Source organism: Aphelocoma coerulescens, chromosome 7 (genome assembly GCF_041296385.1).
Source record: "Aphelocoma coerulescens isolate FSJ_1873_10779 chromosome 7, UR_Acoe_1.0, whole genome shotgun sequence".
NCBI classification, from domain to species: Eukaryota; Metazoa; Chordata; class Aves; order Passeriformes; family Corvidae; genus Aphelocoma; species Aphelocoma coerulescens.
In genome coordinates, this window is record NC_091021.1 from 8,050,366 (window position 1) to 8,155,767 (window position 105,402).

Here is a 105,402-nt window from a genome sequence, read left to right on the forward strand (position 1 = left end):
TAGTATCAATGTCACCATGCAAGTGCAAGGCACAGGGGGAAAAGATTATTTAGTCTGTAGTCTATGCTCAAAAGCATCAGACGTGAAAGGAAAGCAGAGCTTCCAATTCCAGCTGAAGGAAAGTGTTCACAGCTCTGAGTTAGACATGGAATGCTAGAGAAATGCAAGGTTTCAAATGTGCCTGCATGCACAGTATTACCTACTGGCAATTTCCTAGTACACCTACTTAACTGTTCTGGACTTCATTCTCATGCATCTCTTTCTTTGATCCCTATGAGAGGAGCCCAGTTACGCAAGAGTTCTCTGTTTCATTCCAGGGACCTAAAAATAAAGTATTGCAACACTTGGCTTGTTCAGCAAGACTAGTTTTCCTAACAGAGTTGCAGCAGGACTAAGAGGAGGGCAAAACAAGTTTGGGGATGCCTAACTGAATTGTAACCACAACAGTAATTTGTGATCTCAGTAGCTGTAGTCCATAGTAAGGAAGAGCAAAATAAAGGCTGCCCTTTTACCTGATGTATTCTCATAATATCTGGAATTCAAAGATGTACTGATTTCTGCAAAACTCTAGTCTTAAAAAAAAAAAAAGAAAAAAGAAAAAAGAAAAAAAATCAATCTTGGAAAGTAAGACATGCAAGGTATTATAAAGGCAACATATTTCACCTGCCAGTTTGCTTCTGTCTTCCCCTGCAACCACAACAATCCAGTCCCTCTGAATTGTGATCGCTGTGGCAGTGCTGGCCAAATTGGCAATATTTGCTATTGTGATAACCAGGATATAGCACAACGTCTAGAGAGATGAGGGGAAAGAGTTACAAGGTGAGAAAACCGATGGAGATCTCCACTTTGTACACAAACAGAAAAGACTTTTGTATTTGATTCCATACATTTTAGCATTATTCTTCAGACAAAACAAGATCAAGTCTACAATTCCTGGCAGAAAACAATCTTCATCTCTGTTTACCTAACCAGTGCAGTTTCATTTGCCAGTTTTAGCTCCCAGAAATGCCGATACAGATTAGAGAAAAAGATAAAAATTCATCCATTTCTCATGCTCCCCAAAGTTTCTTTGTAAATGAATTTATCAACAAGTTCAAGCACTCACAAGAAGCCATCCATGGTATAATGTCAAGAGCTGTGTCTTAAACAAGAAGATAATCATCAGGATAACCCCACACAGGATGACAGATGAATTCTGCACAACCAAGGATGTCTGGGCCACTGTTTAAAACCAAACAGAGAGCAACAGTTATGAACATAAGAATGAGCTAATTACAGCCTTAAGGCAGATAAAATTAAGGAACATGCACATATTTTTAAAATAACTTTATTTTTCTAGTCTCCCCCAAAATGTAAGTGGCAAAAGTATACTTCATAGTAGATTCTGAATCTTCCATTGTCTTAGAGAAACAAACTAATGTCTAATGTAACTTCATAGCTCTTGATTTACAGTCCAAGTAGGTCTTCTCTCAATCTAAGTCCCTGTTTAAATGCTGACAGTATGTTTCAAGTAGTGAAAACCTAGCTCAAGCCTCTAAAATTCATCTTCAACCTACCATGGACGGGATACCATTCTGAAAGTTTTTGGGAAGTAAAAATTCATTTGAGGAACTTGATCCCATTTTAATTATAAAACAGACTAGAGCATATAGTTACAATATGCATAACACAAATGCAGTGTGTTTACACTTAAGTGAAAGATGTTTGTATCCGGACAGAAGACAACAAATAATACAAGTGTATGTTAGTGTTATAATGTAAGAAGAACTTGGTCTGTAGTCCTAAAGTTACACATTTTTACCTTTTGTGTTTCCATACATCTCTACACATCATGGGTTTAGGCTGAGTAATAGCATATCGTGACTTAAAACTGTTTTCCTCCTGTCTTTGAGAGTATCTTTGTATAACCATCACCACTCTGAAACCACTCTGCCTTTCTTAAAGGAGATGAGCAAGCCCATTCTCATAACTGACTTGAGAAAGTCAGTCTGTCAGCTTCACCTTTTTAACATGAATTCGATCCATCTGTAAAGTAAATAACCTGCTCTAGGCATCTAACCTTTGAGCCTGGAGTTCTTGTCCACCCAGTCTCCAATAAGGGCTCCCAGGAGAAGAACTGATCCAGCCACAACCAGGCCATAGACAGCAGTCAGGAGTAAGCTGTTTCCATAAAGTTCAACCAGGAATACAGACACGGCAAAATGCCACATACGATCTCCCTTTAAGGATAAGAGAACATACGCAACATTACCGGTTGCACTTTTAGAAGCACACAAGTTCACTATTTTACTAAAGCCCTGTCAAAAGTCTGTACTAAAATAAAGGTTTGTTACACATACAGAGGTGATGTGGGTTTCTTTTGTGGTTGTTGGTTTTTTGATTGCTACATCCTGTCACCATGGATTTTATCCCAGTATCACTAAGATCATCTATCCTAATCAAGTAGATCATTACAGTAATACCACAAATCCAAAAATCCCAGATATTTTCTATTATTATATTACTGGGCAAAGTCTGTCACCGACCACATCAAAAAAAACCTCAAAAAGCTTATACAAGTTCTCCACAGATCAAATATTAACAACAGATTTACCAATCACTATTTAAATATCTTTTCAAGACAGAAGTTTGCTCTTAGATGATCAAAGCTTAAGTCCTGCTTTATAACACAGAAGTGAGTCAAGTGAAAACAAGTCATCATACAATTCAGGATAGATATGGGTAAATGTTAACTGTAGTTTCTGAAATCAATGGACTTCAGCTGTCTTTAGTGTTAACCACTGGCATATTACTCAGAGGAGGTAGAACAGCGGAGCTCATTTAACTTATCGTAAACTCACTGCTAGTTCAGCCCATTTAGCCTATTGCCCATTTAACCTAGTATTTAGAATATAACATGTTCATGTTCTGATACCACTTGCTACAGGTACAAAAAGGAAGCCTCAACTGTTAAACACATCCAAGTGAAGTAATTTTCATACTGCTCAAAACATTTTTAGGTTTGCCAATAAATACATGGAGGCTTTTGTTGTCACATCTCACTTTACTTTTAAACATATTGCAAGCAGTGCATGACAGAAAATGCTTTATGTAATCAGTAATAAAGCAGATGAATAGAAATCATTTATACCATTCTGGGGCACACAGGTTGTTTAATAAGGGTCCCTAACATTAGTCTTCTACAAACCAAACATGAAACTGTTTTCTTCTGCTGACTTATCTTAAATAAACAACTGCTATGTGATACAGCAAAGAGTACAAATTTCTAAGGACCTCAAATAGTAAGAAGGGCTGGGGGAGATGTAACATAAAAGTACTTTTAAAAATCAAAGCCTGCCAAATCTAACTTACCATGTAACACAGCAGTCAAGAGATACACAAAAAGCATACTATTTGAAGGGTCAAAATAATTGCAAAGTGTGATTAGTCTTCAGCTTAGTACAGACATAAAAAGCATTTGCCTTTTAATGTTATTTGACTTCACTGAAGGAGATTTCCATAAGCATTGTAACATGTAAACTTTTGTACATATTTCCTTAACCACAGGATGAAAAAAATTATATTCCAATCATGGAAAGAAAAATTTAATCCGTCCAAATAAAAACCGTGGGGTATTTTGGATGCTTTTTAAACTAAATCCAGTGACAAATGCTACTATAAACATGATCGTCTTGCATGTCTCCTCTCATATATTATAAACCATTTTTCACTCAAGAGACACCTAAGGTCTGCTGTAAATATGTTCTGCTTACATTCCATGGTTAGTTAGTATAAATTCATAGAACACATGCCAGCAATGAATCCACAGGCATATAATTTCCCAAGTCCAGCTTTCACTTAAACTTAGTATGACCTGAGGTGGTATTTTATACAATTTCACTTAAAATATATGCAGCTGAATTAACCTAGATAACTGTTTATTAAGCTAGAAAAATTAGCCAAAAAAAATACTTTCATATTAAGTTTGGTTTTTTTATTTGTGCAGAATGTCTCAGTTACTGGATTCTGACAAGATGAAAAAGGCATTTTTAAAAAAAATCTAAGCATGTGAAAGTCAGTGCCAGTCACTACTGTTAGAGTGAAAAACTGAATCTCACTTCAAACTCATGGAAACATTCCTTTGACTCCAGAGACATCGTGATTTTGCTGTACACTTCACTTAAGAGACTGTGAACACTGTTCAACTTTATCCAACACATTTACCCAGAGTATTTTGTTCAGGCCAACCCACAGAGATAATTTTTGGGGTAACCACAGCTATTACAACCTGGAAGTATGATTTTTCTTTCAAGAATTAAAAACCATGAAGAATAAGCAAAGATAAAGGAGAAGAACAATATTAGTGAATTGCAGAGCTTTGTAGCAGGTATGCAATTTCAAGCTAAGATCTACTGAAATTTGAACAGCAAATATTGTCTTCAGAAACAGGAAGAACCTTGATTACATATCCTTAGTCCCACCTTAAAATGTCTCAAAATGTGGATATCTCAAAACTTTTTAATAGCTACAGCTGTTTAGCATCACTATCCTTTTAAAGACAGCTCCTCCCTTTCTGTAATTATAGTCACCTTTATAATCACCTTAAACTGAATGTATACAGTCACACATCAGAACTGAGCCACAAGTTGAGGAATAGCCAGGCTACCACCTACTGACGGGCCTCCTGAGGCCTGAGGGGCACAGATAAGGCTGGGAAGTTGCAATCAACTGATCTCCTGGGAAGCATTAGGCATGACACCCACAAGGTGAACCCAGTTCCATGCTGTTCTTTCCTTCTTGCTGAGGGATAGACAGCAACAGCGTAAGGTCTGAGACTCCAGTTCAGCATTGTTGTCAAGCCTATTAAGATCCCTGAGGCCAGGCACACATTCAAATACTTTACTAAGCAAGAGTCCAACAGAGTCTAGACTTTGTTCAAGTCTGAACATTTCTGGAGATGTGACGTGTTTAATCATTTACAGGTTCTCTTGGCATTTGGGAATGGCATAGTAACACAGAAACCTAATTAGATCTCCTAGTTACAGCAAAAGCCCACTTCTCTCAGGTTTTGTATTGTGGACAGAACCATTCTAAAACAAAGATGATCTATTACTTGGAGTTCTGAAGATTCAGGTATTTGTTTACTGTTCTGTTAGCAAAAGCCTTCACGCTACAGGAACACCAAAGCTTAGGAGATACAAAAGGTGAAGTCCTGCACCCAGTTCTGTCGAAATAAGGTGGTGTAGAATAACTTCTGTTGTTTGAGCAGATTTGACTGAGGGTTTTTTGAGCCAAGATTTTCAGCACAAAACCCACCAGGGCATGACCAGGAGTATCCATTAATATTGCTACACAGACATCTTGTAGTCAAGCATTTGTTACTGTGTGCAACATTGTTTTCTAACTCTGCTTAGTCACCTTTACTCAGGGACAGAGCAATCCCACCACGGAGCTGTGAAGCACTGCTTAGAGAGGAGTAAGCAGGGCTGGCCAAATTGCCAGTGAGGCACTTTGTGGGCATGACTGACAAAAGTTGTTGGAGGCAACAACTCTGACCTCTAAAAAGCAGTGAGCCAAACAGCTCCTTCAAGATTAACAACTGCCAAAATATTGCACTTGTTTAAACAAACATTTGATACCACCCAAAGCCTTTTTCCACTAAGAGAAACATCAGTACGACCTTTCAGGTTAGTGAAAGCAAGAAGCTGCCAGTTAGGCATGCAGTGTTGTAACTGTAGATCAACCATTTGCTCAATACATACATCAAACCAGTCCAAATGCAGGACCAAAACACAAAACAAGGAAAATGGGTGGAAACATTCAATTTAATTTTGAACCAAGCCATTGTATGGAGATTTAGGATTGTGTTATGTTACACACATATTCCTAATTTTATTCTGTGAAACAGAACCAGATTGTCTATTTTTAGTGCATATTTTAAGGTAGCTTTTTTTTAGTATTCTTCAAGTGAGTAAAAGCTGGCATAGTAAGTTATACTAGCACAGAAGGAAAGCATTTCAGGAGGCAAACGATTTTACAGAGGACAACTCCTGATGCTTTCAACAAATTAGCTAGTGAGTGGCAGTAATGGGTCCATTGTAAACACTGAGCATATCCCATCAGTAAGTATATGAGTCCTTTACATATATGCTGCAATGGGCTGTCTCTCATTCTGCTCCTCTATAAGAAGTTTCACTGGTTCTGCAGTTATTTAAAAACATTAAAAGGTACAGAACCAGGCCCTCCAAAAATTGAGTACTCCATTACTCTGTGCAAAAACTAAACCTACTGCAGCATATCTTGTAAAGATTATGAAGACTTTTAATGGCAAGGTGGTGTAACAAGACCTCTATGGTGGTGTGCTAGTTTGTGAAGATTTTTGGAAAATACCAATAAAGCTCAGGTAAATCATAGCCAGATTAATCAAATCCTACTTCTACCAGGCCAGTATTTTACTTACCCAAGTGGACAGTGCATGTCCAAGATAAAGAAGAAACTTTGCAGACGTAAAATAGGCAATCACAGATCCTAAATGAGAAATAAGAAACAGATGCTAAAGCAAATGCGGGCACATCTACCGCATTTCGGTACCGCAGGCACAGTTCTCTGCCGTGGACACCGTTCTGAGAGCGGAGGCACCACCGGGACACGATGCGATTTGGTGCTCCCCACCCGCGGGCAGCCCCGCCCGGTCACCCGCGCCCGCTCCGCGCCCAGGACCCGCTCTGGAGGCGGCCCGCCCGCACTGACCGCCGCGCCGCCGGCCCTCCGGCTCCGCTGCCCGCGCCATGCCGGCCCGCTCCGCCGCTGCCCGGTGCCGAGAGAAGTAGGGACGCGCGGCTTCGCTTCGTGTTGCCTTCCCCGACTTAGCTAGCACTGTAGCTGAAGTCGGAAAGCCTTGGCCTTATGCGCCGCGGGCGGCGGGGACGCTGCGCCGCGAAGGGGCCGAGCGCCGCTCGACGCCCGGCTCGGTGCTCGCGGCTGCCGAAAGCTGCGGGCTCGGAGCTGGCGGCGCACCGCCTTTTGTACGGGGCGCTGGCACCGCCCCCGCCCGGCCCTCCCCGAGGCGGCCCCGGCCCCGGCCCCGCCAGCGCCCGGCAGAGCAGGAGGGGCGCTCCGCGGGGCTCCGGGCAGGCAGCGCTAGATGCCGCAGCCTCGGCTCCCGGGCACCGCGGGTGGGGCCCCAGCAACCGTGAGCCCGGCTTTCCATGCCTTGGGCCCCTTAGTCCTGCCTCTGGCTCGGCTCTCTGCTGTTGCCTTTTTGTTTTCTGGCATTTTAAAAACGTGACGTTCTGGAATCTGCAGATTCAAGAAGCTGGGGTTGTAAGAGAAGCACTAAGTACCACAAGCCTTTGGTTAAAACATTGCCAAGGACAGTGCTCCCAAATCGGAGCTTCCAAGGAAAAAAAAAAAAAAAAAGCTAAACAAGGTACCAAAATTAAAGCTATTTAACTGAAATAGCATTTCTCTTCTAATGAAGATGGCACAGAATTGACTCAGTTGCTGCTGGCTCAGGCTCTCTGCTTCAGATGAAGCATCCCAGTTCCTACCATAAACACTTTTTTTGCACACTACGTGACCTACTTTTTGGTATTGACCACCACGAAAAACTGCATGCCTGTAGAACTTAAAAAAACGTTAAAATGTACAATAAGCTAGATCTTTTTGCAGATACTATGAAAATACTTAAGAATTATCTGGCCTTTTGCAGTTGAAAATATAATGATTGTTCTCGGCTGCCAGAGCTGAGGTGATTTTATCATTGGGTAATACTGCAAAGTTCCCTCCTCTATGTGTAAAATTGCTTTTGTTTTGGGTTGTGGGTTTTTTGTTTGATTATTTTTTTGTTTGATTTTTCCCCCCAAGTATATAGGCCACCCCAGAAGCAAACACCTGACATAACAGACCAATAACCTGTTCTGGTGTTGCCACTCCTGTGATCTTGTTCAAAGTATTCTTACATTAATTAGATGAGTTTCTATGCATGAATCATGGATTATCCTTTGCATAATGGAAACTATACCTTGGGAAAAAGTAATTCAGAAATAAAATTTCATATAAACATAGGAAGCCTAAAATTGCTATTTTAATGGGATTGGTTATCTCAGGTGAGTTTAGTGTTTCTTCTTATGGTACATTCCTTACAAATTTGCAGAAAACCTTTTCTCAGATTGGCATCAAAAGCAGAGTAAATTTTCTTTATGATTTGTCTTATAAAGCCTTACTGCTTAAACTGTATTCTTCTTTACTAACAGCTGAAAAGATAATTACTTTTCCTAAACCTTAAAAATTTTAGTATTATAAGCCCGTGTTAAATAAAAACCGTACAGTGTACCAAAGTTGATATTTAGTGGTTTTAAGTCTCTTAACTGTCAGGTCTTGCACATCTGCTGTCAAGGGCACTGTAGTCCACAGGTAGACACACAGACTAACTCGGGTCTAACCCCCGGCTGTTATTCGTATCTCAGCAGGAAGGGACCATAACCTCGAGGAGCTCTGTGTGACAGATGCCTGCCATGCTCCATTGTAGACTATCACATTTGACTTGCATCTTTTCCACCCCTGTCCCTGGTGGCATTTGTGGCCGCTCTTATGGTTTGGTTACTGGACCAGATGGGGTCTGATCTGGTCTGTCAGGTATATAATGCATACGTACACATATGTAATACAGCAGCAGTTCATCCAGTAACACCAGGAACACTTATCAGCACAGTACTGCTGGTTAGACTTTTTTCTGTTACTAGAGAATAATGTGGATGAATTAAGAGTTTAAATAATCATTTTTGATTGAGTGTTCGCTGAACTTTATACAAGTGCATGGGATTATAGAGGTGAAATCATGATCTCTGCTATTTTTTCTACTGGTAATGACTTGGGTTTCGGTGATATTTCACCTATAACAAAAGGCAAAGAAAACATAGCAAACATCCTTTGAAATCTGAAAAGCAATGGTTGCTATATCTCTCTGCGATTTCTCACATGGAAGAATGTGTGCTCTGTCCAGTATGATACAGAGTGAACCCAATGTGTGTCTGGAATGCTGCTGTATGGGATGTCAGGGGAGGCTGTATGGTGTGCACACAGTGAGGCTGGCACATGACTGCATAGTGCAGATAAACCATGCAGTTTGTCCACTGCAGGTCACACACGTCCCAGATACACCAGAGTCATTGCACACAATGACACAGGGTACTTACTGCCAGCAGATACCAGCCAGAATTTCTGATATCCAAAGGCATATATGCTATATCCTTTTTTAACAATTTCCCTGCCAAATGTCTAGAGGTCTTAGACATATAGCTAAAAGGCCAGTTGATTTGTGAGGCATTTGTCTCCTTCCAAAAGCAGGGGAGTTGGCAGGTAAGGGAAATTCATATTTTTTTTCCTAAATTGCCACCACTTTGCTGATGATCTTTCCCCAAATGCTTATTAAAGTAAGTCTCAGCTCATGTTTTTTTTCCCTCATAATACTGATGTCCAAGCTTGAGCACTTTGATTTTTATGTCTAAGATGCTGCTAAAAAAAGCCCCAATTATTCTTATAAATACTCCACGAAATCCAAATTTTATTAGATTGCTTTATGAAGCCCTTGTAAATGTATTTTTAAAGATGCAGGTCTTTTTTCAGGTTGACTGGCTCACCAGAGTCTTTTCACCACAACATTCACAGATTTCTGATGTATTTAGGGAGGTGTTCGACAGCTGGAAGTTGTACGAGAGGAGTTACCAGTTTAACTTGGTACAGCCCCGACTCAGCGGTCTTGAAGCAATAATTTACACAATGGCACAGCACACCAGCCACAGATTTGAGACCAGGCCTGACTAATGGTCGCTGGCAGAATGGACATGGAGACAAAAAAGTGGGATGTGAATTAACAAGACATATACTCACATTATAGTTTTCCTAGCTAAAGTTTTTTCAGTGGGTAAATTCCATATGCTTTCTTGAAAACGTGTTACTAATATAATCTCTCTAGTTATTATTTGAGTGAAGAAATAAAAATACGGAATTATTTTATAGATTTTTTAAGTTTATGATTAAAATATAAAAATAATTTCATTCAAAAGACATTCTTCAAAATATTTCTAATAAGACAGCTGTCTAGAACAAAAACCCCTTATATTTAATTTGTCTGGCAACAAGGGCAACAATTCAACTACAAGATGTAAACAATTGAAAATATTTTCATTATTGGTAAGTTCATAACTATGATGTCAGTAATAGTCAAAGATACAGTTCCAGGAAAGACATGGCTTAAAGAATACGAGAGTATCTATTTTGGCTTCAAACAACTGCCCACATCAGTGGCAGCTTCTTTAAGCACTGTGCTTGTAATAGAGCTGCTGAACCCAGAACAACAGCAATTTTACCAAATAATACTTGCAATTGTCATTATGGTTTAACCAAAGAGGCATGAATCATAGTGAGAGACCTCATGCACACTCGGATCTTACACTCAGCTGAGAGGTTTCATGAAGTTTAATTATCATGCTGTTGCCATTCTTCATTAAGACACACCTCTTGGTGTGCAAAGTGGCTTTTTACTCATTTAGCTCACACAAGGCCTAGCAAAACTGGAAAGAATATATATAATCTGTGTCTTTTGAAGGGTGAAGTTTAGAAGCCTTTACTGCACTGCCATCTGCTATGACTTAAGCATGGGAAGCTGTGGCTCTGCTGCTCATAACCCCATACATTCAACCCTCAGACCTGCCATCTCCGTTTCAGCTGACACTCCATGTTTGCAACGCTCTTGCACAGGGAAACAGGCAGATGTGAGGTGGAAAACTCCCAGGTTTTACTTCAGAACTGTTCATTTCACTTACATATTAGCAATTTGAATATCTATACCTTCTAATTGTCATTAACTAAACATCTACTCCCTCCCACTTTCTCTAAGATCCACAGTGTGATGCTGCTATGGGATTTGTCTCATTCGGACTTCAAAGTGACAGCTCCTATCTCTCAGGGCTAGATGACACACCAGTCATTTTAACCTGAAACAATCATTATATTCAGGACCAGAGCTAGACTCCTGTGACAAACTCTTGTGAGAAAACCATCCAGAACCTCTAGCAAATTCCAAATTGAGAGGTTTATTTGGAGAAGCTAGAATTAAGCTTATACACAGGGCCAGCTCAGGGAGCTGAACCAGCTCTGTGCTCACATAAGCACGCTAAGACGTTTGTAACTGATAAGTGGTAGCCTGACTAGTGACCAAAACAACTTGCTTAGAACCATACGTTTTATGTTATGCCACGTTATATGACAACTTGTTTCAAGAAGAGACTCCTTTTGTGCAATCTTTCTCAGTCCTAAGAAAGCACTGTACCCTAAACTCAAATAAAGAAAACATCTTGTACCAAATAAGAAAAAAGTACCTAGAAGAAAAGAAGACACCACATCTACTTAGGGACAAGTAGATGTTTTGCACCCAAATGTCAAGAGTAACATTTCTGCAAACTCCCTATGTCATACTGCACATTCATTCTCAAGAGAGGGAATTATTTGCTTGACCTGGAACACTGTGTTGAGGAAGAGACTGAAATGAGTCTGGAGGGTAAGATAACAGCCTATCTGCAATTTAAGCTCATTTGGTTTGTTTTCTTCATTAGAACTTACTGCAGTTTGTCTCCTACAGGGTGTCATTGTTCTGTTACTAAACAATACAACAATGGTTAATAAACAGTATTTTGTTTCCTGTGTGTATTTTAGTACGCAATATGAAAAAAATGGGATTTGTTATTTTTCCCACAGCCTTCTAATACCTATGAATTTTGCTTTTATTCATTAATTCATTGTAAAGGAATTTTGATACATACAATAAAATCAAATATGAAAGCAAGTCAAGACAGTATTTGTATCCCTTAAAAAAAACCTCTGTTAAAAGTCAAAGAAATTCTTCTCTTAAATAACTCCTGTTGGAGGTTATGGTTGACCTCTTTAAGACAGTCAGATTTTGACATTCCTGTTCACATTTCTACAATGTTTTATTCTGATTCTATGTCAACGAAATACTTTAAAACACATTTTTAACTTCAGGCATGTTTAGTTTCCATTGATTTCAATGAAATAAAAAACAAACAAAAACATTTCTAGATTTAAGACAACATTGAAAAACCTTTTGGAATATAAGTGAATCAGGGAATACAAGTTTCTTTTGACCTGCCACTAGCTTGAACTGAACAATCTGTAGTATCAGTGATCCCACAGCACAGAAAGGAAAGAGCTTCAGTTGCACTATCAATTTCTGCTTCTGGGTGTCTCCAGAACAGTCTTCATAAAAACATGTTTGTCTTTAGGAGACCAAGATACACTTATGTTCAAATTAGCCACAACTTGAAAGCAATTTTTTAGAAGGCAAAGCAAAAAGTACAAGATATACTTAGAATTGCGTGATGAAGTAAGCATATGTCAGCAAATAAAATCATTGATTTGAACAGTTCTGGGGTTATACAAATAACATGCACCTCAACAGCCATCAATTGTGTAGCCATCAATCTTGCAGGTGGAACCCTTCACCCATATACAGCACCCTGTGTGAACAGAGCTCTGCACTGGGGCATGGCACTGAGCCAGATACCTTTTTAGCAAAACCTGCAGAGTTGAATCTGACACAGTTCTGAGTATGAGAAAAACCTCATACTACCACCTGCCTGTATTTGATGTCAGACAGTGATTAACTAAGTTGTCATATCTTATTAAGAATAGTAAGCCAGTCTCTTTCTCTTTTGCAATGCCATTACCATAACCCTTTGGTGTTAGTGCTATATTGATTATTTACAATAATAATAACAACATAATAATCTAGTAATTAGTCATCATTGTACAATTACTTAGCTTTCAATTCTCATAAATCCTAATCCTAGCTTCCAAAGAGTAGTTTACCCATCAAACTCAATCAGATACCTTCTTGTCACTTGTCATGGTATATGCCTTCACTATCACAGCAAACTTCAACTAACTATTGTTTCAGCTAGGGAAAGCTGTTCCCATAGAAAGCTTTGTCCATCTTCAGCCTATTTTCTTAAAGGGTGGGAAGCATAATAACCAATTTAAAAAATTTTAAAAAACCAAAACCTGAAAATTTAAGTTTGTTCTGAAATTTCTTTTATAAGGGCTCTAATAAGAATATTCATATTAATATTGTTTTGTTAATTTTCTAACTACTCTGAAGTGAAAGTTAAGATAATACCACAGAAAGCACTCTCTGTGTCATTAATGACACCCAGGGCCTGAATCATATTCCAGAGGTACAGCCAGGGAGACCCTGCAATGTCTGAAATGAAACATGCAATCTGCTGGCACCAGTATATTTATGTAGTGTGCTCAGGGACAGGACACAAACTCCTCTGCCTCAGAAAGCTTTTCAAAGCCTTTGGTCCCAGAGGTGGTCTTAGCCCTCAGCTTCAGCTCTGTGCAAACACTGTCCTATCAGAGTTGGAAACATGGCTTACCTGTTTTGGCAGAGCTCTTATTTTTTTTTAATATCTTAAGCACAAATCTACTCAGTACCTTAAGTCAGCTAACAAGAAAACACAAATATGACCGATAGCTTGCTGTTATCTAATACTACTTCACCCTATTATTATGGCTAGCACTCCCAAATGGATGAAATGATCATTAATAAATTAAGGGAACTGATATGGAAAGTTAGCAACATCATAGGATCCTGGTCATACAAAGCCTGGCACATGAGTCTTGAGGTAACAAGAATCCTTTCCTGACATATTAATGTCAGGAAAAAGGGAAAATATTTTCAAGCAACTTAAAACAACTATGAGAAGGAAAAAAATCAAAAGAAGTCTGTATATTACTAGTACTGCAAAGAACAGATGTAAATAAATAGCTAAATTTTTAAACTGCACCACTTGGGTTCACACACAGAAAACATAAAACAATGGCAAGATTAAAGGATTTCAAATTGTCTCAATAGAGTACATTGATTTTTTTTCTGACCTCAGCTGGGGCTGAGGGAGGGCTTTTGCTTCACTGCAGAAGAGGTTGACTTAAGTCGCTTTTTAAGGCAAATTTCAAGTAAGTAGTCTTTTAAATCTATGGGCTGCTCACTAATTATGTCTTCTGTCCTTTAAAACACATAACTGCCCATTACTGTATTCAGTGGAAATACTCAAACATTAATTATGCACGTGCTTCCAAGTGTTTTCAGGATAAGAATCCATGCCAAAGTCAATTAAGTATAGGTCTCCAAAGTGGTTGGGAAATTATATAGGATAAACAGGCAGAGGATGTTTCTTAAGCGAAGGTGCAATTCTGGATGTCAGACATGGTCAGAAGCATTGTTGTGATGTGTTTAACCTTGTGAACAAACACAAGAGTTATTGTAACTTATAATTATGAGAGACAATGTTGTCACAATTAAGCCTCCAACTAATGTCTACTTACACAATATTCACATCCATCCTGAGGAGCACAGGTTTTTCATTTGTGAATTCCTTTCTTCTGTAGTCTTTCTGTTTTGACCACATTCTTATTGCCAGCAATCGATTTCATACCTCCCCTTGCAAAACAAGTGTTTTGTTTATGCTTTGTCCGTAACAAGTTTCAAGACAGCGATTAATTTAGATGAAAAACTGCACGGTGACTACATGTTATTTAGGGTCAAAATAAGCTGCCAAACATAGGCATCTCGTTTAAGAGACCCTGTGAAAGTATAACACCCAAAAGGCAAATACAACATAGGTCCTGTAGGAGACCTGAGCTCTACAGGTGTATTAATTGAATGGCAGACAGGATAGCCTCTGCCATCTCAGATGATAATACATGTCTAAATTTAGAAAGATCAAATTCCTACTCTCTAATAGCCTTACTGAGGCTGTTTGATCTTTAGGACAGCAAGTGTTTAGTAGTATGGCAAGTTTTTAGCTTTTCTCAGAATACTTTGCCAGTATTTCTATGCTGAGACTCAGCAGCACTTCTGCACCAGGTTTTACAGCAACACTGGGGAAGAACATTGGTTTGGGGAGATTGAGAGCCACATTCAGTTTTCCCAAATCTACTTCAGTCCTCATGTCCAGCATTTTGCATTGGAAAACCCTACAGCCAACCAATTGAAACACTATCACTTAGTTGCCATTTGTAGGTCTGCAGGTCTGCATTTGGCCTTACATAGCTTTCTCCAGGATGATCCCTTGGAGCCAAGAGAACACTTGGATGGAGTCTTAGTGGGAACTTATCCTGACTGATTTTTAGGAGGCAGTCTGAAAGAAGAAAATGAGGCTTGTGCCCATATGAGCTTGTTGTAGTGAACTGTAGTTGTAACTGAATAAGGTACTCACTAGGAAGGTGAGAATCATCCCAAAGTGTCCAAGGGAACATGCCTGTCTTCACAATCATTATTCCTTAGATAATTAAATATATGGATATGGGCTGTGGGAATCACTGTTTGGAATAAAATAGTTCAGATCCTTAACATTTTGTATAGGAACCTAGACTTGCAGATTTATAGGAAACCATCAAAAGAAGTATTTCATTAAGTAATTCAAGACATGAGATCCATTTTTGTGATTTTTTAGATACAGACATTTAATCAGAAAAATTACATCATTATGCCCTGATATGTCAAGTTAACAAATGTAAGATTTGGTCAATTCAAGGTTTACTACTTTCTCTGAAATGCACAGTTGAAATATAGGACATAAGGGGACAAGAAGGCTGGGCATATACTTAAGTAGGGAAGGATGAGGGAAGAAAGAAAAATGAAAACTGTACCTGCCAATTTGCACATGATCTGATCTCCAGTGAGGCCTGCAGGAAGTAGAAGGCAAATGGGAAGAAAGCAAGCAAAACAAAACAAAACAAAAAAAAAATCAAGTCTTTGGCACGCAGGAAGACAAGACTGAGAAAGAGACTAAATCTAGCGACTGACCAACAGAGCGGGTGCCAGGCCCTTCTGGATTTTGATCTTAGATTCCGTGCTGACTCACCATGTGGCTGCCAACCAATGGCTCCACCTTTATGTTTCAGTTTCTCATAAGCACGCTGGTATTTATCTATTAGCCTTATGGACTGTTGTAAAGATAATTAATAAATGTTTGGAGAGTACTTTGAAGATGAAAGGCCAAATTCAAAGTAGAAGGGCATTGAACTGATTTGCGGCAAAAACAGTTTATACTTACAGAAAGCAAGCAAGAAATTGCCATTTGTTATTGCCATCTACTCCCTTCCCTACCTATTTTCACAATTATTATATATTATTGTTGATAAGCAAATCATATGTGTACTATTTATCAGCTAAAGTTAATCAAGTGCCAAATTGATTGTCAAATTAGATTCCAAGTGTAAATGGTATACAGAGTACTGTCGATTATCATACATATGACAAATACATTTAGCATTGGTCATCAGCTCTCTGAAGTTGGGACCATTTTTAAGGCTTTTTTCTACCTTAGCATCAAAGTAAACTGTTGAAGACAGGTATTTGTTAGAATTTTGTATTATTAAAATACATTTATAAAAATCACCACAAACTGACTTTCCCTAATGATTCGTCTGCTCAAGGCTGAACTCTTTCAGGAAGGCAAAATAGTCTTAGCTGTTACGCCATTAGTGTTTTATGGGTGCCATAAATCAACTGCAATTTCTATCCAACTTAATATGCCTGACTTTTCTATGAGTCTACTTATAAAGTTTTGTGTGTCAGGCTTTATAGATTCAACTATCTATGAAATCACAACTTCACCTAATTTGCTAATGTTATGTAAAAGAAGAAAGCTCACTTGAGAAAACTCACTGGCCATCCTGAAATAAAGTTTATTTCTGAACTATTCAAACAAATTATTTAATAAATATTTTGAACTAAATTTTTAGCTTGTTGCCAATTAAAATTTGTTGTGTTTGATCAGATATTGCCTCCTTAAGCATATTATCATGATCTAATATAGGAATAGAAAAGTCAGTCATTCGGTGTGAATTAGCACTTGAAATACCAGGTATGCCACACTAATCAAGTGATTAGTCCACTTCTGTTTCCCCTCTACATAATCAGTGAATAAGCCTTTTTTTCATTCTAAGGAGAACTAGAAAACCTGATGGAAGGCCAAAATATTATTAAATTCTGAGACAAAATTTACTTTTATAGCTTAATACATTTCTAGTTTAAGGCAACCCAGTGAAAAATAATTTGCTGTCTCTGCAAGATGTTCAAATGGGAATACAACTAAGCACACATATAGGTTTTGTAAAAAAGGACAGCAAGATGTAATTATTTAACAAACAAAATAACAGCTAGTTTAAAAAATAGAGGCTGCATCTCCAAACTATAGAACACAAGTGCTACTTTTCAAGAACGCTACATGTAACATGACTTGAGAAGTTGCAGAAAGAGACATTACATCTAAATCTTCACATGTGAATATGAAAAGAAAACAAGAATATTTTTGTGGCTTAACTGGCTTAACTGAAAGTTGGATGGAAGCACTGATAATTCACTGCTTGCTTTCTCCCTGATGATACCAAAATGAAATGATACAGCAGCTTGCTAACCAGTAATCCCAGTAATCTTGGATTCCTCCCAGCTGGGGGGTCTGTCACCAATGCAGGGGACACCTAGAATGCAGCCTCTCACTCCAGTCTCGTTCTGGCAGCATGGAGTTGAGCAGCAGCAGCTACAGAGCCTGGCTAGGGAAACGGGGTACATGCTCAGAAAGCTCATGTCAAGCTTCATGCTGCCAAACCTGCTGGTACCAATACTGAACTAATGCTGCACAAGCTACCAACTCCAGGAGAAGCATATCAATAGCTTGTCACATTTTCCTTTAAGCTTTATCAGAAGCTGAGTGACTGCAAAGTGAGAATCCACTGGTCAGTCTACTTTTTGATCTATCACAGGGGGTGTCTTTCCAAACAAGCATTTTTTGTCTTGATTTCCCGTGCTATAAAAAGAGAGATATTTTCTAAAGTCTTCTAAAATGTGTGGATGGATAGTGTCATGCACAGTAAGTTCAGAGCACTGTCATATGCAGGCATGTCTAGTTTTATGTCCTCCAATTTTCTCATCTATAGAATGAGGATTATTTTAGGTGTCACTAAGAGGTTGAATCCATGAGTATCGGTCAAGTATTCTGAAAACTTGAAAATGGAGACAGCATTCAACGAATTTGCTTATTAGTTTCACCACATGCATACAGCATGAAGATTAACTCTACAGAGAGGCTGGGGGCAGGAGATGGGGAACAGTGATGTTATAGTGGCCAGGGTGATATTAATGACCATTATAAGCAGATGATAATTTATTAACTGACTAATGTTGTTTGGCTATTTGTAGAGAATTGGTTTTATAGGAAATGTGTCATTCAGTTTACAGATCTACTGTACTAAGAATAAACTCCTCCCCCAATGGTACCAGTCAGGTTCCTTTGTGGCAGGATGCTGAGCTCTTCTTAAAATCCAAACCAAAAAAAAAAAATTGCAGGCAGTTTGGAGGATTGAAATGTCATGATTTGTCCTTTATGAAGAAAAGTCACACTGTTGACACCTAAAACATGTTTGCACACTGTCCACAGTACTGGGTGCTCCTCAGAAAACAGAGCAGTTGGACAAAGTATTGGAGATACCACTGTATTTTTCCTGACCTACTTGGTTACAATATATATGTGTATGTGTGTGTGTACATCACTAGCTGTTTGGTTAATTCAAACACCATTTTATGTATATAGATATATAGATATAAAATCAGCTAAGAGCACTAGAGCTTGTCACACTGAAAACTACTGACCAGCTAATATCCAGTGTGTCTCACCTTATTATAGCTCCCCAAGGAAAGATCCTTGTGTAATGAGTAAAGAGATGCTGAGTTTAGTCAGACATCACTTTCCCTGAGGGTGGTCAGAGCCCTCTCCCCACTGCACGCCTTGCACGTGTTTGCCATGGGCTTTCTGATATGCAGCAGCTTTCTGGTGAGCAATCTGCACAGGAATTGTTCGATGAAGTGTAGCTGGTAGAGCAGTAACTGTGCAGCCATACAGCAAAGCTCATAACTGCAGGATCAGAGGGGACAATAGGGAACGTGGAGCGAGTAACAGTAACATCTGAAATGCAAGATGCAAGTCATTTTAGGTATTAGAAAAAAATGGAAATTAAAGAATGACTGGAGTAAAACAATGAAAGTGGCTTCACTGCCCAGGTCAAAGCAAACAGTGTGATAAAAGCATGAAAGGAAGAGAAACAGATTAATTGATCTCAGTAGCATTGTCAGCATGGAAGAAGTAAGGAAATTAACTTCAGTAGTTAAGCATGCAGAAGTCAATACGACTTCCTCCAAATAAAAAGAATATGGTACACACTGTCCTTGTTCTCTCTCTCCACTGTAACTTCACAGAAGTTAAACAGAATTTCTGTTGCAGTCTTGGGGGCAAGTGATAAGTACAATCTTTGTACTGGAGTCTGTGGCAGATCAGTAAATATGGAAAATGGGGTTTAAGTAGCATTCCACACAGGTCATTTAACAGAAGCAGGAGATGTGAGCAGGCTTTATTGGAAAGAAGGGTCATAGACTAAAGGAAGATCTTGCAGGTAAATATCAGGCTACATTGTGGCAGGTTTTATGGGCCTTGTGAGATGCTAGACACCTTCAAGCTTTTCTTGATATCAAAGATTTGAATACTAGGAAAATTCATGTTGGAAAAGAGCACAGAAGGTCTCTTGTCTGATCTCCTACTCCAAGCAAAGTCAGCTACAAGATCAGGTTACTCAAAGCTTTATCCAGTTAGGTCTTGAAAACCTCCAAGGCCGGAGACTGCAAAATCTCCCTGGACAACCTGTTCCACTGCTTCTCTGTCATCATCTGCATCTTCTTTTATCTCATCTGAGAAATTAATTAAGGCTTCCAGCTGCCAAATATCTCCTGTATCTGCTACTGGTTCATCCTCATTGATAGTGGCACCTTAGAATTTTCCATTCTGCTAAGGAGTCATTACTAGCTGAATTTTTTTTACACATTTCATACAGTATTTCATACTGAGGAGAATAAGAGTCAAGGAAGATGATGCTGTGCTATAAAAGTAACCCCCCACCTTTGTTCACAGGATCATAAAGCATTAGAGGATGGCTATGTTATGAACAGTCTCACAGTTGATATATTTAAATTCTGCAGGCTAAAAGGCTCTAGCATAGTGCTTTTAGGAGAACCACCTGACTTCTGTACAAGCTGAAAACATTCTCACTGTCATCAGAACAAGGACTTCAGTCCCCAGGGATGTTTTATGAAAGGAAAAAAGCAGCTGTACAAGCATTTCCTGCCAAAATAATCAACAAATAGTAATTGGAGTACACAGCTGTATATTTTGCACCCTGAGAACTGTGGGGAGTCAAAGCGAGAGCAACAGCTGCGGAAGAAGTAGTCAAATAGTTAGGGAAATAGAAAAGGACAGCAAGATACTCCGTGATAAAGATTTTTATTAATTTTGAGGTATGCCTTTGTGTCCTCTGAGGCAGAGGTCAGGCTGCCATCACCTCAGCAAATTAAAAACTGGCAACGTCATTTGGGTACCAAACCAAACAATGATAAATGTTCTTCCCACACCTATGCACAGGGTGTGGCACTCTGATCTTTCATCAAATCTGTGTTTGCAGGAAAACAGCTTGCTAGATAAAGCTACTGCCTAGTAGAAGCCTTTCATAATATAATCTCTAAACCTGGCAGGATCACCCAGGAAATTTCCTCCAATTAATAATTCTTCCTGTCTGAAGTTGACATGTTTTTTATGATTCTGTAGACACTGCAGTGTGCTCAAGGACAGATAATGCAGAATTTTCAGTCAGGATGTTGCAGCTGTTCCACCACTGCATTGCAGTGTTATGCAATAATTAAGGCCAGGAAATGAAGATTACTTCATACCTAATGCAGAGTGGGTGATGAGTTTTAAAAATTCTCAGAAGTAAAGTTTTATTTTACAATTAAATAATAAGCAAATAAACACATGAAGCAACGGCACTGAAGTCAAGCAGGAAGGATGCTTAATGACTTTCAAATGCAAAGAACTGGAAGTACAGTCTAACATCCAATCACAGTAACACATGGAACATAAATTAACCAGAGTCAACTGAGTTTACCAGAAATATTTCACCTATTGGGTCATACAAAAGATGCTCCACAGGCAGTGAGAACTACTTGATCTACACACACAGTACACTGATGAGAAACAAACCATAAAGAATTAAACAATAAAATGCTGCTAAATTATTTTCCTATGTATGATCTCTGTTCTGCAAATCAGAAATTGACAGATATATAATAAATAAACCCTTGCAAAAAGACCTATTTACTAGCTAGATATATTGCAAAATCTTGAAGATGAACTAGTTAGAAAAAACATTTTAAATGGTATTAATGTCTAAGCAGAATTCCCTGTAGCTGTATCTCAGTAAAAACTCAAGTAAATGCTTCAGTGGAAAAACAATGTTCTAATGCTAAAATGCAAATGGAACGAATTTCAGGGAATCCAGTTATTTTTAATTGGTCATGCTAATTAGCACAGTGAAAGCCTCAAAAGTGAAGATGATAACCAAGGCTTAGGATTGCCAACTGCCTATCTTCTGATACAAGACAACTGAGACTACACCAGCATTTGTGCAATTGCTTTAGTACTGAACAGCCAGCAGTAGTTAGTACAGTGCAAGATACTGTGCCTTTTTGTTGTTGCTGTTCACTTCTTAAAAGGAACATTTGATCCCACAGTGTAAGATCTATCAGATTCACCTAAGTTCCTGACATTCTGACCTGCCCTACAACAGCCAGTACTGCAGAGCAGATTTAGGTAGATGTGCAAGTCACTGTTCCTTTTGCACACACAACTACAGGAGACTTAGGGGCTTAAATTAATTCCCTTCTGACACTTATTGAAGCATGAGATTTCATTCTCCTTATTTAACTGTACTCTATGACAAAGAAATATCATTAGGGCTCAGAAAATTAGTCTATTAAAAAACCAGCATTTTAAAACTAGGAATTTCCGTGGCATTACATTTCACTTACCAACCATGAACAACAAATATTTTCAGTTCTAAATATATTGAAACCCCACCACTCAGTGCTTTTTCTGTTATAAAATTAAATTTAAAAGAGGCAACAATCTCTACTATTTGGATGTCTCTTTCAACCATTTTTCCAGTTCTGACAGAGTTGTAAATAATTCTCCCACATGTCAAACACACAGAACCAGTGAAGTGTCAGATTAGAAAGATAGCTACTGTCAACACTGTTAGCAAACATCTTGCCAATCATCTAGCAAGTATTTCCTCATTTTTGTTCTGCACAGGGCTAGATATGTAGGCAGAATAGATGGTGCAACCTGTCATTAGAAGCTCTGCTGGGAAGAGGCTGAATACTACAAACCTTCTCTTCCTCCGCTCCCCCAAATTACTTCCCTATCTACATGTTGGAACACAAAACCTTTACCCTCAGTCTCCTCAGCTTTGTCCTCAGCATCAGAATATGAGACATATTCACAACCTGCAATGGCTAAAAACTGAATTGTCCAGTAACTAGAGTAAAATCTTCAGCTTTCTTCATCAGCTACGTGCATGAAGCAGCCTGGTCAAAGAAAAATACCTTCAGCTTTGAAAATCTAAAAGCAGCTTGAGCACTATCAAGATAATATATTGAGGTATACATTTAATACTGAATATGCTTGCCAAGAGAAATACTAAGATATCCTGCATGATTTTGGAGCGGAGTAGTGCCTGAAAGAAAACAGCAAACTGCAGTGGTTTCAGAGATGTATATTTAGGTCTGATTCATTGCCTGTCAAATTGCCCCCTTTGCTGTTCTCTTTGTATGAATTCTAATTTTGTACGAGTGTTAACTCACCTGAGTTTAGGTTTTAATGACTTCTGTAAAATTGAAAAAGTATTATTTGAGTAATCCATGATGATTTAAAAATCCTTTTCAAAACAGCATCTGACATCCTCAGAGGTCATCAAGCCTAAGACAAAATTGTGTATTGGTAGGCAAGACAGATCAGAAGTGGAGCAAGAACAGCATCTCTTAAGGTATAAAGCTATTTAAAATTCTTTCTGTTCTCCTTAAGTGTTTTTTATTATTATTATTTGTTTGCAGGGGTTTTTAAGTGCTTAGTATCATCTAACTTCCTTATTTTTCCTTATTTGACAACATAAATACATATGAAACAGAATTCTACAATATAAAGAAATGCTACTAACAATAAATAGAATATCTAGGATTATTATCTAATAGGCTTATGTGCATATATATAAACTTGTATTTCTGTATTCACAAACTTGCACACACTTAAATTTATACAAATGAGACCTGAAGTTGGATTAAGGCTAATGAAAATCCTCCAGCAGCAAGATGTTCAAGACTGTGCTGCTTCAATTCCCTGCAAGAAGAATGCAATAACCCAAAAAGTTCTTCACCAGCTAAACCTTGATCACCTTGCTTTGTAATCAAGTCATTTGATTCAAATTATCTACAAGAGGAAAGCAGCAGAATTTAGCTTTGCAGAGCACTATTCATTTAAGCAAGCAAGATGCAGATCACATATCCAAGTTCTTCTATAAGATGATAATGCCTTTAATTACAGTTTAAAATACCAAATACAAGAGTCAACAAAAAATAAATCCTTTTTTTGATTCTTACTCAGAACAAGAAATGCATTTCATTTCCCAGTGTCATCTCTGAACAAAATTTTCCAGTTTTTCAGTCATTCAAATAATGTATTTTATTCTCCAAGTTGTTAGCTGTTTTATTAAAAATATAAAGGTAGAGCACTAATGGAACAAGCATACAGTCTGCTGCAGTCTAGTTTAGTGCATGATTGAAAATAAGCCTGACAAAGTCTCCTGGCAACACTTTGTGGAAAACACAGTAAACAAATAAGTGTAAGTTACATGAACAGTAACTGAATGCTTGAGCCTTCATTTCTTAGCCAAAAATATTTCCAATGGCTTTATGTGCAGCTGAGGAGTTGTTGCATCCATTTCAGCAGCAAACAATATTATGTTAGGCTATATATAGTGGACTTACTTAAACAAGGATTAAAGTCAATTAAATACTTCAGATAAAAAGTAAAATGCAAAAAAAAACAAAAAAAAAGAAAGAGCAATTATTGTCTTCCTCTGATTTTTAAAGAGATCAGAACCTCCTTCTAGATAATACTATTTTTTATCAGATATCTTAATGTCATCTCTGCAGTAGCAGTGTAAGTAATAGGGTAAATCTGACAGTTGCAAGGACGATGAAGACTTTTCAGCAGGTGTTGGCCAAACCTGCTCTGCTTTAATTGTGCTGATTATTGTATAAATTCTAGAACAGTTGTGACAGATTTATCAGTTTAACTCTGCTTACCACTAAACCAAGCATAACCCATGACACCACTGTTCAGGGGCTTTGATGTAGGGGTTTTTTCCTACTGGAATAGAGAACTCAAGAACCCCTGCCGTCAAATCTTAACCATACTCTGTGTCTAAGAACTGCTTTAAATTTTGAAGTCTTTTGAGCTCTGAACACTGTCCATAAGAGGATTTTAACCAATTCATTATTTCCTGGATAATCATTTTTCAGGATTTCATTGAGGGTGAAAACAGCAGAGAAGGCTAAGAAGAGACAAAGAAAGTAAAAAATAGTTGCCCATTTTCCCTTCTTTAGAGAGAACTTTTATCCTTTTGGACTGGAATAATTCCAGGAATGTATGTTCCTTCACTACAATTTCTTGTCATGCCTCTCTTTTTGTTCTGGTCTGGAGAGAGTCAAGTGTAGTCACATCTTGTTCATGTTGCTTGCAATTTTACCATTTTACTAATGGCCACTCTGAATTTTCCTCCTTTATGCCATGAAACCTGATGCTGACATGACTGTCACTTCAACCTGCTGAGACTATAAGCAAAATTTGGCAAAGGTTGTTTATTCTAAATTCAGTATTCTTATTTCTGACTTCCACTGCTAACCAAGGTTACAGCTTCTGAGTAAGTCTGTCAAGTTACACTGATACTCTAATACTTAAAGCCTTGTAAAAAGGTTTCTAAAGTTTGCTTTAATAGTATTAACTGAACTTACATTGCATGTAGCCTGAGATATTAACTTACAGGTATCTAGTGCTAGTTTGGGGTTGTTTTGTTTTTCGGACAGCTACTGTACTGATTTCTGAAGTGCTAAATACCAGTACCTTTCTTTAAAGAAATGCCTTTTATAAAAAGGAGGTTACTTGAATGTTCAATGTTACAAAATCTTATGATTTATCTAGGCTACCTCTCTCACACAATAATGTATGTCAGTGGCAGAAAGACCTTAATTTTGTTACCTAAATTACTGTTAAATTCAGAGTCACGGGCAACATTTTGCTAAACATTCAACAATTAAAATGCAATGATACCTCTCCCTCCCTTGAGGTTATTCTTGCCCCGAATGATGAATTAATGTTTTAAAAAACCAGCACTGAAAATACCAGGAATGCAGGCAGCATTACTGCATTTTAAGTAACCGCATCAGATACAGACAAGGCAAACATTCAAAGCCTATCAGCATTTACCTTGCTGGTTTCTCAGTTCTAGTGGTTCTGCCTTGAAAGAGAAGGAAATCTTTCGACAGCTATTACACTACCCGAAACATGAGATTCTTACACCTCACAGTAGTTACAGCCTGCCCTTTTGTACTGCCATAGGCCCTTCTTCCTTAATTGCAATAGCTGTAGTTACTCCAAAAAGTGTGCTAAAAGCGGGAAAGAGTATAGGATCAGTGATGGTGTTTCACAGGACAGTATTTGGGGAAAGCAGTTAAATCTCAGTGGTGTCTAGACTTTAAATGAGATGACAATCGGACTAAAGCTTAAGGCACAGCAACTTGCAACCAGGGAACTTTGCTTTTCATTTTACATCAACATGACAAATGGAAATGTTTTGTTCTGTGATAACCCAAAATAAATGTTTCATGAACTCTTTTCTATGAGCTTTTCTGTCAGAGCTCACCTAGCTGTGGAATGCTTAGTCTGCTGCTCCATGAGAACTTGATCAGAATATTTTCCTTCCAGCTACTGAGATGAAGGGTCTAGGCTGCCAAGCAAGCATGAAGGTTTAAAACAGTCAACATAAAAACTGTGATAAAATTAAAATAGATACACATTTGCCATTCAGTGCAGTGAATATTTCTGCAACTAGGAGTTTTCTGACTGTGACTTCATAAAGCAAAAATTGCCCCATTTAAAAAATGGAAATAGTAATTTAATCATGGAAATACGAATGCTCATAGGTGGAATGTGAATAAAAGCCAGGACCTCCAAGTTCTGTTCCTCACCCTGCCAATTCACACAGCTTTGGCTAAGACTTCCTCTCTGTATTCATCTATCTCAGTCAGGCATTTTGAGTTCTATGAAAGCACTTTGAGTTCTTCCAAAAGCACTAAGTATCACATTCATCATAAAAGGATGGTGAACAAGTGTAACCCTCAAGACTAGTAAGTTCTACTAAGGGTTCAGTTTCTTTGGATTCCAGGTTGTTCTGACGTGTGCAGGCTGATTTGTACCAAAACTTCCAGTGGAGAGAAGAAAAATAAAAATAAAACCGAAGAGGAATAAGGACAGTGGGTAATGGCATAAAAGGGAAGCCTTCAGCACAGCCTAAGACAGAAAGAATGAAGCTTAAAAATAAATGAAGCACAACAAGCTGTTTGATAACATGGCTTCTGGCACATTAGAATTTGAAAACTTAAGTGGTTCCTTTCAAATAACTCCCATCTACAAATCTGGAAAAACAATCTCTCTCCTTGGGGTCCAAGTGGCTCTATTTTCCCAGTAGCAAGAGCTAAGTCCAAATTTATGTGACAAGTAAGAATGAAGGCATAAAAAGCACATGAGAGGAATGCATTTTTAATAAAACAACCTAGGCAAGATCCTAATTAAACTGGGCATCTTAGAGCAAACAGCCTTACCTTCACTCTTGCCTCAGAGAGCCTTGCAAAAGTATTATGCATTTCCCCCTTTCTCCAGCCTGCTCAGACATGTTCTGTTCTGCCCAAGCTCACCCTTAGGCAGGTCCATTGTGTATGGAACACGCTTTATGGGGCTGTAACCTATCTCAGCTGAAATTACAAAGTCCCTCATTCCAGGAGACCCATACTATGGCAGCAAAAGCAGGCTGCTACTTCCATACCTTCAGCCCATCCTGGTCAGGCCTGCCTACTCCTTCAAAACAATCTAATCTCTGGGTCTTATCTTCCAGGAAATATCAGTTGTACATAGTATTAAACACAGTACTTACTGTCATGGAGGCACTCCCAACAGGAAAGAGAAGCAAGTCCACAATTATCCGTCTAGTCTTCTCCAGACTTCCTAGCTCAGCTTCCAAAAAGCAGACTTACTGGGCAGGTTGACTCTTCACTCAGAGTGTTTTTGGTGCAGTTCTCTTTTCCTTTTCTCATTGGGCAGAAATATTAGCACTAATCTGATTTTATATCACAATGCCCAATCCAAGGTAATCCAAATTAGGCATTGGTCTATCCAATGTTCCTGAGCAGTTTTAAGCCTCTCATATCCCTGGTCTTTGGTGGCACCAATAGAAGAGCTTCCAGCATCCAGGCAGCAGGCCCTCCATCTTCATACCGCAAACAAAATGTTTGTTTTGTAAGGCAGATCACTTGATTTTTTAAGATCCCTGAACATTCACTGCTCAAAATGTGTATCTGGAACTCTGATCCCATATTCAAACTAGATGGTTACTGCAGTAAACCTCTGCATTGGTCATTCTCAGCATGTGAGGAACTGCCCTGCAAGAGACAAACCCAAATCTTTTAGTTGTGCCTTTCTAAGTGAAACTGGCACTATCCTAACTCTCTTTTAAAGTCTAACAAAGTGCACAACAAATTGTTCTTCACTAAGGAAGCAAAAGTTATGAAAATTAAAGGTCAAACTGTCTTCTCAACTACAGCAACGTACGACCAGGAGAAAGGCTCTTGTCTTCAGTTTTACACTGAAGTCCACAGAGTAGACCCAGAAAAGTATATTTTTAAATCCTCTCTTACTTAAATCATCAGTTGAAAGACCCCTGGGAGTATTTTACAAACCAGCTGTTTGATTCAGCACTTTTAGAAGCTTTGAGGTATGCCATCAGATTGTAAAAACTAATGAGAGACTGATGATAGCTCCCAGCTATTTTGACAACAGTCTTAAAATCCTCCATGTGAAAGTGGTGAAATTCTGCTTTTAATTAGAAAATTAAGAATTTTATGCTTGTGAACTACACAGAATTTTTGTGCAAAGGAGTTCTCAGATTCCTTTAACAGTGTATCAGAAGTAAAGAGCTGAAAAAGCTGACTGTACTTCAAGACCATAAAAGTGCTCAGACTTCTTGTTTTACCTGCAGTGACAGGACTTTTAGAGTAGAATGATTATAGGCTTTGCAAGGTTTCTCCTGTAACTGACAATCCAGATACTTAACCTAAGGAAAAAAAAACACAATTTTGCCTAAATTCCAGCATATATATATCCAGATCCCTGGCTATATAAATTAACCTAACTCCCTTCAAATCCTGATGTCTCAGACAAATTAGCAGAAGGATTGCCATAAAGCAAACCAAATTAATTTAAACCATTTGAATTTTCTTAGACTGGTATAAATTAGAGAATTATTAAAATATAGGTTCAACTGTGAAATTAACACAGAGATTGATGTTAACACAGAGATGAACAGATGAACAGAAATTAACACAAAGATGATCTCAGAATCTACTCGTGTGGATTATGATGATAATAATGTCTGAATACAAAATAACCCAAGATCAGAACTGGGGATGTTCCAAAACAGACAAAAGCCTACATAAATGCCATATCCTCTGACTGTGCCATCCCCTTTTAGAGACCTCATCCATCTGTCTTTCATGGCTTGCCCCACTCTTTCTTGGACTGTCTCTGAGCAGCCAGCACAGTTTCAGCTTGCTCTCTTGTGGCCAACATGAGAGCTACAATTATCCTGGCGCTATTCCCTTCCAAAGACATGTGTGAGTGGTTCTTCTAAAGATGACAAGTTTCCTCAGATTACAGTCACTTACAGCTGAACCTCATAAACCACTCACACTTGAACCCATAACTGGTTATGGTGGCTTAACATATTACCAAGCATCAGCTGAGAGATACATAACCAAGAACTTCCAGATTCCCAGCCTGCAGTGAAACACTGAAACTTTGAGGGCCTAAGCCTCCAAGGCAGTATCAGTCCTACACTGTGCCTCTGACACAAATGTACTGCCAACATCATGAACAGAGGTCTTTAAGACTGACAGTGTTCTCACGAGGATGGCCTCACCTTTTCAGCACGCTTTTAACAGCAGCCTTTTGGAGCCTGAGCTTGGTTATTTAAAGATTACTGGTTTGGCCATGTGCTTGATAACAGGTGATGGCAACTTCAAAGACCTTCTGGCATCAGTTACTACTTCCTGGTTTTTAGCTGTTTATATGACTTGTTGGGTAAATTGTGTTGTTTTGCATATTTTTAAAAAGGCCGGATGCTGAAAAGGTGAGGACTTTAAAAGCCTGAAATATTTCTGGATACTTTTTAAACATTGTATCAGGCATTATTAATCTCCAGAAATAATTTTGCAGAATGACCAGAGATATGTCACTGAATGACATTGCCTGCTTAGCTGTCAGCCAGATGAGCTCTAAGTCACTGCTCCAGCTCTCAGGAATAACAGTGCAGGCACACTGCAACACCAGAATTGCAGCAGCCCTGAAATGAGCTTGGATGGACATGACACCACTCTGCACCGGGAGGGAAAAGGTGCTGACCTTTTCCTTTGTTGAGTTGTGGACATAGCTGCTCTTATTGTGGGTATGACTGTAATTTCGGGAGTCATCTTGTCACAGGAATCCATTCATTTTAAAAAGGACCTATCAAAAGCCTACTCCATATCAGTAGAAGAATCACCAATTTGCGGTAAGACTAGAAGTTAAAAACATTCCACATTTGCTATTATGCCTCAAAACCATTATCACCACTCTTCTGAACGAATCAATAAAACTGAGTGATGGATTTTTGATTAATAAACATTAACTGCATTTATTACTGAACGTAAAAAGGATAATCAGTACAGAAATTATACTTTGACTACTGAGTTACTTGATCATCAACCTTTGTAACGTATGAACAACAAATAAAACACTTGGACAGCAGCGGGTTGGGACTTACTCAGATTAAACAAATTACTCAACAGAACAACAGTGACAAACTACAAAGCGCACTGAGCAACAGCATCAGAACTGATCTGTGTGACCCAGATACGTGTATTTCTCCTAGAATTCAAAGGACAAGCCCCAGAACCCCGGGCAACAACTCCACAGCAGATTCAGTTGCTCTGCTTTGGGACTGCTGGAATCACAGCAGCACTGTGCACTGCAGAGAAAAACAGATCGCCTCCCTCCCCTGTCCCACTACACAGCCCTACATGCAGCTGTGGTGAGGCAAGGCTGGAGGCACAAGTGTGTGCTTAAAGGTGGAGGGAAGAGCAAGACTGACCTTTTAGGGAAGTGTAACCTCAGTTTCTCTTTCAATTAAAAGCAAATAAGCATCATGTTTGCACATCAATGTCAAATATTCTTACAGCCAAATTGTCTTTCTTCATCCTTCTACTAGGAGCCAAAATCCTTATTCTTCCTCTACTGCTGCCAAAAATTTTTATCAACATCACAGACATTCCATCCAAGCTCATGTATACAGCCAAGGGGCAATCTTGCTCACAAACTCTAAATATTATCAAAATATATAATATGTATGATTATGTGAGCCATAAAGCAAAAAAAGTCAACACTCTTACCTCTCTTGCTAAAGTTGCAAATATTTCATATGGTTCGTGAAGATTTGAACTTTATTTGCACTGCAGTCAGTACCACAAAGACCACAAGTGGGATAGAAATCTCATAAAATCCAACAACTGAGCAGACTGTAAGTTTGGATTATGCTTGAGTGTTTAGAATAATTATTCAATGTTTAAAAAGAAGAAGAGGGATAAAAATAAGACAATAATGTATTTATAAAGACAGGTAGACACATGCCTCACTGTGTCATATCTATAGTAGAATGGAAGAGATGGAGAAATGCTAAGATCATCTTAGGTGGATGGTCTTAAACATCCATCTTATATAATAAAAAACTCATAGAATCATAGAATGGTTTGGGTTGGAAGAGACCTTAAAGGTCATCTCGTTTCACCCCCTGCCGTAGGCAGGGACTAGACCAGGTGGCTCAAAGCTCTGTGCAACCTGGCCTTGAACACTTCCAGGGATGGAGCTGCCACAGCCAACCTGTGCGAGTGTCTCACTGACCCCCTCCGTGTAAACAATTTCCATCAAGTATCTAATCTAAACCTGCCCTCTCTCAGTTTAAATCCGTTCCCCCTTGTCCTGTTCTAAAAAGTCCCTCTGTATCTTTCTTGTAGAAACAAGTCCTAATAATTAACACAGTGAAATATATGATCCTAATATCTGTAAACAGTGTATGATTCATATCTCTCCTGTAATACCTTCAAGCAAACCGCTTAAAAGGGTTTGACAGCCCGCTGCCCGACAACAGCCCGGGGTCACACCACACCAAGCCGGCTCCTTTCCTCTTCCGGGTGTTCCGGCACACTCCACAAGGGGCACAGTTTCCAAGCCTCATTCCAAACATTTTAACTTGGGCCTGTCCCGGACACGGCTCCCGGGAACTCTGTCCCGCCCGGGGCACCCGGCGCAGTTCTGGCTTTCTCCGGGCGGGGGCGCGAGCCCCCTCAGCACTCCCGCCATCGGCTCGCGCCCTTGCGCGTGCTCGGCCGCGGCTGCTGATTGGTGGCGTTCCGCGCGGCCCCGCCCGCGCGCAGGCGCGCTGTTGCGGCCGGCCGTAGCGGCTGTGCGTCGGGACGCGTGGGGCTGTCGCCGCTGTCGCGTTTGAGCGCCCGCTGCCCGCCGGGGCCATGTCGGGCCTCCTGCCGCGGCAGGAGGATGGGGAGAGCGCGGCGCTGCGCCAAAAGGAGGAGCTGAGCCGGCGGGTGAGCGGAGGCGGCTACGTGGGGCCCTGTTGCCGGGGTCTGGGCCGAGGCGCGGGCAGCCCCCGGAGTCTGTCGCCTCGGGTGCGAGCAGCGTGAGGAAGAGGAGGGCGGGTGCTGTCGGGGGCTGGGGCTCTTGTGCCCGGGCTTGTGCCGTCGGGCCCCGAGAGCGCCCCGCGTGTAGCGAGCCCGTGTCGCCTCGCTAATAGCTCGCTTGCCAGATTGGCATTTTGGGTTTTACTGCTTCAAGTTGAGCTTGAAATATCAAGTGAGGCGCAGTGAGATTTTTCTCATAGAATGGTAGAGTAACGTGAGTTGCAAGAGACTCCCAATGATCGAGTCCAATTCCCGCTCTGTGCAGGACACCCCAAGAATCACAGCATGTGCCTGAGAGCGTTATCCAAAAACTGTTTGAACTCTGTCAGGCTTGGTGCTGTGACCACTTCCCTGGGGAGTTCAGTGCCCAACCACCCTCTGGGTGAAAAACCTTTTCCTGATATCCAACCTAAACATCCTCTGACCCAGCTCCAGGCCGTTCCCTGTGGTACTGTCACTGGTCACCAGGGAGACGAAAGCAGTGTCTGCCCCTCCACTTCCCCTCCTGAGGAACTTGTAGACTGCTGTGAGGTTTCCATTCAGTCTCCTCCAGGCTGAACAAACCAAGCGTCCTCAGCTGCTTCTCATATGGCTTCCCTGTAGTACCTACTTCAGCTTTATCTGCCCAAAATGTCCCAAAGGATTTCAGCCGCAGAGGCTGGTGCTCCTTGTGCATCTGCTCCCTCTTCCCTGGTGCCCGTAGCTTTGCTCAGTATGCAATCTGCCAAGCAATGTGGAACTGCTTTCACTCCAAAAAATCTCATAGCAACCTTCCAGTGTTCCAAGAGGGCCTAAGGGGAAGCCAGACAGGGGCCCTTCAGCAGGAACTGTAGTGGTAAGACAGGGAGTAATGGGTACAAATTGAAAGAGGGCAGATTTGGGTTAGATACTAGGCAGAAATTCTATACTGTGAGGATGGTGAGGCACTGGCACAGGTTGCCCAGAGAAGCTGTGGATGCCCCAACCCTGGAAGTGTTCAAGGCCAGGTTGGATAAAGCCTGGAGCAACCACATCTAGGGAGGTGTCCCTGCCATGTTGTATAGAGCCAGTGATGTTTTTGATTGCCTGGGAAGCTGCAAAGCTGGGGCATCACAGAGCTACAGATTGTCACTTCTGTTGTGCCTAAGTGGCATCCATTGAAGAGGATGGCACTGCTGCTTTGCCTGTTGGTGTTGTAGATATAAGACATTAATGTAGCTGCTGGAAAAGTTGTACTTCCAGTGTGCTGTATTCAGTTTGGCTGACCTCGTTCTGTGGCAGCTTCCTATTGTTACACCAATTCTAGGAGGTACAAAGGAAGAACAGAGAAACCCATATTGTTTGCTTCTAACAAAAAGCATTGTGCCCTCTGAACAGATTTTGTTGTAGTTTTTGGCTTTTGCAATAGTCCTGATTACTCTTTAGCATTCACAGCTGTCATTGTAAAAGAAAATGGGAATATCTGCCACATCTCTTAGTGCAGAACAGAGTGGTAAATCCCACTAATGAAGTTAAGGTAAAAATCCAGAGCAACAGAAAGGTTCCCATTGCTCCTAATACAGTTCTAGAGTATTTGGGTTTTCATTCATTTCATTTTGAATCTGGAGCATGCCTGTGACTATAAAGTGTATTTTTGATATTATGCTGAATTTTGTTTTCTAAAGTTATTTGATGTTGTATTAGTTGTGTACATGTTTTCTTCTCTTCTGAGGGGGATAAATGTGCTCTCTGATTATAAATAGCTGTAGGTACTCTGGCTTCCCAGAGGCTTTTGAGGGCAGGAGAAATACCAATGCATGCAAGATAACCTGTTTCTAGAGAAGTATGTAACTTTTATATTTACTTTGTCTTCAGTGATTCATTTGGAGAACAGCAGCTACACAGGCATGTTGCTGTCTTAAAATATCAGTAGACATGCTCACCACTAGGATTGTAATATGATGGCTTGTATTTATCATTAAATTCAAATGCATCTTTTGCCTTTCAGATTAAAGAGCAGAAGGTTGTAGTCGACGAGCTTTCTAATTTGAAGAAGAACCGGGTAAGATTTTACAGATTTGCTTTTGACTATTTCATTTTAGCAGAGAAATAAAATAGAGACAAGAAGGGAAACAAAATCAGAACATGCTGACTTTAGTTTGTTTTAATACAGATTTTAATACACATGTGGTCTGCTGTTCCCAGAACAATTTGTCCTGCAAATGATTTGATTGTGTGTACTTGTGCAGTGTAACACAGTATGTTGTTGGGATTTCTTCTTTTTTTATGTTTTGAGTTATTTCATTAAGATGTTTGAGTTGATCACAAGGATTCATGAAGTGTTCTTAATTCTTCTGTGCATTGTTTAAAATAGAATGTGATCCCTTGTGGATGAGGAAAAGAGAAATTCAGAATTGTCTTGGGTTGAGAGTTAAATGCTTTTGATGGTACAGCATTAGAATGTTGGTGTTGGCAGGGCAAAACTTACTCCTTCACTTTTATACCAGGAGTGTCTCTTTGGACCCACACCAGCTCCTGCTGCAATGTGGTTCCAGAATCTGCTGATTTGACTTAATACAGTGTGGGTTTTGTTTTACAGAAAGTTTATAAGCAGCAACCCAATAGCAACATATTCTTCCTTGCAGACCGAACAGAAACACTGTCTCAATGCAAAAGTAAGTTTGCAGTGTAAAAGCATCTCAAATAGTTGAATATTTAAAAGCTGTATTTGTAGCTGATTTCAGAGATATGTTAAAATGAGAAACTGGCAGCTGTGTGTCAAATACAGGTAATAGGAGAATGGATATTAGAGGTGATGATGGAACAAGAATTAGAAGAGTATAAATTTAGAAGTATAAATTTAATTCTCTGGAGTGAAGAATTGCTACTTCTCTTTGCTTTGATTTGCATTAATAGTGTTGCCATTTTAATTGTCAGTTCCCTCTTCTTACTACAAATGTTTAAGTCATACTGATTATATAGGTGGGAGTTGGCCATTCCCCTATTGCACTGTGGCTTTCTGTGGAAGAAAAAAAATCATCATTCTTGTATAATTAAAGAGGAACATGCTACAGTAAGCTTATATAGCTTGTGTTGGTAATGATGGAACACAAACATAGCACTTTGGTTAATTAGTGTTTTATGTTTATCACTTAAATTGATCAAGTGGCTGGAATTACTGACTTTGTAGATATACTCTTAAACTTATCTACACGTAAACTTTCTCGTTTATGAAAATGATTATTTGTATAATTTTGTCTTACACAGATACGTTAGATGAGTTAAAGAAGGCACATCAGGAGCTGGAAAATTCAGAAAAGGCTAAAATCAAGAAGTAGTTCCTGTGAATTCCCTGTTGCAATGTGTGGTATTTGCTGTGTTGTTACCTTGTGCAGCCAGCGTGCGATTTGTGATTTCCTTAGTGAAGACATCCTCTGCCATCTGAGAAGACGAGGACCAGACAGTAGTAAACAGTTGATAAAAACTGTGTCTGATCTCTCTTACGAATGTCTGTTTTCAGGCCATGTACTACACTTGAGGGGACTGGTGACTCCTCAGCCTCTGGAAGATGCCAATAGCAATATTTTCCTTTGGAATGGAGAAATTTTCAATGGAGTGCATGTAGGAGACCTAGAGAATGATACTGAAGTAATGTTTCATCATCTGGCTTTATGCAGCAGTGAAATGGACATTTTGTCACTCTTCTCATCACTGCAGGGTCCCTGGTCTTTTATTTATTATGAAGCACCCAGACACAATTTATGGTTTGGCAGAGATTATTTTGGTCGTCGTAGTTTGCTTTGGCAATTCAGTAATGAGGTTGACAGTGCTTTCTGTCTCACATCTGTAAGTGGTTGTTCTGAATCAGGCAGCCAATGGCAAGAAGTCCCAGCATCTGGAATTTTCAAAATTGATCTCAAAGCTTGCGCAACAACTAAATCTTTGTCTTTAACATTGTTTCCATGGAAGTACAGCTGCAGAGAGAAAGCAGTAGAAAAAACATGCATTAATGTTCTTGACCAAGTGTCAAAAGACTTACCAAACCATGTACGTCTTGTGGGGAATGAATCAAAGCTGTGTCTTAGGGCACCAGTTATCCCCTTAAATAAAACAGTTTCTCAGGCTTCAGGTGTGTGTCCAGACTCTAATTTTAGCAACATTAACTGTGTGGTTTCTGTAGAAACCCTTCAAGAATTTCTTGCAGAGGAGCACAAGAAAAAATTAGCCTGTCAGTTTATTGATGTTTTAAATGAAGCAGTCAAGAGGCGAGTTCTATGTCTCTTCAGAGATCGAGATCAGAAAACAAGGGAAGTTCCAAGCATGTCTCATAAGGAAGCACATGTTGCAGTGCTTTTTTCTGGTGGCATTGATTCTATGGTTATTGCAGCCCTGGCTGATAAACATGTGCCTTTGGAGGAGCCAATTGATCTTCTCAATGTAGCTTTCATGATGAAAGAGCAAGCTAAGCACAAGGGTACCACTAAAAGACATACCAGCCATGAAGTACAGCTTGATTTGCTTTGTCCTCAAGAAAGCTGTCAGGATCTTGATGCTGACACTGGTACTCATTTATCTTGCTTTGATGTTCCTGACAGAATCACTGGTAGGGCAGGACTGAAGGAATTAGAAGCCATTAACCCTTCAAGAACCTGGAACTTTGTGGAAATTAATGTAACACTAGAGGAATTGAAAAAAATGAGAAAACAACGCATTCATTACCTAATCTATCCACTGGATACAGTCTTAGATGACAGTATTGGCTGTGCAATTTGGTTTGCTTCCAGAGGAGAGGGTTTTATTAGTAACCAAGGAGAAGGACTGAAACCATATAAAAGTCCTGCAAAGGTACTGGGTTTTTCTGTTTTGTTTTCTGCCTTATGTTTGACCTCTGAATGTAAAAACAGTTTTGTTGATTCAGAAATCAGCTGGGATGTTTTGCTATTTATAAGGCTTCTGAAATTCAGTGTCAGGATGTAGAATAGTTCTATAATGACAGAATTTTTGTAATTCTAGAGTTAAAAATCACATTCAGTTCGTCATGTAGTGTGCATGGCTTTTCAGTGAACTTGGATATGCAATAATATGAATAGGAAAAAAATAACCACCATCTATAATTTTTGATTCTGATTTCTCACTTCTCTATTCCTGATGGTTTGTGTAGGGAAGAATGAACTGTTTAATTTCAGCTGTTGAAGGCACAGTAATGGGCCAGATGTAATAGTGTTTTTTCTCTTGATAACATTTTACTGTACTTACTGAGTAGTGTAAGCCATTTTTACTTTGTGTAATGTAGTTGTTACTAACCCACTAGCTGGTAAAGTAATAGTACTCTGGGTGTACATTTAGGTGACTATTTACAACATATGACATAATCTTTGGCAATAATTTTTAAAGGCTGGTGTTCAACAAATGCTGTTTATTATCATAGAATCGAACAAAGACATTCTTCAAATATACTGGTGTATATGATACATATGACGTTATTTTGATGTTTTTTCTTTGCTCCACTAGCAGTGTTTGTCTGTACTTTTATGTCTGATTGTGAACATGATTCAAGTTACCAGTGACTTTACTGGGAATTACTTCAGGCTTTGTGAATGTGTAAGGCACTGCTCATCCTGATAGGTAATATCTTTAGAAGATGTGTATTAAAATTTTTCTCCTTAAGATGCAGTTAAACATTTAAGATCTGTTACATATTAACTTGCATAGACTCTAAGTTTTCTTATATTCTGTTTTCATAGGTTGTGCTTACAGGAATTGGAGCAGATGAGCAGCTTGCTGGGTATTCTCGACATCGTGTTTGCTTCAGAAAAGATGGCCTAGAGGGTCTTAATAAAGAACTTGAAATGGAGTTAGGTCGCATTTCTTCTCGAAATCTTGGTAGAGATGACAGGATCATCGGTGATCATGGAAAAGAAGCCAGGTATTACTGTTTTAACATGGAGCAAAACTGGTTTTGCCAGTTAGATGCAGTTTTTAACACTCCTAACAAAATCTTAATTGAAACTTCTGTGTTTTATTGTCTAATTCTGCTGCAGTTTTGTTAATGTGTACTGTGTTGTGGAGTTGTTGGTTTTGTTTTTTTAAAAAGTGGTCTGTAGTATACTGTGGAAGAGTTACTTAAGGAAATTCAGCAACTTGATTTCCATCTAGTTTTAAGAAGCAGCAACAGATGTTGAAATAGGGAAATTTAAGCTGGTTTTATAATTGTAAGCTAAACAGTCTTTTGCACAACTTTGAAGTGTTCTGGTGTGGACCTTTGGTGAGTGTTTTTGGAGAATGACTATGTAACAGAAGTTGTGTATTCCTGTCCATGCAGTAAAGGCACAGTCAATATCCACCACATTTCCTGGCTGTTAAATCTGAAGAGTTGAAGAATCATTTTATTTGTATCTACTTCCTCCATGCTACCCTTAACTTGCAAAAAATTCCTTAGGTGTTACCAGTAGCAGAGGCCACTCAGGTGCATGAAAGGTTTTTTCATGTGATCTTTGTGCCAGAGTTTTTCCAAATCCATTCGTAGCCGCACATTTTCAGTTCAGCACAAGAACACTTGCAGTGGTGGATGTACAGTGCTCTTAACCATGCATGTGATTAGGTGTGAATGCCTGAAATTCAGAATGATATCAGAATTTGTTATGTAAATCTTTTTGTTTCAAATTTATGGTGTAGTTTCACACAGTCTTTGCATGTGGTAAAGAGGAAAACCAAGACTATTCCTATGAAATTTTTAAAGGGCCCTTCCCCACCTGTATCTCTTTCAGGTTTCCTTTTCTTGATGAAGATGTTGTTTCATTCCTCAATTCTCTGCCTGTCTCAGAAAAAGCTGATTTGACTTTACCTCGAGGGATCGGTGAGAAACTGATTCTGCGCCTTGCAGCCAAGGAGTTGGGCCTGACAGCCTCGACTGTTTTGCCAAAAAGGGCTGTACAGTTTGGATCTCGGATTGCAAAACTAGAGAGCAACAGTGAAAAAGCATCTGACACATGCAGCAGACTGAAGTTACTTTCAGTAGATGAATTATAAAGCTGTATTTTGAGATATTGCACTTATTCTATATGCAAATTCAGTAAATCTTCATGAAGTTTTCTTAGAATGTTCAGTCTAGTTTTTTTTACACACTTGGACATAATTATTAAAAATCATAGTTGTACTTGTGTATGTGAACAAGAGACTCACCATGAATGCATCCTGCGCTTTTATTTTTTTTTGTTGTTTTAATACTGAGAATGCTTAGTGTGGCATAGTAACTGGAGTCACTTTGGTGATAGCACACAGCATTTGTTTCTCTGATGGGTGATTGTCAACACTTGTAATCCAAGTGCAGTCACTAAACGTAACAGCATTGAAACAGTTCTTACTGAACAAGTTATAGTTGCATTTATTAAGTTACTTTTTAAGATGCCAACCATCGTATCTTTTTTAATTTTGGCACCTTGATGGAATCTTCTTCAACTCTCTTTGAAATATCAATTCCAAGGGGAGCTCTAGAAAACAAAATTAAGAATTTGTTAAAAATTAACATCATCATTGCCATAGCACACAGATGTACAGCTTCACAGACGTTTTTTACAATTGGCACAAGAGTCGAAGTATTTCAGTACATTCCCTGCACTTCTAAGACTGACCATTAAAATGATCTGTCTGAAGCTGTACCTGGAAACATCTTTACACTAAGGAAATGCTTGCATTTGTAGCCATTCCAAACTCTAGAAACACAGTTGTGATTTCAAAGCCATCTTCTGGGGCTGTTTTATTTAGATTCTGATTTTAGTTGATAATTTATTTTATATCTCACTGATGAATGCAAGACACACTAGAGATTCACAGGTATCTCCTAGGACAATCTTAAATAATGTATTTTCTACAGGACGTTAACCTTGGTCTTTTATTCACTGAAATATATACAGCAAATTATTTTTGAAGTAGGATATTTTATCATTTTTCATGTGAAAATTGATACTTTTTTTTTGTATTGAACCCATCAAGTCTGTTTTTCTGAAAAGGGAAAGGGAAAAAACCTGAAAAGAATCCCAAGTTTAAGATCAGCTGGTACTTTTGAAATATCAGCATTTTGTTTGGCCTTAAGCCTAAGATCTACACAACCATAGTAGGAAAACACATAGAACTGTTGCGATATATGGTAAATTAAGTTTCTGAGCCAAAATGAACAAAAATGCCAGCCATGATCGTTTGTATTTAACAACTGCCTTGGAACGTAACTTTTAAAATTTGTATGTGCTGCAAAGTCACTCCTCAGCAGCTTGTGCCTCTTTATCATGACCTCTTCCCCTTTCACTGCCCACAGCGAGCAGTGAGGAAAGAGACTGGGACTGCAGTCCCTTACCTTGGTTCGTAGCGGATGCCATCGGTACTGTGTAGAACCCCCAGTCCTGCACGTAACCTTTCAATGCCATTCCTGAGCAAGAAAGCAGTTACATTACAGTGTTGTCACTGTATAACTCTGTATAACTCTGAATACGAGCACAGGGTTCAGTCAGCACACAGAGAGGTTCCTGACTGAGTCCTCTGGTTCCTGTCAACTTTAAACAACATTACAGGAGCACGTACAAAGAGAAACAAATCTTACCATGCAATCATAACACCGTTATCAGTGCAGAGTCTTGGAGGAGGACACAGCAAAGCAAAATCATTTGCATCTGCCAAATTCTGTAGACCTTTTCGGATGTACTGATTACTTGCAACTCCTCCTGATACAACCTGACAGCATTCCAAAAAAAAAAAAAGGCATTAACTCAAAACTAATGATGGGTCACACACAACTAGCATCCTGTTCAAAAACGGTTATCAGTTGAAGTTCTAAAGACAGCAATAAATGCTGCATTTCAAGATTAAAACATGCCAGAAAAGAGCTAAGTGAGCTTATGCTAACAGACATTCCTGAAGCACGTCAGTCTAGTGGAAGGTGCCCCTGCCCATGGCAGGAGGGTTGGAACTGGATGATCTTTAAGGCCCCTTCCAAGCTAAACCAGTCTATGGTTCTGCTGTAACTAGAACAGCTGACAAGTACTGGGGACCACAATGTCAAATTATATGGCCTAAATTGTTATGGGAGGTTAGATTAGATAGTAAGAAAATCTCACTCTAGCTTGAAACCCAGCTAAATGTTTATATGACCATTACTTCAATCCTGGTATTTTAACAATGTAGTACCTTCAGAGATCTTCCCCACCTGTCAAGGTAGAAAGTACAGTAAGGCATCTGCATCTTCAAATGATGTTATATAGTCAGATATAAAAAGGAAAAAAAGTATACCCACCAAAGTGGCATTTTTTGATGGCAATATGCTGTTTTTGATGCAGAACAGCATGGCTCGGTATGTCCTCTGGATAATGTGAACAGCCACCGCATGCTGTACAGCAGCAGCAACATCCTTAACACAGGACAGGATCTCACCTTCTTGAATACCTATAAAAATATATCATCAAAGGGGGTTCCTGAGTCTAGGTCACCAAAAGCTCAGTTTGTATCTGACTGCCTAAAAATACCTTCTTCTTTTTCTTTTTGTACAATGGCATTATTGACAAGGTTCTGAAGTCCAGAGAAGGAGAAGCTGCAGTTCCGATAGTGTTGCATGGGCAGTCGGAAGGTGAGCAGTTCCTGGTTCCCAGTCTGAGCCAAGTGTTCTATGGCCTTCCCCCCAGCCATGCTCTGGCACTCTGGGTGCTTTTTTAGCGACAATCTTCGTGCTACCTAAGGAGATGGTAAACAACAGACTTGGAATCAGTTCCTCCTGGAACTGCATCACTGTACTGTAGTCCACAGAGTAAAATGTGACACCAAAAAATCCAATCCAATGTGAAATTACAAACAGGGCATGGTAAGAATAAGATGTAGCACCAGCCCAGCAGGATATATTTTTTTCCTGGAGTATTTAGAAATGCAATTCTAGAACAATCTGGGCAAACATAAGGATCGACAAATTTTGCAGGAAACATTAATTACTCCATTTTCGAGCAACAGGAAACACACAGAGACTGCCATACTGTATAACCAGATACACTGGAGAAAAGTTGGTTTCAGCTTTCAAAAATCCTCTTTCTTACTCCATGCACTCCCCCAATTTTTTGATTAATATGTACAAATACTGTTTAAAAATTTTGTGTCTGAGAACAAAGCCATAAGTGACCAATTTTACAGACTGTACTCAGGGACCCAGAAAACTTAAGATTCTTAAAGCCAAACCACTTTTCAAATTGTAAAAACTAAAATTAATAAGAAATGTTTTAATATGCATTGTTTTAAACCTGACAGCATCCTTCAAGATACCTCTACCAATCTTCTCAAATTAATACAACTTCTCTGTATAATCAGTATCATTGAAACTTCCAACACCAGTTTTGGTTCTGTTGCCTATTTGCTAAAATATAATTAATGTACATACATTGCAATTGATGCTTTGTGTTCATTTTTAGCAGTCTTTCGTGTCTTAAATCCATGGTACTTCAAAATAGAAAAAAAAAGTTACATAAAACTCACATTGAATTGCTGTCCTTGGGCTAATGATAATACTACCATTATGTAGTATAAATGCAATAATAAGAAGAAAACAACTAAGAAAAAGTGAGGAAAGAAAATATTACCTTATCCAGCATGTCACCTGGTGCGATGTCGATGGACTGTCCAAGCAGGAGGAAATTTGAAACTCCTTGTGCTACTGCCAAGAGACAGTGGCCTCCAGAGATTAGGAGAACTAAGAAGGGAAATTCCAGGTGATGTGTGAGCCTGATGGTCAGTGCATGAGCCTCCATGTGATGGATGGGGATGAAAGGCTTCTGGTGCCTGTTGACCAAGCTCCGGCTGTACTGCAGCCCCACGCCCAGGCTCAGAGCAAGCCCTGGTTTCACTGTAGTCGCCACAGCCGCAAGCTCGGCTACAGAAACGCCGCTGGCACGGAGGGCCTCTTGTACCACTTGATCGATGTTTTCTCTGTGAAGCTGCTGTGCCACCACAGGAATTATTCCGCCTGTTCTAGTAAAACCAAGGAATTACAATGCATCGGTACTTCATAACAGATAGAATGCCATAAAAATAGTTTTCAGGCACCTCTTAACCTTGTCATATCCTGCCTGTTTCCTTAGTGCATTCTCAAATGCACTGTCAAGAGCACTGAAGAGAGCATAATTATCAGTGGAAGGTCAGAAAAGGATGTAACTTTCCCTTTTTTGGTACAGATGCTTTTTAAATGTATCTCAACACTGTTCCAAATCAATATAACTTAATATTCACAACCCCTCACTTGTCAGTTCATGTTCTTAACCACCAATGCTTATATTTGATTAATTTTCCCTTTAAAAAGTCAAGACATTTGGTGATTTTAGCAATGATTTCATCTTTTATTCAAGCTAGAGAAGTAATCTCTCTTTGAACGCAAATACTGGAGAAAACTTGTTAAATGCATGGCATTTCTTTCCTCCCCCTTAGTACTATCTCAGGCAGTACGTGCTGTGGCCCAAGCGATTCATCTTCACACCTACCCACCACTGAGTCTTAACAGAGCAGGCAAGACTTTTATAAAGATGATCTAAGTAACAATAACAATAAAATCGTTATTGAGGCAGAAGCCTTGAGAGAAGTCTATTCTTACTGTAAATGAACATCCTTCTGACAGTGCAGTGCTTCTCCAAGAACACAGCCAGCTTCATCCACCACAGCAGCGCCGGTGTCGTCACAGCTTGTCTCTATTCCCAAAACCAGTCTTCGAAAACGCTGCTTTCCAGAGTGAGCAGAACTGCTCCTCAGACACGCAGCTCGGCCGTGCTTAACTGACTGCAAAAGGCTTTTGGCAATTCTGCTCATTGTTTATAATCTACCTGGTGGTTACGTCTAGAAGAGAACTGTATAATTTAGTATTACTGGAGGGTTTTCAAGCACGTGTTCTGCTGATTTTCTGAAGAGCTTTGGAAGTTATGAACGGCCACACATGACATTTAACACCCTAAGAAAAAGTAGTTGGGAGGTAATGTCTTGTTTTACCTGAATTACGTGTTAGGAGAGTTCCTCACCACGCTTGCTGGTGGTGCCTCTTGCAGCTGTAACGGAGGTCACAGCCCGTCCGTGGCCGGGTCACAGCCCGGGGGTGCGCGCTGCTGTGCAGGCAGGGCAGGCCTGAGCTGGCCGCTCTGCCGCTTCCCGTCACGGGCTCAGCCCCATCCCCGCGGATCCTCGTCCCGCCCGGCCAGGGGGAGCGGCGGCCGGAACCCCCCGCCGGACGCCCCGCCCGTGTCCCCGCTTCGCGCTCAGCCGCCGCCGCCCCTCGCCCGCCCCGCTCCCGGGCTCGGCTCCGCCCCGCCGGGGGCACGGGGCGGCGCTCCGGGCCCGGCGCAGCCGCTGTGGGGGAGCGCGGAGCCCTCCCCAGTCCTCCGCAACCCAAGGGCTTTGTCCGGCCGCCTCGAGGCACCCTGGCCCCGCGACCCGCGGACACTAAATTCGGGCCGTGTCGTGCAGCCCCTGCCCCTCGGCAGCGACTGTCAAAGGCAGCACAGACTTGTCATGGCCATTATTTAAAAATCAGCCACTTACCAGGTTCTGTGCAAACAACACAAAGTACTAATTACTTTCAATTGCTCAAGAAAATTCATAACTCATTGCTTTTTTTTAACAGCATCTTTATCGATTAAGTAAATAGCTAGAAAATACTGTAGCAAGAAAATAAGTACACCACTGTGGGCTTGTCTTTTTTTATTTTATTTTTTTTTCCAGCTCACTGGCTGCCACTGCAACCAAAATGTAAATCAAGTCTTAAATGGCGTCTTCTGTTAAATCTGAGCCAGTTTTGGCTGGCAGACACACAGCAGATTTCAGAATTCATCCTTTTTGCACAACAGAGAAATAAGTGCTCAGAGCTGTAGATGTACCTCCTTCACTCTAATTCCAGAGCTGATTATATACAAGATTACCGCGTACTACACAGTACCCCTAAAACACAGCGTTCCTCCACATTTCCAAGACATGCAAGTTATCTATACCTTTTTCTGCAAAAGCATAGTTAGTCCATGTGATTTGCCTACTCACCTACTTCTAGTTCAGCTTCTATTCTAGCTTACAACCTACAGTTTCCCTTACTTGTTCTGACACTTGTTCTGTAACAGAGCAGCTTCTCCTACAACAACAGCAACCCCTTTCCCCACCACCTCACAGGCCTCTCAGCTACTGAAAAATAATCCATCAGTCAGTATCAGAGAAAACAGTCAAAAATCCACACCTAAAAAGAAATTCCAATTTTTCAGGATGTCCCATTTACACATAGGAAAGTCAATATCCTGGTAAGCAAAATGAAATAAACACAACAGTGGCAACTTGTAAAAGCATACATAAACTGAGCCATCGAGTGGATGTGGAAATCCCCTGAGCTGGCAGTTAAGGACTTTCTTCAGTCACTGTGACAAAAAAAAAAAAAATTTAAAAATCACAAGAACAGAGAAGGCAGGAATTATACCATCAATTTATGCTCGCTGTCACAGTACTTACTGTGGGACAAACTTTTACAATGCAATAACAAGCACAACCACCTACAATCCATACAGCAGAAACTACCTAATTTCACTTAATCTACGAATGCGGCCTCACCAGTCCTTGGCATCAAGGATTCTGGATTTATACGTAAGGTTACCACCTGCATTATGGATGAGGGGTATTTGTGAAACTCTGCTCTCCATTTCAGCTGTTACTTGCACCTTCCTTACAAGCCACTTGCATCAGCCACATGTACAGTCTTAGTGGGGATTAGGCTTTAGAGCTGGGCCTGCCCAGTTCTTCATGGAAATCTTTCTGCTACAGGTTTCCAATCCACATTGAAGTATTTGAAGGCATCTTATAAAGCCAATTTTCATCCCAGACAATGCTGCAGGAAGCAGGAATTGTATCTCAGATGTAAAAGCATCTCTCCCTGACTATGATGAGATACTCAGCACAGCAGACTACTCGTTTCCTTCACCCGGGGAGCAGCAGTAGCCATGTCAGGGGCGGCCAGTGTTGAACCTTCTGCTTAATATTTATTGATGCCAAAGATTCGAACCCCATGCAACTGTGGCAGCTTGGGGATAAGCACGGTCAGGAGAGAGGCTGTGTTGAGGATAAAATGTGTTGGATCATACTTTGTATAGAAACTCGTCAGGAAGTACCTGCAGGAGAAAAGGGAGCAAGCTTAGCAGATGGCAGCCTTGTCTAAAACACACACAAAGCGTAGTTGAAAGAAGTGCTTTAGTGATCAGTAAGATTTTACTGGTTAACAACATCTATTCCTGTATTAAATATCTCATCAGAGGTTCTAGAATATCTACAGCAAAATTATGGTCTAAGTCTCTTCTTCCATACCTCTCAAGGGGCTAAAATGTAACTCTTTGTCTACTATTTTCTTCCAGCCCTTCTCGCCACCTTATTTTGAGGAGTTATATATATTTTTTCAGTTTCTGTCATGTATGAGCCAACTTTCTAAACATGATGCAGGATCTTCCCTCCCCTCTCACTCTGCCATGTAAGTGAACATGTAAATTTTCTTCAGGGACAAACAGAAAGACTTTTAAAATTGGATATTAAATATGTGTCTGATTTTTCTTAGTTACACAATCACACTTTTGTCAACAGAGACAGGTGTGTAGAATTTCTAAGGCATTTACATAGTTAGTGTAAATAGAAGACAATATGTACAAAGCAAAACGGACAACAGACCCCATTCACTGAGGACTGATACGCTCATAGCTCACAAAATGGTTAATAAATGCTGTCACAAAAGCAATTAGTTTAGATTTTCAATATTTATGACTTCACAATCTCTTAAAGAACTTCAAGACTTAACAGTAAGTTTTCCTCACAGCATTTCTAGTCTTTAAAACCTGCCCCATTAATAACTGTTTACAAACTTTGACTTCAGTATGTGGAGTGTCAAAAGCAGCAGAAGAAAGATTGTTGATTACACAGCCTGTAAATAAATACTCCCTACATCTGTGATGTAGAAACAAACAAACAAACAAGAAAAAATACACAGGAAATGCTTTTAGACTGTAAATTGCAACCCATTACGTTGCAGCTTTTGAAATCATGGCTTTATATGTCGATTCATCTATAACACAGTTTTGAACTCACAGAATTATAGGAGAGATTGTGAAGAACTTCCTTGAAGATGTGAATTGTACTCCATAATCCAGTTGTTCCCAGTGTGTTAGTAGCCTAGCTTTGCCCTGATCAGGTGTTTCAAAAGGAGTTCCCTTTACTGCATGCAAAAACACATACATTCCCTGGGGAAAATAAAAAGTGAATACAGAGGCACTTTTAGTAGTATTTTTAAATAATTGCTACATTGTTCAGTGCATTATAAAATCAAAGAAAAAAAAAATAAAGAGAGTGAATTCTCACCCAGAAGAGCTGCTAGCCTGTAATGACAAATTATTGAAAAGGAAGGAAGAGACAAGAAGTGATTTGCCCGAGACTGTGCAGTCATTGGCAAAGTCAGAATTAAAGCCAAAGTCTCTGTGACATCCAATCCACTCCCTTGCCTTCTACATTAACTGGCAAAAATACCATGAATTCAACAGAATTTCAACAAGCACACTAAAAAGTGTGGGGCTGCTGATTTGTATCACCATTTTTGTAGCACAGTGTGAACTGAGTGATAAGTAGAGTGTGCACAAAGCAAAAATCTAACTACAAATACTGACAATATCACACGATTTCCTGAAATCTTTCTCAGCCCCTTGCCAGCTTCAAATCCTTAGAAGCTGACTAAGCCTTCTTCTGAATACCATCTGTCCACCTCTTTGCTGCTTCTCCTTAACCACGCTGGACTTTCTCTGTGACTGTTCCTGTTTGATGGGAACATGCCATGTCTGGTTTGTTCTGAAAGACCAATTTGGGCCTCTTGGTTTCAAACAGGGGACTACACCCTCTTCCAGTTTTAAAAAACACTTGTTTTCTATCAAAGAGTGCACACCAACTCCAAGCAAGAGTCTCTATTAGAAAATATCAAAGATTTTCTTCCCTTTCTTACATACTAGAAAAAATTTTATAGAATGCTGTATATATAAAAAAGAAAAAAATCACATTTCTTCCAAATTCTTATAATGGAGGCGAAATCTCAGCAAATCACTTCATGGCTCCTTCCACATTTTTTTGGAACAGCCTCCAGACCAGAGCCCTGTGAACCTAGGACTATTGATTTTTTTTTTAATTCATTTTTTGATTCATGATGTTTGCAGTGTCTCAGTTTTAATAACCATAAAGACACTTTTAGGACAGTTCCAAATGCTTACTACACATTTTATTTCACAGTGGTACTTGCAGAAAGAACCACCAAAAATGCTTTCAAGGTTAGCTAAGAGTTTTCCATTAGTGGAAATCCAAGATGGTTTTTTTTTTTAGTCAAACCATTCAAGGATTTGTTTCCAAAAGAAGTGCCATTTAAATTCTGAAATATCCAAAAGTGCAATTTATACTCATCTTCCAGTGTTCCACTACAAAACTACTTGCCAGTGCATGCTCTCATCCCTGTTGTCAGTACAGCTACTTGCAATGAGTTCAGTAAGGCATGTGGGAAATATTTAGTAATACTTGTCTCTGCCAACATCTTCTGAAGTCAAACATGCCTGATGCTGTCAAAGACAACACACAAAATGCTCTAATCACAGTTCCAATTCCACCAGTAGTTTTAAACCTATCCTTAAAACCAAAAAGCTTAAATAAAACTTTACATTCAAGAGGATATTGCCCATCCTCAGTGAACTATCCTAAAGAAGGAAGGAGCTATCTTTTTATCAAGTCCTCTTTGCTGGTAGTGTTAGAAAGCTGAGTTAGCAAACCTCAGGTCTGATGTAAATTTCTGGGTTATGGCCCTCTTTTCTCTAAGCATGGCAGGACCAATATTGATAGCATTACTTTAGGTGATTACAAGAAAATGATAGCATCCTGGGGAGAGGAGCAGAAAGCAGCTTACCAAATATTTTGCATACAAAAATCATCATGCAAATCACAACTCTCTGAATAACAACTGGTTTCAGGGCTGGGGTCAAAGTAGTCCAGTTTATCCCACTGCTTTCAAGCATGATTTTTTTAACATCGTGTATAGTGACAACACTGTATGCTGAACTCATTCTGAGTTATGTAGCTTGGCCAGAAATCTAAGCTAGAAGAAATAGAATACAAATACTTCTCTTAAAGTAAGGTGCTAAAATTAAACATTTTGGGATACTAACAGATTTATGTGGAAAAATTAGTAGATAGTGTCCAAGAATTAAAAATGTGATAATTTATGGATTCAGCACAGCTCTCTAATAATATACAGAACCCTGTAAAAGTCAGTTGGCATGATGATTTTATGTCTGCAACCTTCCAGCCTAATTAAATGCCATTTAAAAGAATACATAACTACACAAAGAATATTTCACGTCTTTCATGCTTAAACTGAAAGTGGTCATGTATCACTCCTCCTCCCCAAAGCAGCCCATCATTTGTGGATAGGCCAAGGAGAGGTGGTGATTTGGGTAGCAGGATCTCATTGTTCATACAGACTGGCTATTTTCCACTTCCCTTGCTACTGAAAATAAATACATAGGAACAACAACTTTTGAAATCCTGTTCCAAGAGAGGGTACTCACCAGGTTGTGAATGACATTTGTTAAAGTCCAGGCGACAGGGACACTAAAGAAGGGAATGCTGAGCAGGACAATGTGCAGCATGCCAACTCCAAGCGCGTATGTCAGCCACATTCCACGGCTGTTCATCACCCGAGTGTTTGGATTTACCTCGCTGTGGGCAACTCCTACGTTCATTTTTACCCTATAAAACAGATCTGTTTGAAGACTGAGACTCTTGTTACAGAGGAGCACTTAAATGCAATTTTCAAATGTGGGAAAAAGCTGCTTTAAAGAAGCAAGTCTGGAGAGAACACAGTGCATGAACCAGGATGTACCTCAAGATCTTCAAACTATGGTTTATAGAGAAATCAATACAAAGGGACAGTTGGGAACTGTTTGTTTAAAACAAGTCCAAACAAATAAAATTCACTAGCCTGCTACAGAAGCAACATTTAAAAAAAAATAGTAAGCTGTGATGTCAGAAGCTAAAGTTGCAAAACTCTAAGAAACCAAGCTAATAACTTTTGTCCTCTGAATTGAGTTCCTCCATCCATGACAATATCCAAAGTTCTTTCTGTTTCCTACATCAGACAATCTTCCTCCTCTTTCTTGTTCATGTAAAGGTTAGTGAAGAATTCTGCATATACCAACTGCCCAGCCACCTACTTCTAGAAAGAACAATGAAGGAGTAATCTACACCTCTTTTTCTTGAAGCAAAGTGCAGATTTCCTCCCCTCCCCATCTATTAGTTTTCAGACAGACATTTCCATCTTTTAAATCCGGCTGAAATTAGAAAACAGATTCAAAAGTTTTCTAAGCAACAGACCCATGCAGAGATACACAGGATAATTTCATATGTTGATATATTCAGGAAACTGACAGAACTTCCCTACAGTGCCACTCTCGTCCTATTGCAGTAAAATTTGTAATGATAATTAAAAAACCCCTAACCTATTGCTTAGTTCAAACTCACGTCATCTCTGAGACTATGTATATTCATTTATGGGACTGGGATGAAGGTTTTTTTTAGCAATCATCTGAATCACAATACAAAAGCACTATTTAATCAGCAAAAGCAGCTTGCTTTTGGTAAGAAGTTTGTTTCTGGCACTTACTTAGTGCTGTACAGAGTATAAAATAAATATAAAATACCCGACTATTCTAAAATATTAACAGCAGTAGACTAAAAATAGATACAATGAACCTGAACCGGGGCACTGCCGACATTAATTAGTACCTGTCGCAAAGCATTGCAAGCCGTGCACTCGCAAGGGACACATTACCTGAGATGGGCGACGCGAGGCTGTTCCTCTCTCCCTGGGATGCAGCACCCGCCGAGCCAGTACCTAGACAGACATCTTGAGGTGACCCACCATCCTTTCCCATTCCACCCCACGATTCCAGCCCGATCCGAGAGGCAGCTCGCTGCACCGCCGCGTTTCCTCTGCCATCCCTCCCCTGCCGTCCCCGCTCCGCCGCCGCCGCCCCGGCCCCGCCGCTGCCCCAGGCCGCCCGTGCCCGTGGCCTTCTCTCCAGCCCCGGCGCGCAGGCGGCCCCGGCCGCCCGTCCCTCCGCCCCCCGCCGCGGCCCCACCTTTCCGCAGCCCCGCGGCCGCTGAGGAGCCGGAGCCGAGCGCGGGGCGCCGGCCGCAGGTAGAGCCCGCGGTGTCCGTGTGCAGGGCCGGGCGGGAGGGGAGCGGAGGGGCCGGGCCGGGCCGGGCCGCCCGCACCGCCCACGGGCGCGGGGCGGGCGCGCAGGTAGCGCAGCCGTGGGGGCAGCAGGAGGGGGGAAGCGCCGCCGCCTCGCTGAGGCCGCGCCGGGGCCGGGGCGCCGCTTCCCGCGGGCGGCCGAGCCGGGGCAGCCGAGCCGGGGCAGCCGAGCCGGGGCGGCCCTAGGCAGAGGCCGGGCAGGCCCTGGGGAGTAGCGGGCGCGTCGCCGAGCGGGAGCGGTGCCCCGCCTCTCGCAGCGAGAACCGGGAACTGCGGACGGCTCGTGCGGTTTGGGGTAAACTCGAGGGCCCACAGGGTTTATCTGCAGCTTTTCGCCCGCTTTTTCGTCTCGTAAACCGAAGAATTGCCTCACTGCGTGGTGGGGAGGGCCCCTGAGAAAGGCGGTGGTCGGAGGGGGGAGGTTCTTGGTGTGGCTCCAGACGTCTGTGGTGCCGGAACCATGAAGTTTAGGGAGATTTTTACTCCCGGTTTAGCTGAGGGTGTGTAGAACCGCAGTTGTTGGCATGTCGGACTTGCTGTAGAGGGATACAGGAGTTACATCAGTGATGGGGCCCACACGCAGAAAATGCTGTGCTTTCTCACAGAGCACAGCTGTAACGCGTCTGGTCCCTGAAGAGTTACAGTAGTAAGGTGGCTTGAGCTGAAATGTGTGTGTTTTAGCAAACAGTCCTCATGGGTTGGATGCATTTCCATAGGTAGGAAGTCCCAGAGGTCCCTCTCTACCTCCCAACAGGTGTTCCTGAGACCAGCGTCGCGTCCCTCAGTTTGGGTCCAGGGCAGGGGAGGGCACACCAGGAGATGGTTCCTCTCGCAAACTGCCTGCATTAGTCGCACCTCATAAAAAATACGTCTTTGAGATCTGCAGCATTTCTGTTTTAAGATCCTGCCATATCTTAGTGTATTTTGATGGAGACATCCAGCTTCCATCTGATTTACTCCCGTGAGTAACTCATGAAGCACTTGACACAGGAGTCCTGTACAATGTGTGAATACCTCAAAACCTACCTCTCTGAACACGTGTACGTGATATTAATATTGGTCCATCTTCAGCAGTGCACCTTTTCTCCTGCTCCTCTTATTTTCCAGTTGGTGGAAAAACAACTTGTCAGATCCTTTTATCACATCTGAAAGGCAAACTCTCTTTGCAATGTGAATAACAACAATAAAGAGAAAACCCCTTTGTAGCTGTTCCTAGAAAAGTTTCAGTGCTGCTTGTGCTTCATAACACTGTACTTCCTCCCCCCCAACCCAAGTAACCACAGTTTTACCTTGTCTTTTATGTTTAAAGAGTAGCTGTCTTTAGAAGGATGTTGAGGCAGAGAAATGTCCTGTAATTGCATCAGCTGCATATGCCCTGCAGGGTAGTGTTGGTTAGGGGTATTGGCTGCAATCCCTCACCAGGTCCTGACTGTGTCAGGAGGAAATCTGGGTTTGTTCCATTCCTCCACGTGTGCTCATATCCTTGGGACAGGTGCTGAGTGTGCAGTCTGTGTTCTTCAGCAGATACCGTGGACTGAATCAATGGGGAAGCCAGGACTGTCAGGATTGTTTGCCTTTCAGTGTAAGTAACATTATGTAACATAACCCAGAGAAGAGAAGAAGCCTGTTTGAACCATTCTTGAGGTGCAAAGTGCTGCCTAGCACTGCTTTTCCCTGCCTTTCTCATATGCATATAAAACTGTGGTTGAGTTCTTTTTTGGCAGGCTACAAAGATCAGCAAAATAGCTTTCCTGGGGCTTGGCTATTTGTTCAATGTAGGTACTTAAACAGAAATGCATGCTAAAATTCACAGATCCACATACAATCTCTTCATGGTACAGTGTCTGTATAATACAGCAAGAATTTCATAACCTTTCGTGTTTACAATGATTAAAGGAAGAAATCTCCACTGCTTTATAAGGCATCTTCATTTTTAAGTGAGAGATGGAGTGACATAAAATGACCTGCCTGAGGACACACAGTACATCAGATCAGAGAGGCAAGATAGTAATGGGGAAATGTTTTGGGTTTCGTTTGGTTTTCATTTTTGCCGGTGGATCACATTGCCACTGAGTATGGCTTTTCTTCAGCACCACGGTGTTGCCTCCCCATTTCCCTCCCAACACCTATTGACTGCAGAGGAAGCTGGGTCCTACTATAACTTGAAAATTTCACTTTCCAGCCATAATGTTGGGGTTCTCTGCATTTAAAAGTTCCTGTGAAACAGTTTCTTAGAAATGTGTAATTGTAGTGTTCCTTTTTACATTCTTTTTCTGTTATTTTTCTATGCAGCTTCTTTAAATCTTATTTCATCATGAAACAGCTGCCTGGAGAGACAATTCGGCTCCTTTCAAGTTCTCAGGTGATTACTTCAGTTGTCAGCGTGGTGAAGGAGCTGATAGAAAATTCCTTGGATGCCAGTGCTACAGGCATTGATATTAAACTGGTAAGTTTTTCTCTCAAAAATAATTGGATATAAAATAAGAAGTAAGAAAAATTGTTCCCCTGCAAATGTGGTTTTTTTAGGCTATTGTGGTTTGGGACATGGTGATGATCATTATATATTTATATGTATATATTCTTACGTCAACTAAAAATGGTACAAAATTAGTTTCCATTTGTGTTTTTGAGGCCCTGCTCTGAAACAGTAAAGCATATTTGTGCTTCTGAGTGTATCATGGGGAAAAAAAATCTCAGCTTCTTTAATCTTCCTTTTCCTACATAAAATTTGCATTTTCTGACTAACAGCCCGTTTTAAAAGATGTTTGACTTGGATTTGCTGCTAGGCAGACATATTTAGTGCTCGTTACAAAGTATTTTAAGAAAGGTGAAAATGGAGACAATGGTGAAGGTTGATGGGCATTCAAAACAGAAGACATTTTTATAATACAAATCACCACCCTGTCTCTAATTAGCATGGTGAACTCTGGCTACTTCTAACTCTATTTTTATAAGCTGTTAAAATAAGTTGACGTGTCACTCAAGGATAGTTTCTGACAGTAGAAAATACTACTTTTAATAAAGAATTTGAGCTTTTTTCCCCCCAGATTGGGTAAAATGGGTAACTAAGCTGCTTCTCTTGCTGTCATATTTCTGTTCTTGCAGTGTTTTGTCAGCAGCTGTATAGCAGCAGTATCTCCTGCTTAGTAAGAAAGAAGTGTTCTTATATCCCATATAAATGTATGTATTCAGAATTGTATCCAGTTTCCTTTTCTGCAAATAACAGTGCATGTATAAGATATTCTTGAATTAAACGTTAGACAAATGCTCTTAATTAGGAGAGCAGTTCAATTTCTGTTTGTTTCTTTGTCCATGTCTGCTATATTTTCTGAATGACTCTAGAGTTTTTCCATCTGAGAATAGTTTCCTGCAGATGCCAAGGAATGTGTTTGTTATTGCCTTAAGTGAGCTGAAGATACTCTCTTTGCTATGGTCTGTCAACATCTGTCTTCTCAATATTTAGATTGCAGAGTACCTTGCTTCATGGGTAACTCCAAAGTGAGTATTGTGTGCACAGTTGTGGGGGCAAGAGTATTGGAATTAGATCCTGGGAGCTTATCAGTGACTGTGAGAAGTGAACAGAAAGGTTTTGGAGCTTTCCAGAATAGTTGGAAGAAACCTTACAGAGGAGAGAGCCCTCTAACCAGCATGGGTTTTACAGCACAGTAACCAGCTGTTTTCACAGTGAGAAGTCCCAAATCAATTAAAAAGAGCATTTTCAAACATTTTCAGTGCATGAGTCATCTACAGTACTCTTAAATTCTTTGTCAGTCCATCCCAATCCAAAACACTATAGTTACAAACAAACAAACCTGTCTTTACACAAGTTTCAGTGATTAAAAGAGATTTGCTGATTATTCTTCTGTGGGTACTAGGGGAGAAGAGAAAACCTACACTGTGCACAACTCTGGACAGTAATACTGTAAAACAGTGGATTTTTTTCTGGTATTTTTTAATGGGAAATTAAAATAACTCTGACCATGTAATAGAGGTCAATGACCACATTAATTCTGGATTAGTTCAAAAGTATAACAGAGAAGAGAAACTTTGAAGTTCCATTTTGCAGCTTGATGGGTTTTGCCTGAAACTGCAGCATTTTCATTGTTTTAATCTTTTTCAGATGGGATAGGAGGGCATAGTTTACTCAATTTGCCTGAACAAAGATAACAATTACTTTTTTGCAGACAGACAGGAATGAACCTGAAGATGGAATGGTTCTCAGATAGAAGTTGTGGCAGTGGTGAACTGTAGTGGGAAGCTTTGGCTGGTGTTTAAGTCTTGATTGACAAAATGGCCATAGGTGATGTTATAGGTCTCTTTTTGAGCTTAGGTTTTGCTGTTTCCAAATCACAGGATATGAATTATGTTATTTAATTGGAGAAACCATCACTGTTATCCTAACATGGTATCTTTTTCTTTTTTTTTTTCCTAAACAGAGACATTTAATGGTTGCTCAGTTCCTCCAAACAAGCAAAACTTCCATTTCTGTATGGATGGTTAGAAGCTGTAACCTTAGCTGCTTCAAACTTGTGTCTTAATTTGGTTGATTCTCTTTTAGGAGAACTACGGGTTTAGCAAAATAGAAGTAAGAGACAATGGCAGTGGAATCAAGGTTGATGATGTTCCAGTTATGGCAATTAAACACTACACCTCAAAAATCAGCTCTTCTGAGGACCTCGAAAGGCTGACAACGTATGGTTTCCGTGGGGAAGCTTTGGGATCGATTTGCAGTGTATCAGAGGTGAGCACTTGCTATAAATGTGTAGCCTTTGTGTTAGGATTTTTGTTGTCTGTATGTGTTCATGAAAGTTTTATTCTGTGCAAAGAGTTTAAATGTTCCAGCAGCCTGCCAGGGATATGCTTGTGTATGCTGCCTTTCTCCCCAGCCCCAGAAGCCATGTCATAATGATTTTCTTGTTAGTGTCAGTCCTGCCTTTCTGTCACACAGGTCACAGCAGTGCTCTGTTTATTCTCCTCTATCAGAACATGTAACAGACGGATTGTGTTGTATTCTCTTCCTTTTGTATCAAGGAGTATCATGTCAAAGAGTATGGCTGAGTTGGCTACTTGAGTTAGGGTAAATGAAGACGAGGAGCAGCAGATGATGGCCAGGAGAGTTAATTTCAGGGAACTGATGGCTCACGTAGCTACCATTCCAGTAATGATTTCTGCCTCATTATCTAGGTGATCAGCAGTCATGGGATCTTGCTGGGCTCCTTATTGCTCTTTGACTTGAATGTGACTGCAATTGCACAAACTTTGTCCCTGTGACTAAACAGGAACCTGCTACCTGACCTATCTGAGTCTGAGCCGTATGTTTGTGTTAAGAGGATTGGCAGTGTACTGATATTTGCGACTTAACTTGTTGGCTAAAAGTAAATAAGTTGGTTCAAAACCATCTGAAAAGTGTTCAGGCTGCTAAAGGCACAGCATCTGCCAGATCTGTTGTGCTCTGCCTTTCTGTATTCATGCTACACCAAGGTCAAGTTTCAGATTCGAGTCTGCCGAGGATTAGATTGTGCAGGAAGGTACTGATACGTGTGTCTGGTTGGAACCATCAGCTGTTGAGGTCAGGAGAGATGATGTTACAGCTGGACTCCTTGATACCTTGGGCTACATTCACATTGCACTAGGCAGGAGTGGGTTGTGTATTTGGATGGGGATTTCCAAAGATGCTTTCAAAAGTCTTGGTGTTTTGAAAGATGATGACAGACTTCAATCATTCTTCTAATGAGCTCTCAGAGCAGAATGCCCTCTGTTCCGAGCTTCTAATCAACTCTATGGTACATTTCATAAGAGATGGGAGGTGGTCTGAGTGTATGCAGTGCTTTAATAGGTATTACTCCTTGTATCAGTAATTATGTTAATTAACACTCCTGGCATTAATTGTGTTCTACCTACCCAAACTGCCCCCTGAAGTTTCAGTTTGAAACTGTATTGGCCCTTAAGTAGGTCTGCAATACTGTAATTTCCAGTTAATCAATTATTGTTTTTCTCTCCAGGGGCATGACTGAATGCTGAATGATTCATATGAGACACTAAAACAAACCAAAATATCCTGAAACTCTGTATGTGTGTCAAACTTTGTCTTTCAGATGGTTAAAGAGCAGTGATTTGGTTGTTCACAATGTTGGTTACTGAACTCTGGTTTATGACTGCTCTTGCTAAAGCAATCTGGTTATTACCGTAATAGCTTACAAAACATGCTGTGACTGATTGCTAGATATGTTTAGGTGTGGAATGATAATATATTGTTTGTTTGAGAATAGTCTTTAAGTTTGTGGAATCTCACATGAATTTAAGTTTTAATAGTGTGTTTGTCTCACGGAGGGTAAGAATGCAAAACTGTCAATTGATTAAGTTTATTTCATCCTTGCTAGACTAGAAGATAGAGCAGCGTGTGTTGTAGGTAGTAGGAATTGCTATGGTTTGTGTATTAGTGTGGTAGAAATGCTTTTAGTTAAATGGATGGAAACATGCAGAATAATGCAGAATGTTTCTGTGCCTGTAAGAAATACCTGTAGAAGAAAAATTTTATAAACGAATTAACTGTAATTACGGTGATTAAAGTAACAGAGTAGTGAGTGTGGTAGCAAAGCTTATCTAAGCTCATTGTGAACTTTGTCTGTCCCTGATTAATGTAGTTATTTTAAAATCACTCTCTTCAGGTTTTGGTCACAACAAAGACAGCTGCTGATGATTTCAGCATTCAGTACGCTTTGAATAGCAACGGACATGTAACTTCTAAAAAGCCTTCCCATCTTGGGCAAGGTAGGATATCACTGTTCTGGTGTTGCACTGTGACAGAAGTACTTTGTGTTTCTCGGAGGCTCTATCTGATGTTGAAATACCTGTTGGGTACTTGAAGGCTGGATATGAAATATTTGCAGCTGTAGACATTTCTTACCTTATGTCTGTCAGCTGAGAATGTGTCATCATAGCATAAGAAATGATACATCTTGAAAGTTGTTTAGATTGTAGTTATAAACTAGTTTCTCATTCTCTGACTCACTTCTTCAAGCTGACAGTGGAAATTAAATACTTCAAGTCTGTATAAATACATGAAATACTTGTTCAGGACCAAAGTGATGTTTCAGTATGTAGCAAAATCCTTGCTTAAAGAAGGAGGAGTTGCCCTGCTGCCATACATAGGAGTTGCTGGAAGCAGCATGGCTGTAGGACCACGCAAAGTCACAATTCTTTGTAACCTGCTGGAAGGGTCTGTACCTACTTTTAACTAAGGATTCTTTTTAAGATTTAGCCTGTAGTGTTTTCTACAGCCAGAAAGCCTGCAGGTTGCAATGCCTTGTCTTTTGTTGAAATTGTTGAATGCTCTGACATATATTTAATGCTTTGCAATATCCTTATGGGCTAGGAATTTATGTGGTTGGGCTGGTAGATGAATATTCCTCCTCCTACCGTGTGCTATACCTTGAGCAGAGGTATCTGGCACTTCAGGTACTACCCTAAAGCAAATGCTTGTGAAGGCCCTTAATGAAGCACAGTGTTCCTTTGCCTCCAGAGATGTGTGATTAGATTCTAGTCTGTTAATTATCATTTTACTAATGAAGGCTAACTTATGCATTTAAAGAGTCTTCAGCTTTATTTAGTGCTGATTCTCGCTATTGTTAGGGTGTATAAAAGTAAGCTTAATGCTGCAACCATAACTCTAAATAGAGGAGAGGAGTCAAAGCTCTTGACAGACCTTTTGGGGGGGTTGGGGGGGGGGGGATGACTGCTAATTTGGTATATTTCTTCTCATGCTAATAACCTAATCTATTGCAGCAGCATACAAACATGTCTATTTAAGTAAAAATAGTTTCCTCGATATCCAGTCAGTGATTTGATTTCATTGTAACTTCTACTTATTTTTATCACCTGCTTGCAGGTACTACAGTAACAGTCCTAAATTTGTTTAAGAATCTTCCTGTAAGAAAGCAGTTTTACTCAACAAATAGAAAATGTAAGGAAGAACTGAAAAAAGTCCAAGATCTACTGACAGCATATGGTATCATAAAACCAGACCTGAGGATAACATTAACACATAATAAGGTAATAATGAGGTTTTTTCTGTCAGCTATCTTAGGGATCAGTTTCTGATGAGAATCTCTACAGTTCATTTAGTGCTTATATAAAATCTTCCATTCCTGAATTTTTTCTTTCATCATAGCTTTGTTTTGGACTTCCACTTACTTTTTCCTTTCATAGGTGTACATTTATAATGGCTACAGATTTTGATGTTAAACTAAAACTCAGGCTCAGGTATTTTTGGTCTCTTGCAGCAGATGCCTGGTTAGATATATGAAATATAAGAATTATTTTACATGCTAGGGGTTAGTAAAGATGGTGGTATTTTGCAAACAAAGAAGTGAGACCTTACTAGTCCATGGGGCCTGATAAAGCATTAACCAAAGCCACCTGAAAAAAAATTGCAAAACTTACTTTTTAGGCTGTCTACCTGGATAGAAGCTATAGTTCATAGAGGCTGCTTGCTGTATTCCGAGTCATAAGAGCTTAGTACATAACAATGATTATATTTTAGAAGGCTGGAAAATTCAAAAGAATTTGAGTCATTGGTGTAAGAACGGTAACGTATGTTCTAACAACAAGCTTTAGTTGAGCTAGTTGCTCTTGGTTTAGACCTAGGAGGATGAGTGCAGAGGTTACTTGGAGGTTACTTTGACTTCACTGCATACTGAATGGTATTTCTACAGCACACCTACTGAAATGACATGTTGAGCAGTTTGCCTTAACCTGACCCAAATTTAACATGGCAAATTTTATTGGCTGTACCCTGGCTTTCTACACCTCCGAGGGGGAAGTTGTGCTAATGAACTTCCAAGTTGCCACAAAGTAGAGAGTGACATCTCGTGGCCAGATCCCTCAGCAGTTCTGGTTTTGTTCTAAAATAACGCTGTTTGTTTGTATTTGTCGTGTTCATTGAGACTTGATCAGTTACCCCATCAATCAAACATTCATGCTTCAGTTCCTTTTCAGTGGGAGAAGTAAATTGGCACTGTGCTTTTCTGAAACGATAAGAAATTTCCCTTCCTTTTCTGCACTTGTTTATCATGCTTTGATTGTATTTGTGTATGTATTTTTAAATATCACTGTGTAGATACTGTGAAAAACTAAAGCTGGCTGCCAGGAAAGTGGAGCTACTTGCAGTCTTATTTCATTGAGATCACCGAGAGTTTGAAACCAGACATCTAGGGGACTGTCTGCTTCTAACATTGTATTGAGCTCCTCGACAGATCTAGCAGTGGTTCACAATACTGATCTTTAAATGTTGGTTAATAAAACTGATTTTGCCTTATTGGTTGCTTGTTTTTGCCCTCTTTGACAAGTTGCAAATGCTATTTTCTTTCTGGTATTTTGATTTAATCCGTTTGATCAGACTATTGAGTATATCGGGGCATTTTTTTCTCTGCTTAACTTAGTGCAATGGCAGTAAGGTACAAGAAGGTGATCACATGTCTTTTATGCAACACTTCCTGCAAAAATGGTGTGAAGAGTGGCATGATAGTTGCCATTGCACACTGGGGGTTTTTTGCACCTCTCCTATTAGCTTCAGAGGTATGTTCTTCAATACTCAGTTTGAGGGGTTATATGAATGGGTAAAAAAGCTATCTCTGGGCAGTTTCATTCACTATAATGACAGAGGTGGTGCTGATTATTTTTACTCTTCATTTTGCACTGCCAGCCTTTTTTTCATTTAATTTATTTTTTTAAAAAAAGGAAGAGAAGTGAGAAAGTGCTCAAACATTTCATCACAAGAGGTCGCTCGGTAGCTATTGCCGAGACAGGAAAATTAAAGGCTTAAGTAGACAGAAAGTGTAGTCTGTCTCTCTGCATGTGGAGATGCTTTAAAATAGTCTGAAAATTTAAAACTGAACTGAACTTTAAAAAATTTGAAATCAGATTCCTACCTTTCTACTGCCATTAGCATTCCATGCAAAATAAAAAGTTACCTGTTGTATCATACCTTTTAAAAAACTTGAAATTCTGAATTTCCAGTGTGTAGCAACTTGCAGTAGGTCAATGTGCATTTGTTTTACCTTGTCACAGAACATGAATATTCTTTATTTATTTTTCCTTTATATGCTAAATATTGTTGTCATTACAGTTATTAATTTGGATCAGGAAGGTGTTTTTTCTATACAGACACTACAGCATATCTGTGCTATAGTAATACCCTCCTGAATAGGGTTGTTGGTGATTTTTTTTGAGTGGGTGTCTGTTGTATTTTTGTTAGAAATGTACTAGGAGGAAGAATCAACTTCTTAGAATAGCTTCATTTTTTATGTAGCTCATAGATTATGTCTTCATTTAAAAGACAAATTATATATGCAATTATTCAGAGGAGTTCTTAGAATCCCAAATTCTTGAGGCTGAGCCAGTACTTTCTGTTGCAATGGAAGAAGATACGTGTTGGGAGTACGATCAGGTTCCGGGGCTTAAAAGAGCAAGAAGATAGCAGAGATGAACTATTACAGGAAGAGATAAGGAAAGATGGATTGAAAGAGTAAAAAAGATAGTAAGTGAAAAAAAGTGTAAATGAAAGTGTATTTCAAGGAAGTTTTCTCAATAAATTGCAAAACCAGTGCTGTAAAAAAAGCCACACCGGAAAACAAAACCAAAAGCAACCCTCCCCCAGAAAAACCAAATTCCCCCAGTTTTTAAAGTCCTGCACTTTATATGAATTAAAGGAGAATGGTAAGTTGGATGGGGTTTGAGCAACGGGTCTTGTGAAAGGTGCCCGTGGCTGGACAGTTGGAACCAGATGGTCTGCAAGGTCCCTTTCAACCCAAACCATTCTGTGATTCTGTGAAAGCATAGCCCTGGCTTTACTGAGGAAGAATGTAGTAAGGCTGAAACTGTCATAAAGTGTCTGAGGTTAAGCATCTGGAAATGGTTGCCTAATTGATTCCAGCAGAAACTTACTTTGGCAAGTCAGGCCTCTTACTGAGCTGTTGAAGTAGAGATGGTTTTAGGATGCATGATACATTGCATGTGTAATTTCCACCATGTTTGATTGTGTTTTTTCAAAAGGTGTATGTCTTAAGCTTGTGAATGAAATTTCCAGAAATTTTTCTTCTTGCTACATTTTATATCTGTGTTAGTTTGGAAAATACTGATTGCCATTAAGTCTGGTTCTTCACAGAAAAGAAATCAGACAATCCTCTTCCAGCCTTTGGTTGATTTTTAGTGGGTAAGAAAGTAGATATTCTCTATTCCTCCTCATATTTATTTATTGTGGGCTCTCCATCAGTGGGCTTCCAAGATAGGAAACACTCAATTGCTCTTTCTGCTCAGAATGTTTTGTTTGCATTAGCAATAAATAATGAATCACTTTGCAGATCAACTCTTGAGGTACTAGTGCTATTTTGACAACTTGGATTAGCTAGTGCTCCTTCTTTTTATGAAGGTTTATCCTGCCAAGACATTCTTTGAATACTGATAATGTTGATCCTCTTGCCAGTATGGTTATGTTAGAAAGAGGTATTTTTCTTCTTTCATCACCATGTTCCTTGAAAGCAGATTGAATAATGAGACAGCCAAATGGAAATAATTTACATGAGTATTCAGCAAGTTTATTTAAAGTTAATGTTATCTGAAGGCGTGTTAAGAACATTTCAAACTCAGCCACTGCTTAAACTGCCTCAAACCCTTCAGCCCCAGATGCCATGTTCTAGCAACCTGTGAGCTCTGGCTGTGTTTTAACCAAGGTGGTAAAACACAGCTTTTAGTAGTTCCAGCTCTTCTTTGGAACTGCATTTTTCATGCTCTTCTCTGTTTAATACCAGTAGCCCTCGGCTCAGTCTCTACAAACCACTGATGTTGAAGAAATGCCTTTCTGTTTTGTAAGACTGATGACATGGAATGCTTTAATTCTGTTTCGGTTGCCTTTATTCCACAAATGCCAAAATGAGCAAGGACACCCAGTAACTATACCTATTTTAGCAATATCAGATTTAGTAGAGCCAAAAAAACTTCAGCAACAGATGGTTTAGATGGTGCCTATCAGCAGGTCATAGCATGCACAACTGGTCCCATGTCTTGTGCAAAAGTACTGATGGGCCATAAGTAGGCTCAGTAAATTTTCCAGTTCCTCTTTGAGCAGCATAAGTGAATACTTTTTTTTCTCGAGTGTTTTTCACACATTACATTTTGAAGCTTGGTCACACGCAGTTCTGCCTAGAGCTGTTTCTTGTTTGTTTCTCAAGAGAGTCATGAATCAAAACTTTTGGATGCAAGGTCAATTTAAAAAGTCTTATAATAACTGTGGGTGGTATTCTTCCCCAAAACCCCTTTCGTTGGTGGTGTTGACTTAAAGGATGCCATCTTTGTTTCCTTTACAGTAAGTCTCCTCTATTTTCCAAAGTTACATAGTCTTAAACAACAGTTTGTATTAAATAATACAGATCCAGGGTTTTTTTCCTGTGTCCCTGTGCTCTCTAATAAGTGTGGGGTTTTTGAGATAGAGTGGGTGTGTTAGGGTAAATTTACCATTTTTAATAATGTCATTATACTTTGCATTAATTCATTCATTGTGCTTCCAAACTCTGCTGTAGCTGCATGTTGAAAAGAAATCCGAATTGAGCAGAAATAGCAGCACATAAACTCTATCTTGACTTGGAAAGGTTATTCTGTTTAATGTAATGATGATGAATGAAATCCCTCACTAATCTGTGTGTCTTAAAATATAAAGAGGAATTACGATTGAGAATCTGCAGTGCTTCCATGCTAACCTGGAATACAGCTCAGTCTTTGCTTCCATTCGTTGTTCAGTGGCTTTGCTGAGAAAGCCAAACAGAGAGTTAATTATGGTGTTTTTTTGTGCTGAGGACACCTGTCCACTAGGAAATGCGCTGAGACCCTCAACTCAATTTACAGCAGCCAGAGAACAGCTGCCAGATGGTAACTACTTTTGGTCACTACCAACCTGGTTGAATTTGAACTGGTGACTCAGAGGTGAAATGCTTTATATCCTATTACTAATTCCTTGAGGTTTCCAGTTTCTCATCCATCACTTTTTTCAAATGACAGCACAGTATATATCTAAAATCTCAAAACAATTACTGTTTCACATATGCGGTGTGTGTTGCAGAATCTGAGATGTGCCTTTGCAAGGCTTTTGCATTCACACTGTAGGCTTAAAAAGGTTAGTGGGAAAAAGGATGTTTCCAAAGCTGCATGGGAATTTTCCCTCTTCTTTAGCACCCTCTTACCAGCCTCTTTTCCCTCTTTGTCACTGTTATATATGTTATTTTGTTAACTACTGTTTTACAAAAGCCTTTTAAACCTCCTTTTATTTAAATGGAATTCACTGTGATGTACATTTTCTGAATCACAATTTTGGATTGGAAACTGGTTTTTGACAGTACTTTTAATTGGTTATGAGGCTTTATTTATTTATTTTGTCCTCCTGCTAGGGAAGTGGAATTTAATAGAATCTTAGAATTATCTTGAGTTGGAAGGAACCCACAAGGATCATTGAGTTCAGCTCCTGGCCCTGTACAGGATACCCCAGGAATCCCACCACGTGCTTGAGAATATTGTCCACTTGCTTCTGGGACTCTGTCATGCTTGGTGCTGTGACCATAGGCCTGGGGAGCCTGTTCCAGTGCCCAGCCACCCTCTGGGGTAATTAACCTTTTCATAGAATCAGAGAAAAATTAAGGTTGGAAAAGACTCCAAGAGCATCATTCCAGCCTTTTACCAAATACCGCCATGCCCACTAAACCATATTGTGAAGTGCCATGTCTGCTTAGTGTTTGAACACTTCCAGGGATGGTGACTCCACCACTTCCCCGGGGGGGCCTTTTCCAATATGTGACCACTCTTTCAGTGAAGAAGTTTTTCCTTACACCTAACCTGGACCTTCCTGGTGCACCTTGAGGCCATTTGCCTTGTCCTGTTGCTGGTTGCCTGGGAGAAGAGCCTGACCCTTACCTGGCTATTGACCTCCTGTCAGGTAGTGAGCAATAAGATCACCTCTGAGCCTCCTTTTGTCCAGGCTAAACACCCCCAGCTCCCTCAGGCTCTCCTCATCACACTTGTGTTCTAGCTTCATTGCCCTTCCCTGGGCGCACTCCAGCACCTCCATGTCTTACTTGTAGTGCGGAGCCCAAAACTACACGCAGGACTTGGGGTGTGGGTTCACTAGTGCTGAGTACAGAAAGACAATCACTTCCTGCTGGCTACACTATAGAGGGCAGGATGCCATTGGTTTTCTTGACCACCTGGGAACACACTGGCTCATGTTCAGCTGCAGTCAACTGGCACCCCCAGGTCCTTTTCCAGTGGGCACCTTAATAGCCACTCTTCTGCCAGCCTCTAGTGCTGCAGGGTGTTGTCATGATCCAGGTTCAGGACCTGGCACTTCATCTTGTTGAACCTTATACCATTGGCCTTGGCCCATCAGTTCAACCTGTCCAGATCCCTCTGCAGAGCCTTCCTGCCCTCCAGCAGATCAACACTCCCGCTCAACTTGGTGTTGCCTGCAAGCTGACTGAGGGTGCACTTGATCCCCTTTTCCAGATCATTGGAAAAGATATTAAACAGGCCCTGATACTGAGCTCTGGGGAACAGTAGTAGTGACCAGCTGCCAGCTGGATTTAACTCCCATTGACCACCACTCTCTGGACTTGGCCATCCAGAGTGCATCCAAAAAGAGTCCACCTGTCCAAGCCATGGGCTTCCAGTTTCTTTAGGAGAGTGCTGTGGGAGACAGTGTCCAGGGCTTTACTGATGTTTAGGTTACATCCACAGCCTTCCCCTCATCCACTGGATGGGTCACCTGGTCATAAAAGGAGATCAGGTTCTCTGAACACCCAGGGCTAAATATGTGTGATTAAAGCAATCAAAAAAGGTACAACTCTCAATAGTCTTTGGAATTCTTGAAAGGCTTTGAAGACAGACATTACCAGATAAAGACCACTGTCTCCTTGTAATACCTCTCCTCTCCTAACTAACCGCCTAACTCACAAATCCAAGCATTTCTCCATGGTGTCATGCTCAAGAAACCCTTTTAATTGAGAGGGTGCTCTCGTGTCATGAACGGGAAATCTGAGTAAGGAATACACTGGAATTTGTAGAATGAACAGTGCTGTGGAACATGACTGTCTTTCAACAAATCCCCTTGATGGCTCTAATATCCAATGCCCATGGGATAGACAGGTATGTAACTGCATCTGATGAGGGGAAAAGTGGTGCCTTGAGTTTCTCTATTGCATCTCTCCACTGGTAGTTGTCCCAGTATCGTGTACAAAATGAAGGGGGTGTACAAACTGATTCCTATGGGGTGAGTATAAAATATCCTGGAAAATAGTTGATTAGTTGCTTAATTTTTCTATAAGCTAAATTGAAAAACTGTTGTGATTTCTGTTTTCAAGGGTAGTTTATGTAAGGGTTCCCTTTTAGTAAGGTAACTTACATTGGTTTTAAAACAGGACACCAGTTAAGGCACGGAGCTGAAAAACACCAGCGCTTTTCAAGGCTGGTATTCTAAAGAATGTGGTGAAGACTTTATATTGATCAATTTTTGATCTTAGCAGATAGGTTTTCTTTCACTGCAGAGAATGTGCCAGCCCCTGGAGCTGGGTGTCTGTGCATCATTAAGCTGAAGAGCTTATAGACACTGTACAGGATGATGTGGTTTTGTTTCCCTTGGCCTCAATCAAACTTGGGATGTTTCTGCCTGGCTTTGTTCCTGTTTGTGTACTCTCTTACCAGGTAGGAAGCAATGCTTTCATTTGAAGCTTAATAAGGTATTAGGTTTGAAGTCAAGAAGCTAAGGAACATACTGGCCCAAAGAGTTATCTGTAGGGAGATCTCAGATGCCAGGGTGACAGGGTGTTTGAAGCATGTAGCCCAAAACTAAAGAGACTGTGAAATGCAGTTCTCTTTTACAGAGCTAACTCAGGTTACCAGCCTATAGCTCATGTACAGCTGCTTGCTCAACTAGACTTTTACACCCTCAAACTTTATTACAGGGTGAAGAATATGACTGTCATGAAATAAATGAAGAAAATAGGTGTGGTTTGGGTAGTAAAAGTCTCCTTAAAGTTACTGCCATTATGTAGTAATAAGGTAAATGGAATGAGTTGGTTTAACCCATAGCATCATAATTGTGCTGAAGTAGCCACAGTCGGAAACAGCATCCAGTCCCAGCTCTAATTAAGATTTTCCTTTTATCTGGGGTTGCAAATCACTGTAGCTGCTGGTAGAAATTCTAAAATATGAAGGATAGTTAGGGATGCAGAGCAACTGCATTTTTTTTCTCTGTTCTTCCTTGGGGTCTTTGAAGAAACAAATACTGAGCAGCTCTTAATTCTCTCTAGTGTTGTATAGCAGGGACCTCAGTGGGAAGAGGTTGCACACTCTTTCTCCACCCTTTACACATTTTTCAAGGAATCCTTCTGTGCCTTAGGTGTTTATCTTGAAATAACAGATGTCTAGTCCATGTGTGCATGGAGTCATAGAATCACTTAGGTTGAAATGTACATTGTCATCCTCCTTCCTATGTCGTAGGGCTGCATGGGGTGGGGAAATAGGTACACACAGACACACACATAATTATCTTCTGCGTATGTGCAATAGATTTTATATGCATTATGACATTTTGTAATATCTGGATCGTGCAATCCCCTTCAATGAAACAGAGAGGTGGGATATATTTGGCTAGCTCTTGCAAAACCTAAGATGGGCCATGTGTAATAATATATCTTTGAGTAGGCTGTTTCTGCAGCGTCATCATACTGACTAGAGTCAGATTCTTCCTTGGCTCATCCTAGACACCCGCTTTATATGACCTAGAAAAAAAAAATATGGGGGGTGTGTGAGGGGTGTATTTTTAGCTAAACTAAAGGGTATAAGCAAGGTTAAAAAAATAGGGTGTTGCAGGAACCTCATGGCAACACTTTCCAAAATAAATGAAATGGAACAGGCATTGTTTCTCTGATGTTTTTTAATGCCTGTTGATGCATCTGGTGAATCTAGAAGAATAATTATTTGTAAATTACAAGATCTTCCTGTGTTGTTGCTTCATCATGTACAGTCAGGGCTAAAAATGAATGCACACTCTATGCTGTCTTTATATGGTGTAGAAATTTAGGAGTTGCATGGCCTCTTTAGTTTGTAGGCTTTAATTTAACCTACAGTGGTAACTATTTCCTAAAATTTGTCTGTAGTACTGAGTATAAATATCTGGTGAATATATGACTATTTAAAGAAGTAAGCTGAACCTATTACAGTATCTACTTTTAGCATGTTTGCATTTAATAAGTTCTCATTTTCCACAGTTTTCTTAAAACCACCTTACTCAAGCAATCTTTTCACAGTTCTCAGTATCAGCCATTCAAGCAGGTCAAGCTGTGTAATAACCTTGCAATAATCAGCAGCTAAGGTTTATATCTGTACCTGCAGCATCACACTAGGATACCCTAAAATTAACAGCACGATGTTTATATTAGTCATGTAACAAGTGTCTTTCTCAGTTTGGTCACATGCATTTAATTTAAAATACATCCAGTAAAGAAAAAAAATCACTTGGCACTTTCTGTTTCCATTTTAAGTAATCAATTTTAAAATAGAAGCAGTACAGGATATGTTTTATAAGAGGAGCTATAAAGAAGAGGACGGATTCTTTCATCACTCCAGGATGTCTTTGAGGAGGCTTAGAGCAGGTGTAGAGGAGAGAGGCTGAGAGGCAGCCCTGGGCTGTCCTTTGCCTCTGCCTGCTCTGGAGCACAGGGGGGGACTCCCTGCCAGATCTGTGGACACCCAGCCCATGGCTCTGCTTGCTTGTTTCTCCTTCTCCCCTTCTTCTGTTCACTGCTCTCCCTGATGTAAATTGTGTTTTATGTTTGAGGGGTTCACCTCACTGTAGGATAACCAAGCTGTGATCCAGCATGTGCAAAGGGCTGTCAGGCTGCTGTATAGGAAATGAATTACATTCGGGCAGGGCTAAAAAGCCCCACTTCACAAATGCTGCAGATTGTACATGGAACTGGAAAATTAAAGGTTTGGGGAATAGTTTAGGGTCAACAGTCTCAAAAGCTTTACAATTCCACCTGTCCTGTAGGAAGGGGTTATCATGTTACAGGAGCACCGTGTTCTTCTGTGGAATTCATCCCTGAAGGGCAGCAAATATCCCCCTGGACAGGTGGAATTTTAAGGCTATGTATTGCATTTCTTGAGATGGGTGCATGTGTATTTTTTGCTCTCTCACCATCCTTTCACTTAACATCCTGTGCTTGAATACTGTGAACTCATTTTGAATTTACTGGACACCTAGTGCCTACTAAAAACATAAATTTTAACAGCACTGTAACCTCCAATTTAAAATGCAACATTCTGCATTATTTTTCCTTTTGTGTTTAAAGGTTGCACATTGAATACACCCAGGCAGCTAACAGTGGCAAAAATGAAGTGGACCTAAGTGTAGCAGTCTCAGTTGCCTAGAAGCAGAAAACCAACCAAGGATAATATTTTTATTGTTGATACAACGGCAGTGAAAGTCAGCAGATTCAGAGTTAAATTTGCGACTATTTGGTCTAGGACTTCTCATTAGTGATAGACAAAATTTCACTTCCCAAAGTAGCTAATACCTTCTGTATGCATAAGTGGACTTGACAAGTAACTTCTGTTGCAAGTTGCAGTTCATATTGCCTTACTGTATTTATTAAGTCTTTCTAATAATATTTCAAGACATGTAGCTAATACGGCAGATATTCCTTCATCCTTCTAACTTGTACAAGATTTTCATTAGACAAATAACTGCTTTCCTAATACTGTTCCTTAGAAAGTGTTTTTCTTTCTAAATGGCAGGCTTGTCATAGACCTAGAGTATGCAGGTGAGAGAGATGGAAGGACAGCTAATAGCCTGATCTCTACCAAGACAACCTCTTTGGTATATATAACATAAGCATTGCAGTGCCCACCTTCAAATGTTGACCAGCCTGTGAGAGACATGTCATAAACCCTCAATTTATATGCTGAGGAAAAGCACAAAGCCCTGCTGTATATCTAAGAGAAGTAGTATTTGTTTTGATTTGGTTTTAACAGTTGCTTCAGGTACAGAAATCCAGAGTGGCCACAAAACATTTGTGAATACAAGCTTTGCTTAGTTTTCCAATTGCTGGGTGTGTAAGTAAGTAATACGGTATGAGGAGACTTGTCAAAAGGTACCATATCGAGTCTGTTAACACTGAAAGTTGTGATTTTCAGAGGGTCAAGGTACAGAATGTTACATATACAGTGTGTGTGCAGTTGCATATGCATGTTCATAGACATGACATGAGTTCAACAAATATAATGTCAAAAATTTGACTCTGTGCCATTTGTTTCAGGCAGTTATTTGGCAGAAGACCAGGGTGTCAGATCACAAAATGGCCTGTATGTCAGTTCTGGGAACAGCCGTTATGAGCAGTATGGTACCTTTTCAACACTGCTGCGAATATCCTGAGGTGAGTTTAAACTTCCTTCTCCCAAATTCACTTCAGGTCTGTCAATGAAGAGAGCTAAAGAAAAATTCAAAAAGAAGGAGACTTCAAAAAAGAAGATGCATCTCCAGATTGACATCTGATTAATGCATTTGATTCTATTACTGTCCTCTCCGTAAAATTAATTGGTTTGGTGATTGAAAATCCACTCCAAGAATCATCTCGTCAGGACTCATGTGGCACTGATCAAATGGCAGTAAAAACAGTTGTGATGACAAATGCAGAATTGCTGATTGCTCAGAGATGTCTCAGTTGGGATTCCTGGGCCACAGGCAGGTTGTGCTCTGATTAATATCTAAGCATTGAGATTGTTCTCATCATCGTGGCCTCTTAGCCTTGTAGTCTAAAGAGTATCCCCTCAGTTTCAGTGGGGGCACCTGAGCAGTGAAAGAAACACATACTTAGAAGGGCAAGTTATGCAAAATTTCCACCAACCATGTGTTTCAAGGAAATACTTCCTAGTTTTCAAAAAAATTAGTGTTCTTGGCTTCTTCAGCCCCTTCTGAATATGAAGGAATTCCCCATGAATTCCTTTGTCTTATGTTTTCAAAAATGTTTTACTCTACTTCAGTTTTTGTTGGGAGACATATTTATTAAAGGGGAATCTTACTATTTTGGAACCTTTATAAGCTGCATTTTCCTGTATCCTGTAGTAATAAACCTTGACAGGATGAGATGAATCACTGTAAGGTTGCAACGAGACAACTTAACCAATGCTGCATTCAGCATGTGCTTAATAAGATTATTCAGACTTTAAAGTCTGACTGTTTATATGTACAGTTCAACAGCATTATTCAGACTTAAATCTCGAGTTTGCCAGAATGCTTTATACTTGCAGTAAAATGAGGGGGATCAAAGCAAGGTTACTTCTTGTACTTTACAAAGTTTTAGTTATGTCTGAATAGAACATCCAGGGCTATTCTTACCTGAATGTAGCTTGGATGTGCCCACAGGACAAGTGCAGGGAGCTCCAAAGGGAAGAGAAGGGGGTATTTAGAAGGGACTAGCTTGGAGGGGGCACTCAGGTTCTCACATTACTTCTCTGCTATATCATGAGGCATCCATATTCCTTGAATAGAAGTTGGGGAACATTCCATCTCTCTCTCTGTCTCTAAATAGTGTGTAAAATACCATGTGCATCATTTATAGGTGTATAAGTGATCCATGCATAATGTCGATGTTCAGAAACTGTTTCTGACATTTCTAAACTAGGCAGCCAAACACTACGAATGTAACCATTTTTTTCTCCCTTGAGTGCAGGTATTGGAACAGGTATTTAAGGGCAAGGCATATACTGCTTTTTTTTCCTTCCCATTAGGTCCATGTCTTTTTTGCTATACAGACCAGAGGGCAGCTCTTTAATTCTTTTAACTCCTACTTGTTCATTGTATAGCTTCCTGCTCCTTTGCTGCAAAGTCTCCTCTAAAGACAAAACTAATCTTGCTGTTCCTTACTGCAGAGTTAAAACTTCTTGAACAAGTGATCCAGGGATTTTAGACTGGCTTTCTTGGAAACATCTCCATTATGAGCACTGAATGAAACAGGAACACATCTCAAATTAGCTTTGAAGCATGCAGACTCCAGAGCTACTTGTAAAATAAAAAGAAAACTAAGAAAATAAAGAGATGACACAACTTTTTACAAGTACAAGGCAGTATTTACACTTTTCAGATCCCCAGTCTTGTAAACGGATAGATCTATTTGGGCTGAAAACTTTCACACAGGAAATTTCCCTAGTCTCTTCTTTTCCTATGAAGGCTGTTTAGCAGCTACATTTGCCACTGGGAGAAAGATAAGTATTAAAGAAAGGCATTCTGCTGTCCACCCATCACATTATATTTTAATACATGTATAAGTTGGTGTTTTTATTAAAGTATTAATTTTGAAAACAGTTGATTAGTATGAAATTAAAGTTTCATTAATATTTTTCAGTCTCTGTAATTTTGTCTTTTTTTTTCATATACTTTCATATATGAAAGTTCTACTAAGACTAGTTTTATAAATTGTAGATAACTTTTAATGAGCATACTGATAGTCGACATGGCTGTAAATAGTAACAGCAGTCAGCCATTTCTAAATCTGGCGACTTGTTAAATGAGTTATTTAGAGACTTTCAGTTTTGCTTTTATGTTTTCTTTATATAAAAATATCGTTTGAAGTGAAAGACTTGTACAAATATTTGTGAATTAGAAAAGGAGCTTGAAGCATAGAGGAAGAACATTGGGGGAGGATGTGCTAAAGTTGCAGAGTAAAATCTAGAAGTGCTGCATGTTGTTTTCTGATAATCATCCAACAGATACTTGACACCTCTTTAATTTGACCAGTGGTGTTTGGTTCTGTGCGACGTTGCTGACCAGAACACGCCAGCTTTAGCACAGAATGCTTGGTGCAAGGTCAGGAGGGAATAAGGGAGCACATGAGCAGATAGCTGGTGTGACGTAGATGAATGGGAAGGATAGGCCAAATCCCAAATTCGGATTTTAAATTCCATTTCAAATGCATGATAATTTGGATTTTAGTAAATACAAGGGGTTCTGCCAAAAGCAGACCTTATGAGGACTCATTTCTGTGTTCAATGATCCACCCTGCTACCAGAACATTCTCCAGACTTTCCCATATCTCCAAAATCTCCATCCTCATGCTGCTCCAGGGTTCTTCACCTGTTAGTTTGGGTAGGTGGCAGAGGGCAATGTGTGGGGCAGGATGTGGGCTGCCCAGCATGTCAGTTCTTGCATGCTGCTGGTTCCTGTCTTTTGAAAAGTTAAAATTGCCTTTTCCTTGGTAAGGTCATTATCTTGAGGCTGTTCTCCAAACAGCTGTCATTTATCACAGGAATTGTGGAAATACATCTTTGGGATTTCTGCTTCTTTATCAGTGATTTGAAATCCATCCAACGGTTTCAATGTTGCTTAGTGGGGGAAGGGGGAAGAGATAGGACAGGGAGCACAAGTCAGCAGGCTTATTTTGACCTGAAAAAACATGTTAAAGAGTCTCAATAGAAAAATCTTGAAGCTCGGGAGTTCATGTTAGGTACACAAATCATGTACTGTTTCTAAGGCTCCCTGGCAGTGCTGTGCTCACAGGTTCTGCTGCAGCCTGTGAATCGTGGGTGCTCAGCACTCTTGAGAGTCAGATGATTTGGATACAGGTGGCGTAGGTAAATTTAGGTGCCCTGAATAAATGCCCTATGACAGGCTATTTAAGGTGCTCTGCACATAGAAAGGGAGGGATTGTGTGTTTTGGGCTTTCCCTGTAGGGGTGGTTCACTGTTGCCCTGGCCAGGTTGGGCAGCACTCTGTGCCTTTAGCTTTGACAGGGCTTACGCTGGTGACCCTGCAGTCAGCAAGCCAAGAGCTGCTGGTCTGGCTCTCCACAGCCTCAGCTCCAGGCAGCATCCTGCTGTAACTGGCAGTCCAAATGGGAAATACCTCAATAAATTGATCAAGGGAAATAGATATAAATGCATCTTTCTCAGCCTCTTCTTTTTTTCCTTTAGCTGCCTTTATCTTTGTGTATTGTAACTGTAAAGAAGCAGTGCATGCATTTGAATGACTTGGACTCCTGTACAATTTTCTTCTACTCTCTCACCTCTATAAACAAAACATTTTGGGTTCTTTGGAAGACTTTTGCACTGTATTTGTTTTATCATTACAGATAAATCTTTCTGGATTTCTCCCAAAAGCCGAGTCAGACAGTTCTTTGACAAGCCTTTCAAGCTCAGAAAGGAGTTTCATTTTTATAAATAATCGCCCAGTTCTTCAGAAGGAAATACTGAAGGTAACATCCTCTAGCTTGTAATTCAAAGAATAGAAATGTGATTTCTTTGAGGACAGAGACACCTAAGCAATCTACAACTCTTTTTTTTCCCCACATGCAATAATTAAGAATATCACAGGTGAAGATACTAGCATTTACAGCAGAAAGCCCTTCCACAAATCTGACGCTGCTGGTGCCTCAGTTCCATTCCATTTGCTGCAGTCAGACCACAGAGCTGGAGGTTGTGTTTTTGGCTATTTAACAAAACTAATTTCAGATGCTCTGTGCAAGACGCCAGAATAGTTGGTTCTTTAGTGTATTAATCTGCAGAAATCACCTGTGCAATTTCCCATAAGGGAACTTCATGTAGTTTCTTGTAAGAGAATTCTTCTGTAAAATAGTTTTGATTTTGTCCACTTCCAGCTGTGGGCTTCTCAAGCAAACACCCATGCTTTCCCTTTAAATTTGTGTATGCATTGGATAGAAATGAAAGTGGTAGTGCAGCAGCACTGGCTACAGCTAGGCATTGTGTAGGCAGAATTTGATACTCTTGGGTTTCTCTCACTACTGAACCTTGCAGCACTTCACTTGGAGCAGCCTTGCTGTCCTAATCCTTTTCATCACCAGGGAAGAAAATCATGTTCATGCCAAAGTGTTTATGTAGGTTTTAAAGTGGACACAACGGTAGTTTTCAATTGGGAAGCAAAGTTTTGTAAATGTAAACCCTGAACTTGTGTTGGTATGTTAAATGCAGATAAGGGTAATCCATCTCCATGCATTATTTGATGTGCCTGGCTCTTCTAGGAGTTCAAAACTCAGCTTGAATCCCATGACAGAGATGGTTCTTTAATGAGAGCAGGGAAGCCTGGATTCAAAGTGGGGTTCAGCATACCACCATACAAAGTAAAAATACAGTGCCCTGCATGGAAAATAAGCTACATATCACTTTTACCTCCATGCTATGAAGGCATGGAGACCACCAGGAGCTGCCCTTTTAGTGATTATTCTGGCATACATGTATTTGAGGACCTTTTAAGCATTTCTTTAACTTCAGAAACCAACAAAACCAGCAAACCAGTTATGCTTTTATAATGTCAAATTTTTTTTCTGTGCCTTTTTGTCTATATTATTGCCTTTACTGACATCTCTTTATTAAATCAATCTCTAGTTAATTCGACAGTACTACAGTCAGATGACACAAAAGGACTGTACTCGTTTATACCCTGTTTTCTTTTTGAATATTACTGTACCTGCTTCTGCTGTGGATGTGAATATAACACCTGATAAAACACAAGTTTTGCTGCAATATAAGGTAATTACCATTTTACTCTGTTTTTGAGTTGTCAGTCTTTAAATAAGCGTAATAAGGGCCTTGGGACTACCAGAATGTTCAAACATAAACAGTGCCACTGGGGTTTTGGGTTTTTTTTAGCTACATGACAGCTTGTCTTTGTCGGAGGACTGTTTTCATCAAAAAGTACTGAACAGGCTAAGTGGGGGATTCTTCAAAATTAGTTCCCAGTTGATTTAAAAGATTTTGATGCTGTTAAATATATGTGTGTACCACTTTGGTTTCAAATGGCTTTACAGTGAGAGAAAGTAAGTGGAATTACGAAATGTGGCCCTACCTAAATCTCGTGCTTAACTTCATATGTAAACCAAGTAATCACTATTTAAACACCACCATTAAGGTGAGGGTGAGCAGGAGGGGAGTTGATTTCTCATCAAAGCACTATATTGTCATTATGTGTATAGATTATTGATGACATCAATTAAGTGGCACAGAAATTAGAAAGATTGAATTGATGGTTATAATGTGCTTATTCAAAGTAAATATAAGTAATCACACCAGTATGTTAATCCTCTTCTTCATGAGAACCTTTTGTATTTGTCTGTGTTACTCTTGTAAATGTAGTGCCTGTTAAGTTTGTCACTTGTATGAAAATTAACACGACATTTTTACATTTGATCTAGTTTTCCTTTGTCATCAGAAAAAGGGCTGGAGTTTCTTTTCTCTTTTTTTTTTTTCTGCTTTTTAAAATTTATTTTTGTTTTTTAGGGCTTTGGGTTTTTATCTTATTAATTTCCATCACTTGGTGCAAAGTTGATTTGGAAACATGCACCATAAAAGCACCTACGCAAACACATTCACATGAAGTTGGATGTTGCTGGTGCACCTGTTTTGGCTGTAAACTTCTAACTCCATATTAGGTAGGAATAGCTTTACCTGATGCTGGTTTAAGCAGTCAGAACCCTGTTACAAAGAAAGCATTTAATTAGTTTTGTGATATCAGAGTAAACTAGTGAAGCAGAATACATGTCACAAAATACTTGAGGCTGAAAGTGTCTAGTTCAGAGTCTTTTGGAATGTGTGAACAACTGAAGTGCAATAATCTGTCCAGATTTGTCTAAAAATTATTCCAAATGAGAGCATTTTGCATGTTGTTCCATATTCTTGGTATCTGGCAGTTACATTTTCACAAGTTACACTTGCGTGTATGTATTTTCTGTTTTGTTTCTTCTTTTTTTCCAGGAATCTGTCTTACTTGCAGTTGAAAACGTGTTGAAATCACTGTATGGGCCACTACCTGCCACAGTCCCTGGTGAAAGTAATAAAACAGATGTTACCTCAGAAGACATGTTTGTTCATAGAACAGACCAAACAGATGTGGCTGTTAATGAAATGGGACCATCTGGAAATGATGAGCTACATGCTCATACTTCATTCCTTTCACTCAGCAATGATGTGCAAAACTGTCAAGCAGGAAAAAACGCAGAGATCTGCTTAAATCATCAGCCATTTAGTGGTGATAATGTACACAGTCACCTGGACAAAAGAGAGGTTTCTAAGAGTGATGCCTTTCCAGACAGTTCCTTAAATTTATTGCATGAGGAGGAACAGAATGGACAGAATATGGCTGATATTCAAAGTAATAGTATTCCTGTGGACCCCGAGTCTAAAAAAGCCAATGAGCATCTTTTGAGCTCTGATAATACTGATGAAATAGATAAAAATGAGGAAGCCTTAGTCCCTAAGGACTTACCTGAAATCTCTGCTGATAGTTGGAGTATGGGAAGTGGATTTAAAGACAGTCTGGGAGACAAGCTGGAACCAGTTAAGATTTTGATTCCTGGAGTTGGAGGGACAACTAATAAGCAAAATGAATACACTGGTGAAAAAAGCAGTGATCCACAAATCTCAAGTCCAAGCATAAAGAAAAAAAATGTGATAAGTGAAAAATTTGGACATGTGACAGCTTATGACTTAATTAATAGCAGAATAATAAAGAAACCAAAGTCTGCGTTTGAATTTTTCACACACGAATGTCGTCCAAAATTGATAAATGATAATCCAAAGACCAGCATGAATGACATCCTGCTGACAATTGAAGAGCAGTGGAAGAATTTGAGTGAAGAGGAAAAAAAGAAGTAAGTTCAGGCCGTGTCCTGCTTCTGAATCTGGAAGCTACCAAAGAGTCACTTGTAATGAAATTTAACAATTGTAACTTTCCGGTTATTTATGAAAAAATAGAAAAAGACTTTTGGCTTTCCAAGATCAGAATCACTATTGTGAGTTGTCACATTTTGGTGTGTGCAGTTTGCACTGCTGATTGGAATTACTCATTTTGCTACTGCTGTGCAGCAGTTAGGTTAGAGACAGCAGTAGTTAGGGACAGTTCTGCTGAAGAGTTATTTAAGATAACAGGCAAGAAAGTGACTGTTTGAGTCTTACAAACTTCTCAGGGCTGCCTTTACCATGTCACTCCCAATGCACTGTCCTTGAAAACCAGCATGGTGATGGGTGAGGCACTGTAGAGTTCTTCAGAGGTTTTTCAACTTTCAGTGCTATAAAGTGAGAATTCTTTTTTAGGAACTTTAGTCCTTGAACATTTGGTAAATTCCATTCCTCTAAACTTAGTTTGTATCCCAACCTAGGACACCTCGAATTGTATTTGCAAAGCTCAGTCAAATGACACAAGGAATTACTTTTTCCCCTAAACAGCTATTCTAGTGCTGGTTCAGAGAGCACAGCACAGTCTAAATTTTAATCTGTTTCAAGCAAGAGCAAGTCTCTTCCTGGGCTGCAGTCTGAACAGCTAAATTCCATATTTTTCTGAAATGAATTGTCACTGAGTTTTTGAAATCCATCTGCAAGAAAAGAAAATATTTTAGGAAAACATCTGCATTGTTTTGAATGTCAGTTATATCAGAGTTAAGTGAAACCTTTTCACCTAGCTTCTGATTTACCTAATTTATAGTTTACTATGCAAGCAACACGCTATGGTCACAAATGCTTGAGAAATGCTTCCCATGCTTGAGAAAGTGTTGGTGTCCATCTCTGCATAAGCAGAAATATTAATGTAATAGTAGAAATCTACTCCAATTATATTCATGCTTTAAATGAAATGAAACAAAAGGTTCTGCCAGCTGTTTCAGAAAATTTTAATTTGCTCTGCTTTAGCTTTTGAGATTTCATGGTTGCTTTCCTGGTACAACTGTTATGTTAAAGAGTGTGCCTACAGATTAACTTTGCATTAGTTCAGGAAGGAGACCTCTCTGGTAATCAAGTTTTCCTTAGATGTAGGATTGAATGCAATATATTATACATAGTATATATATTTTCCTTATATGTAGGATTGAATCCCATGGATGTTGAAAGAAATGAAGAATTCACCACTAGTTGTATCTATAGATACCCGCTTCGGTTTACCTTTCCACTTTTATTCTCTTAAAATTGCCTCAGAAAATAACAAATAGGAAGAGATATACAGACAACTTTTCCTGCAAAGCAGCAATCCAGAAGGACTTGGAGCAGAGAACATAAGTCTTGCCTCCAGGTACTCTGGATAAATTGGGCCACCTAGAGGTAACAACAAACGTATATACATCAGGGCAGCCCAAGTGCCACAGCTCTCCTTCGTGCATCCTTGCTGGCATAACCTCATGTTTCCTGGGCTCTAGTCCCCCATCCTTCTGTGATAAAGTCCTGCCTTGTGCAATGGGTGTGCATGGTTTCAGCATCTCTGTTTCTCTCTGTGGCCCCTCCATCGGGTCTAAATTAATTTAAATCCCTTTTGGGAGTTGTACAAGCACCAGATGTCTCACAGTGACACAGGATGGCCTTTTCAAAACAAGCCAGCATTTATTACACAACCGGAATGTCAAATGTTATGGTCTTTAGGTTTATAATAGAGGAGGAAAGCTCCGTGCATGTCCATGCTGGCAGCATCGCATATCCCCCTGCTTTGCAACGGATTTCAGTCCTTGCAGTCGCTCAGCTCTTAGTTAATACAGTTTGCATGTTTCTGGCCTTAGTGTTTCCTGCTTTATCAGGCTCAGGTAGGAGTGGGAGAAATCCTTCCAAGTGCCATAACAGTGGCAGGAGTAGTTATCCCGAAGGTGTGGGAAAGGTTCAAAGCTACACACATTACCAGGGGACTAACAAATCACCTTGTCAGCACTCTGCAGTAATTCTTCATGAGTAGATTTGTGCCTTGGGAGAAACATTTTTTCAGGTAGCATGGTCTTTGCTGTCAGAGTTTGCTCCAAATACTCAAATTCACATTATTTGTTTCATAAGGGCTGAGAGACTTACATATTAAAAGGGGGGTTTTTAGTATACTGATTATTTTGTTTGGGTTTACATTGCAAGGGGAAAAGAATATATTGTGGATCCATTTTTCTAGCTAAACCAAAGCTGCCTTTGAAACTAGACTTCATTCTAGTCTTCCACTCTGTGCTTACACCCAGTTTTGCAGATTTCCTTGGCATCAGGTTTTGTAGTGTCAGAAAAGAATCGTGAATTTGCAGTCTTAATTCACGAAGCAGAGAAAAGCTGTTCTTGTAGCACTTGTTGATTATATGTTCTTCTGTGGAAGGATTTTCAGAAGGGCAAAGGTGTTCCCTCATAGTTTGTCAATCTACAGTTTTTCTTTGGTTCTGAGCAAATCACTGGTAATGATGTGTATGAATTTGGAAGATGCTCGCAATCAAATTTTTTAAGGCTGGAATTTTTCTGGTGGTAGCCTACACTGACAGGCAAGTTGGACTTTGTTTGGAAGTGCTTTTGGTTTGGATTATCAGTGATCACTGAAAGCTCAGTTCTCTTACACTTAAATATTTTTGTGCATTACTGTTAGGTCTATTCAAAACAAAGTACTTATCGATCTGGTCAGAGCTGTAAATGAATTTGGGATTAAAAAAAATTCTGTTCAAGTGATTTCATCCATTCATTTTAAAAGGAGCAGATGTTTTTTATCTTAATGTTTGCTCCATATTTTCTAGGATGTGATTTATTGCAAGAAACTATGTAAGCTGACTTTTTTAGTTAACTAAATATTAGTACCATATGTGAATGCTAGCACATCATAATTAATTGCAAATGGTGACCCTTCTGTTGACCTTAATTTTCCAGCATGCATACACATAATTGAATCAAACTGTTCCAGCAAGTAGCAATAAATAAATATGATCAGCTAAAATACTTATTTCCAATACTAACATATGATAGTACTACTTTTTTTGGTTTTGTTTTAATTGAGGATTAGGCTGATTTGAATTACCTTCTAGAATTCAGAATATCAAATAAGGGCAAAAAGAAGGAGTTCAGCAAATCACACTCTTTGCTTTCAGAAAAGTGAAATTCATATTCAGTAGGCAAGCATAAACCTGGGACCTATAAAAGTTTAGCTATCTGTCTGACATTTATAAACTCATTAAGAATCCGTTCATGTTGTAGAGGTTTAGTATGTAGTAGTGTTTTGACCATTTAGACAGCTTTTAGGAGTAGTTTTTTATTGACTGTTTTTGAAAAATCTGTAAGATTGATTATTAGTTACAGAATTCTGTGATAATCATACATATTCTGTATTCTTACACTTCATATGGCTAATTTTAGGCCATTTGAAATCAAATATGCTGTTATTAAGTAAGGCCTGAGTCTTGGGAAATTATTCAAGCTCCAAACTCCTGCCAGCCACATGGCCTCCCCTGGAAGTCTGTAGAGCTCTAGAAGCTTAAATGACTGGGAATTGAGCTGGATGTGCCTGTAACACAAAACTCCTACCAAAACTCTATGTGTGATTGCAAATTAAACAAGGGACTGAGGTGAGAAGACCCTTGCTGTAGATCTTTAAATGATGCAATCTCTTCCTTACAGTAAGAGTTCCTCCCCCTTACAGTAATTAATGTTTTGCTGGCTGTCTTGATGAAGGAAAATTTCCAGCTTGTGTTCAAGGTGTGATGTAATAGAGGCACAGTCGCCATCTCCATCGCAGTGGGCAGCGTATTGATGCAGGTACTTGAATGGACCATGGACGTGGTTGTTGGCTGTTGAAATGGTTACCATGCCTTCTGCTTTAGTGTGTTAGAAGCTGGGGTCTGGAGCTTTTTATCTGCTGATGCTTCTGGTTTGTTTTCTCCTTTAAGTTATGAAATAAAAGCCACTAAGGACCAGGAACGATACAACAGAGAGGTCAAGAAAGCCAATGCACAGCCGATACACCGACCAGCAAAGGAAGCAGAAAAACACAAACCCAAGCTAAAGAGTTCTGCATCTGACCAGCAGAAGCTTGACAAGATATTCCATGACCAGATTGAAAAGAAGGGGAAACTGGAACAGCCTGTGAAAATTGTCCCAGTGCCTTTTTCTCTGAGTTCCTGTAGACGTCACCTTCAGAGACAAGAGAAAAATGCTTCCGATGAACATGAGCTTTTCCTGATCCGTCGTCAGAGTTTTCCTGATGTGTGGATACTTGCTACTGAAAAAAATCTAAAGTTGCTGAATCCATACAGATTGGAAGAGGCCCTGCTATTTAAGAGACTACTGATGAACCATAAGCTTCCAGTAGAGAAACTGGACAATCCAATTGTGTTAACGGACAGGTATAGTACTATTGAGCAAAAATGTTTATGTTACTTGAGCATCATTTGTTATAATTATTCACAGTAAACTCTGGCAAGGCCCTGCTTACTAGTGCTGTGCTTACTTGTGCACTCACTTATCTATTAAAACAGATTTTTGGTTTTTATACTTGTATCTTGATGTAATGAGCGCCCTTGGTCTTACTCTAGTTGAAATAAGTATGATTTTGACCAGTTTCATGAGTAGTGAAGCAAATACAAATTTCCTCCCCCAGAAGAAAATTAAATGCTCCACATTCACAACTTCACTGTAGCTGACTTTCCCCCAAGAATTAGGAAATGGCTGTTAGAATTATTATTACTGTATGCTTAAGCTTGGTCACTCACTAAGATAAATGAATAGTTCTCATTTTGTTTCTTTAAACAAATTGCTTTTAAAAAATATTTTAAAAAATCTTGATCACTCCCTACCACTTGCTGCCTTTTTCTGTGGTTTTTGCACACTTGTCATTTTCACGTAAGGGATGTTGTTTTTTAACACTTGGGGGATTTTTTTTCCAGTCTTCTTGGTGGATCTCAGTATATGGCAGCTCTTCATAAGATGCAGAAGAATTACCAGAGTTTCCATGGATCAGGTTATTTGTCAGATCCAAGGCTTGTAGCAAATGGATTCCAGATAAAAGTGATAGAAGGTATGATAGTTTTAAAAACTATTAATTGCATTTTAGCTTGTTTCTTATGATTTAATGATTTAAATTACTGTTAATCTGGATCATGTTATTCTACATCACCTTGTCTTTTAAAGCACTAGCATCTTGCTTTCCTTAATACTGAGATTTTATTTCTTGGCAAAGAATGTAATCTTCTACACAGAACATTGAGCAATGGAAATTGATGACTAAACAGAAAATTTTAATAGCATTTCAAAGAATGCTCTGAAATCCATGTTTTCCGCACTTCTTCCTTCTTTTCTCAAAATGCTCAATACCCATATCCTTAACTGCCATTCTGACATAATTTAGATTAGATGGATAAGAATTCCTTAGCCCAGGCTCCTTCTTCCATGGTGTTACTTGGAGAAGCTTCTGCCTATATGTGCTTTAGCTGGCTACTCCTGTACTTTTCAGGAGTAGTTGAGGAGGTCCAGTAAGGAGCTGGATCCTGGTTGATGTCATACTTTCCCATCAGAATTGTAACACAGAGCCTAAAGGGGCCAGCAAAGAGATGGTCATAGGATCACCACACCTTTTCTCAGAGTTTGATCTGAACATACTTTTGAGGAAGTATACTTTTCAGTATCTCTTTGCTGATCACAGAATAAATGCATTTTATATAAGATTATTTTACCTATTAAGAGAGCTCAGATGTTTTTACATCTTTCTGAAGAATGATTTCTGGGGATGTGTTGGAAACACAGGGGCAACCCACTGTTGGTTCTGCAGATCACGAATTCTATAGCAGAATTCCAAGAAAAGCAAACGTCTTTGGGGGTAGCACCTAGCTGACAGCTCAGGGAAAAGACTGGCCATAAGAGCTGTTAGAAATGCTATAGCTTCATGTGTTACAGATCCCCACATATGTAGAGTGATGACAGATGTACTGTAACATATGGGATCTTTTAAGGGTAGGTACAAAAAAGGGATGTAGACCAACTCCTTCACTCAGAGGCTGGCTCTTGTGAAGAACAGAGCCAAAGCTGTTTTCCTTACTGAATCATGCACAGCAAAACCAAGGAAACTTCTTTCTGACTGACTAAATCTCTACATAAATAACACCACCTTTGTAGAAGAGGTGTTCATGGTAATAAATCATGGAATGAATAATTAGGGAAATAAAACGTACTGTAAGAGGCAGTTATTACATGGTGTATTCAGACTAGCAAATCAAAAGCTCAGGAGTTCTATGATATGTCCCTAGGCAAATGTGGCAGAGGGGAATTGTGGCTTAGCAGTTTTGCTCACAAACTTTTTTTTTACCTCCTGATGTTCTAAGTTTGCTTGAAATCTAGTTAGTGTAAACTAGATGTGAATAAATTGAATATGAAAATTTGAAGACAATTTCTTTTTCCTCCTGGGTGGAAAGTTTAATTTCTAGTTTATTTCTAGGCAGCGGTGGAGAGTTGTTGACAGATCTCGTGGTACTGCAGATGTGTCATGGTTTAACCCCAGACAGCAGATCAGCCCCACACAGCCATTCATTCACTCCCCCCTGAGCACAATGGGGGAGAGAACTGGAAGGGTAAAAGTGAGAAAACTTGTGGGTTGAGATATAAAGACAGTTCAACAGGTAAAGCAAAAGTTGTGTACAGAAATGAAACAAAAAAAAGGAGTTAATTCACCGCTTTCCATAGGCAGGCAGGTGTTCAGCTATCCCCAGAAAAGCTAGGCTCCATCCCATGTAATGGTGATTTGGGAGGACAAACATCATCACAACAAACATTCCCCACTTCCTTCTCCTTCCCCCAGCTCTGTGTGCTGAGCTTGATGCCACATGGTCTGGAATATCCCTTTGGTCAGTTGGGGTCAGTGCCCAGTGCCCCTCCTAACTCCCTGTGCACCCCCAGCCCCCTCACTGAGGAGCAGAAAGGGCCTTGATGCTGGGTAAGCCCTGCTCAGCTGTAACAAAAACATCCCTGTATTACCAACACTGTTCCCTGCACAAATCCAAAACACAGCCCCATGCTAGCTGCTGTGAACAAAATTGGCTGTCTTGGCCTAAACCAAATGGGAAACTACTTTTATGACAGCTTGGTTTGTTTAAGAGAAGCATTGTAACAGTATAATAGCAAAGGACTTGACACAGTAACTGTGAAGTAGTCTTCCAATCCCGTGTTCCTAAGATGTAAATTTAAGAAAATGAAATCTCAAGGAAACTTTTCTCATTTGGTTTACAGTTAGTGCTTTGTATGCCCTGTGGAGGTTTATGAACCATAGGAGTAGCCCAGTGAAGAATGGGAATCTAATTCAGTTCTTTGTCCCAGTCTTCTATTCTAACTACTTGAGTGAAAAGTTAATAACATCTGAGTCTTGTCAGTCATGTTTATAAGCTTCTGCTGATGACATTATAGCAGTTACAGCCTCTTTTATTAAAAGAGCATACCACTGCAGATGAAGGTAGAAATACCAGCAAACAAATGGAATTTCTCCCAGCTTTTTTCCTACTGAGCTAAGGATTTCTACTTAATCAGTCCCTCCTCTTTTTCTTAAACTTGTCCCTGAAATACACTATCTTCTACAAATGCTTATTAGAGCTGATTTTTAGACACACAGGTACTCTCCAAATGTGTCCTTCTCTGGGAATTTCACTATGCAGTGTAAGGTTATTTAATTCATAGATTCTTGTATAATCTTTACAGAAAGAGACCTGCATACCAGGAGTCATTTGTCCCACTTAGACCCTGAGTATTCTGTAGGATTTCTTAACTCTGGGAGAACCAGTTTGTTCTATAAAACATCTTTCACTATCCTTATAGAAGCATTACTTTTTTTCACTGTCCGTATTCGGTGTCTGGTTTTGTGGCGTTTTTGAAATTCAGACACATCCTGAAAGAGGTATTCAGATGATGTTGAACTAGAATTTGCTTAAGAGAGATTTTGTTTCTTCAGGATATATTGTTCATTTTTTGGGCCAGAGGTTCCTACTTTGCATGGTGGATGATAAAGTCACAGCTTGATGTGAAGAGGTCCTAGAATGGAAGTGTGCACTTAACCCATGGTAACTGGAGAGTTTCTCCTTAGCAGCATCCATAGGAGCACACCAGAACCCATTCTCTGTGCACACAACCTTTGTAACTAATTTTTTACCGACTGTGTGGATTAACTGGGTCAGTCCTATCAACTGTTTCTCTCTGTCAGGGTCCACTGTAGCATATTCGGAGGTTTGTATTTTCCTTTGGGACTTCTGCCCTCATACGGTCGTATTAGATGTTCCTTTCTGACTGCTGATTGATTTCTCATTAATAGCCACTTATTGGCACTTATTAATATGCATTCCTTCATTTTTCCTCCCGAGTGAAGGGTTTTATTTTCTGTACTAGAAAGTTTACTTTTTCTGACAGAGATCCCCTTACATCACAAGCAAATTTGCTGATTAATTGATTGATTGATTGATTTCTTAAGGTTTTGAATTTCAACCTACAAGTGGTATTTCTGATAATTTCTTCTTACAAAATAACAAGCCTTTCTGTTGATTCATGGGAATAAGGCTATGATGCTGTCACTAGCTCTAAGATACCTCCCAAAACAAGAACATAGGAAATTTAGCTGCTCCAATTCAATGTTTCAGCAGTTTTAGTCATGGAAGAGGCTTTCCTTGACCCATGGTGGTCTCTGAAGAGGACTGTTGGTCTAGTAGGTTGCACTGATTATTTGTTTAAATCTCTACAGATATTCTGCTACCAAAGAAGAGAAGGACCCAGAGTACTGCTGCCCATTACCATATATTAAGTCTACTCATAATACTCAGATACTAATTTGGAACACTGGACCTCTTGCCTTTGGTATTGTGCACCTCACTAGGAGAGTTTCCTAGACGACTGTAATGATTTAAATTTAAGTATAGGACCATAGATTTATTCCTTATTTCTTTGTGGCATTGGGGTGTTTTACAGAACTGACTGTTTATTTATTTAAGAAGATCCTAAGCAGCTGCTTGAATTTGGAAGGTGAATTTGGTAATCCCTTTGCTGCATTAAGCTTGCATCTCAACTGATCTCTTTAAAAAAATCCTTCTTTGCAGTTCAGAATCTTACCTTCTGGCAACTTGTGACACAGAGGGGCTTTTTATGAAGATTTTCATTCTAATGGTTTCTTACTTGGAAAAAAACCCACCTACAAAGTATTAATTTTTCCTTATTTGGATGACGTGTAAGGGACAGTGTCATTCATAGGATAAAAAAATGAGCAATTCATTAATTGTGCATTAATCTTGGGATTAATATTCAGAAATTGAATCTTATTCCCTTACAGTTCTTGGAATTCAAAGAAATATAGCTATGGCCAAGATGTTTTATTGTCTTTAATGTCTTTTAAGTCTTTAATGGCCAAGACATTTTAGCTAGTGGGGTTGTTCTGAGTTTTAGTTACTCTCACAATTTACCAGGAGTCTTTCTCACAGGCCTTGCTCTGAACCCCATGCCAACATGTGGCACCAGATACTCTACTCCTAGTAGGTTTTTGAAAGGTCTAATTAGCTGTTTTCTTCCTGGCAAGAACTCAGTTCTACATGGAATTTTGTTCTTGTTCTGCCATTTTGGTGGGAAAACTGCTTAAACTTCTGTATTTTCACAAATGCACTTTTGGATGTGTATTTTTACAAGAGTATGGGAGTTGCAGGCCTTACTTGCCTGTTGTTTCATTTGAGGATAAGTCTGCCTTTTGAATGTGTTCCTGCTAGAAGACAGAAAGGTAATCTACCTTTACTCTCTTCAGAGACTCTGTATGACTGCAGCCAAAGTTTTTCCAAGTGTCCTAGATTTTGAAAGTGCCCCATCTGCTTCATGTTTCTGGTAGACCTTTGGAAGATCTTTGTATTGTCTCCCTGTTTCTCTTCGTATTAACTGCTCCTAAGTATAAGGAGTTTTCAACTAGATTTTTCTCTGGATAGCTCACAGTGAAAAACATGTTGTGAAATAGCCAAGAAAACACTTCTTGCTGTCAGTGTGTCAGTTAAGCAAAATCAATGGTTTCTTTGTGGAATGTGCCAGTTGTTGTATTTTGCAAAGCTGTGACGCTGAGCTCCAGTCTATCTTCCACTGCCCTCCCACCCCCTCATGTTCTGGCCTTACTGAGACTTCAAGTGATGCTACCTTTGGGAGAGCAGTCTGTTTGCTTTTACTTAATAAAGCAGATTACTTAATACTCAGCGTTCTGGGATCTGCCAGGCATTTGTTTGCTCACAGTGACCCCTACGTGCAGGGAACATTTCAAGAAGTAAGATGGATTACTTTCTGTCCAGTTCTTCTTAAGATGTGTTTGTTATATGTGCCTTCACTGCACATCTGTCCGTTTGCCTTTAGGAAAGGCCTAGAGAGAGGTGGGAATTCTTGGCTGGAGAGGAAATGAGACCAAGGAACACACCTTAGCTGGTATTGTATCAATGGTGGGTTTTGGGCCATGCTCCAAGGCAGGCTTTTAGGGTAGCATTGTCTGCCTAATAGAACGCAGTCTGCCTCATGTAGTCAACGTGAGTATGTACAAAAAATGTGCTTATAGGGCCTCAAAGAGCAGTAATAGGTAAATAGCCCATTGTTCTTGGTAATATAAACTGCCTCAGCTCTTGCAACCCACCAGTGGAAAAGCATGCTGCAATTTAATTTCAGTTTGATTTTTGACCATAGACTGGGAGATAGACAGTGTTACAGTGTCACCTAATCTAGGTGGCAGCTGGAAGGGAACAGTTTTTCCTGGCCATCAAGAAGGAATTATCCAAAGATGATTGTAAATGCTTTGTTTGGAAAGAGAAAGGGGAAATTTGTAACAATGAGAAATCCACATTCTTAAAGTAATTTGAAAGCTAGTTTATTTGTTCATGGAAATACTTTCCTTGGAAGTTGCAAAGTATTTAATAGAAAATACCATGGCAACTGCTTGAGGACTGCTGTTTGAATACTCAAAAATCTTGTAAATTTTTGACAAAATATATATTAAGTGTACTGAGGCTTGGACATCTGCTTATATCATCGAGTGTTGCCAGCATTGAAGTTCCTGCAAAGACTTGCAGATAAACTTGTTAATCAGAATGCAACTGGGCTACTTTGCAGTTTGAAGCATGTTGGCAGAAAAGGAAACTGGCACACAAACAGAAATACCAAAGAAATAAACCTCCCTTAGCCAGGGTTTGTATTGTTTGTTCTTACATTAAACACTTTCAAGCCTGCTTTGGCTTTTAGATGGAAGAGGAAACTTAGTGAAGTTAAGTTTGGCTGTGAAAATTTGCAGATGAACAATGGCTATCGTTGAAGCTGAAGAGTGTATGAGGAAATATTTTGCAAATCCAGAACCTCACTGTCATAGAATTTTAAAAGGAAGCACAGGAAGTACAAGTTTTTAAACTGAATATCTAAATACTTGAAACTTAAAAAAAATTGTGTTCTGTCTTTGGTAACATATAGAGGGGTAATTATTGAAAGGTTTTCAAATAAACTAAGTTCTAATTCTAGAGAGAAAGCAGCATAATCAAATGGTCTGAAATAGTTCCTCAAATCTAATCTGTAATTAAATCAAAAATACAACAAAAATTAAGAGAAAAGAGCTGAAGAAGATTTTTAAAAGAGGCTTTATCTTTTCCCTGTCCCTTACTGAAAGGCTTTCCCATGGGGAAATGCTAGCATAGTACATCATCTTTTCTCACCTTTATGTCTGGCAAACTTTCTTATAATTTAACATTTTGCTTTAAGCTGAATCTGAACACAGGTTTACAGTATTATATAAAAATATGTCTCTGCTTGCTGGCCGTGATTAGGGAAAGGCAGCTTGAAAAAGAGAAGGAAGACAAGGCTGGGTGAAAAACGAAATAAAGTTTCAGATGTAAAGCAGTGTTGAATACATAGCTGGAAGAAGGTCATGTGATTTTTGGGGGGAGGGGCGATGGGGGATTGTTTCCTATATCAGATTCCCACTGGTCAAAGTATCTTGTGCCATGAAGCTTCAAAAGGTCCAAGAGCATTGTTTGCCTAGTGACACACCCATATTTAGGAAAAGTTTCAACCTGCACAGTCATCTTGTTATCTCTGCTCTTATTTAATGACTGTCCAGTAAACAGGGCCTGGACATGGACAGCTTCATTCTACCAGCTAATGAAAGTACATTTTGCTGACTTACGTTGCATATATATTTTCTCTCACTTCTGAAATGTTTCATATTGTTGTTTGGACTAGGAACGGGAGTTATCCCTTGTGACAGTTTGTTAGTTTAATCCACTTTGGAGCAATATATTTGTCTCCAGCTCTTTTGACTTCACAAAAACCATTTATGACTCGGGCTGAAGGTTATTTATCCTACCTGGAGCCATTACACAAGATTAGATTTATTTTCATTATTAATTAAATTTGTCCATGCTGTCTTTGTGAAGCTTTTTACTCATTAAACTTGTAGTGGAGGAAAAGAGAAGGTGGCTGTGCAGGTTGGGTTGAGGTTTCTGTGCACCCAGCATGAATGAGAGGATAGTCTGAAGGACTGAGTGAGAATATGTGAGCCTGACCACCAGAGAACTTGCTTCTGACTGGGAGCGGATAAAAGGTTGCTGTACGGGAACAACTTCAATCGATTTTTCCCCCATAACGTGAATAAGAAGAGAAATCGTGTAGATCTCATAACTTGAATAGATACTCTGTTAGAAAGGCTGTTTAGTTTTTTATTCATCATTCCTACTCAGAGTAGTACCTACTCCAGCAGTGATACCATATGAATGATAATATGAAGTCAGTCACAGAGCCTCTAGTTTTATGGGCTTGAGTTTTTCCTCAGATGTGGTAGGAGAAAAAACTGCTTTTTATTTCAGTAGAATTTGAATTTGTTATGATAACATTTGAACTCTACAGATGTTTCAACCAATTACATAGGAAATAGTGCCAACACTGTTTTAATTTTTTTCAAACTAAATTGTGTTTTATTGCTAGCTTCTACTTTAGTTTTATGTATGTTTAATTAAAGTCACAGAAGCTTTAATTAAAGCTCTGCTCAAGACTGGGAATGCTGCAAATATTTTAAGCATTAAACAGTGCCAGCTAGGATTTGGATTAATGTAAGCTGAGACATTTGTGATGTGAATAAACACACATCATCATAATGAAACATTGTGCAAATAAATGCTTTTCATTCCAAGGGAGGAACAAAAAAGTTTCCTAATTGTATTGGACTAAATTACTAAATGACTTTGCATCAGTTTAATTTTCAGTGAATTTCTATAGAATAGAAATTAAAGCAGTGTATGAATTGCTGTTTTGTTTTTGTATTTTCAGGTGTTTCGGCTACAGAAAGTCATCTTGAAATAGAAGGGATGGCAAATTGTCTGCCATATTTTGGAATTTCTGATTTGAAAGAAATTCTGAATGCAGTAGTTAACAGAAATGCAAAGGAAGTATATGAATGTAGGCCTCTCAAAGTGGTAAATTACTTGGAGGTGAGACAGAAGCTTTCTTTTTAAGTATTAGCCAGCTAAACTTGTAATTCCTTAAACTGCTTGAAAATCTTTTTTCAGCTTTGTGTTTTAATTAATGTTACTGTGTTCTAAACAGAAGTTACTTTTGAAAAAGAGACTATTTTATCCTCCTGAGTTGTGTATTCCTTACCAAAATACTTCCATTAGACATACCCAAAGCAGTCACCCAGTGTGATATAACACATGCCAAAAGCTGATGTTCACAAGGTGTTTCCTCTGTAAGGCACTTTGCAGACTTGAAAGGCATTTCTCCATATTAGAATACAGAACTGCCACAGAATGGCAGTGACTCGTGTTAATATTGTCTATGCAAATAAATAAATAAATTGTCCATCCAGAGATAAAAACAGCTTGAAGTTTCAGAGACAGCTAATAAATGTGGTACTAGTTAAAGCTGGAGTAACCAACAGTAGTAGTTACTACTTCTTGTCTGGCTGTGTCACTAATGCTCTTTAATACCAATTCTCTTCAAAAAGGTTACCAAAATATATGTAAAGTCTCTTCTTACTTAAGTACTTATAACATTCCTTCCTGAATTTGGTTACTTCAAATTGGGACTTAGGCACATATTTACACAGAATATGTGTTTTATCTTTTAAGCATTATTATTCAAATGTTTCCCTGTCTTTTGGAGGCAGTAAGCTGCCTTTGCAGCAAGGGATTCTGTTAGTGCTACTGAACCACTCTCATGCATTCTTGAAAGAAGCTTAAAGAAGGGATAAGTTCCGTGTTGAGACAGGAATGGTTTGTAAAAAACCCCAAACAGCTATAAAAGCTGTTATTCAGAAGTAAGCACTGAATTTTTTGACCATTCTGAGAGGTAAACACTGGAAATACCATTCACTGTCATGTTCAGAATCACAACTTTGATTATTCATTTCATGTTTGAGCAGGCAACATGTCTGCAGCCTTTGCTGTCAGTCAATAGATGCAGAAGAAAGAATAGGTAATGGTTGAAGCAGCAGCCTTCCAGGGTATAAAACAGTCCACAGTCCACAGTGATCTCTTTCTCACTTGGAGGAGTTGGAACAAACCTCAGACAAAGAAAATGGGATGATTTAGATTAAATCGTTATGAATGCTGGTCAGGTTTGTACAGTATGAAGGGAGATTGTGTGCCACATACATTTCTGCCTAAGCAACATGACTTAAGGACAGAAGAGAGGGCAATGGCAAGAAGGCCCATCTTGGAGGAGAAAACAAAACTTCTTTTTGAAGCTGCTTAGTTCTTTGAGGGTGGGTGCTTTAGCAGTCCTGTCTGCTTTCAAATGTTGAGATAAGTGGATGCAATAGACCATAGCAAATACAACATTAATCTGCAGTTTTGCTAGAGTATTTTTCAAACTTTACTCACTGACTGCTTGACTTAATTTATGATAGTTCTAAAGTTTATGGTGTGAAATGTCTCTTGTGAACTGGTAAACATCTACAGCTGATGCTGGTGAAAACAGGAAATGAGATCTTCAGAAACACAAAGCATCTTGGAAAAGTAGGCTAAAAGAGAGCAAACATGACCAGGGGCTGACTGTGCATGCCTCCATTGTAGAAATGTCATGAACTGACCAGTAAGGTATGTTTAGAGTTACATTTAGATTTCTGGGATTTGGAATATTTAATCAGCAGAAAGGGATGACCTTTAAACAGTGAGTGCTTAATTCCTGCTTTCTGGTAGCCCTAGGCTAATGTGCTAAAAAGTGGTACTTTAAAACTATTGGGGTTTTGTTTTTCCTTTCCACAGGGAGAAGCAGTACGTTTAGCTCGGCAGCTGCCCTTACATTTGTCAAAAGAAGATGTACAAAACACAATTTACAGGATGAAGCAACAGCTTGGAAAGGAAAATAAAGGCTGCGTTCATGGTCGTCCTTTTTTTCATCACTTAACAGATATTCCAGAAGTTGACAAGCACAACTCCATGGAAATTATTCAGTAAATGGAACATTTTGTTTGGAGTCATACTTCTCTTGCTTAATTTTGATCACTACTCTGTAAGTTCAGTATGTTTAGTGCAAAACTTTTGTATAATGACTTCTCATTGTTATATGTTCACCTCCTAAAGACTTTATTTAAATAAAAATGCTACTTGAAAACTGGAAATAAATACTGTAGAGAAACAACTCCCCACTATTTTTTTAAAAGAATTTATTAAAGAAGTGTTCTCAACTGGTTTCATCCTTCTCTTATTGCTGCAGGTTTAAGAAATACCAGTATGTCAGAATTTTTTAGATGTGAAGTGGTTAGAAGTTGCTTTCAACAGAGCATGGCAAAGTTTACTATACTAAGGACATCAGATGTTAATTTTCAAAGGAATGCCAGATAGCTGTAAGTATTTAAATATGGCATTGCCATAAGCAGGTATTTTAGTTAGACTTCTATGGTATTGTATTTATATTTGGAAATTCTTAGCTCATGTAAATGAGTATTGACAGTCCTAGTGTCCAATGTCCAAAAATTCTACACTTACAGAAGTGTGGTTCTTAAAGTATAGTACACTTCAAAAACTTCAGATCAACAAAAACTGGCCAGTTACTTGAAAGCAGAATGGATCTGAGTCACAGAAGCACATATTAGCACTGAAATCAGATGCCCGTGGTTGTTTATTGGTGCAGTGCTATACACAAACTGTTTGGGGGTGGGAAACTTAAACTGTCCTCCCTCGAGGAGAATGTGGCATAACTAGGGCATAGTCTGCTATATAGAGAGCTACTGATTTTGGTAAACTGGTTCATTCTACCAGAACACAATGTTTACTCCTCTATTTCAAGTAGTGGCCTACTTCTGTAAACCTACCCGCTTAGGCCTTCTGTGCATAGCAGATGCCTTGTCTCTGGAAGAGTATGTTTTAAAAGTTTGAAGCTCACCTGAAAATTCCTGTCCATCCCCAGCTGCCATTTGCAAATCTTGGCCCTATGAAAATGTGGGGGTAGGACCTAGCTTTGTAGTGTTTCTGTGCCTGCTGGGTAAATGGTTGAAGGTTGCTGAAAGGCTTGAGTACAAGCTAGTTTGTGGACAGGAGTGTTGGATCAGACAAGTAAATGTAGTATTTGAGTATGTAATCACTGATGCTGAACTGGTGAACTAATTTAAGAAATCACACCCCAGCCATACAACATGTAAATTCTAACCTGAAAGGCAATTAGTATCTTTTTAACAGAGCCTGTTGCAATAGGACAGGAGGTAATGGTTTTAAACTGAAGGAGGATCAATTTGGATTATGTATAAGAAAGAAGTTTTTTACAATGAGGGTGGTAAAACACTAGAACAGGTTACCCATAAAGGTAGTATATATCCCATCCGTGGAAATACTCAAGATCAGGTTGGATGGGGCCCTAGGCAACCTGATCTAGTTGAAGATGTCCCTGTTCACTACAGGGGAGCTGTACTTGGTGACCTTTAAAAAGACCAACTCCAACTATTCTGCAATTCTATGATTATTTCTTTATGCCATTAAAGTAAGTTTATCCTTTTCATAAAGAGCAAGGATCATCAGAGGGCACAAGCAGGATATCTTTCCAAGTTTGAAGGTGAGCAAGGCACAAAATGAGAATGTCACTTGCAAACTGAACACTTGCTGGCTCTAAATGTCACTCAGTGCAGAAGATGTGAATTTTTAGAATCGAAGTGAGAAGGTGGATGGAGATGGAGGAAGGAGACGTGACCCTTGGCTCTGATGGGGAAACAGGATCTCAGCCTTGCATGGGATACAGAAGGTTATACTTTGTTTATTTTTATTCTTGTTGGAATACAAACTCTGGGAGTTTAGAGAGTAGCTATTAGAGTGAGAAAAGCCAAAAGCAAGCTGCAGAATAGAAATTTATCTCCTGACTAAGTTTGTTGGAACTTAAATTAATATGTGCACCAATTAATAATTGCTGATTCTTCTCCAAAATATAAGATAGCTGTATCCTAATTATACTGAAGCCAGTGCTAGTATCTTTGGTAACACCTGAGTCTACATCAAGAGGACAAGTTTTGTTAGCTACTCAGGCCCTAGACTGAGGACAAACAAGATTGGCAAATGGTATTCGCAGGTGCCAGTGTGGGTTTAGTTGCTATGGAAGCAAATTAGCATCAGGGTTTTCAGTGGGTGCAGGTGCACCAGGTTAGGCAATCGGGAGCTGGGTCTTCCCTCCTTTCCTGGCTGTGTCTGCTGTCCTTACACCTCAGAGAGCTGCTGTGGATTTCTTCCTTAGGTATGTGTACATAGGTTGTTTTCTGTCTCTGTGGAACACTGGAGGATGTTGTGTGGCTGGGTGCCAGCAGCGAGTGCTGGAGCACAGCTTTGGAGCTGTAAGTCTGGGTGTCTCCCCACCACAGTACTTGTGGTTGGGACTGTGAGCTGCAACTGTGAGTTACACTGATGCTCTGCTGATGGGAGATGGCTTTAGATAGGACAGGGTGGAGGTCTCCTTGCTTTATCCAGTGTGAACAAAAAGAAATGTTATTTCTGTTTCTAGAGATGTTCTCACTGTTCATCTTCCTCTAGTGATGCATTCATTTTATGTTACTTGTTTAAAGAATAGAAGTACCTCAGTTCTAGGTTTACAAGCTTAAAAGAAGTTAAATGGTGTGCCTGAGGTAGCAGTTCTGGAGAAGGAAGGCGCATCATCTTCTGCCATTGCATCAGCACGGAGTGCTACACGGTGAGCCCCATGAAGCTCTTGGGGAAACACACAAAGGCTGCCTGTTCCTGCAGCTCTGTGGGCTGTTTGTTTGAAAGGAAAAAGAGAACCTGAAGTGTGCAGTGCTGGGTGGGCTTGGATATTGTTATACTTGACCTCTTTCCTTAGAGGAAGAGCTGTGGAGCAGGGCGTGGTGGGCGCGTGTCCCAGCGGTGAGCGAGTGGCAGCCACCTCCCTGTGTCCCTCATGCTGCACCCACTCAGCTGCTTCCCCACGAGTGGCCGGACTGGGCCATTCCAGGGACTTCTCGTATTTGCGCTGCCCTCTGCTGGCATTTCGGTTTTGTACAATTTGGACTTAAATTGAGGTCTGAGACTGACCATGGATGAGCATCATGCCTTTCTTACTTTGCGTCCCCAGCAGGTCAGAGCATTACTGCTTACCTTGCTCCTCGTGGCGTGCACATTTGCTTTCCTAAAATACACCTAATCTGGGTAACAGTGTTCCCTAGGGGAGAGTTAGGAGCTTTCCGGACCAAATCATGATCTCGTAGTAAAACTTAAAAAGCCTTTTGGTTGTATGTAGCTTTGCATTTTTCAGAGGATCGTTTGTATGATTGGTTGGGACAGGTTTGGTTCTGGTGGTGTGTTTGCAGCTCAGGAGTCCCCCTCACCCAAATTCTGAGAAGCACGTTCCTTTAATGGGAAACCATTGAACTCAATTTATCTTTATAAATACAGGAAAATCTCATTGAAAAAAAATTTTTTTTTCTTGCATATAAATATGGGTATAAACAGGAAATAGAGGTAGCACCTTTTACATGTGTCTTTTCTGAGTGTAGTAGGAATCTTACTATAGAAGTTTCTGTTTCCTCTGAGTTAACCAGTGTGTGTGAGAAGCAGTTTGGATTATTTCATGTTTGGTTTTTTCTCTTTATCATGAATAGTAGCCATTCAGAGAACTATAGAAAAATCAGAGGAACATTGAAGCTACTTCAGGAGCACCTAGCAGTCATTAGTAATGGTAAAATCTAGATGATGTGATTTAGGATTTGCTAGAATTGATTCTTCTCTATTTCCGTATTCTGATATAGAACATTTAAAATATCTGTCAATAGAATCAATACTCCCAAGCACTTTATTTAGTTATACAAGCAAACATTCCCTAGTCTCAAGGTTTTCATTCCTTTTTCTTCCCCCTTGCACACTTACTGGTATTACTTTAATGAAAGTTAACCTCAACAAACAACTTTTTAGGTTTTTAAACGGTTTATAATATTTGGTCTTCAGAGTTTGTTTTATCTTCTGTAAAGCAGATCAGTTTTTTAGTGGGGATTGGTTTCTTTTGTTAAATAAACTTATAATTCTGCATTTATTTTTTGGCTCCAGTGGTATATTGAAGGGTTCTTGAAAATTTTGTTTCTTTTCTACCCAGCATTTAACAGGATGGATTAGCAATTACGAGAAACGTCAGGTACATCCATTTAATTTTGCAAATGGAAGGCTACCAGGACTTGCTTTTACTTTTTTTTCCCCTCTCTCCCTCTCTCTGTAAGTAAGGAGCATCATATCTGAAATTATGGAGAGTATAAATGTGGAAATGTTAAATCTTTTGTTAATGGCTTCGAATTAAGCACACATTGTTGCAGATGATTTGGAGGACTTATTTAAAGTAAATATACAATTTCAAGCTCAATTATCATTCATAGTTTAACCGAACATAGTGAGATATTCGGTCTGTGAATTTGATACAGTGTTACTTCATAATTATGATGCTTTTTTACAGTAAATTTGATATAGAACAGTTGCTAAAGGAAAGCTGCTGAATAGTGTGACCAACCATTTTATGGGACACATCTGGTGCATTAGTTCAGGATGTGCAGTGCAGGATAACAGAGCTTTTGCCCAAAAGGAGAAGGAAGCTAACTCCACATGTATACGTTCTGGGGACATGCAGAGAGGTTAAACAATTACAAGTTAATTGTGTGAGCTAATAGGAGGGGTGTTTATAATTTCATTTCAGAATAGCTAAGGAGCAAACGGAGGAGAAATATTGTTTTAAAATCTCAAATGAACGGTTTACACCTGTTAATGTTACATTTAGAACAGCTGTTTCTTTTATTATCAGTAAACAGATGCAGAAAGTAATGGAATGTTTTAAAGCAATATGTTAATCCTGTCTTCCACTACTGAATATTCTCACAATGTCATAATTAAATATTAACTGTAATACTGCTGTCATCTGCAGTTAAAGAATATTTACTTATTATTTTAATCACTTTTTATCTGAAGTGGTAAATGTTCATCCAAAGCTATTGTAGTCTTTTATCAAGCCAGCCTAAGTATTTTTGCACATCAGTAATTCTACTAATGATTTCATTGGACTGAGCTACGCAGTCAAAGTAACCCTAATTTTGGTTTTGCTCAAAGGTTATTTCTGTATTTCAGATTTCTCCCTGAAATGAAACAAGCTATATTTACGGGGGGAGAGAGGCTGGGCGGCGGGGGGGCAGAGTTGCTCTTAAGCGTCCAGGCTAACACACATTTTATATGAACTCCATGTGAAGTTGATTATGGGTGAAGCTTTCCCAGAGCATACTCAGGTTAAGCGCTGCAGTTGGCATAGTATCAGTCAGGTAGTCCAGGAGAGGGTCTTTTTTTTTGGTTTGTGTGAAAATAGTTTCAGTTCATTTCTTTTCAAATGTGTTGTGCTGCCTCAGTTTTGAAAAAAAGAGAATCTATGAGTCTGACAATCTCTTGGAAAGAAATATCTTAAAACTGCAGACACAGTATTGTGTAGTTAGGGAAAAGAAACCAAAACAACTATTTCAAAATACGAATTAGTGCCTAAACTGACCTGAAGTTTCCTAGAAACCTGTACTGGCCACTCAGATGCTCAGAGATGACAGTAAGAGTTCTTCAACTGGCAAACATGTCTTCATTTTAGTGTTGCAGTATGTGTAAATGTTCTAAAGCATGCAGCATTTCAGTGACCTAACATGCAATGGTGGAGCATTACTAACTCACCCTCGAAGAACGGAAGCGCAGAAGATTCATGCTGTATAACTTGTTTGGCAGATTAGTTTTCAGGAAATGCAGAGACCAATGAATATGGCAGCTGCATTATTAAAAATACTGTATTCAAGCCCAGGTCAAATTGTTCATTCATGCGTGGAGTAACTCAGCATTAATTGAATCATTGCATTTTTTACATATTTTAGATCACTGATATTTTTTGCTTCAGCACTTGAAATGCCTGATAAATTACTATATTCACAAGGGGCAAGCATTTTGACAGAGGAATGCTTTATAAAGCATTTATGTGTGAGTGTTTGCTCGTCAGGTCATTGCAGTAATAAAATTGCGTTGGTAGAACTAAGATTCTGTCTTAATTCTAATGTCAGGCAGCGTATTTTTGGAGAACTTCAAGATGCTTAGGTAAAACTATCTAAAATTATACAAAATAATTAAAAGGGAATGTCTTCCTTTGTACTTGTTAGCTTGATACTGCTTGTGTTAGATAAATGACAGATGTTCCTAATGAAAGGTAAGAGAGTTTATTTTCTCAATTTAAAAAAATAGGAAGGTAGGGAGAAACCCTCTCATGTCCATTAAGCAGATTTAAGAGTCCTGTCATCTCACTTCAAGAGAATGAAAGGAATATTCTTTTTGAAATAATTTGAGGTTTTTCATATAAAATAGTTTTTGTAAGTTTCAGCTTGTGAGAAGCAAATCTAGCTATGATTCTTGTCAGACTCTGCCAAAACAGTCTAGTAGTAAATAAATTATTTCAAAGGAATGTATTGTTGGAGGTCTATTCTTCCCTTAAGCAGGCAGAGTAGAAATATTATTTTGTCAGTTAACATTCCTGATGCTCCCTGACACTTTATGTGTGTATAATTTAGAACAGGAACCAGTTAATAGTTACTAAGGCAAGTGGAACTCTAGAAAACTGTCCCTCATCAGAGGAATTCACATAGTTACTTCTCCTACAAAAGGGTTACAGAACTGTTCCCTAAAGCTTCACATTAAGCTTCAAAATGCCCTTTTCCAAAACTGCTTGTCCCAGATATCATTTAGGAGAGCCATATCTTTTATGCTTTATTTACAGTGACCTTTGAGCAACTGAAAATGCTGCCAACTCCTTTAGAAAGTGTGGCTTTGAAATTTCAATTTTGGTCTATGTTTGCAAATGAGTAAATGTGATTATGCATCAACTGTAACAGCAATAAAATGGATACTGACCTTTTAGAATAATAGTATTTTATACTTCAAGTGAGCTTCACTGTAGAATCTGAAAATGCTTATTAGTGCACCAGCCACTTGTAGATTATGGAAACTGAAGAAAGAGCTCAGTCAGCCATGAGAGGGATGCAGAATTACAAGGGCGGAAAGTCCCAAGTGCTGCAATTCGGTTTTACACTTGTATTTTTACTATGATGAGCATGAACCTAATGTTTAATGGGCGTGTGCAGTTCATTCTTGCCGGATTGCAAACTTCTTGTGGAGTCCTCTATATAATTTCTTACTCTGTATTAATCCAAGTGATCAGAAGTTATGCATCTTTTCGTTATTGTTGTGTCATGCTTCTTCTGAGTTTATTTAGGTGCTCTAGAGCGGCAAAGTGTTGTGCTAAATTCCTTAATCATATAAAGTAATGAAGGTTTCAAGCACCACTAGATTTATATTTATTTTTATTTTTTTAAGCCTCTGTGGATGCAGAACTAATTAAAATCAAGTCCATCTAAAGAAAGGTTTAAATGACAAAATATATTGTAATAACTGTCTTGCCAGTTTTCTTCTGGTTACCAGTCTAAGTCTTTTAACTGTAGCTCAAAAATCTGGAGCAAGTATTTTGGCATAGCAGTTTGTTGTAAGGAAGATTTAATAGCTTGTTATGTCCTATTTCTATAAACAGAAGTCATTTAGAGTTCAGCAGATATATTTAGAATCAGCATTTGTGCTGGTAGTTACAAGCTGAATAAAATAATCTGTGAAAAGCTGAATATACAGAAGGGAATGTTCAGGTTCAAATTTACCTCACAACTAATTTGCTTTTAAGAGACTTAAGCATTTTCACAAATAGGAATGTACAAATTGGGTATCATGCTTATTATTTTATTGAAAAATCTTTTTAATAACGAGGTTTTGTTGTGTGTGAATGTTAATAGTTTGAAGAGAACTATGTGTCTACTGCTGTTCAAGAGGTCAGTGCCTGTACTCTTTACTCTGGCAAAATTCCCTGATCTTCAGAGAGGGAAATTTCCCTGTCTCAGGGAGTACAGAGGAAGGCCCAAGAAAGTGGACAGCCAGAAGCTTTGGAGAGGTCTTCTCTACTTTTGGCTGGTTTGGGACAGAATAATAATAGAAGTTTACATTGAGTGATTTGTAATCTAACCTCTGATTTTTTTACTTCAAGGTATGCGTGATACCTGAGAAACATATGCAAAGTAGTTTAAGATACGAGTTTTATATCAAATAGTAAATTAAAATCATATTGACCTTTTAGTCTTGCTGATCACGTGCAGAAGGATGTTCATGTGTTGCCCTGTACTAATCACAGTAACAGGATTCTTGCTCAGGGAATAGCAGGCACAAGCAGTACCCTCATGTATTTGTTCTTCTACTGCATTTTTAATTGAAAAAATTTTGCAATTAAAATGTTATAATCACACCTTGATGCAATTTTTGCATATTGTGTTCTGGAAAAGAGAGCAGTTCTTTTCTTATAAAAAAGGTTTTTACTTAGTGATGCAAATAGTCACCAATGCTCTAGTTCAAATGTCCGTTGTTATTGCTGTCCTGATTGCTGGCTCTGGCCACGTTTGGTGTGAAGTCTAATAATTTTTATTCTCTCAATTCTTGTATCGATTTTGCGAAACATTCCAGGAGCTTGAAAACTACTAATTAAAAGTGTAATAGATATTACACTTAAATATCTTTTTCCTTCTATTAAAAAAGATATTTCTAATATCTTTTTCCTTTTCTATTTTAACACAATAACTGCTGTGATTTCTTTTATATTGAGTGTCCATGCTTTTAGCATCACAAAAAATTTCACCCAATCGTATGATGACCCATCCTTAAAGAAGTGTCTTGCAAGAATGGTTTTGCAAATAGCAAAAGCCTTCATTTTATGTACTCATATCTAAGCAGGTCATTTTTTATTATGTTTGAATTCTGATAGTTTCAGTAAGCCTCGGAGGACTGTTCATGTAGATGTATTTTTTTAAATGTCAGTACTGAAGAGAGAGAAAACATTAATACTTTTTTTTTTCATGTTTTCCTTCTTTACAATGTTGGTAGCTGTTCGTCTGAGTGTCAGAAGCGTGAAACTGTGTACACAAATGAAGTTGTGTACACAAATTATCCTTATGATGCCCCTTTGTCCCCTCATCATACTGGAGTTTTGGAAAGAGGACTGGTTGTGTGACTGGCTCTTGGCAAATCTGGGAACTGAAAGCGCTGATAGAGTATCCCCATTTTAACTACATGGGGACTCTACTTGAGGGGGAAATGATATGCTGGTACCAAATAATCTATGTGATGTGCAACACAAAAGTTTTCCTGTTTTGGTTTCTATGACATGACCTGTGGGGTAACTGAAGAAAACATCACTGAGAAAGTGCTACATCTACATATACAAGTGCTCCTATTGATACCTTATTTTTCTAAGATTTTGCTGAGTAAAGCTATTTCCATACATAAGCGTTTTGGCCATCTGCAACTGCTTGTCAGTGAGCCTGGTTTGAGAACACTGGCTGTAATTGTAACCTCAGGAATGTGTGACCAGCTCGCGGCCAGCTGTGCATGCTCTGACTTTTCCCAGGTGTTAAGATACATGGCCACTTTTGTTCCCCTTAACCAATGGGGCAAAATACAGTCCTTGTTTTTCCACACCTTATATTAAGCCTGAAAACTGCTGGGTTTTGTTATTTTTTCAATAGGTCATAGCAAACAACTACATGAAGTTGTCCATGTTGTTTAATTATTGGGCATCTGTGACACAGTGTGCTGCATCTGTAGGATAGTAGGTATTTTGAGAAATACAGAAAGGGTACTCAGTTCACCATGGTCTTGCTATAAATTAGCAGTGCTGACCCTGCAAATCACATAAGTGCTCTTTTTTAATTGTTGTTGCTTGAAAAAGATTTTACTTATGTTTTGATAGGATAGGTATTTCTGCAGTTTAAGCCTCTTGAGCCAGAGTGAGTTTTGATGCATTTTTCAATTGGTTTTCAATTGGTATTATTTTAATGATCCATTTCATGTTCAGAGGAACACTTAGGAGCTGTTTTCTGCACAGGAGCCTAATTGGAACTCCTCTTAAATGCAGCTTGGAGTTGTCTGCATAGGGTGTTCTGCATTTTGTCGTTACCTGTGTAGCACTTTCTTAGCTTGTATTGCATTCAAGGTGAGGCCCGAATAGCCTGAAGGCAAAGTGTATGCCCACAGGTCTCCTTCTTAGAGCAGCTGGGAGGCACAGCGTTTCTAGTAATCATGAGGACAAAATTTGCTCCATGGCCTGTGACACTTCAGTCAAGTAAAAAGTGAAAACATGAGATTAATTTATGTACATGATAATTTGCATGGTGTGGTTGTTATAAAGGCATAAATCCACATCTCAAGTCGCTGCTTTTTGCTCTTCTTTGCCAACAAGCTGACATGATCTCCTCCACATAGTAGATATGGAAAAGGAATTAGTTTTTAACTTAGACCAATTCTTTGTATGGTCAAAATGACAGATATTATCCCTAAAAGTAACCTACCTACTCATTCATATTAGTTTCTAGGTCCATGGAATGAACTCAGACCTCAGATCAGATCTGTATTCTGTAACACATTCTGAGTTCTTGAATTAAAAATTTCTGCCTTTTATGGACTTTGAAAGCTTGCACTTTTGGGTTTGGTCATCTTTGAACATAGGAAGAACACAAAGATTCTAAACCAGCACTGGGGTTTTCCTAAATGCTCAGAAGTCAGGGATGAGCACATGTGAAAACTTCCATGCACCTAAATGGTTGTCAAAATCTAGTTCTTAGAGACTCAGAAAAGTTCATGTAATTTTGGAAGTCAGGGAAAAATATTAGGCTCCTAAACACTTGCTTAACCCTTTAGAAATACACCAGAGCTGTTTGTGGGGGAGAAGAGGAGCACACCAATCCAGTGCTGGGACCTGTTTGAACATAAACACCTGTAGCAAGACAAGTTCTCCCTTGTAGCTGCAGGGATATGGAGCAGTCTTGCGAGACGGGCTTACATAAAAAGACTGAACGATGTGCTTTTTCAAAGGCGTTTCTGTAGTTAAAAGTCCTGGTCTGTGAATCCCCTCAAAAAAGCAGGGGATTTTTTAAGGGGATCCACTCTTCCCCAGAGCACACAGAGCTGATGAGTCCTGGGATAAAACTGCATGATACAAATCACTGATGATTTGTGCCTCTGACTGACGTTCCTCCAGTGAGCACTCCCAGATATGTACCAGCATTGTGAGATTCCTATAACCACTGGCCTTCGGTATTTCCTGTGAAACTTAAACCTAATATTTGAAATCTGCATCAGCACTGAACTGTTCTGCCCTTTGTTTTCTGTTCGTCAAGGTGGCTTTTCTCATTAGCATAAATCACAAAGCTCCTGCAGCAGTAGTGTTGTCCATGTGATATACAGCATCTCTGCTGGGCCCAAGCAATATTTACAAGCTAAAGGGCTCTGCTTTGCTTGCTTTGGAGAAGCCTTTCATTGTTTCTTCTTTCAGTTTCTCATTATAAGATGAAATAAATGAGAGGCTTTAAGAGAAAATAATGTAGAATACCGTGATACTTTTATTATTATGCATGTCTGAAGTGGACAAAATAAATCAGTCAAAGGAAATGCAACCCTGTGGACATTCAGAAGTTTAAAAACAATGAAGTAACAATATCTGTACTGCATTACAGTAGGCTATAATAGAGAAGTTATATGACTCTAAATTGTTTGTAACCTAGTTGAAGAATAAGACCCTTCTGTGGGGTATGGATACATAAAGTAAACAATTTCAAAGAGTGTTTGGCAATCTCTTGTAACTTGCTCCAAATGCTTTTGGTTCAATGGGAGTGAAAATCTATGCTCCATTATAGCCTCACTTGATATTTTATTTTAGAGGAAAGAAGCTTGGGATCAAGTCTACTGTTTTTTCTTTAATTGCT

General features: G+C 39.4%; 6 protein-coding genes across 17 annotated transcripts in view; 3 read left to right on the forward strand and 3 right to left on the reverse strand.

Moving 5' to 3' along the window:
• The window catches only part of SLC40A1 (solute carrier family 40 member 1), a 16,596-nt gene extending 9,631 nt beyond the window's left edge, over positions 1-6,965 (reverse strand). The window contains exons 1-5 of the mRNA XM_069021946.1: positions 6,730-6,965; positions 6,440-6,507; positions 2,060-2,219; positions 1,106-1,221; positions 664-790 (exon numbers count right to left, since the gene is read on the reverse strand). Of these exons, the coding sequence (XP_068878047.1) occupies positions 664-790; positions 1,106-1,221; positions 2,060-2,219; positions 6,440-6,507; positions 6,730-6,769 (511 nt within the window). The 5' untranslated portion in view covers positions 6,770-6,965. The remainder of the gene's footprint in view (positions 1-663; positions 791-1,105; positions 1,222-2,059; positions 2,220-6,439; positions 6,508-6,729) is intronic.
• Positions 6,966-31,793: 24,828 nt separating this feature from the next.
• ASDURF (ASNSD1 upstream open reading frame) lies at positions 31,794-35,374 on the forward strand. The gene is made up of 4 exons (XM_069021964.1): positions 31,794-31,966; positions 34,026-34,079; positions 34,617-34,692; positions 35,285-35,374. The coding sequence occupies exons 1-4, from the start codon at positions 31,892-31,894 to the stop codon at positions 35,353-35,355; spliced, it is 276 nt and encodes a 91-aa protein (XP_068878065.1). The 5' UTR covers positions 31,794-31,891; the 3' UTR covers positions 35,356-35,374.
• A 3-nt stretch (positions 35,375-35,377) lies between these two features.
• Positions 35,378-39,116, forward strand: ASNSD1 (asparagine synthetase domain containing 1). The gene is made up of 3 exons (XM_069021957.1): positions 35,378-36,862; positions 37,762-37,943; positions 38,785-39,116. Exons 1-3 carry the CDS (start codon positions 35,378-35,380, stop codon positions 39,044-39,046), a joined length of 1,929 nt encoding a protein of 642 aa, XP_068878058.1. The 3' UTR covers positions 39,047-39,116.
• An 85-nt stretch (positions 39,117-39,201) lies between these two features.
• On the reverse strand, positions 39,202-44,284 carry OSGEPL1 (O-sialoglycoprotein endopeptidase like 1). Of its 2 annotated transcripts, none has more exons than XM_069021960.1 (8): positions 44,018-44,284; positions 43,629-43,867; positions 42,625-43,012; positions 41,530-41,734; positions 41,301-41,449; positions 40,611-40,741; positions 40,368-40,439; positions 39,202-39,507 (listed from the first exon to the last, which is right to left on the reverse strand). In XM_069021960.1, the coding sequence occupies exons 2-8, from the start codon at positions 43,838-43,840 to the stop codon at positions 39,417-39,419; spliced, it is 1,248 nt and encodes a 415-aa protein (XP_068878061.1). In that variant the 5' UTR covers positions 43,841-43,867; positions 44,018-44,284; the 3' UTR covers positions 39,202-39,416. The 2 variants fall into 2 exon arrangements, with proteins under 2 accessions (XP_068878061.1, XP_068878059.1); XM_069021958.1 differs by having other exon boundaries at positions 43,629-43,878.
• A 428-nt stretch (positions 44,285-44,712) lies between these two features.
• On the reverse strand, positions 44,713-51,283 carry ORMDL1 (ORMDL sphingolipid biosynthesis regulator 1). 3 transcript variants are annotated; one of them, XM_069021962.1, is made up of 5 exons: positions 51,202-51,283; positions 50,892-50,954; positions 49,630-49,810; positions 47,126-47,277; positions 44,713-46,164 (listed from the first exon to the last, which is right to left on the reverse strand). In XM_069021962.1, the coding sequence occupies exons 3-5, from the start codon at positions 49,801-49,803 to the stop codon at positions 46,029-46,031; spliced, it is 462 nt and encodes a 153-aa protein (XP_068878063.1). In that variant the 5' UTR covers positions 49,804-49,810; positions 50,892-50,954; positions 51,202-51,283; the 3' UTR covers positions 44,713-46,028. The 3 variants fall into 3 exon arrangements, with proteins under 3 accessions (XP_068878063.1, XP_068878064.1, XP_068878062.1); XM_069021963.1 differs by having other exon boundaries at positions 49,630-49,823; XM_069021961.1 differs by lacking the exon at positions 51,202-51,283 and having other exon boundaries at positions 49,630-49,823; positions 50,892-51,060.
• PMS1 (PMS1 homolog 1, mismatch repair system component) lies at positions 51,184-93,716 on the forward strand. Of its 9 annotated transcripts, none has more exons than XM_069021950.1 (15): positions 51,240-51,260; positions 52,072-52,278; positions 52,810-52,899; positions 53,610-53,763; positions 55,876-56,058; positions 57,986-58,088; positions 59,206-59,369; positions 70,673-70,789; positions 74,480-74,602; positions 75,750-75,893; positions 77,115-78,010; positions 82,010-82,465; positions 83,006-83,136; positions 91,404-91,564; positions 93,341-93,716. In XM_069021950.1, the coding sequence occupies exons 4-15, from the start codon at positions 53,632-53,634 to the stop codon at positions 93,530-93,532; spliced, it is 2,802 nt and encodes a 933-aa protein (XP_068878051.1). In that variant the 5' UTR covers positions 51,240-51,260; positions 52,072-52,278; positions 52,810-52,899; positions 53,610-53,631; the 3' UTR covers positions 93,533-93,716. The 9 variants fall into 9 exon arrangements, with proteins under 9 accessions (XP_068878054.1, XP_068878051.1, XP_068878049.1 ...); XM_069021948.1 differs by lacking the exon at positions 51,240-51,260 and adding an exon at positions 51,532-51,612; XM_069021951.1 differs by lacking the exons at positions 51,240-51,260; positions 52,072-52,278 and adding an exon at positions 51,540-51,612.
• The last annotated feature ends 11,686 nt before the right edge of the window (positions 93,717-105,402 follow it).

What these genes read in the sequence shown, in the direction of transcription:
- PMS1 (XM_069021953.1), top strand. Translation starts at nt 53,632, where the DNA reads ATGAAACAGCTGCCTGGAGAGACAATTCGGCTCCTTTCAAGTTCTCAG. An exon ending in TAACATTAACACATAATAAG is followed by an intron (nt 59,370 to 70,672) that starts GTAATAATGAGG and finishes CATTTGTTTCAG; the next exon opens with GCAGTTATTTGGCAGAAGAC. An exon ending in CCAATTGTGTTAACGGACAG is followed by an intron (nt 82,466 to 83,005) that starts GTATAGTACTAT and finishes TTTTTTTTCCAG; the next exon opens with TCTTCTTGGTGGATCTCAGT.
- ASDURF (XM_069021964.1), top strand. Translation starts at nt 31,892, where the DNA reads ATGTCGGGCCTCCTGCCGCGGCAGGAGGATGGGGAGAGCGCGGCGCTG. An exon ending in AGGAGGAGCTGAGCCGGCGG is followed by an intron (nt 31,967 to 34,025) that starts GTGAGCGGAGGC and finishes TTTGCCTTTCAG; the next exon opens with ATTAAAGAGCAGAAGGTTGT. An exon ending in AACACTGTCTCAATGCAAAA is followed by an intron (nt 34,693 to 35,284) that starts GTAAGTTTGCAG and finishes TGTCTTACACAG; the next exon opens with ATACGTTAGATGAGTTAAAG.
- ORMDL1 (XM_069021961.1), bottom strand. Translation starts at nt 50,994, where the DNA reads ATGGGAAAGGATGGTGGGTCACCTCAAGATGTCTGTCTAGGTACTGGC. An exon ending in CCTCGCGTCGCCCATCTCAG is followed by an intron (nt 49,824 to 50,891) that starts GTAATGTGTCCC and finishes GTCTTCAAACAG; the next exon opens with ATCTGTTTTATAGGGTAAAA. An exon ending in ACAATCTCTCCTATAATTCT is followed by an intron (nt 46,165 to 47,125) that starts GTGAGTTCAAAA and finishes TTTCTCCTGCAG; the next exon opens with GTACTTCCTGACGAGTTTCT.
- ASNSD1 (XM_069021957.1), top strand. Translation starts at nt 35,378, where the DNA reads ATGTGTGGTATTTGCTGTGTTGTTACCTTGTGCAGCCAGCGTGCGATT. An exon ending in CATATAAAAGTCCTGCAAAG is followed by an intron (nt 36,863 to 37,761) that starts GTACTGGGTTTT and finishes CTGTTTTCATAG; the next exon opens with GTTGTGCTTACAGGAATTGG. An exon ending in GATCATGGAAAAGAAGCCAG is followed by an intron (nt 37,944 to 38,784) that starts GTATTACTGTTT and finishes TATCTCTTTCAG; the next exon opens with GTTTCCTTTTCTTGATGAAG.
- OSGEPL1 (XM_069021960.1), bottom strand. Translation starts at nt 43,840, where the DNA reads ATGAGCAGAATTGCCAAAAGCCTTTTGCAGTCAGTTAAGCACGGCCGA. An exon ending in CAGAAGGATGTTCATTTACA is followed by an intron (nt 43,013 to 43,628) that starts GTAAGAATAGAC and finishes TGGTTTTACTAG; the next exon opens with AACAGGCGGAATAATTCCTG. An exon ending in CATCAAAAAATGCCACTTTG is followed by an intron (nt 40,742 to 41,300) that starts GTGGGTATACTT and finishes GAATGCTGTCAG; the next exon opens with GTTGTATCAGGAGGAGTTGC.